At 37.3% G+C, this 138,745-nt stretch overlaps 17 protein-coding genes, 7 long non-coding RNA genes and 1 pseudogene across 33 annotated transcripts; 11 read left to right on the top strand and 14 right to left on the bottom strand.

Annotated features, from left to right (window-relative positions):
- Positions 1-1,659: 1,659 nt before the first annotated feature.
- LOC139188888 (uncharacterized) lies at positions 1,660-2,462 on the bottom strand. Its single transcript, XR_011572278.1, has 2 exons — positions 2,056-2,462; positions 1,660-1,901 (listed from the first exon to the last, which is right to left on the bottom strand). It is a non-coding gene; the product is annotated as an uncharacterized lncRNA (long non-coding RNA).
- A 1,248-nt stretch (positions 2,463-3,710) lies between these two features.
- On the top strand, positions 3,711-5,237 carry LOC114827735 (protein EXORDIUM-like 7). Its single transcript, XM_029110146.2, has one exon. It carries the CDS (start codon positions 3,863-3,865, stop codon positions 4,877-4,879), a length of 1,017 nt encoding a protein of 338 aa, XP_028965979.1. The 5' UTR covers positions 3,711-3,862; the 3' UTR covers positions 4,880-5,237.
- Positions 5,238-5,269: 32 nt separating this feature from the next.
- LOC103419779 (uncharacterized protein At4g19900-like) lies at positions 5,270-11,020 on the bottom strand. Its single transcript, XM_008357874.4, has 5 exons — positions 9,267-11,020; positions 9,030-9,179; positions 6,903-7,037; positions 6,172-6,366; positions 5,270-5,864 (listed from the first exon to the last, which is right to left on the bottom strand). The coding sequence occupies exons 1-5, from the start codon at positions 10,637-10,639 to the stop codon at positions 5,678-5,680; spliced, it is 2,040 nt and encodes a 679-aa protein (XP_008356096.2). The 5' UTR covers positions 10,640-11,020; the 3' UTR covers positions 5,270-5,677.
- Positions 11,021-12,129: 1,109 nt separating this feature from the next.
- On the bottom strand, positions 12,130-14,790 carry LOC139188853 (uncharacterized). Its single transcript, XR_011572213.1, has 5 exons — positions 14,574-14,790; positions 14,331-14,490; positions 14,157-14,225; positions 13,404-13,462; positions 12,130-12,418 (listed from the first exon to the last, which is right to left on the bottom strand). It is a non-coding gene; the product is annotated as an uncharacterized lncRNA (long non-coding RNA).
- A 3,848-nt stretch (positions 14,791-18,638) lies between these two features.
- On the bottom strand, positions 18,639-20,998 carry LOC139188852 (uncharacterized). The gene is made up of 5 exons (XR_011572212.1): positions 20,859-20,998; positions 20,616-20,775; positions 20,442-20,510; positions 19,690-19,748; positions 18,639-18,704 (listed from the first exon to the last, which is right to left on the bottom strand). It is a non-coding gene; the product is annotated as an uncharacterized lncRNA (long non-coding RNA).
- A 1,405-nt stretch (positions 20,999-22,403) lies between these two features.
- On the top strand, positions 22,404-22,982 carry LOC139188693 (uncharacterized). The gene is made up of 2 exons (XM_070806369.1): positions 22,404-22,676; positions 22,779-22,982. Exons 1-2 carry the CDS (start codon positions 22,404-22,406, stop codon positions 22,980-22,982), a joined length of 477 nt encoding a protein of 158 aa, XP_070662470.1.
- Positions 22,983-28,247: 5,265 nt separating this feature from the next.
- Positions 28,248-31,778, bottom strand: LOC114827734 (uncharacterized). Its single transcript, XR_003776957.2, has 7 exons — positions 30,520-31,778; positions 30,338-30,426; positions 29,225-29,396; positions 29,050-29,136; positions 28,742-28,795; positions 28,606-28,662; positions 28,248-28,526 (listed from the first exon to the last, which is right to left on the bottom strand). It is a non-coding gene; the product is annotated as an uncharacterized lncRNA (long non-coding RNA).
- A 4,972-nt stretch (positions 31,779-36,750) lies between these two features.
- On the top strand, positions 36,751-45,538 carry LOC114827730 (disease resistance protein RPV1). 2 transcript variants are annotated; one of them, XM_070806566.1, is made up of 11 exons: positions 36,754-36,939; positions 37,333-37,484; positions 38,644-38,716; positions 39,850-40,536; positions 40,623-41,733; positions 41,835-42,113; positions 42,245-42,905; positions 43,047-44,233; positions 44,330-44,419; positions 44,514-44,603; positions 44,698-45,538. In XM_070806566.1, the coding sequence occupies exons 4-11, from the start codon at positions 40,013-40,015 to the stop codon at positions 45,301-45,303; spliced, it is 4,548 nt and encodes a 1,515-aa protein (XP_070662667.1). In that variant the 5' UTR covers positions 36,754-36,939; positions 37,333-37,484; positions 38,644-38,716; positions 39,850-40,012; the 3' UTR covers positions 45,304-45,538. The 2 variants fall into 2 exon arrangements, with proteins under 2 accessions (XP_028965967.2, XP_070662667.1); XM_029110134.2 differs by lacking the exon at positions 44,514-44,603 and having other exon boundaries at positions 36,751-37,484.
- Positions 45,539-45,966: 428 nt separating this feature from the next.
- LOC114827733 (uncharacterized) lies at positions 45,967-48,186 on the bottom strand. Its single transcript, XR_003776950.2, has 4 exons — positions 48,021-48,186; positions 46,688-46,775; positions 46,443-46,577; positions 45,967-46,333 (listed from the first exon to the last, which is right to left on the bottom strand). It is a non-coding gene; the product is annotated as an uncharacterized lncRNA (long non-coding RNA).
- Positions 48,187-48,585: 399 nt separating this feature from the next.
- LOC139188774 (probable GPI-anchored adhesin-like protein PGA55) lies at positions 48,586-62,446 on the bottom strand. Its single transcript, XM_070806565.1, has 4 exons — positions 62,062-62,446; positions 61,839-61,955; positions 59,374-61,755; positions 48,586-50,528 (listed from the first exon to the last, which is right to left on the bottom strand). The coding sequence occupies exons 1-4, from the start codon at positions 62,392-62,394 to the stop codon at positions 50,514-50,516; spliced, it is 2,847 nt and encodes a 948-aa protein (XP_070662666.1). The 5' UTR covers positions 62,395-62,446; the 3' UTR covers positions 48,586-50,513.
- On the top strand, positions 62,425-64,515 carry LOC139188775 (uncharacterized). Its single transcript, XR_011572055.1, has 5 exons — positions 62,425-63,139; positions 63,212-63,312; positions 63,435-63,933; positions 64,041-64,114; positions 64,216-64,515. It is a non-coding gene; the product is annotated as an uncharacterized lncRNA (long non-coding RNA).
- A 47-nt stretch (positions 64,516-64,562) lies between these two features.
- Positions 64,563-68,392, bottom strand: LOC114827728 (proteasome subunit alpha type-5). Its single transcript, XM_029110129.2, has 10 exons — positions 68,268-68,392; positions 67,924-67,966; positions 67,703-67,784; positions 67,509-67,589; positions 66,895-67,008; positions 66,720-66,821; positions 65,558-65,616; positions 65,274-65,376; positions 64,986-65,051; positions 64,563-64,882 (listed from the first exon to the last, which is right to left on the bottom strand). The coding sequence occupies exons 2-10, from the start codon at positions 67,935-67,937 to the stop codon at positions 64,790-64,792; spliced, it is 714 nt and encodes a 237-aa protein (XP_028965962.2). The 5' UTR covers positions 67,938-67,966; positions 68,268-68,392; the 3' UTR covers positions 64,563-64,789.
- Positions 68,149-73,412, top strand: LOC114827729 (proteasome subunit alpha type-2-B). The gene is made up of 11 exons (XM_029110130.2): positions 68,149-68,692; positions 68,769-68,845; positions 69,180-69,244; positions 69,694-69,740; positions 70,458-70,533; positions 70,689-70,756; positions 71,388-71,457; positions 71,994-72,079; positions 72,219-72,281; positions 72,420-72,485; positions 73,050-73,412. The coding sequence occupies exons 1-11, from the start codon at positions 68,652-68,654 to the stop codon at positions 73,096-73,098; spliced, it is 708 nt and encodes a 235-aa protein (XP_028965963.1). The 5' UTR covers positions 68,149-68,651; the 3' UTR covers positions 73,099-73,412.
- A 296-nt stretch (positions 73,413-73,708) lies between these two features.
- LOC114827727 (pentatricopeptide repeat-containing protein At2g35130) lies at positions 73,709-77,152 on the top strand. 2 transcript variants are annotated; one of them, XM_029110126.2, is made up of 8 exons: positions 73,709-73,863; positions 74,266-74,450; positions 74,546-74,778; positions 75,125-75,374; positions 75,538-75,683; positions 75,850-76,055; positions 76,181-76,305; positions 76,517-77,152. In XM_029110126.2, coding segments are annotated over exons 1-8 (1,731 nt in total). In that variant the 5' UTR covers positions 73,709-73,861; the 3' UTR covers positions 77,101-77,152. The 2 variants fall into 2 exon arrangements, with proteins under 2 accessions (XP_028965959.1, XP_028965960.2); XM_029110127.2 differs by having other exon boundaries at positions 73,777-73,961.
- A 1,015-nt stretch (positions 77,153-78,167) lies between these two features.
- Positions 78,168-82,538, top strand: LOC114827726 (glycine cleavage system H protein 2, mitochondrial). Its single transcript, XM_029110125.2, has 3 exons — positions 78,168-80,395; positions 81,285-81,544; positions 82,111-82,538. The coding sequence occupies exons 1-3, from the start codon at positions 80,317-80,319 to the stop codon at positions 82,234-82,236; spliced, it is 465 nt and encodes a 154-aa protein (XP_028965958.1). The 5' UTR covers positions 78,168-80,316; the 3' UTR covers positions 82,237-82,538.
- A 1,662-nt stretch (positions 82,539-84,200) lies between these two features.
- On the bottom strand, positions 84,201-85,418 carry LOC114827460 (F-box protein At2g26160-like). The gene has a single exon (XM_029109280.2). The coding sequence runs from the start codon at positions 85,416-85,418 to the stop codon at positions 84,201-84,203; it is 1,218 nt and encodes a 405-aa protein (XP_028965113.1).
- Positions 85,419-86,377: 959 nt separating this feature from the next.
- LOC114827459 (uncharacterized) lies at positions 86,378-87,013 on the bottom strand. The gene has a single exon (XM_029109279.1). The coding sequence runs from the start codon at positions 87,011-87,013 to the stop codon at positions 86,378-86,380; it is 636 nt and encodes a 211-aa protein (XP_028965112.1).
- A 4,097-nt stretch (positions 87,014-91,110) lies between these two features.
- On the top strand, positions 91,111-102,328 carry LOC114827724 (protein NAP1-like). Of its 4 annotated transcripts, none has more exons than XM_070805780.1 (24): positions 91,111-91,307; positions 92,422-92,858; positions 92,959-93,033; positions 93,457-93,537; positions 94,216-94,296; positions 94,430-94,509; positions 95,050-95,134; positions 95,374-95,499; positions 95,645-95,752; positions 95,974-96,018; positions 96,099-96,241; positions 96,492-96,624; positions 96,771-96,881; positions 96,995-97,073; positions 97,237-97,430; positions 98,147-98,292; positions 98,824-98,905; positions 99,013-99,123; positions 99,398-99,523; positions 99,621-99,760; positions 99,868-99,964; positions 100,047-101,038; positions 101,292-101,504; positions 101,668-102,328. In XM_070805780.1, the coding sequence occupies exons 2-24, from the start codon at positions 92,445-92,447 to the stop codon at positions 102,149-102,151; spliced, it is 4,146 nt and encodes a 1,381-aa protein (XP_070661881.1). In that variant the 5' UTR covers positions 91,111-91,307; positions 92,422-92,444; the 3' UTR covers positions 102,152-102,328. The 4 variants fall into 4 exon arrangements, with proteins under 4 accessions (XP_070661881.1, XP_028965955.1, XP_028965954.1 ...); XM_029110122.2 differs by having other exon boundaries at positions 91,112-91,312; positions 94,206-94,296; XM_029110121.2 differs by having other exon boundaries at positions 91,116-91,312.
- A 725-nt stretch (positions 102,329-103,053) lies between these two features.
- Positions 103,054-106,142, bottom strand: LOC114827725 (probable arabinosyltransferase ARAD1). Its single transcript, XM_029110124.2, has 3 exons — positions 105,105-106,142; positions 104,486-104,851; positions 103,054-103,647 (listed from the first exon to the last, which is right to left on the bottom strand). The coding sequence occupies exons 1-3, from the start codon at positions 106,038-106,040 to the stop codon at positions 103,459-103,461; spliced, it is 1,491 nt and encodes a 496-aa protein (XP_028965957.1). The 5' UTR covers positions 106,041-106,142; the 3' UTR covers positions 103,054-103,458.
- Positions 106,143-109,733: 3,591 nt separating this feature from the next.
- LOC139188322 (uncharacterized) lies at positions 109,734-112,901 on the top strand. Of its 3 annotated transcripts, none has more exons than XR_011571692.1 (4): positions 109,734-110,383; positions 110,478-110,703; positions 110,799-111,604; positions 111,911-112,901. XR_011571692.1 is itself a non-coding variant. In XM_070805592.1 (4 exons), the coding sequence occupies exons 3-4, from the start codon at positions 111,457-111,459 to the stop codon at positions 112,445-112,447; spliced, it is 894 nt and encodes a 297-aa protein (XP_070661693.1). In that variant the 5' UTR covers positions 109,775-110,383; positions 110,478-110,703; positions 110,799-111,456; the 3' UTR covers positions 112,448-112,901. The 3 variants fall into 3 exon arrangements, 1 of the variants encoding a protein (XP_070661693.1); XR_011571691.1 differs by having other exon boundaries at positions 110,799-111,813; XM_070805592.1 differs by having other exon boundaries at positions 109,775-110,383; positions 110,799-111,813.
- Positions 112,902-114,042: 1,141 nt separating this feature from the next.
- On the bottom strand, positions 114,043-115,505 carry LOC114827723 (uncharacterized). Its single transcript, XM_029110120.2, has 2 exons — positions 115,350-115,505; positions 114,043-114,653 (listed from the first exon to the last, which is right to left on the bottom strand). The coding sequence occupies exons 1-2, from the start codon at positions 115,392-115,394 to the stop codon at positions 114,081-114,083; spliced, it is 618 nt and encodes a 205-aa protein (XP_028965953.1). The 5' UTR covers positions 115,395-115,505; the 3' UTR covers positions 114,043-114,080.
- Positions 115,506-119,171: 3,666 nt separating this feature from the next.
- Positions 119,172-122,264, bottom strand: LOC114827320 (MADS-box protein FBP24-like). Its single transcript, XM_029108967.2, has 7 exons — positions 121,999-122,264; positions 120,933-120,999; positions 120,659-120,823; positions 120,237-120,278; positions 120,101-120,142; positions 119,707-119,977; positions 119,172-119,513 (listed from the first exon to the last, which is right to left on the bottom strand). Exons 1-7 carry the CDS (start codon positions 122,184-122,186, stop codon positions 119,509-119,511), a joined length of 780 nt encoding a protein of 259 aa, XP_028964800.1. The 5' UTR covers positions 122,187-122,264; the 3' UTR covers positions 119,172-119,508.
- A 4,425-nt stretch (positions 122,265-126,689) lies between these two features.
- Positions 126,690-128,346, top strand: LOC139188939 (uncharacterized). The gene is made up of 2 exons (XR_011572365.1): positions 126,690-126,877; positions 127,821-128,346. It is a non-coding gene; the product is annotated as an uncharacterized lncRNA (long non-coding RNA).
- Positions 128,347-134,709: 6,363 nt separating this feature from the next.
- On the top strand, positions 134,710-137,038 carry LOC103446015 (uncharacterized). 3 transcript variants are annotated; one of them, XR_003776949.2, is made up of 3 exons: positions 134,725-135,913; positions 136,588-136,627; positions 136,729-136,824. XR_003776949.2 is itself a non-coding variant. In XM_008385076.3 (2 exons), the coding sequence occupies exon 1, from the start codon at positions 134,918-134,920 to the stop codon at positions 135,878-135,880; it is 963 nt and encodes a 320-aa protein (XP_008383298.1). In that variant the 5' UTR covers positions 134,710-134,917; the 3' UTR covers positions 135,881-135,913; positions 136,270-136,491. The 3 variants fall into 3 exon arrangements, 2 of the variants coding, with proteins under 2 accessions (XP_008383298.1, XP_008383297.1); XM_008385076.3 differs by lacking the exons at positions 136,588-136,627; positions 136,729-136,824 and adding an exon at positions 136,270-136,491 and having other exon boundaries at positions 134,710-135,913; XM_008385075.4 differs by having other exon boundaries at positions 136,588-137,038.
- Positions 137,039-137,874: 836 nt separating this feature from the next.
- LOC103446014 (peroxisomal 2,4-dienoyl-CoA reductase [(3E)-enoyl-CoA-producing]-like) overlaps positions 137,875-138,745 on the bottom strand; it is a 1,718-nt pseudogene continuing 847 nt past the window's right edge.

Below are 138,745 nucleotides of genomic sequence, written 5' to 3'. Positions count from 1 at the left end.
CTAACAAGGTTCCCTGTTTTCGAGGATCAGGTAGAACGCCTATCGTACGTAGTCTCTTACCCTTATTTTGCAAAAAAGGTTGTGAGGGTCAAGAGGGAACGCCTATCTTACCCTTACTTTGCAAAAAAACTATTTCCACAACTCGAACATGTGACATTTCAATCACAAAAGAGCAACCTGTCTATTGCGCCAAAGCTCGCCCTCCCATAAGTATACACCTAACTTTATTATTTAATTTGCATGTGAACTTCCAAATTTTTCAAGGTACAATGCAATTTTCATTAGCAATTATGAATCGTTTTTTAAGTAATTGTAATGACATATTAACTGAATCACATCATTAATTGGTAATGTGATAGGATTACTTACTTACAAGAAAATAAAGATCTTCCAAGATCCTTCTAACCACGATTTCTAGATATAGTGAAAAAGACAAAAGAACTAAGCATAATCCATTGTAATTATTCTCTTGGGGTGCACTTTATGATGCTGTCATGAACATATATAGCCTCAGATTGTAGTGCACTAGATTCTTATTTTTCTTCTGCTCCTCTTAATATAGTAAATAGGTTTTGATGTTTGTCTAGGAGTGCTTTTTATTAGAAGCACTTACTAGAGAAGCACAGTAAAAAAATTATTATCCAATTATTTTTATAATATACTTCTAAGGTCCGTGAAGACTGCTCCTATATGAGTCAATTCTGCTTACAAACATTTCTATTATAATTGCTTGCTTTCTATGAAAGTACACTGTAACATGTGATTATCACAAAAAGAGTCTTCAAGTTTTTTCTACCAGTTTTGTAAGAAGCTCGTTTACGTAAAAATTGTGGCAAGCGTTTTTAGTTATTTAAAAGCGGGTTTAGAACTTTAGGAAGTACTAGCAGTAGAGTGCGACTCTGAAGGGTAGCTGAAAAGCATCCGGGTATTTGACACTCAATTGGAAGGGAAGACCTTTATGATGATTAGGTGGCAGCAGGCCAGCAATTCTCATTTATAGTTCCCTTCTTTTAAGCTTTGCCTTTAAGAATCCAATCCATCCCTAATTTTAAGGGCTGATGAGAGTTGAAAATGTGCTATGCTCCCACCTATTGTCAATCTTTAGACTATGAAATACCATCGATTCAAGTTACCTATATATATTCACAAATCAACTCTTCAAACTCTATTTTACAATTAAAAACACTTAAAGTACTGGTTTGAAAAAAGAAAAACTTGAATTGCACCATTTATTATATGTTGATACGTTAAATTTTTTTATATGTAATTTAATTCTTGAAGTGTTTTTCGCTGCTATTAATTATTATTAGTGGTTTACACTAATTAACTTGTTGAGAGAGAGAACAAATTGGTCAGAAAATTTTATAAGAAAGCACTATTCCATGCATTTGATGTATTAACTAATGAAAAAAGAAGAAGAAGAACATAGATAGTCAATGATCATGAAAAGGAAAGGGGTGTAGTCGAAAAGGGAGAAAAGTATGGAAAGGCATCACATGCCTTGCTTTTTACCACACCCATCATTCATTTTCTAATACTTGGTTTTGACCCTCATCATCTTGCTTCTTCTTCTTTCATGTGACACCTTTATCCAAAACCCTAATCACAGTTTTTCTTTAATTGTCAATGGTAGAGAAACATTCATAAAAAGAAGTCAAATAGACGAATTATAACTCTTATAGCTCTAGAAAGGATCGGCATATAGAAAGAAAACGCCGCTTACACTAACAAAACATGAGTAATGGTTCTTTAGCAGCAAATACAAAATATTACATAAATGAAAAAACATGAAAGAGTTTCAACCTAAAAAGAAAATCCTCCACATAAGGCCAAACAATAGAGGTCAAAGGTGGCTAGTGGAGTAAACCAAGCCTACGTGAGAGATGACCCGCCGTAGCTGCCTGAAAACCAGAAACAGCCGACAACCCACACCGTCAATTCCGCTCCACAAAACAACAATTATTCCAAACCTTCAAAAACCCTAAATAATAAACGCAAACAAACAACATTAAAATAACCAAAATAAAACTGAAAAATTATCACCAATTAACCTACAAAGTCTTAGTTCCACACATCTTCAACTAAATGAGTGACGATTCGCTCTTGAGGTGGATAGCAGACACAACTGCTCGGTCGGACTTCTCAATCGAAAGTGGGCAAATTGACGGCAAAATAGAGTCTTGAGTGCTGGATCCGTATGCGTTAGGGATTTGAGGTTCATTTGGGGCTAATGGAAATTTGGAACACAATAGCAAGGAATAGAGAGAATTTGGAAGATAAACAAAAGAGAGGAAATTAAGTTCCCAAATTGAAATGTTGCTCAGGGCCACAACCACCGACAATCGGGGATTGAGGCGAACAACCATCTGAGAAGAGATGGGGTAATCACAGTTTGTCGATTGTTCCAACTTTTAATGAAAAAAAGTATATCACAATTCCATTGATGCAAAACCGTGTGGGACTCTTTTAAGGATAATTGGCAGTGCATAAAACTCTTGATTTTAAAGGTAAACATCAAAAACACTTAAAACTCCGCTTTGAACAAAGAAAAAAAATTATGTACTCTCAATTGCACTACCCGATCGCTATTGCACCACCCTATTGCTATTGCACCACAAGCTAGGGTTTTTTCATTTCTTTTCTTCTTTTCTTTCTGGAGTTTGACTCGTTCAGTGTTTCTCACTAAATATTATCAGTTGTCAGAGTAAATTGAACAAATTAAGTAGTCTTTCTAGTCATTGGAAGTTAATCAGGTTGCTGATTATCCAAATGATAAGTTAGTTTATGAGCAAGAACCATAACATGTGGCCACAACCGCAGAAGAATAAGTTTTGTATTAAAGAAAGTTGTGGAGTTTGACAACAACAGTAATCTAGTATCTCATAGTATCAAAGATTTTTAAACTTGAAAATTTGAAGAGAGGTGGCAAGACACAAGAAAAATCTAAGAGAGGAGATAGACTTTTCAGTGTGCTTGGACAAAGTTTCAGTAATAATCAATTGATTAGAAACTTGAAAATAAAAATTTCTGAATCAAGAAAGAATCACATATAAAAATTAGTGCCATAATTGTATTGGGGACAAACAAACAGTTTCTTCTATGATCCCAATCTTCTACCCCAAGTGTAGGCTAGAACAATTATATATAGATAAAGAGGTTGGTTAGCATAACACCTTTATTCTAATATGGGAATAAGAATATCATAGAGCTCATCCTTTATTTAATTAATTTAGTTCATGACAACTAATGATCATAGTAAAAAACACACAAAAGAACAAAATTACATAATACAAAACTCCTCATCTATAGTGTTATAATGATTGAGTGCAATAAATTGTGTTTATAATTTTTTCTGTTCAATTTAGGCCTTTAAATCATTACTATGAAATAACTGTCGATTATAATGAAAGTCGTGTACGTAGCTTTTTTCCATTCAAAAACTAGATCTTTAAATTTGTACAATAAAATAGAGTTTCGATGAGCATGTTTGCAATTTCTTTTTTCTTCTTATAATGATAGAAAAGTAAAGGGAAATAATTTTAACAATTCCTTTTTTCTTTGTACACATCCATGTTTACATGTCTCTTGATTCATTCTTTATTTCTTCGATCTAAATACCAGAAATAAATAAAAATGTATAAGAACCGAAAAAGGTTACCAAAACAAAAGAAATGCAAACAACATAGTTATCATTAAAAAGTAGACGAGGACTTGAAATTATGCAAAACATGCAAACAACTGCTCATCACCACAAGCAAAAATTATAATATAAGAATCTTCACCAACCCCATTATTTACATTCATTGGTTTCTCTCTCTATAAGAACCTCCCACTCCAAGTCTCTCACCACCCACCATTAAACATGCAAAATCTGCAACTTTGCAGTTTCTTCTTCTTCTTCTCTTCATTTTTTTTCTTTACAATTCTGGCTCAATATTCATGGAGCCAGAACACACAATTCAACCAAGCCAAAAACTATGAGGGTTCATCTGATCTGGTGGACCTTCAGTACCATATGGGTCCTGTCCTTGCTTCTCCCATCAACCTTTATGTTATATGGTATGGCCACTGGAACCCTACTCATCAATCCACCATTAGAGACTTCCTCTACTCTCTCTCCTCTCCTGCCCCTTACCCTTCTGTTGCTGATTGGTGGAGCACTGTGAGGCTCTACACTGATCAAACTGGCTCAAACATCACTAGAACCATTGCTCTCTCCGGAGAGTTTTACGATTCTTCATACTCCCATGGAAGCTCTCTCAGCCGCCTTTCGATGCAGTCCATCATAAAAAATGCTGTCACTTCACATCCAAGAGCCTTGCCTCTCAACCCGAGAAACGGCGTTTACTTAGTTCTGAGCTCATCTGATGTTAGGGTTCAAGACTTCTGCAGGGCGGTATGTGGTTTTCACTACTTCACATTTCCAACCCTAGTTGGTGTGACTGTGCCGTATGCATGGGTGGGTTATAGCGGGAGTCAGTGTCCGGGCGTATGCGCTTACCCTTTTGCCTGGCCTAAGGACTCAGGCCGGCCGCCACCAGGCACACCTGGAGGGAACACCATTATGCGCGCGCCCAACGGGGACGCGGGCACTGATGGGATGATAAGTGTGATAGCTCATGAGCTAGCGGAGGTCTCGAGCAACCCGCTTGTGAATGCGTGGTACGCAGGCGATGATCCAACTGCACCGACAGAAATTGCAGATTTGTGTCTGGGGGTTTATGGTAGTGGCGGGGGCGGAGGGTATGTTGGGGCGGTTTCAAAGGACAGATGGGGAAATGGGTTTAATGTAAATGGGGTGAAAGGAAGAAAGTTTTTGGTACAGTGGATTTGGAACCCTGTGAAAAGAAGATGCTTTGGTCCCAATGCTATGGACTAGGAGGAGGATGGAACTGTGGTTAACAGCTGCTTAATGCTTTTGTGCAAAAGTGCTTATGGATCTCTTTCTTGCTTTTGAGGTCAGAGGAGAGAGAGAGAGAGGGATGTAATTATGTAATCAAATGATTCAAAAGGGTGGAGGGCCCTATTGGTAAAGGGATTGGCGATTTAGGATGCTTGATTTGTTGGAAATTTTTACTTATTAGCGGTTGTCATGGAGACTGGACAAAAGCACTTTCATGCTTTGCTTGTTCTATTTATACGCTGCTTTTTTTGTAATGAATAATTGATGTAGAAGATGCAAGTAAAGGCACTATTTTGCAATTGTACCACCATATGAATAAATAATATTATGTACATTCTGGAGAGAGAAAGAGAGAGAGAGGGCATATATAACAAAGAATCAGACATCTTTCTATATTTCCATGTAAACTAGTAACAAATAGTTTCTTCACTACAGCTGAAACCTGAAACGTTGGCCGAACCAACGTAGAATTCAAAACCTTTCACCCGTGATACTCGGAAGAAGAATGGCACAGACTAGTGATTAAACAACAAGAGCCACCTCAGAAACTAGCTAGATCGAAAAAATAACTTCCAAATACAACAGAGCTTCTACCAGCATTTCACAAAGAAAAGAACTCCGTCTTTTCATGAGCATACAGAGAAGATACACGATCTTACAGCTACACGAACGGGCTTGCACTTATCTTTTAATTATTGACAGGAAGTGAAAACTTGATAAGCTTCAGTGTTATTGGCCCGTTCGGTACCAACCAACCAGAGGAATTATGTTAACTCACAACACATCAGTGCATCGGATACAAGGGTGGTCAATAAGTCTGGTAGCAAGGCTCTCTGGCTCTGGAATGAGAGCAGAGGTCAAGCTGTTCCAAAAATGGAATGTTAACGACTCATCTAGAATCTTTCTGAACAGGGCATCTTGTTGAGCCTTTTCAGTCTCTGTTGACGGTGCAGTGAAGTATCTGTTTCCACATCGAGTTAATTCATAAAGGAAGAAAGCTCATGGGAGAATAGTAAACCAAAAGTTAAAAACTGCTATACAAAAGCACAAGAGGTTCAAGAATATTTGAATAAATGCACCAGCATGCATCCAAATATAAAACACATAAGTGTAAGAAATCAGAAGATGGGGTTTTCTTCAATGCGGGATGAATGTTCCAGGACTGCTGCGGAAAATGAGTGGCGATCAAAGGTGACTTTTCACAGATTGATAGGCACTCACAGCCCACAACACTCCTCTCCATTGGAAAAGAATTCATATAAGATTACCTTGAGATATTCTGAGAAGCAATTGGAAAAAATATGAAAGAAGGCTGCACTTTCAGCTCCAGCTGTCTAACTGATTTATTACGACTACTCAAAAACCTTCGTGCAACTCTTGTCAAAAGATCAGCCCCATTCAATCTCAAACGAGTATCATCATATGTCATATAAAACTCTTTCAGGCACTCCATTATGAAGGGGCTGCATGGAAAAGTGAACCAAATATCAAAATCCAAAATTTTTATACAAATCAAATATACTAGTTTATAATTTTCCTCATCAGTGCCACTCAAATTTGTAATAGGACGTCTAATAAATGTAAAAGATCAATGCCACTAAATTTTCAAATATAACACAATTTCCTAATTTTCATGTGATTCTCCTGGACTCTCTTTGGCGTTTACCCAATAAAGGGTTTGCAATTCAAAACAATTTAAGACACATAAAACACGCAAACATATAGCCCAGTACACACACAAACAAACATAATTATTTTGAAGGGTTAAGGGTTTAGGGTTTAGTGTAATGTCAGGAAGAACCATTGAAAGCTCCTGTTTATGGTTTAGAACTCCAGTACTCTATGCAATGCACCCATATAAAAAGCACACTTAGATAAAAAGGAAAACAAATGTCGTTATTAACATTCAATGATAAATACAAGTCTGTTCTGATTCAAAATGATTTCAACAGAAATAGTACTTTGATTCCCACAATTAGAGATGAAGTCATGTTCATACCTCCTCCTATTAAATGCCATTACAGCACCATTCAAAGAACTTCCCGCAGGTTGATCCTCTTTACCAACAGAATTGTGAAGTGATGATAAAGGCTTCAGAACTATGATATCAGAATCAAGATATATTCCTCCGTATCTACAAATGCAAAGAAATGAAGTTAGGGAGATCTTTAAACTCAACAGAAAAATGTCATGTTTAATGCACCATTCTGTTTGCACATATAATCCAAAACGTAACACATAACCAGATCATATCAGACAGGATGATAATGGCCATGCTTAAGATTGGCATAAAGAATGAAAACTCTGAACCTAAAAAGTAATCACAAGCGTTAAGTTTTCCATGATATGCTCAGCAGGAAACTTAACTCTTCTTTAGTTGCATTGAGCTCATCTAGCAAACTTGCAGTCTCTTTAAAACTCAACTGCTCAAGCACATACTATGAAAACTCTGAGCTCATTTATTTGTTAAGAATTTTTTGCTGAAGTGAAAATGGAGCTCATTGATTTGTTAAAACTCACCACTAAAGCAACTACCATGAAAACTCTTGAGCTCATTTATTTGTTTAAGAATTTTTGCTGAAAGTGAAAATGGAGGAACGAAACTCAAAAACTTCAGGAAGAGGAACTACATTTTGCCTAAACAATACTTCATACTTCTCTACACGCCAGAAAAGGAAAAGAAATCATTTGATTTCCCTCTTTACAACAAAAACTTATAGCACACAGCTCTGTTACAACAAACAATTCAAAAAAAAAATTTGTATAGAGATGAAATTCAATTAGGAAAGATTAAGGTTTAAACTCCCTTCACAACATTAGCAACGACAAGGAGAACTAATAGACTAATAGTGCCCACTCAAGAATGCTTGAAAATTATTGCATGGTTGACTACAATTGTGCAGGTCCAGTTAATATGAGATGTCAAACTCCATACTAACTTGTAGCTATTCTGCTAAATTCATTGCCTAAGGTAGTAAGTAAAGAATCAACAACCTGTGGATAGTTACTACCATCTCACCCAAAGTTGCCAATGGCTGTAGTTTTCTTTTTAACCAAGTAACAGCCGGATAGTCTTCTTCTAAGCCGAAGTGACAGAATTTCTCTTTTTATTTTTTGATGAAATACCAAATTATATAAAATGGATATAAACAGAAACATAAAAGGCGAAAATTTCCATTCTGATATATCTATAATGTATGAAACGACCAACAACAACAAAGCCTATTCCCACTAAGTGGGGTCGGCATGTATGAAACGATCGATTTAAAATATTATGTTGAATCCTACTTCTACCCATTATCTCCTCCATAGATTGGCAAGTGGTAAATATGGCTTTTTAGCAAAAATGGTCCATGAGATTTGCATAACTCCTCATTTTGGTTCCTGAGATTTGAAATAGATAGAATTGGTCCCTGAGTTTGTCCACAATCAATCATTTTGGTCATTCTGTGAAATATCTCCATAAAATAAGAATGAAATGACAAAATACCCTCAATTTTGATCAAACTATTTTGGTCTATTGTTTATTAAATTGAGGTTAATTTTGTCATTTTGATCCTTATTTAACATAAGTTTTCACCCAAGGACCAAAATGATTCACGGTAGACAATCTCAGGGACCACTTCTATTGATTTCAAATCTCAAGGACCGGAGTGAGGAGTTATGCAAATCTCAGGGACCATTTTGGCTAAAAAGCCGGTTAAATATTAAAACTTTTAGGCTTTTAGCCCTTAGTTTAAGTTCCTGCTCTGAACTGGTGAAAGCTCCTAGCCAAAAGCTGAATGGGATTGTGCATTTAATTTCAACAAAAATAATGAATCCTAACGCAACTCTAACTCTTTAAAACTTTGTGTACCCTAATGACAAGAAAGACAAAAGTTAGGGCCATGGATTATGCCTACCCAAGCATATCAGATTGACGGTGTTGAATAGCTACGGTAAAACTTAAACTACCATTAAAGTAAATTGACAAGAACTTAGATTTCTCATGCATTTTCTTCACTCTTCAGCGGTACTCTTTTGTCCATCCAAATCAAAACGTTCACATTTGTCCCAACTGGATTTAAAATTAAAATAAAAATTGACTGACCCATAGAAGGACAGATCTGCAATTAAATAACCTTACTTGTAGAGAGCAGCAAGGCGGACGAGCTCACTGTAATGAGTAGCATAATACTTGGTCTTTCTCCACTCGGACCAGGCAGAAGCAAATATATGGGTCGGTGTATCCCTTAGTAATTCATCAAGATTTGGCATAGCAACAGCAACTTTGTAACTATGGAAAAAGAATTGCCTCAGTACAAAATGAAAATTAGAAAACCAACAAATAAATGTATCAAATAAGCAAAGTTTGAAAAAGTACCCGTCCTTCAAAAAGTTATTTTTAAAGAAATCAAGCTCAATTGTCTCAGACAACACCAAAACACAGGCATCTCGATGACGGGATAGTAAACTCTCAAGTCCCCGCTGCTGTCTTACAGTATACATCCAAGGGGGAGAATTCCACACCATAAAAACCCTCATCTCACATTTCCCCTTCCTGAAAAACACATCCACAAAATCAGAGAATGATAAAAGCGGGTCCAAACCGGGATAGTAACCCCATCTCTTGCCATCTGCATATATCACACCTGAAAACTCATCCTTAAAGCCACCCACTTGATCCGGATCCGACTCACTAATTTGTTCAACGGTGTTCCCAATCGCTTTATCACTCACATTACTCATGTAAGACAAATTCCTGTCGGTACTAGAATTACCACTTGAACCTGAATTCAAACCCTTACTCTCATTTTCAGCAACTTCTGTTCCTACACCTATTCCATTTCCCCTTCCATTCACAACACCATCTCCACCATCACTCTCCATTTTCCTACCCTCGCGGCCATTTTCCCGGAGCTTCACTTCTCGGGGCCTCCCCGAAACTCCCAGCGGCTTCTTCCCGAGAAACGGGACCTTCTTAAAGTGATTCAGCCACCATTTCTGCAGCACCTTATCACCCTTTGTCAACCCAGTAACCCCAACCGCATCAGGGTCCTGCAGCATTGGATTGTGCAACGGATTCAGCTTCTCCACATTGGACTTAAACATCCTATCCCTCCTCAGGAAATCGCCTTTCTTGTCAAACCACTCCCCCCACCCCTCCCTTAGCGGCGAAACCCTCTTCCCCACCTTCAGCAATAGCGCGTCCTCAATACCCGCCACCTCACTCATCCTCCGCCGCACCTCCATATCCACCGGCACATCGTCCGATCCGAACGCCACCTTGCTCTTATCCAATGCACCCAATCCCATGTTAAACCCATTGTAATCCTCCTCCCAATCCTCAATTTTACGCTTAATGAAACCCCTCCTGATAACCCCAGTCACGTGATCGAATACATAACCGGAAACCCTAGATTGCGAAATCTCCGATTGGGGGTCGTCCTCATCGTCCACTTCCTCGTCTTTGGGTGTCTCCTCTACGACGTCGTCGAGCTCGTCGATCTTGTCCTCGGTGGCGATGGAGCCGACGTCGTTGCCCTCATCGGAGACGAGGGGGTTGGTGAGAGAAACGTCGTCGTATTGGGAATCGGGGTTCTGGTGACGGTAGTGGAAGTGGTGAGATTGGGAGTGAGAAAGGCGAGTGTAGAGGAGAGAGACGGAGAGGAGGAGGAGGAGAGCGGAGATAACGGCGCAGATGTAAACGCCGTAACGCGGTCGGTGGGGCCGCCGGGATCGAATACTTCTCAGCATTTTGGGGCCGTTTGGAGTTAACGGAATCGGGTGTCATCGGAAGTGGGCAGTGAGACAAGAGAGAGATAGGTGAGTGTCTTCAGTGATACAGTCAAGGGGAATGTTAAAAAATCTGGAAAAGAATCCTCCGATTCTTTCCGAGTAGAGTTTTTGAAATTTAATCTAACGGCTCAAGTTATTATAGATTTTATTTATAATTGTTGAATTAAATTTTAAAAGCTCAGATTATGTACCTGGTGAACTTGGTGGAAATAATCGGAGAGGATGGGCCCGACCAAAATTCACGTAGGAATTTTTTTATAAACAATTCAGTTAAAGGAGAGATTTTGTATTTTGTTAAGAATACGACCCAGTACACTAAATTTAATAGACCATGTTTTCGACACACTAACCTAATTTGTGGCTCAATACCCTAAGTTTTTGTTTTTTATTAACAAGGTGAGGATATTTGAATACAAAACCAAATAAAGCAATATTAGAAGAAATTCAAACACATGACCTCCAAACAATAAAAGACCGGAACATAAGACCTTAGAAATGATAGTTGAACAAAAAACCTCAAAAAGATTACCTGAACACGAGACCTCATAAAGTAATACTAGCCTCTCCGCACGCACTCACGCGCATGGGAGAGACATTTTTACATCACGGGCGATACGCGCCCCAAAGATGTGTTTCTTTAGATAATTTTATATTTTTTAAGGTGATTATTTCATAAATTGTGCGTGTGCGCACATCATAACAATAGTATCTACATAGTTTTATTGACGCAATAGTATGTAGATGTAAATTAAAAAAAAGGTAGACGAAACATCATTGGCTGATATTGAAACCCTAACACGTAGCACCTCTAAAGATGTCTTACATTAGTTGTTTTCAATTTATTTAGTGAGGTAATTGGACAATTACAATGAAATTAAAACAACTAATGCAAGACGTTTTTAAGTGATGAAGGAAATAAAACGTAATTAAGTCGAGTGTAAAATATGTGATAAAAAAATAATAATAAATAATAAATAATAAAAAAAGTCCTTGCAAGCACATTCAAATAGGTTTGTAACAAATAAATGAAGAAATATAGCAAGGAACCAAATAATATTGTAAGAAAACAAAATAAACAATTAATCTACGACATTGAGTTTAAGAGTAAGAATTCACATATCATCTTTTCCTTCCAACACTACAAAATACAACTCGCTTTAATATATGTTATTAAAAATTGATAATGATGAATATGTAGGGTTTGTGCTTCATGGTATACAGGCCCTTTATGTAAATGATCCCTATTTTTTAAAATGAAGATTAGGTGTGAAGTCCACTCTACATCGAATTTTAACGATCCGAATTGTTTATTTTGTAAATCTCGATTCATAGATCATTCTTGCAAAAATTCAATTCAATTCGAAACCATTTGCCTATTTAATTATCAAGATCAAATTTTATTGTTTCTTGTAAATAAAGTATTCGTTTATTTTTTTAACCCAATTAGATGCCTTAAATACTTCTGATTTGGCTAATATTTTGCAAGGATGATCTATAAGGTACAACTTAAAAAATAGACGGTTATGATCGTTAAAGTTCGATGTGGTATTGACACACCCCGTCCCGAAGGAGGGCATGCTGGCCGTCACGTGAGAGTGACGTAACCATTTGCACAGCACGGAAGCTTTAAGATACAATTTATAAGTTGATACACCCGAAGGTGAGTCCTAATTTTGTCCAATCTGTCAGAACACCGTCGAATTCCTCGTAGTCACCACACCTTTGTGATTCCTGAACCTGGAGGGGCGCAAAACCAAAATTGAGTGGGTCAGTAAAACAATTCTTTTCAAATCCAATTTTTTCTCAAAGCATTGTAACCCCTCTCCGTAAAACCTGTATACTTTCCCAGAAATGTAAAATATAAATATACATATATATTCTCAAAACTTCAAGTCGTTAACTCAACATTTTCATAACAATTATGTCATGCCACATCATCTCAACATTTCTCATATTAATTATGCCATGCCACATCATCTCAACAGTAATAAGGTATGAATGCATCAACATAATCATATCAGGTGCAAGAAAGTAATCAACCGTAGGCCCTCTAATAGCCCTGTACGGTTGAACCTAGAGCTCAAAATCTATCACTCTCACTCTCTGCCAGAGTCACTCCGCGTGACCTGTACGGCCTTCTGCACATAAGTTACGCTCTAGTGCTTTTCATAATCATCTGTGCACATAATCTAAGGTCACCCACCAGTCGGAATCTCACTAACACTCTCGCGACTGGCCTGTCGTACCCACTCCGCGTGGACTGTACGACTAGCATCTACTTGGATCCAAGACGAGCGTGCGATGCGGTGAATACTATAAGCACTAAACTATGGTGCAGGATTTGAGCTCAATATACATCAACATCATCATAACAGAAATAAATACTCACATGTGCGTCCACCGCACCATTTCATACATATGCATCATAAATCAATTCTTACCTGTGCGTCCACCGCACCAATTCATACATATGCATCATAAATCAATTCTTACCTGTGCGTCCACCGCACCAATTCATACATATGCATCATATATTAATTCATGCATGGCATTTCAATTCACATTTCTATATACTTTTCATATCAATTCTATGCATGGTATTTCACTTCCCGTTTTTCCACATAACTCATATGCATTTCATTTTAAACATATTTTCATTTCAATTCAATTTCTGGGAAACGTCAAGTATATATATATACGGAAAACAAAACTGCCCATTCACCTGGAGTTCGTCCAACAACTCCCTAGCACCACACATCAAGGCGTCACGACGATCGCCGCCTAGAATAGTAATCAAATCCAACCTCAGAATTCATATCGATAGAATATATAACTTATATAAAATACGTCACTACGTAGTTCGATCCGAAAGATCTGCCACTCAGATTTTAAATCCATAACTTCCAGAGGTCCACAATATATCTCTAGGATAACCTCCTAAAATTTCATTACCATCCAACGGTCGGATCTCCGTAAATTTCCAAAACTAAGTGACGGTTAACATTTTATATTATGGACTTACAATTCCAATTCCGGAAGATCCGTAACTCGGATTCCCAATCCGTAAGTTCCAATAATCCTCAAATATTACGTATTACAACGTATCAAAGTTTGGTAACGATCCAACGGTCGGATCGTCAATTCACATTTTTACCTAAATGTGAAAACTATAAAACGTTATTCGAACACCTAACCAACAATCCTTAATAACTTTCTCATACGGTGCTCAATTTGGGTATATGAATATACCACGGTGATCTACTCGACGTCACGGACGTCGACATATTTTTAAAATAATTTTATTTTTATTTTTTTTACTGTAGCACCTTCTTCTTCCTTGGGTCGCCGGACTGGTTTTTCCGGCGGCCGTTTTCCGGGCAGTTTTTCAAATTGCCATAACTTTGTCATTTCTCAACGAAATCAAGTGATTCAAAAACGAGAGTTGTATCCCTTGAAGAGACAAAGAGAATGGTACCTTGCACAACACCTAGTTCGCCGTGGTTTGGCCGGAAACTGCCTCGAAAGCCTCGGAGGTCGCCGGAAACTGAGTATTTTTCAAATGAGTATAACTTCTTCAATACTCAACGAAATTGAGTGAAACAAAAAGGAAAGTTGTAGTACTTGACGAGACGAAGAGATTGATACCTACCTCGACTCCTAACTCGCCGGGGATTTGTCGGAAAAAGCCTCGAAAGCTCCGGCCAAACTTTGAACTTGTCGATCTCCGTGTTCTTACGTCCAAAAACTTCCAACGAAGCACTCCGAGCTTCCTTGGGACTTCCTAAAGCTCACTATGAGCTTGGTTTGGCCTAAAACACGACCAATTCAAAGCTCATGAACAGTACACATTCACGGCAACTTTAGAAACTAGGGTTTTCGAAGTGAAACTTACTTGAAATGGGTATCATCGTGATCGTATGGTCTTCAGGAGTACGATGGCACTCTTAAATCCGTCGTTGGTGGAAGTTTAGGGTGTTTTTGTGGTGGTCTTGGTGGTTGCCGTGTGTTCGAGAGGGTGGGAGAGAGAGAGATCTGAAATGGAAGAAGAAGAGAGAGAAGGAAAGGTTACGGGTTTTAGGGAGTGTTTTGAGGTATGAGGATCCCACCTTAACCCAAACACAACATTACAACCTAGTTTTAGTCCCTAACACAAATTAACCATAGTTCAGGAACTTTAAATAAAACAAATGTCATCTCTTTACACACCTTAATCTCGTTTAAGGTCATTTTTGAAATTTCACGTCCTCGGAATGAAAAATCCCGGGACGGGCTGTGACAATCTTCCCTCCTTATAGAATTTCGTCCCCGAAATTCCAGCAACCAACTAAATCAACCATACTCATACAATAGCCTCGGGTAAATCTCTCTCATCCGATTCTCTTTCTCCCACGTAATTTCTTCCACCGAATAATTTCTTCACAAAACTTTTACCACTTACCCTGTTTTAATTCTGAGGGCATCACAAGCTTGTAAGCAACTTCACCAACTTTTCGATAATCACTTAAGTCCGATTCACTTAGGATTTAACTTACCTTCTTTCTCTACCTTGGTTAATTCTTAAATTTCTTCGTCAAGCATTTAAGTTTCGAGTACGACCTTACCAAACAGGCCTAACTTGAAATTTAACAAGTATAACTTCTTCTCGATCTTCCATTCTTAATTTTTCTTCCGTTGGTTTTCAATTCACAAGATGATACTCTTGGCAAACGTGCCAGACATTAATCATACTGTAGTCTTCTCACCAAGTGCTTCAGCTACAACAATTCACGATCACCCTGATCGTACCATCATGTTCATTAAGTAATACAATTCACCTTTGTTGCCTCATATCAAAATCCTTCCGAATAAACAAATATTGGAGACTCTTTTGATTTGTAAAATCTTGCATTCTTTTCAACATATAATGTCTCCACAACTTCACAGCAAGGATGATAATCGTGACTTCCAAGTCACCAGTAGGGTAATTCATCTCATTAGGTTCCATTTGTCGTGAAACATATTCAATCACCCTAACATTTGCATCAATACATCTCCAAGAATATTTAATGTACCATCACCATAAACCAATAATTACCGCTATCTTCTGGGATTACTAAAATACGTGCATGAGTGAGGAAATACTCCAGTTGTTGAATCCTTTGCTCACAATTTCCTTCCCACTCATACATAACCTCCTTTCTCAACAGTCTTGTCAATGACAAAGCAATGACTAAAAATTCTTTCACAACCATCCAAAATAGCCTGATAAGTTAAGAATTTCCGAATCTCAATTATGGCTTGTGGTTGTTCCAATTTCTCAATTCTGCTGCCTTTTAAGAATTCATTTGAATACCTTAAGCAGATATAACCAATCTCAGAATGCCACCTGATTCATCTAACTTTCGCATTTGCTAAACTTAGCATACAATCGACATTCTTCCAATCTTTGTTCCACCGACTTAATACGTTTACATGCTCTGCTCTGGCTCATAATATGCCAGAATATCTTCAACGAAAATGATATCAATTATCAAAGCATTATTGGAATACTTCATCCATCAACTCATAAAACAGCATGAGTATCCATATAGCATCACCAAACTTCATAAAGACTATAACAAGTCCAGAAAACTATCTTATGATCAATGTCGCTCAAAATCTTCAATTGGTAATAACCAGACCTCAATCAATCTTTTGAAAATACACAAATACCTTTGAGCTGGTCAAACAAACATCAACGCACCATGGATAACGGTTCTCGATCGTTACCAATTCCATTGTCTATAATCAATGCACAATCTCTAAGTCCATTTTCTTTTTCACCAACAAACTGGGGCTCCTCAAAAGTGTTGTACTAGGTTGAATAAAACTTTTATCAACCAATTCTCTCAACTGAATTTCCAATTCCCTTAACTCATCCTGAACCAATCTCCAATATAAATTTATACCTGGTAACAAATCAATAATGAACCTCATATCTATGCCTGAAGACAATCCAGGTATACTTCAGGGAAGACATCAAGAAAAGTCTAACCCCTTTTTCATTTTTCACACTTCTCCGAGCAACATCCTTTAGTACCACATGAACTAAGTATTTTTTTTTTGGGCAGCCTTTCAAAACAATCTCTTTGCTTTCACAGCATAAATAACGGCCTGACTCAATCCACTTTGCATACTTACAAAAGAAATCCCTGGTCATCCAGATCGATGGAAAATACTGGTTTCCCGTAACATTCCGTCTTGTCACAATTATAACCAACCAATCTAATGGAACAAAATTAACTGATACAATATATATTCTATCATTATTAAGCATTCTAAATAAGTACAATACTAACATAAAATAATCTACCGGGTTGCTTGCTTAACGAATCCACGAATGAGTTATTAATATTACGGTCTGCAGCCCGCAATACTGATAAATCATCGTTGTCTCGATAAGTAGGCAACCACTCTCAAAGATATAACATTACTATTTTGTCACTCAATGCAAAATACATACACTCGTCTCAACTACATTTATTTACTACTCTCTAGGTAATAACATACATAATAAGAAATATATCAGCCGAAGTCAACTAGAATGACCAATACGGCTGATTCAACTCTTATCTCAATAATACGTCGGCCGGATCCACTCCACGTGGTCGGTACGGCCGAGCCTATAACTCACCAATTTCTCATGCGTCAGCCAGATCCACCTCTCGTGGCCTGTATGGCTGAACATATAACTCATCAAATCTCTCTGTACCCACGGTCAATCCGACCAAACTACTAAATCCATAAACCTGCTGAATCGATACTACGATGTCATAGAAAACTGTTGGGTACAACTGATTTTAGGGACGATTCACAATTCTGTGTCCCCTCTGTTCACATAAACACATTCATTAATTTCACACTTCCCAAAGTGTTAATTTTGTACCTGCTGCACAAGGTACATTTCCTGTACTCGAGACACCTTGTCTCAAAAATCTGGGATTACCAGTATATCCATCACTTCGCCTCTGACTAGTGGCGTTAAAACCTCAGCTGGAAGAATTAACTCTAGCTTCACTTCTTTCGAAGCTCTGAATCTTTCTATATCCTTGATATGACGAATCATTAACTTTATCGTCTTCTTTTGATTCCCATTCATTTCTTATTCTTCTTTATTCTCGTTGCTCATGTTCTCAGAGTCCTCAAGACTCAACAGCATCTCGTATATTCCTGGTAAGAAGTACAATGGATAGTGGTCACCCAAAATACCACTTCCCTTTTTGTCACCCAGCCTAAAACAACATAACACCTCCACCAAATTAACAACAATATCTGGATGGAACGAGGCAAGTCTGAAAACTTTCTATAATATCCCTCGATCATCACCTTCCTTGTCTCATATTTGTAAACTCTTGTTTACTACCATCGATAAATGCCGGGGGATAAACTTTTCCTTAAACAAGTCCTTAAATAATTCTCAATCAGCTGTTTCCTCCGGTGACAACAATTAACAATCCTGTTTCCACCAGGATACAAATTCATACCCAAAACCAGGTAGTCGTCTCGACCCCTTGTCAGAAGGAAATTTCCTTTAACTTGCATAATCTGAAACATCTTTTCCAAACGGTTAAACCGTCACTTCGTTCCCTCTGGTTCATTATTTCATAAGGTGATTCAAATTCGACTCATAATCCGTCTTAAAATGTCCCTTTTTATAATAGACTGAATCACCATAATAATAGTTTCCCCTAAACCGCTATATTAGGGAGACTAAATTCCTCTAACTAAGTGGCTTGCTACGAGGCGGTGTAGTTCTGACAGAATTCACTATAAACTTCTCAAGATGTCCAAGATTGCAACCATACTCTGATACCAACTGACACACCCCGTCCCGAAGGAGGGCATGCTGGCCGTCACGTGAGAGTGACGTAACCATTTGCACAGCACGGAAGCTTTAAGATACAATTTATAAGTTGATACACCCGAAGGTGAGTCCTAATTTTGTCCAATCTGTCAGAACACCGTCGAATTCCTCGTAGTCACCACACCTTTGTGATTCCTGAACCTGGAGGGGCGCAAAACCAAAATTGAGTGGGTCAGTAAAACAATTCTTTTCAAATCCAATTTTTTCTCAAAGCATTGTAACCCCTCTCCGTAAAACCTGTATACTTTCCCAGAAATGTAAAATATAAATATACATATATATTCTCAAAACTTCAAGTCGTTAACTCAACATTTTCATAACAATTATGTCATGCCACATCATCTCAACATTTCTCATATTAATTATGCCATGCCACATCATCTCAACAGTAATAAGGTATGAATGCATCAACATAATCATATCAGGTGCAAGAAAGTAATCAACCGTAGGCCCTCTAATAGCCCTGTACGGTTGAACCTAGAGCTCAAAATCTATCACTCTCACTCTCTGCCGGAGTCACTCCGCGTGACCTGTACGGCCTTCTGCACATAAGTTACGCTCTAGTGCTTTTCATAATCATCTGTGCACATAATCTAAGGTCACCCACCAGTCGGAATCTCACTAACACTCTCGCGACTGGCCTGTCGTACCCACTCCGCGTGGACTGTACGACTAGCATCTACTTGGATCCAAGACGAGCGTGCGATGCGGTGAATACTATAAGCACTAAACTATGGTGCAGGATTTGAGCTCAATATACATCAACATCATCATAACAGAAATAAATACTCACATGTGCGTCCACCGCACCATTTCATACATATGCATCATAAATCAATTCTTACCTGTGCGTCCACCGCACCAATTCATACATATGCATCATAAATCAATTCTTACCTGTGCGTCCACCGCACCAATTCATACATATGCATCATATATTAATTCATGCATGGCATTTCAATTCACATTTCTATATACTTTTCATATCAATTCTATGCATGGTATTTCACTTCCCGTTTTTCCACATAACTCATATGCATTTCATTTTAAACATATTTTCATTTCAATTCAATTTCTGGGAAACGTCAAGTATATATATATACGGAAAACAAAACTGCCCATTCACCTGGAGTTCGTCCAACAACTCCCTAGCACCACACATCAAGGCGTCACGACGATCGCCGCCTAGAATAGTAATCAAATCCAACCTCAGAATTCATATCGATAGAATATATAACTTATATAAAATACGTCACTACGTAGTTCGATCCGAAAGATCTGCCACTCAGATTTTAAATCCATAACTTCCAGAGGTCCACAATATATCTCTAGGATAACCTCCTAAAATTTCATTACCATCCAACGGTCGGATCTCCGTAAATTTCCAAAACTAAGTGACGGTTAACATTTTATATTATGGACTTACAATTCCAATTCCGGAAGATCCGTAACTCGGATTCCCAATCCGTAAGTTCCAATAATCCTCAAATATTACGTATTACAACGTATCAAAGTTTGGTAACGATCCAACGGTCGGATCGTCAATTCACATTTTTACCTAAATGTGAAAACTATAAAACGTTATTCGAACACCTAACCAACAATCCTTAATAACTTTCTCATACGGTGCTCAATTTGGGTATATGAATATACCACGGTGATCTACTCGACGTCACGGACGTCGACATATTTTTAAAATAATTTTATTTTTATTTTTTTACTGTAGCACCTTCTTCTTCCTTGGGTCGCCGGACTGGTTTTTCCGGCGGCCGTTTTCCGGGCAGTTTTTCAAATTGCCATAACTTTGTCATTTCTCAACGAAATCAAGTGATTCAAAAACGAGAGTTGTATCCCTTGAAGAGACAAAGAGAATGGTACCTTGCACAACACCTAGTTCGCCGTGGTTTGGCCGGAAACTGCCTCGAAAGCCTCGGAGGTCGCCGGAAACTGGGTATTTTTCAAATGAGTATAACTTCTTCAATACTCAACGAAATTGAGTGAAACAAAAAGGAAAGTTGTAGTACTTGACGAGACGAAGAGATTGATACCTACCTCGACTCCTAACTCGCCGGGGATTTGTCGGAAAAAGCCTCGAAAGCTCCGGCCAAACTTTGAACTTGTCGATCTCCGTGTTCTTACGTTCAAAAACTTCCAACGAAGCACTCCGAGCTTCCTTGGGACTTCCTAAAGCTCACTATGAGCTTGGTTTGGCCTAAAACACGACCAATTCAAAGCTCATGAACAGTACACATTCACGGCAACTTTAGAAACTAGGGTTTTCGAAGTGAAACTTACTTGAAATGGGTATCATCGTGATCGTATGGTCTTCAGGAGTACGATGGCACTCTTAAATCCGTCGTTGGTGGAAGTTTAGGGTGTTTTTGTGGTGGTCTTGGTGGTTGCCGTGTGTTCGAGAGGGTGGGAGAGAGAGAGATCTGAAATGGAAGAAGAAGAGAGAAAAGGAAAGGTTACGGGTTTTAGGGAGTGTTTTGAGGTATGAGGATCCCACCTTAACCCAAACACAACATTACAACCTAGTTTTAGTCCCTAACACAAATTAACCATAGTTCAGGAACTTTAAATAAAACAAATGTCATCTCTTTACACACCTTAATCTCGTTTAAGGTCATTTTTGAAATTTCACGTCCTCGGAATGAAAAATCCCGGGACGGGCTGTGACAGGTATGGACTCCACATCTAATCTCCATTTTTATAAAAAAAAAATGAGAATCTTGTTGTAAAAAGTGGGTATGTTTGCCCACATGTGTATATTATAAACTCACAAGCTAAATAGTAACTCTTTTGTAATTTTCCATTGAAGTGACTCTATAAATAGAGCACTTTGATTGTTCAAAGACAGAGAAGATCAAGAAGAGAAAAATGAAGAAATATAATACTCTTAGTATCCCTCATTTTCTAAGATCTGCAATATTTTTGTCAGTGTGATATTTTGCATCACTTCGTCCTCGCTCTTAGCAAAAGTTATTTCTCTACTTTTACCTATTTATAACACGTTATCAACACGAATCTCTATTAATTTCTCATTTCCCTTCATCGAAAAAAAAAATGTTTCCTCTAAGGTTTTTATTGTTCTTCTTCTTCCTCTGCCTCAATTGCTGAATATACCATCGCGAAGAACTGTTTGCACCATGTTTACTTCTAGTTCTCAACCTAGCAATTACTTATATCTTTGATTTCTTGTTTGGTGTAACTCTTGACTACTAACCCAGTGTTTATTTATGCAATCCAAGATGGTGCGGTATCATCGCCTATTTTGGATTGCAGATCTAATTTTACTACAAATTTTAAGTGGAGCGGTATAATCGCCCACCCTATCCTGCATATTTAAATTTACCTGCTATTTAATTTTATCACAATTTTAGGTGGTGTGGAATAATCACCCACTATGCTCTGCATATTTAAATTTTATCGCAATTTTAGGTGGTGCGGTATAATCGTCCACCCTGCTTTGCATATTTAAATTTTATAGCAATTTTAGGTGGTGCGGTATAATCGTCCATCCTGTTTTGGGTATTTAAATTTTATCGCAATTTTAGGTGGTGCGGTATAATCGTCCACCTTGCTCGATATATTTAAATTTTCCTGCTGTTTAAAGTGGTGCAGAATAATCGCCCATCCTATACTTGTTTCGATGAGAATGGTGCGGTACAATTGCCCTTCTCATTAATTATGTAAATATCGAGCCTGAAGTTTTGAGTACTTAACATTTTGACCTGAAGATCAAAAATTTGTAAGAATCAGAAGTTCTAACAATATATTCCTCCAGAACACATATTATTGCAAGTTCTTACACACCTCATTTTTCTTTTAGAAAAGAAAATGGCAAACTTGGCAAAGCTTGATTTCGCTGCCCTGGACATTACTGGAAAAAATTACCTTACCTCGGTACTGGATACCAAGATCCATCTGGAAGCAGCGAATCTTGGAGATACCATCAGGGAAGAGAGTAGGTCATCCTCTCAAGATTGGGCAAATGCCATGATTTTTATTCGTCGCCATCTTGATGAGGCACTAAAGAGCGAGTACTTAACGGTTGAAGATCCGTTAGCCATCTGGAAGGCCTTGAGAAACAGATACAATCAACTGACAACGGTGATTTTTCCAAGAGCTCGCTATGACTGGACTCACCTAAGGATCTAGGATTTCAAGTCAGTGGTTGAGTACAATTCGGCATTGTTCAGAATTACCTTTCAGATGAAGCTCTGTGGGGATACTATTACTGAGGAAATGTTATTGGAAAAGACTTTCAGCACATTTCGTGCCTCTAACATGCTCCTGCAACAACAGTATAGAGCGCGAGGCTTCACTGATTACAACCAGCTGATATATGTGATCCCGGTAGCTGAACAGAACAATGAGCTCCTGATGAAAAACCATAATTCCCGACCTGGTAGCTGAACAGAACAATGAGCTTCTGATGAAAAATCATAATTCCCGACCTACTGGATCAACACCGTTCCCATAAGTGAATGTTGCTTCCCTTGAAAGGAACATCATATCCTCCCGTGGCAATAATAACAAACAAAGATGTGGCCACAAGCGAGGCCGGTGGAACGGGAAAGGCAAAAACCATGGTGTCCAATTTCACAACCAAGTTCCAAGGCATAATCCAAGCCCGAGCTTTAAAAATGCAAATCGCTAGAAAGGAAAAACTCATATGAACACTCATAGAAATCCTGAATGAGTTTGCCATAGGTGTGGTGGCAACGAACATTGGGCGCGTACTTATCGCACCCCAAAGCATCTGGTGGAACTGTATCAAGCCTCATTCAAGGAGAAGGGTGTCGAGATCAATTTATTCGACCAGGCTCAACCAATGAAAACACCTGATCCAGTGACCAATTTATCAGGACAGTTAAACACAACCCACCTGGATGCTACAGACTTTATTAATGAAAGAGGGAATGAAGTTTATGGGTCCGATTGAATTATTTATGTTTAATGTACTCTTGTTATTTGTACTTGTTGTTTAATGCTCGCATTTTCAATTCAATAAAAGTAGTATTCCAGTATGAATAAACTGCTTTTTCTTTACTCAGAGAACATGGATAAAAATTATGGTTAGTCTCAAAATAAGAGCAATGACAGAGACTTTTGTCTTGCAGATAGCTCAACCACGCATTCAATACTTCGAGATCGAAAGTACTTCTCGAATTTGGTACTTGCAAAAGTAAAGGTAACAACAATATCAGGGTAATCAGATGTAATTGAAGGCTCAGGAAAAGCCCAAATTATGTTACCAAATGGAACAATATTATCCATAAAGAATGCATTATATGCTACTCGATCCATTTGAAATTTGTTGAGTTTTAAAGACATACATCTAAATGGATACCACATTGAAACAAAAAGTGTAAAAAATGTGGAATATTTATGCATTACCTCCAATGATACCCAAAAGCATATATTTGAGAAGTTGCATGGTTTATCGAGTGGAGTGTATTATACATACATAAAGACAGTTGAGGCATATACTGTCATGAATCAGAAGTTCATTGATTCAAAGGTTTACATGCTTTGGCATAACCGTCTAGGTCATCCAGGATCTACCATGATGCGTAGAATCATTACCAACTCTAATGGACATCCATTATTGAGCAGACACATTGATGTCTCAAATGATAACCCTTGCAAGGCTTGTTCCCAAGAGAAGTTGGTAATTATACCATCATAACTAAAGGTTGATGATGAATCCCCATCATTTTTTCAAAGAATTCAAGAGGATATTTGTGGACCTATTCAACCACCTTGTGGACCATTTCGATATTTTATAGTTTTGGTTTATGCATCTACCCAATGGTCACATGTTTGCCTATTGTCTACTCGAAATGTAGCTTTTGCGAGACTTCTTACTCAGATAATTAAATTGCGAGCATAGTTCCCAGATCATCTCATTAAGTCCATTCGACTTGATAACACTGGTGAATTTACGTCTCAAACCTTTGATGATTACTGCATGACACTGGGCATTGATGTTGAACATCATGTTCCTTATGTCCACACCCAAAAAGGTTTAGCAGAGGCATTTATCAAGCAACTTCAATTAATAGCTCGCACTCTGCTCATGAAAACGAAATTGCCAGTCTCTACGTGAGGACATGTCATCTTACATGCAACATCATTGGTTCGACTGAGACCCATAACCAACCACCAATACTCATCAATACAACTCGTGTTTGGACATCAGCCAAATATTTCACATTTACAAGTTTTTGGTTGTGCTATTTATATGCCTATTGCACCGCCTTAACGAACTAAAATGGGACCTCAGCGCAGACTGGGAATTTATGTGGGTTTTGATTCACCATCTATCATTAGATATTTGAAACCTTTGACTGGTGATATGTTTACAGCTCGTTTTGCTGATTGTCATTTTGATGAAACAGTTTTCCAGTTGTTAAGGGAAGAAAATACCGTTCCAGAAGAACGGCAAGAGCTAACATGGGTTGTTTCCACCTTATCTCATTTTGATCCACGAAGCAATCAATGTGAAAATGAAGTGAAAATGATCGTTCATCTTCAAGGTATTGCTAATCAAATACCAGATGCATTTAATGATGCTTCGAAAGTGACAAAGTCACATATACCAGCTGCAAACGCACTTGTAAGAATTAATGTCCCTGTTGGACAAAATAAAGTGGCAACGAATGATTCATCCAGTGCACGCCTAAAGCGTGGTAGACCCCCAGGTTCAAAATATTCAGCCCCTCGAAAGAGAAAGATAAGGGCACAGTTGAACCCAAATGATATCATTCAAGAAAAGAAATTGAATGATAAATCCACAATTCATGATTTTGTACTTCTAGAAAAAGAAAATATCCTTGATGAGACACATGTCCCTGAAGAGACAGAAGTACATGAAAGCAAAGAAATATCCATAAATTATGCATGTACTAATGAATTGTGGGATCGAAATGAAATAATCATCGACGACATGTTTGCATTTGCAATAACCACTGAAATTATATTAAGTGATGATATTAAACCCTGCTCTGTTGATGAATGCAGACAGAGACAAGATTGGCCTAAGTGGAAAGATGCAATCCATGCATAATTAAATTCCTTGGAAAGACGAAGTGTTTTTGGACCAGTAGTCCAAACCCCCTGGTGTGAACCCTGTAGGTTACAAATGGGTACTCACAAGGAAACACAACGAGAAAAATGAGATTGCAAGATATAAAGAACGACTCGTTGCACAAGGTTTTTCACAAAAATCTGGAATTAATTATGAAGAGACATACTCTCCTATAATGGATGCAATTACGTTCCGTTACTAATAAGTTTGGTGATTTCAGAAAAACTTGACATGCGCCTTATGGATGTCATCATCGCGTATCTATATGGAGAATTAAATACAGACATATATATGAAAGTCCCAGAAGGACTTAAGTTACCTAAAGCAACTAACAAACCACGAGATATGTTCTCAATCAAATTAAGGCGATCACTATATAGGCTAAAACAATCTGGGCGAATGTGGTATAATCGTCTCAGTAAGTATTTGATTAAAGAAGGATATGCCAACAATGTCATATGCCCTTGTGTGTTCATTAAGAAATCAAATATTGGATTTGCTATAGTGGCAGTATACGTCGATAATATGAACCTAGTTGGAACCTCTGAAGAGCTCAACAAAACTGCTGAATATCTGAAAAGCGAATTTGAAATGAAAGACCTTGGGAAAACAAAATATTGTCTCGGACTGCAGATCGAGCATTGTGTTAATGGAATTTTGGTCCATCAATCAGCTTACATTGAAAAAATATTGAAACGATTTGGCATGGATAAAACTTATCCACTTAGCAGCCCAATGGTAGTTCGTTCTTTGGACATTAAGAAAGATCCATTCCATCCAAAAGAAGATGTTGAACTGGTCCTTGGTCCAGAAGTACCATATTTAAGTGCAATAGGTGCTTTATTGTATTTAGCACAATGTACTAGATCAGTTATAACTTTTTCAGTTAACTTGTTAGCCAGGTATAGCTATGCTCCAACAATTCGTCATTGAAAGGAAGTCAAAGATGTTCTATAATACATTCGTGGGACAACATATATGGGTCTCTTCTACTCAGACAAGCCCATAAATGAACAGATCCTTGTTGGATACGCATATGCTGGTTTTTTCTCCGATCTGCATAAAGCCCGCTCACAAAATGGATATGTGTTCACTAATGGAGATACTGCAATTTCATGGCGATCAACGAAGCAAACGCTAGTTGCTACATCTTCCAATCACTCGGAAATAATTGCTTTACATGAAGCAAGTCGTGAATGTTCTTGGTTAAGATCAATGATTCATCACATCAGGAATTCATGTGGTCTACCTTCAAAGACAGACACTCCAACTGTCATCCATAAAGATAATGTAGCCTGTGTCGCCCAGATGAAGGAATGATTCATCAAGGGTGATAAGACTAAACACATATCTCCAAGATTTTTCAGTGCACATGAGCTTCATAAGGGTAAAGTTATTGAAGTCAGACAAATCCGTTCCAATGAAAATTTAGCAGACTTGTTCACCAAATCTCTACCAAAGTGCACATTTCAGAAGTTGGTGCAGGGAATCGGATTACGTCGGCTTACAAATTTGAAGAATGCGAAATCAGGGGGAGATACAATTCAGGGGGAGCATCCATGATACATGCATGTTGTACTATTTTTCCTTCGATTAGGATTTTTCCCATTGGGTTTTTCCTATCAAGGTTTTAACGAGACAACATAAGCATGCTCAACACCATCCGGGTAAAGTTGTACTCTTTTTCCTTCGCTATGGTTTTTTCCCACTGAGTTTTTCCAAGCAAGGTTTTAACGAGGCAATTGATACTAATATGTGAGCATCCAAGGGGGAGTGTTTTAAATAGTGGGTATGTTTGCCCACATGTGTATAGTATAAACTCACAAGCTAAATAGTAATCATTTTGTAATTTTCCATTGAAGTGGCTCTATAAATAGAGCACTTTGATTGTTCAAAGATAAAGAAGATCAAGAAGAGAAAAAGGAAGAAATATAATACTCTCAGTATCCTTCATTTTCTAAGATCTGCAATACTTTTGTCAGTGTGATATTTTGCACCACTTCGTCCTCGCTCTTAGCAAATGTTATTTCTCTACTTTTGCCTATTTATAACAAATCTTTTCCTTTAAAGACTTTCTCATAGTATAAAATACTATTTTTCTTGACAATATCTTACAATTCCCATTCCACCTACAAACTGATTTGTCACTTTTATGCCGACACAACATTAATCATAAAAAAACTAACGCACATAAGCATGTGCAGCCAACTAATCTTAATACTTGCCATGGTGTGTGTTTCACCTTTTTAATCGAATAACTACAAAGTTTGAGAGGATAATTGTGTATATTTTTTTTAATTTAATTACTTTTCAAAACAGTTTTCTGTTCAGTTATATTTTTTTACCAATTTGTCTTCATTTTTTATTTATTTTATAATTTACGTTTTAAATCTTAACTATTGCATTGACTTCCTCTAAAGTCTAAAGTTCAACACCAAGCAAATTTCTTGTTTCTGTTATTTTTTTTCTAACATTTAAAATAATCAATACTGAATTCTTCTCTAAGACCAAGCTAACTTCTTTGTTTCAATTTTTTTTCCTTCTTTTCAGTATTTCTTATCCATGGCATCCTGCATAAGCAATGCATCTCACAAACATGCAAGAAACCAAATAAAAAATGAAAAGGAAAAAAAACCTTACAAAGAGCGAATTTTTATAATACATCCATATCCATGAAACTAAAAAAAAAAAGACCTTACAATATGTTTCGAAAACACGTTTGTAGTTAGCAACATTAAAAATAAAATAAAACATTCATCTTGAGTAAAAGATGAACTATATCTACAAACTAAAGTTTTCTTGCAACATCAATGCCATGGTTGCCACCCATTTGTTTTCACTTGATGCTTCACATTTTCATTGTGCATCTACAAATAATATGAGAAAATTAGAAGTCTGACTATAAAAAAAAATTATTATAAGTAGTGAGTAGAATAACATAATTACCTTTATATTAGATAATTTGTCCATAGCAACACTTTTTCTCCAATTGCTTGAAGAAGACTGTAAAGTAAGTATTTGGTCAAGTTCGAGTTAGCAAATTGTGATCACATTTATGAAATAAGTAATTGTGATATTGTACCTTAATCCTATGCTTCAACTTTTTCAGTTTGAGAGAGGTATGATGCTTGTAGAACTGTTACAAAATTAAGTTTGATAAGGCTTATGTGATTGATTTCAAACTAATGCAATAGAATGTACTACATTCTTAACTATAAAAAAATATTATAGAAAAATTGTATGGTTACGATTAATCTTCTTCCTGCACCAACATAATTATCCAGATAGGATATTCATGTGTTTTGTATAATTATGAATAATTAATTGGCAAACATATTACGAAGAAAGAAATTTGTCAAAGATAGATAGGCATGGTAAGTAGGATTATACCTAATTTGTTGAACTTTTTTGTAGGTTCGTATGATGTGAGGAGTAGTTGCAGTTATCATTTCTGCTAAAGCATTTTTCATGCGCCACCTATATGAAAAGATATATATAAGGTTCAATGTTTCCTCCCAAAATTTCAATTTATAGAAAATTAAGAAGAAAGCTAAGGAATACATACTGCTCGTGCTTCTTCTTTTTAACCTCTTTGAGAATTAGTTTGCTGACATCAATAGTTTTCACCCCAACGGAGATGCCCCAACCAAGCGAAAAAATAGAAACACGTCTGCTAGGTGTCTCATCTTTATTAGGTGGTGCCATCTTCACTTTTTGTTGCATTTCTTGTGGAGTTTCTGTAAATAAACAAAATTAATAAATTTTTAACACAACCAAGAGAAACGTACAATGATTTTTAAACCTTCTTACAATGCATCACCATCGTCTCATACTTTGTTTGCATGGTGAAATGTAAAAACAAAAAGTAGCTAATAAACTTGTGAGAAAATGTTAAAGGCAAAGAGACAAAAGCAGATGTCATCTCATCTACTCAACAATTAAGCTTTTCTTACTGCTTGAGCTCAATGGAAATAGAAAGGATCCAATTATTCAAAGTCCAAATAACCTATTAACAAAAGGCACTTTAAAGCTTGTCTACCATACATGCAATAATAGAACAATGATATATCCCTTAACATATTCTGCGAGCAAGGAAGTAGAGTCCAAAATTTTATACATTTGGGTCACACATGAGTGTCATCAGAAAAAATGAGACATAAAGATGAATTGATGTCAGCTTACAACCAGAAAGACTCGGTATTTGATCAAACATATGAGCATTGAGATTTTAGATGATTAACGACAGTACCACACCCAAATATGGAGATGTAGAAACACCAAAATTCCATTCATTGTTAATGCAATACAAACAATATTGGTATAGTTTAAGTGTTTAAAACAACAAAAAGACATCCACTTTCAAAACTTTCTCAGTCATTAAATAGACAAAAACAATATAAACCGCTGCTAGACGCAAATTATTTGTAGAAATATAGACACAATGTAAATTAAATTAACTTCCTCCAACTACTCTGAAACCTCAAATGAAGGCACATTTCTCACTATGTGGGTGGGACCCAATAAATTCAAATAAAAGCTAAATTGAGAAGATTTTATCCTCATACGACCAAAACAATCAAATTTCTTTGCTACCCAATTTTCCCAACAACCAAACACTAATTAAAGAAAAATCCAAAAATTGCTCTTTAAAAAAGGAGAATAATAAAAAATAACTCACGTTTTTTTCCTTTTACTTTTGCTTCTCTTTTCATCACCGACCTCCTCCTCTACTTCTTCGTTTTCGAGTTTCCGTCTTGCTGTCTCATTCTACAAAACCCAAAATTAACTACAGTAAACACAAAACCCACCAAGAAAACACAGAAAATATGAGAGAGTATCACATAAAAAGAAAATGCTTACCAGATCATCCTTGAGTGAGTGAGTGTTCTGTCTCAGTGCAATCTTGAGAGAGCAAGAGTGATGGAAGCTACTAAGGACACAGAAGGAAAGATAGAAAAAAAAAACGGTGTGCAGATGATGGGACCAAATAAAAAAACTGAAATTGGAAAAAAGTGGGGAAACGCTCACCGAGTTTTGTACATTCTCACGTTTATTTTCCGGATTGCCGGCTTAAGATGAAGAAAATATATATATACGGAAAAGGCGCGGAGGAGGGGTCTCCATGATATATGTAAAAAAAAGATAAAAAAGCAAGAAAATTCGTTTAAGAATTCAACGAAATATGCAAAGTTCTCTGAAATAAGAATGTAAGAAGAAGACAAAAGGAACTCATAAAGTTATAAAATAAAGAAGAAGATATAGCACAGAGGAATTTAAATAAGTTCTAATAAACCAAATATTAGAACTTAAATGCAATCACTTAAAAATACAATTGTATTTTGCAATCCAGTAAATAAGAGTGCCTACAAATCATGACCTTCATCCTTTGCTTTGTTGGGATCCCCCAAGTTGAAAAGACCCATTGCACAATTACAATGCTCATCACAATTACAATTAGTTGTTTGACAGTACTAATTTGTTTTTCATATGGAAATATCTTTGACAATCACAATTACAATGCTCACCCAAAGCATCTTAAACAATACTATATAGCATCGTTTCAGCAATGGTGAATGTAGAAGAGACAAAATTAAAACCAATTGTAATCAAATCGAAACCCCAACTAAACACTCGGGGTATTCCAATGTCCTCTCCCAGCAAATGAATTAGAGATGGACCAAATTAGTGACATAAATTGATGAAAAATGGATGAAGAATAATTAAATTAAGGTTGAGAAACCCTAAAAGCATGCATTTTGTTGAATGAAAAGTTGAAATCGAAAGCTAAATAGTAAGGAAAGTTGGGGTTAGGGATTTGCAAAAAATGGAAAACTTAAATGAATATCGCGATCGGGAAGAGAGAGAGGAAGAGGAGCAATGGCCAAGAGACTGGGCTCCTGAAGGTGGGCGTCCGGGATCGAAGGTGTGAAGAAGGATGGGTTCCAAAACGCATCCCGGATTCTGGTTCAAAAAATTGGGTTTTTTTCGATTATTCATCTGTATATAGTGGTGGTATGTGGGTAGTAATTGTTGAACCTTCAACTGAACTCAAATCGTAGGAATCATTAAAATGCTCTCTAGTTTCGATCGTGGGAATCGTCAAACACGTTGGTTTGGGAAATTTGGAAAAATGATCAAATTTTGGTCCATAAATAGAATTTTAGCCAACTATTGTAATTTATCGTAATTCTAACCAAAACTTGATTTGAAAATACTTAAACATCCTTGATGTTGACAGAAAATTACCAACATAAAATTTCAACCCAATTTCTGCAAAACCCTTAAGAATTGGCATTCAGACTCAATTGAAACTCATTGTAATCATTCTCGAATCAAAATCAAAGCCGCAAGATTTCATATAATTTTTCGACAAATTTTCTTGGGAAACAAAGGATGAATGAATGAGAAAGAAAGAGTTCCAAAAACGCAGTGGTGCTGAGACGCGACCATGAATCTCAACGGGAGAAGAAGAAGAAGGTGAATATATGCCTCATCTTCTTCCACCTTACCATCCTTTTCTGTTCTTCGCTTTCAGTGTTTGCGATTAACTCCTATCTACCGCGACAAATTTGGAAATTGTGAATTCAGGGAAGCGTAGTGAAGAAGAAATGGCTTCAATGGCTGGCAATTGCAGACAAGGTTAAGAAATTGAATTTGAATTCTTTGATTCTCCAGACAATATAGTCAGGAATTACAATTTTCAGTTCTCCGTTTTGAGGAATGGTTGTGTTGAGAAATTAGGACTCAATCGGACAATGGAGGATTTGATATTGAGTTGGTCCAATTTGAAGGTTTTGGAGCATCAAAGCGTCACTGACCTTGATGATCGTTGGAAGATCTGACATTAAAAAGATAGCCATATGATCGTGGAATCAATTAGACGATTTTGATTTGATGCCGGTTGGGACGAAAGAAAAGAAGTTGCAGAAAATAGTTTTAGCAATTTTCAGTCAATAAGGGTGTTTAAGTATTTTTACGTCAAATTTTGGTTAAAATTATTAAATATTATAATTGTTGGCTAAAACTCTGTTAATGATTAAAAATTTGGCTACTTTTCCAAATTTTCCGTTTGTTTCAATCATGGGAAGTTGAAGAAGAACTGATAGCTGAACTGGCGACTGTTTATTCTTTTTCACTTTCCTCCCACGTTTCAAATTCTGTAGTTAATGTTTGTACCATTTTATCCCTCTTTTGGTATCAAATCCTTGATTTGTGCTATGTCATTAAGTAAGGGTATTTTTGACATTATCGAATGTTTCACTAAACTGGGGCTCTCCCTTTATATATATAGATATAGAAGATTATAGAGGAGGAATTCGAACATTCATGTACAGTGACGAAGCTACAGAGGAGCAAGGAGGGTCAGCCGTCTCTCCTCTCGCCGGAAATGAAGCCCATGAGCGAGTAGCCGTCCCTCTGGTTCGTCGAAAAATTTGCAGGTGATGGTTATGTTTTCTGCTGCTGCTGTGTGCGTTGGCTATTTTTTCTGAAAAGTTCAGGCCCAAAACGAAAGGAACTGAGCCTTGTTTGATTTAATGAAAAAAACTATATAATACAATATGGGGACCACCCCATTAACCCCAACGTCGTATTTTTAATGAAAAAAAAACTATATAATACAATATGGGGAGCACTTGGCCCCATTAATCCTTCATTCTCCCAGTCCCAAATTCCCAATCCCCTCACCCAAATCAGTTATTCTGCCCAGATTACCCCCTTCCTTTCCAGCCTTCAAGCCAAGCCTTGGCCAGAGGCTTCCAGTTCCAATTCAAGTCAACAGCTTCTACTTCAAAGCCGGATTTTAAAGCCAATTTTTAAGTTAAATTTCTAGTTTTTTTATTTAAATTCCTAATTGATACTTTAATATGAAATTGTGTTTAATTGATACAGAATTATAACTTATGGTATTGATCATTTATTATTGATATGAATTATATGATTATTGATGAATGAAATGGTTTATTATTGATGAATTGAATTAATGATTATTGAATAGTTTATATGATATTAAATAATTTATGTGATTATTGATATTGATTAATTAAATTGTTAGTTTAATTAATTACTAGCATTTGCCTACACACTTTGTGTGTATGAACAGATTTTTTTTAGAAAATGAGGAGAGAGAGAGAGAGATAGAGAGAGAACGTGGGGAAGTGGGAGATTTTTTTTTAATTTTAAATATTAGAGATATTTTAACATCACATGTAAGTGAGATTTCAATAAAAAATAGTAAAATTTAGACATGTGAAATTACATTATTGCCCATCATTTTTTTTGTGATAGAAGAATAAGTTGTCTTTTCATCATCTTTTGGTTGACAAAGAGGATTTTATTAATTTATAGAGTTATTAGTCATATAGAAGACTGTACTATAAAATTAAGAGTCTAAGAATTTTTTCCATTATACAGCTACATAATAGAACAAAACTATAAGAAACATTGTTATGAATATTTTAAAACATCACTGCGTAGTAAAATCGAAATCTATTGTTGAATGATATCTTGGTTTTTTACATTGAAAGAGATGCTTTTTCTTTTATTAATAATGAACCTATTATGCCACATTTTTATAACTTGAAACCTCACCTGTAGAATTGTAACAATATTTCTTTGTATTGATACATTATAAACAACGATATTGTCTAACATGTAAAAGGATTTGGTTGTCCATGTTTTTTTTTATTAACGCTTTTAAATTCACTCCTCTCCTCATTTATTCATTTATTCTTGATTTCGCCACTGGTGGGTGACGTAATTATTTTCATTTTGAAAAATGGGAAAGCTGGGAAGTTGCAGAGAAGTCACAACCAATAACTTAAGTGAGCAATGAAAAAGTGAAGAAAGATAACACTTACCAACTGGGAAGCTTCCTGGAAATTTCTCACAGTGATCAGTCTTCCACTTTTCTTTGTAGAAAACCGTTCTCTTCACTTTGTAACGCGTATTGGAAATCAGAGTCAGTCTTCCACTTTTTTTTTGTGGAAAATACTTGTTCTTTCACTTTAAAAGTCCATATGTTAAAGTGTTTCTTTCAGCTTTTCCTCTTGAACAAGTATTGGAAAGTGGACAGCTCTTGCATGGGGATTTCATTGTTGCTTCTTTAAGGAAGATTTAACTTTGTGGCGTGACAACACGTAATAAGTTGATTACATCGTTATTTTGACATTCTTGTTTCATGTAATTCATTCTTTCTTTCCCACATATAACTTTTTCTGTTGAGAGTTTAATTTGTGTGATTGTGTTGGATATAAATGTTGGCTAATGGCGCTGCTTGCTAGGTCCTTCCAACTTATCTTTGGCTCGATATTGGATGCCAATGTTTAATTGATGATGTTCTCACTTAATTAGTATTTGTTCTTCCGTTTAATCGAATTTTATCTTCATACTTATGTGATGAAACATTCAAATCAGTCAAATGAAACCAAAATGAGCAGTTTTGTGCAGTAAACTTGTCGTTTAATTTGATTAAATGGTTTAGCTTATTCTTCTAGTAGTAAGTGGTGTTTGAAAGCATAAAATGCGAAACTAATAAATTAATTCTGAAAATTTGGACAAAACAAACAATTCAAAGTGACACACAAATTTATATTGATTAGGCAAAAACTCACATCTTTTGCGAAAACAGAAAGGAAAGTTTATTAATAACCAATGGAGATCACAAATAGAGTTTTAACTTTGAAAACCCAAATCCTATTACACCCAATAGTTCTCATTGAAACAAAGAATTAAATAAAGAAGATGAAAACACATAATTTCATCTCTCCCAAAAACAAAAAAAATGTAGCACCAATATCTTGAACGTGTAATTTGCCCAAAACCTTTCTTTTTCTCTTTTGCTAATGGGAACCAAAAGAAAGGCATCCAATGCCTTATAATGCGCTCATGTTATAAATAGGTTAAAGTAAGAGTTGTAATTTTTGCTAAAGATAAAAGTCTAACAGGTGCAATGTATCACACAAAATATCTCTACTAATTAATAAAACACTCATTGTCAACTAAAATTCTATGAAATTACTAGTTTAACCCTTTAATTAAAACGGAACATGAATAAGAAATATGGGACAGAAATGAAATTTCACACAACTAAATTTTGTTGTTTTTTAATCCTAACATATGTCTAATTAAAAAAAAAAAGAAAAAAAAAAGCTTCCTACTCCCACATTCTCTGTCACTCTCTTCCTCACTCTCCTTCTATTTCAAAAAAAAAAAAAAAAAAAAATTTCTCACACATTTTGTGTGTGCCCATATGCTAGTATAGATAAAGAGAGGAGGGGAATAGCAACATTATTGTTTTTACTCTTTTGGATCTTGTGTGTTTTGATCATATATTGATGCTCTTTATATAAAGTCTTCCACATGCATAATTCTACAAAGCAATTTAAGGTATGTTGAAAAATCATGTTATACGAGTTGAAAATCATGTCATCGAACAACAATAAATTTGACGACACCATCATTTTAGTTATCCTTGTTTTTTTCTCTTTTTACTAAAATATAGGAAGTTTTAACGAAAAGCCTGTGGTACTGTTCACTTTAACGAAAAATCATATTTTTACACTAAAAAGTTAATCATGATACTATTCACTTTATCCTTTAGTTTGTCCTTATCTTTAAAACTGAACGTTTTTAAACTCTTTTCGTTAATTTTCCTTAAAATTATATAGGCATTCAAACTCACAACTTTTACAACAGCGTTTTTTTTTTTTTTTTAATTGCCTCTCTCTGTTTTTTAGGAACCGAAAGGCAAGGGTTGCCTCTCTTTTTCTCTTTGGTGATGGGAAGTTTGAACCAAAAGAAAAAGCGTCCAATGCGTTATAATATTGGCTGCTTGCTGCCTTTAACATAGTCATTACGTGGCGTTCACATGGGGCTATTCAAACAGCCAATCAATTAGCTTTGTCAAAGTAAACGGTCCAATCGGAATGAGCCACTAAATCCAACAGTAAACATTAGTCAGGGCCGATCAATTGTTTGAAATTTTAACGGAGGGTATGAGATATTCGATATTTCGCACATTCACCATGGATCATCCTAAAATTTTAGTACTTTTACTCCTATTTAGATAAGTGATCCTACTAACTTTTCTTCGTCAAAGAAATAACCGTGTGATCCCCACCACCTTCACTACCAGTATCATTACACAGCTGTCCATTTCCCTCCCACTTATTTCCCACCCTACCTCTCTGAATTTCCTACATTCCTACAACCTCGTTGCGAGAATTGTCAGTGTGATTTATTTCCTTCTTGTCTTGCCATTTGTCACTTCTCTTTACTTGTGTAAGTTTGTGTTGATCCTGTATTTTGTTTAGTAATTCTCTAAGTCCTTAGTCTCTTTTGCTTAATTTACATTTTCAATTACCAAAATAAGATTTAAAGTTTTTATTTTCTTTTCTCCGCTCATTTTTGTTTACTCGGTCGTAGATTATTGTTTTTTGTTTGTATAGCTCATTTTTCAGTAATTGAATATGATTTAACGGCTTAAACTGAGTTATCGAAGATTGTAAAATCAAATCAAATTGTCAAATATGTGTTTGTACTAAATATCTGATTGTATAGTTACGAATAAAAATTGCATCTTGTAATTACCATAAAAGGATTTGAGGTTTCAATTTTTATTTTTTTAAATTTTAAAACATTACCCTAATCTAAAGCTGGTCATCGTTGCAAAAGGAAGGAGGTTCAATTTGCTTCCAGAACGAATCTCACGAGTTCCCTCTTAGAACCACGAAACATCCTCATCCGTTCGACAGCATCTCCCCATCCAGGCTCCTCCCTCCTTCCTCCTCCTCCGTTGGACAACATCTCCTCCGCTCCATCTCTGGGTATTTTTTTCATCTCTATTTTTCCTCTTATCTCTAAGAAACTACTAACGAGAACGTCCTCTCACTGAAAAACCGCGAATCTGGCAGAAAATCTTAGAGCATGTTTGGTATCCTATTTGAAATTTTTTATAATTTCTCAAAACATTTTTTAAGAATTTTTCTTGAAAACAATTTTCTTTAAGAATAAAAAACTTTTGGTATGCGATTTAAAATTTTTAAATCTTACAACTTAAACTAGACAAAAAGATCCATAAAAAAGGGTCGAGAGAGAAAGATGAGAGATAAGGAAAGAAAGTAAGAGATGATTGGAGGAAAGAAAAAGAAGTGAGAAGATCGGAGGAGATAGAGAGGAAGAGGAGTGAGAGAAAGAACCGAGAGAATGAAGAGAGCGGATTGGAGAGAGACGAAAAAAAGTGAAAAAAACAAAAAGAAGGGGGAGAGAGAAAGAAGAAAAGAGAGATAGATTTGGAGCGAGAGGGGAGGAGGGAGAGAAAAGAAAGGAGTGTGTTTAAGTTTAAAAACTCTAAAAACTCATTTTTTGTGTTTTTAGATAATAGACTATATTTTTTAGTTAGTCTTGAGTTCAGTTTTTGAAAATAGTCATACCAAACAAGTTTTTAAGGCCTAAAAATTGAAAATTATTTTTGAGTTTAAAAAGTTGGATTCAAGTAGAGTACCAAACATGCTCTTATCTTTGGGTACTCTTTCCAGATTTATAATTTTGGCTTTTTATTTTTCTAATTTTTTAGGATTTTCCACTATCAGCCTTTTTTCTCTCCTAATCTTAGAAAAAAAAATAGTCAAAAAATTCAAGAAATATAATCAAGAAGGAAACATAGTCAAGAAATTCAAGAAATTAAGAAAAAGTCGGATGGGTATGTGTGTGTATTGTATATTGTTTTCATAATGATTTGTGTTAAACTAATCAAATGGTTGTTGGATTTTGATTTCACGAGAATGCTTTGAAACATTTTCTTGTGGGACTTGATGATTTCATTCCACGTGATGTGTACACTGACTCTTAACTGCTTTGATTTTGAACATCCTATTGTGTCACTCAGTGGCATGGATTTGTGACAAATTTATGTAAACTTTGGTGATTGTATGCACATGTTTTTTCCCTTATATAAGTGCCCTTGTGGTGATATTTTGAATGCAGGGAAAGTCGAGATGACAATTGTTATTTAGAGCAAGTGGACATGATCTTCGGGTAAAAAGAAAAGCTTGCCCAGGTACTTCAACTTTCCATTCTAATAACTGGCATTTGATTTTTTTAAATGTTTTACGCATAGAGAGAGATGAATTATGTACTATGAGTATCAGATTTCGTTCCCTAGACTTTGGTTGTTTGGGGTTATGATTGGTTTAAGTTTGAATGGTTTAAATTGTAGGATTGTTTTGTTGATGAATTTCGATTGTGTTTTCAGTTATATAGTACTAATACACTAAATGTATAAGGAATGATCAGTTACAAATGAAACGACTTTTTATTCCCAATTGCTTTCTTTATCATTTTTCCTTGATGGGTTATCTATTCCTGGCTTTTGAGCTGTTTTTGGGCTATGGGTGCTTTGTATTTCTGTGCTTCAAGGCATAAAAATTTCTGAAATGCAGGAAAAAGGAAACAAAATACTTTTAGCTCAATGGGTTCTATGTGTTCTTCCGTCCTCTTCGTTGGGGTTCAAATTGCCTCATCAGTGCTGCCAATTGTGGCTATTTAAAGGATAGTCATTTACAGATAATGGGTTGCTTGAACATTTTTCTTTACTCAATGTTTAATATAGCTACTTAATTATGTGACTCGTATAATATATCATTTTATCAGACTCACTATGCAGACAATTTATTAATCGAAATAGCGATGCCATAAATTTAGACACACAAAACTAACACACTTATTGACAAACTCTAAGATACATATTAGTCCAATATGCAATTGTAAAGCTCACATCTATTAATATGTCATCAAATATCTTGATATTGTGTGTCTAAATAGTTTTATTGAAAAAGAATCTTGACGTTATTTGAACTGCCCATTGTTATTAAAAGACTTGTATACATAAGTTTATAATTATCAAAAGATTGGCACTGTTCAACTGCTCATTGTTCAAAAGATGGAGGTTCTATGAAAGCTGGATTTATATACATACATCCATAGTTATCACAAAGAAAGCGTGTATGCCTGATTTGTAATTAACTAAGTTTTCTAATCTTTGGGGTTTAACTAATTAAATTGCCATGCATGTAGGTGGACATATATAACTAATTAAACTCTGTTTGTTAATAATTTTACTCAGTTAATTAGCTGAGAATTGGTTTACATTTGGATAATATATATGAATTTGAATTTGTGTTGGTATAGCAGGGGACCTTTATATCTGCAAATGGGTGTTGGGTTGGACAGTCTGCTCTCAAAGAAGAACAAATCAAGAATAGAGTGAAATGTGCTTCTCGTTGATCTTCTATCGTTTTACTTGTTCATTCAGTTACTGTTTGCAGTGCCCGATTTACAGCAACTGTTTGTTCTGATGGCATTGACTTTGAGCACCCAAAGAGCCTCCACATCTTTTCTTTCGAATGAATCAGCTCCTCGATGGAGGTATGATGTGTTTTTGAGTTTCCGGGGTGTAGACACCCGTGAGGGTTTTGTATCCCATTTATACCATGAATTGTGCAATTGCCAAGGAATTACGACTTTCTTTGACGATCAAGAGCTTGAAAGAGGCACAAGTATTCCTCCAGAGCTCCTAAGTGCAATCAAAGCATCGCACACAGCAATCGTTGTTCTCTCTCCAAACTATGCTTCTTCCAAATGGTGCTTGGACGAACTCAGAAACATTGTTGAATGCATGGAAGCGAGGAAATCAATTCTGCCGGTCTTTTATGAGACAAATCCATCTGACATAGGAAATCAGAGGGCGTCTTTTGCCAAAGCCTTGGCTGAGCATGAAGAAAAGTTCAGTAGTACCGAAGACAAAAAGAAGGTGACCCAGTGGAGAGCAGATTTGAAAAAAGTATCCAAAATTTCTGGGTGGCATTCGAAGAATTTTAAGTAAGCATGCATATTTGAATGTTTCGTTCTTGTTCTTGCTTCGGTGCCCCTGTTTGGTTAACTTATTATACTTTTCTTCCTTCCAGGTCTGAAGGACAGCTAATTGATGACATCGTCAAATGTGTGCGGCGGAAAGTGCAAGCTACATGGACGCTATTAGATTCCTCGCAGAAGTTAGTCGGAACTGATTCTGCACTCGAGCAACTAAGTTTGCTGTTAGCTCATGATGCAAATGATGTTCGATTTATTGGGATAACTGGGATGGGTGGCGTAGGCAAGACTACTCTTGCTAAGCTAGTTTATGATAAAATCTTCCATCATTTTGAAGTTCACTGCTTTCTTGAAAACGTTAGAGAGGTTTCTGTAAGAAAGCGTACTCTAGTTCGTCTTCAAAAACAACTTCTTTCCCCAATCTTGAAAGAAAATATTGAAAACGTTAGTGACCAACAATGGGGAATCATTTACACTAAGAAATGCTTATGCAACAAAAAGGTTCTTCTTGTACTTGATGATGTGGATCAAATAAACCAGCTACAAGCACTAGCTGGAAAGGAAGATTGGTTTGGCATGGGAAGTAGAATTATCGTTACAACTAGAAATGAACGTCTGCTGGTCGAGCATGACATAACATTATGTCATAATGTCAAGGTGTTAAAGGATGCCGAAGCACTAAAGCTCTTTAGCCTGCATGCCTTCAGAAAAGACCAACCTGAGAAAGATTTTTTGGAACTGTCCAAATATTTCATTAATCATGCTGGAGGCCTTCCATTAGCTCTTCAAATTTTGGGGTCGGCTTTGTTTAAGAGAGGGCTAGATGCTTGGCGTAGCGAGCGGCATAATTTGTCAAAAATTCCAAAGCCAGAAATTTTTGATCAACTTAAAATAAGTTATGATGGACTAGAAGAGATGCAAAAGAGCATTTTTCTCGATGTTGCATGTTTCCACAAAGGGAAGTACACAGAGCAAGTAATTGAAATACTAGATAATTCTAATTCTTTTGGAATTTCTAGCCGTATTGTGATAGATGTTCTAATTGAGAAGTCTCTCCTCTGTCAAGATCACAACAATGGCATATGGATGCATGATTTGATACAAGAAATGGCATGGAAAATTGTTGGTGATGAGTCTAAAGAGCCTGGTCTACATAGTAGGTTGTGGCTTTACGAGGACATTATACGTGTATTCATGACCAATACGGTAAGAAGTTAAATACCAAGTTGAAAGAAGATATGATTTCTTTTGACACTATAGTAGACTTGAATGTGAAATTAATTTGTCCCTCTTTTCTTAATTGTTAGGGTACGGGAGCAATTGAAGCAATATCCTTATGCTTGCCCAAAGTAGAGGAGGTACGCCAATGGAATTGGCAAGCCTTCTCTAAGCTCCATGGACTGAGGATTTTGGAATTCGATAATTTGATTTTTTCTTCATGCCCCGAATTTCTTCCATGTTCCTTGAGAACTATAAATTGGAGATTCTATCCATCCGAGTTTCTTCCAACCAACTTTCAACTGCGTTTTCTTACTCAACTCAAGATGTATGGGAGCAAACTTGTTCGGCTATGGGAGGGAAAAATGGTAAGAAGTAGTATTGGATAAATGCTATTTAACTTACAAAATTATCATATATTTATTTATTTATTGTTTTGAATAAACATTAAGGTTGTAGAAGCTAAATATATGATCTAAACCTTATTGGTGTTGTACAGGACTTGCCCAACTTGAAATATATCGATCTTTGCAACTCCAATAAATTGATGAGTACTCCAGATTTCAGCAGTCTTCCAAATCTTGAGACGTTGAAACTTTCGTATTGTAAGAATTTAGTTGAGATCCACCCGTCTATTGCAGTCCTCAAAAGACTTAAATCTTTGTGTCTTGACTGCCACAGTATTAAGAGCCTCCCAAGTGAGTTTGAAATGGATTCCCTTGAGGTTCTCTCTCTTGATGACTGCTACAATCTGAAAAAGATTCCAGAATTTGGGGAGCATATGAAGAATTTGAAGTCAATTAGCTTCAGTGGTAGTGCGATCGAGGAAATACCTTCATCAATTGGACATCTGGTTGGCCTCAAGGTGTTGCATCTTCGTTATTGCAAAAATCTGAAAAAGATTCCAGAATTTGGGGAGCAGATGAAGAATTTGGAGTCGATTGACTTACGTAGTAGTGCGATCGAGGAAATACCTTCATCAATTGGACATCTGGTTGGCCTTCAGAAGTTTTATCTAGATAATTGCAAAAATCTGAAAAAGATTCCAGAATTTGGGGAGCAGATGAAGAATTTGGAGTCGATTAGCTTCAGTGGTAGTGCGATCGAGGAAATACCTTCATCAATTGGACATCTGGTTGGCCTTAAGGTGTTGCATCTACGTAATTGCAAAAATCTGAAAAAGATTCCAAAATTTGGGGAGCAGATGAAGAATTTGGAGTCGATTAGCTTCAATGGTAGTGCGATCGAGGAAATACCTTAATCAATTGGACATCTGGTTGGCCTTAAGGTGTTGCATCTAGATAACTGCAAAAATCTGAAAAAGATTCCAGAATTTGGGGAGCAGATGAAGAATTTGGAGTTGATTGTCTTAAGTGGTAGTGCGATCGAGGAAATACCTTCATCAATTGGACATCTGGTTGGCCTTAAGGTGTTGCATCTAGATAATTGCAAAAATCTGAAAAAGATTCCAGAATTTGGGGAGCAGATGAAGAATTTGGAGTTGATTGCCTTAAGTGGTAGTGCGATTGAGGAAATACCTTCATCAATTGGACATCTGGTTAGCCTTTATGAGTTGCATCTAGATAATTGCAAAAATCTGGAAAAGATTCCAGAATTTGGGGAGCAGATGAAGAATTTGGAGTCGATTGTCTTAAGTGGTAGTGCGATCGAGGAAATACCTTCATCAATTGGACATCTGGTTGGCCTTAAGGAGTTGTATCTAAATAATTGCAAAAATCTGAAAAAGATTCCAGAATTTGGGGAGCAGATGAAGAATTTGGCGTTCATTGACTTAATTGGTAGTGCGATCGAGGAAGTACCTTTATCCTTTGGACATCTGGTTGGCCTTCAGAAGTTGCATCTAGATAATTGCAAAAATCTGAAAAAGATTCTAGAATTTGGGGAGCAGAAGAAGAATTTGGAGTCGATTGCCTTAAGTGGTAGTGCGATCGAGGAAATACCTTCATCAATTGGACATCTGGTTGGCCTTAAATATTTGCGTCTATCGAATAGCAAAAATCTCTTCTCTAATCCTCCTCATTGGGGTTTGGTGTTCTCTTCTCTAACTCGTTTATGCTCTTTGATAGAGTTATCTCTAAGAGATTGTGAACTCTATGAAGGGGATATCCCCGATGATATTGGCTGCTTGTCCTTTCTGGAAGAATTGGAACTTAGTGGAAATAATTTCGTCAGTCTACCTGAAAGCATTAGATGCCTTTCTAAGCTTCGGCGTCTTGATCTCGATAGGTGCAAAAGCCTTCAAGAATTGCCCCCTCTTCCATCAGAGCGTTATTTGTGGGTGAATGTACACAATTGTACTTCCTTAAAAAGGTTGTTAGATCCATCCAAGATGATGAGAAGATACACCTGTGCTAATGGTAAGAAGTCATTTTGTTATGATTTCATTTGCCTGAATAACATTGCATTGGCTCAAGATGAAGGCTGGATTAATACGATACTCTCAACGATTCTAAAATCTGCAATTGAGGTACTCTATCTCTCTCTCTCTCTCTCTCTCTCTCAATAGTTGATTTTAGATTCTATAATTTACTGCAAAAATGAACTTTGTTGTTTTTTTCCGCAGTTCGATTTACTTCGCTCCGAAATTGTAATCCCTGGAAGTGAAATTCGAGGGTGGTTCAGTAATCAAAGTGTGGGAAGTTCAGGAAGCGTGGTACTCTCTCTCTCTCTCTCTCTCTCTCTCTCAATAGTTGATTTTAGATTCTATAATTTACTGCAAAAATGAACTTTGTTGTTTTTTTCCGCAGTTCGATTTACTTCGCTCCGAAATTGTAATCCCTGGAAGTAAAATTCGAGGGTGGTTCAGTAATCAAAGTGTGGGAAGTTCAGGAAGCGTGGTACTCTCTCTCTCTCTCTCTCTCTCTCTCTCAATAGTTGATTTTAGATTCTATAATTTACTGCAAAAATGAACTTTGTTGTTTTTTTCCGCAGTTCAATTTACTTCGCTCTGAAATTGTAATCCCTGGAAGTGAAATTCCAGGGTGGTTCAGTAATCAAAGTGTGGGACATTCAGTAAACGTGGATCTTCCTCCGCCATCATGTACCGACTGGCTGGGGATTGCCTTTTGTGTTGTTTTTCAAGAACCTAAGCAAAACTTGGTCAATCCACCTGCCCCTCCTGATTGTGATGTGTTCAATATAGTTTTAGATTTTTACGGTTTCAAAGTGACCTACACAATAGGGTCTCTTATGTCAGAACACCTTTGGGTATTTTATTTGGATCGTTCTAGATGTCTTCATCAGGAACAGTTTTTGTTCGAAACTTACTTTGGTCCTTATAGATGGAGAATAGTAAAAGCAGAATTGAATGCAGTGAAGAAGTGTGGGGCTCGTTTGCTATACAAACAAGATTTAGAAGAACTCATCCAAACACTAAAAATCTTGAAATGTACACATGAATATCGTGATGAGGCAGCTCCAATTGGACCTGGAAGTCCTAGTTTCAACGATACAAAACAAATCTGCACAAGGCATTCTTACCAGTCACCATCGATTTATCCCATCAGCTTCATTGTCTCTATTGCTTCACCATCTTAATCAATGTGAGTTCTCATGAGCTATATTAAGATGACTATGTTTATTGAAAGGCGAAGGGATACGAATGTTGACGTATGAACACTTTTGCAAATTACTTGTACTTTCAGTTTTATAGTTGTCTTATTTGGATGTGTTATAGCTCATATTTGGATGGTTAAGATTATATCTTGCTAACCGGTCTCAGACCAACCATCATTGTGTGAAAGAAGATATATCATTTCATTTTCATCCGAAATTCGTTGCTCTTCCCAGAAAATCCAAAAGCCAAAGTTTCAATTCCAATTCTTCTTCCTTACAAAATCTAAAATATTATGCATAAATCTAACACTAACAAAGAAAAATCTGCTTATTTCTCACTGCAATAGTTTTTCATTTCAGTGCTTGAAACGATGTAATTTCTTTCTTGGCCTCATAATCTGCCATGTACTGTACAACAGCCTGGTGATGAACTATCAAATTTATCTTCTAGTAATTTTGTTTGGACTGTGGATCTAACTTTTTAGGTTATAGATTATGTGGTAATCTTCAAATATGACTTATCGGCCATACATGGTGATATACTATTTGAGATTCAAGGATTATCAGCCTTAAGTAAGGGTTATGGAACTTTATTGAATTAGTGCGGCAACTTATTTGTGGACTTAGGCCGCTATGCATCTCAAATTTCATAACTCTTCAGTTTTAATTTAATCTGCTAACTGAGTTTATGCATTGCACACACAACATAACGAAACCATGTGGGTGTGTCTAAACCATACAAATACCATCAACCTTCATGCATATGCCAATATCTTGCTGTGCAACAAATTAACAAGACAATTTTCATTCCCCACTGCAACTGTACGGACACAAAGATCACTACTTTAACCAAGTCAAAAACCCAGAAACTCTGAACTATATCCAAATCGAACAATTGGGTAAATTTAACATCACATTGTATGTACCTTCGCAGCAGTGGGTGTAAAATCCTTTGCTTTTCCTTTGAAATCTGCTTTTTCTTGTCCTGGAATTCAAACCGAATAGATGGAAGCTACCAACCCAGCAAACTCCATAAATTAATAAAATGGGTATCTAATTTCGCTTAATAAAAAAAAGCCTAATAAAATATTTTCATAAAAGTTAATAACTCCAGAATTTACTTTCCAAGAGATGGGGTTGGTAGCTTCCATCTATTCGATTTGAAGTGGGCCTGCGAAAAGAAAGTCCTTTGATGACCAAAGAGGAAGACGGAGAAAAACTCATCTCTCAAAAACCCTTTCAGCCAAGCGGTTTTGCTGCGAAAATTACAAAATCACACACAATTTCAGCATAAACCTTGAAACTAAGGAAACGACTTAACACTATAACAATTCGAAAGCATTGAAATTTGAATCACAATTATTACAATTTCAGCTAGATTGTGACTATAATTTGTCAGTAGCTCGATCGCCTCTTGCTCTTACATGAGTGTCGTCTTTCAGAGGACATGGTGGCTGCAACAAATTAACAGGACAACTTTCATTTCCCACTACCTTAACTAATGCTCCATTGAACAGTAAAAAAACCCAAAAATTCTGAACTAAATCCAAATCGAAAAATTAGGTAAATTTAACATCATGATGTACCGTTACAGCATTGGGTCTATTGCAAAGAAAGTATTAAAAGAACATGAGGGCTACTCTAGTGGACTTTCATTTAATCAAACCCAGCAGAATACTTATATTCCTACGAACTAATTGTATGGATAAAAAATCCAATTGAGATTCAAGTATTCAAAGCAAATCCAAAGAAGAAGCCAAAAAGAAACCTATCATTCCAGAAGCCAGCAACCCTAGGAACTTTGTGATGGGGAAAAGATGTGTGACACTTGTCTGATCCAGGATCCTCTCCTGAGCAGATGGAGAGGATCCTCCTTACCAGGGCCTATCAGACCGTTCATTTTTTATCCAACGGTTATAAAAAGAAAGCCTATCTAAAAATTATAATAATTATAACCGTTGAATAAAAAATGAACTGCCCGATAAGCCTAGTCAGAGAATCCTCTTCATCTGCTCAGAAGAGGATCCTGATCCTAATATCACGACGTTTACAACCCGCACTAAGTCACAGGATAGCATTATAGTAAAGACTCAGTTATATCACCAACAATACTCACCGGGACTTTCTTCTGAGTCCAAAAGCTTGTCTGATCCAAAAGCTGTTAAAGCAGCTTTAACAGCCTTAAAAGAATACTCTATCCAATCATAATAAAAAAAAAAAACAAACTCAGAACACAATATCCCTTGTATGCTATTCAACACTGACATAAGCATCTTATTGTTACACCCATACAAATTTAAGTTGGTAATTTCTGCCATTTTCCTCAGATTTCTCAGCGTCCAATAAAGGGATCCAGTTCAACAATCGGAATAAGTTGACTATCTGTTTGCGGCCGCCAAGAAACCGAAAACCCATACAAATTTAGCTACTTAATTTGACTGATGTACAATTGAGCTAGCAAATTTACACACCAACCAGAACCCAGCACAAACAAATTAAACATCCGCTTCTATAATTTTGAATTTCTCCCTAGATTTCAGCGTTAAAACAAAATAATGAGAAAATAATTAAATGGGTTTTGATCTATGTGACCCATAAAACCCTAAAAAACCAAAAACCCACAAATCTGCCATCTCTAAGGGACCATCCGAGATTCAAATCGAAGAATCGCCCATAAGGTATTGGAGATTATCACATACCGACTTGTAAAAGACGACATTCCAAGACTCATGATCTGAAATCTTCGATTTCTGAGCTTCTCCTTCTCTGGTTTTCGGAGAACCAAGAATTTCAATCTTTTAACGGTGAACAACAGAAAAAGTGATGGAGGAAAATGGGAGTCTCACGTGTCACAAAATTCATCTCCATTTGACAGCAAGACAAACGGCCAAAATTGGAATAACATAAATTAAACAGGGGCAAATCGATTGTACGCTGTTCAATGAACAGTGTTTTAGTTCATTCTCCCTTTTAGAATATACTAGCCTTTCTGTTAAAAAAACCTTGCACGAAAGACCTTTTTTACATCACAGCATGCTATATGTGACATACAAAGTTTTTATCCCAAGAGCTATTTGTAACAAAAGAACTATTTTAGATAGCCGCTTGTGGGTATGAAAAATCTTAAACCTTCCAAGGGCTATTAGTAATCACTTAATAAAAGATGACCTTAATTATTTGGGTCTACGTCATTGCAAAAATCTCTTGAACCTTCCAAATCATGTACAAAAATAAACGCTTTTACTCAATTGTGCCACGAGCCTGTACAAATGAAATATGGGGATTGAGCAAATGGTCAATTACATCATAAATTAAACCAGAATTTGATCATTGATTTAGATGTCATCACCTTTTCACATTTTCAACTTGCAATGTAAAGGCATCACCCTCACAAACAACTGTAGTACAAAAAGCAAGATTATAATTTCATTCTTCCTGATTCAAAAGATTCACAAATCCTGGGAACATATTTAAAAAAAAAAAACAATCTTTAACCAAAATCAGAGCTTAACCTAAAAAATGGTCATCACTCCGCATGCATAAACGTTGCATTCTTCCACTCCACTCCATGCAACTCGAAAACAGCTACCGAAAGAAGTTCAAGAACGCGGCAGCTTTCATGCGTGTATTTCCAGCACTTCGGTCAGCAACACCACGACAAGCTGAAAAGCCGTAGTACTTGGCTTTTACAGGAATGCGGGTTGATCCTTAACTTCAACTAAACGAAAACTTGAAAAGCTATCTGTCAACTGCAATGACTCTCCTTCCTAGAGTAGATGCTGAGGAGCTTGAGCATCGACCGAAAGCTAGAACCTTGTCACTGTTGTTTGTTGAGCCGCCTTCAACTGCTTCAACTTGGCCGTTAGAATACTCCACAGAATCTTGTTTTCTCTTTTAGTATCATCAGTTTCACCATCATCGCCAAACTCAAAATCATGAGCTAAACTATCTTTGTTGCAGGCTTTCTTGAGTTCACCTTTTCTGATTTCAACGTTGCTTTTAAGAACATCCTTCTTTTCTTCCACACTCTAAGAGGTCGCACTGTCTGAGCTTTTGCAAGAATTACTGCCGCTGATTGGGAGAAAATCCTGTGCATTGTCCACATGCTTAGAAGTATCAATTTTAGAGCCGCTGTCGGCTATCTTGAGTCCACGTTTTCTAATTATAACCCTGCTTGGAAAAGCAACCTTCCTCTCTTCCACATTCTCAGAAGTACCAAAGCTTTTGTCAACATTACTGTCGCTGATTAGATGAACATCCTTCACATCTTCCACATGCTTAGAAGTATCAAATTTAGAGCGGTTGATTGCTCTCTTGAGGACACGTTTTCTAATTCCACCGCTGCTTGCAAGAACATCCTTTCTCTCTTCCACATTGCCAGAGGTGCCAATGCTTTTGCAAACCTTACTACCGCTGATTGGAAAAGAATCCTGAGCATCGCCCACATGCTTAGAACTATTAATATCAGAGTGGTTGTTGGCTGCCTTGAGCTCACATTTTCTGCTTGGAACAAGATCCTTGCTAATTGTATCTTCCACATTCTCAGAAGTACGAATGTCAGAACTGTTGAAAACACTACTACCGCTGATTTGAAGAGCATCTATCCTTTCACCCACATGCTTGGAAGCATTAACATCAGAGCTTTTGAAACTATTACAAAGTATAAAAAGTCGCTCTCCAAATCCCAAATTCAGGTCCCGAAATTCTAGAGAAGATTCTGGCTTTGTGAAGCAACCAACAGTGCCAAAAGATGCCTCAGACAATTTCCTGGATCTGTGCTCTTGAGATGGTTCTTGCTTGTCCAAGCAATCCATGGTGTCAAGAGATACCTCGGACTGTTTATTACTGGATTCATGGTGGTTATCACCAACACCAGCATCTACACAAATAGCAACTTCTTTGGCTCCACTTTGCAACTCAGAGTTTAGATTCCTTGAGCTGCCTATTACATTACTGATGCTAAGATTACCACTTTCCGCACAAAGTTCAACTATTGGAAGCAAATCCAATTCATTGCCTTTTGCACATTCAATTGCACAAAATGCATTTTCTGTTCCAGAATTTGGTTCAGCTAATCGCAGGGCTGACTTCTGAACAGTGATGTGACTGTTATCATTACAATCTTGAGACGATTTGTTCACAATAGGAACCTTATAATCTGAGTCTTTTTGAACATTTGATTTTTTGTCTCCTTATGGGATTGCAAGGCTAACTCCGCCTGTGTAAGTTTATCTTACATTGCCGGTCCCAAGCCCGGATAAAGGAGGAGGGGGAGGGCGTCAGGTAGTCGACAGCTGACACTCCACAGTTACGTCGAATCCTTATGACAATGAATCCAGAACGAAATCGCACTAAAGCTAGGACGTCACCCGTAAGTGGCGCGCTGTGTGGCCCGAGCACAGTGATAAGTGAGCAAGGGTCGCTGTATCTCCATCGGCACCCGGATGCAGTGTTAAATGAGCAAGGGGACCATAGAAACTTCTTTTCGAACGACTCCACTCAAAGTTGTTTGGGAGCATATGCTCCTATCAACTTTACACAGGACACACAAAAGAAGTACTTTGATCCTATTAGACGGTGGATGGTGAAGAAGTTAGGACAGAAGGGTAGAGTTCAAGAGAGTAGAATGCGTTTAGGAACGTGGAATATAGGAACCTTAACGGGAAAATCTATGGAAATAGTGGAAGTTATGGTGAGGAGAAGGATAAATATTATGTGCCTACAAGAAACTAAGTGGGTTGGTCTTAAGGCAAAGGATCTAGAAAACTCAGGGTTTAAGCTTTGGTATTCGGGCACAAATAGAACGAGAAACGGTGTTGGCATCATTGTGGACAAGACCTTGACACAAGATGTTGTAGATGTCAAGAGGGTAGGAGATAGAATCATGGCAATCAAGATTGTAATAGGATAAGAACTCATCAATGTGATTAGTGCGTACGCACCTCAAGTAGGGTTGGATACGAGTTTGAAGGAGAAATTTTGGGAAGACCTGGGAGACTTGGTGCAAGGAATTGCTCAGACGGAGAAGTTATTTATAGGAGGAGATTTAAATGGACACGTGGGCAGAGAGACAGGCAACTATGGAGGTTTTCATGGTGGCCATGGTTTTGGGGAGAGAAATGAGGATGGGGAAGCTATCTTGGATTTTGCAATGGCATATGATCTCTTCTTAGCCAACACCTTCTTTAAGAAGAGAGAAGAACATGTGATCACCTACAAGAGTGGGTCGTAAAAAACACAAATAGATTTTCTTCTAATGAGGAAAGGGGATCGTATAACTTGTAAGGATTGCAAAGTTATACCGGGGGAGAGCTTGGCTAATCAACATCGCTTGTTGGTGATGGATGTACATATCAAAAGAGTGAGAAAAAAAGAACAAGACTTGGAAGTGCCCAATGACTAGATGGTGGAATCTAAAAGGAGAAAAACAAGTCATTTTCAAAGAGCAAGTAATCACCCAGTGTGTGTGGGATAGAGAGGGGGAAGCTAGCCAAAGGTGGGATTCCATGGCTAGCTGTATCCGAAAAGTAGCAAAAGAGGTATTAGGAGAGTCCAAGGAAGAAAATATCGGTAATATCGGAAATATCGGTAGTCCGAAAACACGGAAATATCGATGGAAATATCGGGATAATATCGATATCGATAAAAATTACATGGAAACCACGGAAATTGTAAGAAAAACTTGGAAATTTTTATTGAAACTTTGCAGGATGTTTATTTAGTCAATTATCTATTAGTTTATCACAAAAAATTGGAAGGAAATGCATTGCATGATGGATTTAACATTATCAAGTTGATTATATAGCGAGCTGACAAACATTGTGAGTGTAGAAAATATGTAGAAATTAATGAAAGAAGTCTAAACACACCATAATCATTTATATATAATGAATTAGTACAATATTTTACACTTTATACATTGTATGGTAAGATACATGAGTGACTTAGTACCACATAGAGTTTCTATGAGGTTCAAAATTTTCACTATCTTCATCATCTCTATGTGTAGAGTGAGTGTATTTTGAAGAGTAGTTAGCAACCATGACAATGGTTTTCAAGAACCAAAACCCAAAAGTCAATAGGAAACCGAATACTTCGGTATTTTTCGGGATTGCCAAACAAATGGGATTTGGAAACCAATCCCATATCGAAAATTTCGGTATTTTTCGAGATGGGATTCCCGAACTTCATGATGGTTTTGGTTTGGGATTTTTCGGTTTGGGTTTGAGACTTTTTCGGTTTGGTTTGGGATTTTCCGGAATTTTTTCCAGCCCTACCATGTAAGTGACCAAATAAAAAATAGAAAAATTAAAAACCACATGCCATTGACTAAGTAATTAATTGACACAATTTAAAATATAATACCACAAAAAATTTGGAAAATGTGCAAATTTGTTTCTTGTAAAAAGAATTCAAAACAAAAGAATATATATAAATATTGTAGCATATTATCACAACAACATAAGTGGTATAGTGGTTAAGGTGTTAAGGAGTTAAGTGGGAGGGGTTCGAACCCCTCTGTGCTCAAAATTGTGACTTTTCAAAATTTTCAGGAATTTTTGGCCTAATATCGTGATATTATAGATAATATCGCGATATTATACGATATTATAGATAATATCGCGATATTTTGACGAAAACTCATTGGATACTCATTAAAATATCGGTAACTCAAAAAAACGAAAATATCGCCGATATATCGACGATATTTTGGATATTTTCTTCCATGGGAGAGTCCAAGGGCTTTGCTCCACACCAAAAAGAATCTTGGTGGTGGAATGATGAGGTACAAACAAAGGTGAAGGCTAAGAAGGAATGTTGTAAAGCCTTATACAAGGATAGGACCGATGAAAATGGTGAAAGGTATAGAAGAGCGAAGCAAGAGGCGAAGAAAGCTGTGAGAGAATCTAAGTTAGCGGCTTATGACAATATGTATAAGCGACTAGATACCAAAGAAGGAGAGTTGGATATCTATAAACTAGCTAGAGCAAGGGCAAAGAAGACAAGGGACCTAAACCAAGTGAGGTGCATCAAGGATGAGGATGGAAAGGTTCTTGCTATAGAGAACGCGGTCAAAGACAGATGGAGAGGTTATTTTCATAATCTTTTCAATGAAGGACATGAAAGGAGTACTCCTTTAGGAGAGTTGAGTAACTCAGAAGAGTGTAGAAACTACTCCTTTTATCGTCGAATCAGGAAGGAAGAAGTGGTTGTAGCTTTGAAGAAGATGAAGCATAGAAAAGCAGTGGGCCCAGACAATATACCGATTGAAGTGTGGAAAGCCTTGGGAGAGACAGGTATAGCATGGCTCACTGACCTTTTCAATAGGATTTTGAAAACGAAGAAGATGCCAAACGAGTGGCGAAAGAGCACCTTGGTGCCTATTTACAAGAATAAGGGCGACGTACAAAATTGCATGAACTATAGGGGTATTAAGCTAATGAGTCATACAATGAAGCTCTGGGAGAGAGTCATTGAGCATAGATTGAGGCAAGAGACACGGGTTTCGGACAACCAATTCGGGTTCATGCCAGGGCGCTCAACCATGGAGGCAATCTATCTCTTACGAAGATTGATGGAAAGATATAGAGATGGGAAAAAGGATTTACACATGGTCTTTATAGATTTGGAAAAAGCGTATGATCGGGTCCTAAGAGACATTCTTTAGAGGATTTTAGAGAAGAAAGGAGTACGAATAGCATATATCCAAGCTATAAAGGATATGTATGAAGGAGCAAAGACTGTCGTAAGAACTCATGAAGGACAAACCGAAAGCTTCCCCATAACTGTAGGATTACATCAAGGCTCATCCTTAAGTCCTTACCTTTTTGCGTTGGTAATGGATGAGTTAACATGACATATTCAAGATGATATTCCTTGGTGTATGCTTTTCGCAGACGATATAGTGTTGATAGATGAAACTCAGGAATGGGTAAATGCGAAGCTTAACCTTTGGAGAGAAGTGTTGGAAGCTAAAGGTCTTCGCCTAAGCCGATCAAAGACAGAATATATGGAGTGCAAGTTCAGTGCAAATGGAGGCCAAAATGAGTTAGGGGTGAGGATCGGAGATCAGGAAATACCAAAGAGCCACCGTTTTCGCTACCTAGGATCTATCTTGCAAAAGAACGGAGAATTAGATGGAGATCTCAACCATAGAATACAAGCTGGATGGATGAAGTGGAAGAGTGCATCCGGCGTCTTGTGTGATCGTCGTATGTCACTGAAGCTTAAGGGAAAATTTTATAGGACGGCAATAAGGCCGGCGATGCTGTATGGCACAGAATGTTGGGCGGTGAAGCATCAACACGTACACAAAATGGGTGTAGCGGAGATGAGGATGCTTTGTTGGATGTGTGGGCACACGAGAAATGATAAGATTAGGAATGAGGATATCCGAGGTAAAGTAGGAGTAGCCGAAATTGAAGGAAAACTGAGAGAAAATCGATTACGGTGGTTTGGACATGTGCAAAGAAGGTCTACTGACGCTCCGGTTAGAAGATGCGACTACGGGACAGAGGTTCAGGGCCGAAGGGGTAGAGGAAGACCTAAGAAAACTTTGGAAGAGACTCTAAGAAAAGACTTAGAGTACTTGGATCTAACGGAGGACATGACACATGATCGAGCACAATGGCGTTCTAAGATTCATATAGCCGACCCGACTCAGTGACTTGAATTTTTCAAGTCTTCAATCGAGAAGTTTTCCCCACTCGGGAAATTAAGGGAACACTACCTCAACCTACATGCTCCACTCACAAAGCTTCAACATACAAGCTTCAACAAAAGAAAAATTCAAAGAACTTAGTGAAGAAGGCTTTAGTGTATTTAACACAATACGTTGAAATGAAACAAAGCTTATTTATTGATATCTCTAAGAAGTTACAAATATGTACATATACACGAGTCAAAATAAACAAACAAGAGGGAGCCTTCACAAAGGTTGCTTAGGAGAAGTCTCAGCAGTCGGCAGAGCCCTAGAAAGAGAAGGCACCGGAGGGGGATCATTCGGAGCCTCAGTATTGGACAACATCCTAGAAGGAGGAGGCATCGGAGGTTGATCATTTGGAGCTTCATTACGCGGTACAGCCCCAGAAGACGAAGGCAATAAATGCCTTTGGAACAAACCCACAAACCTCTGATGATCATGTAAAATCTGACCATCAGATTCCTTCATCTGGTCAAGCTTCCTCTTCATGTTTGTAGCATAGTCATGTGCGAGCCGGTGCAACTGTTTATTCTCATGCTTGAGCCCTCTAATCTCCTGTTTGAGACTCATCACTTAAGCCGCCAATGATTCAACTTGGCGGGTTCGAGCAAATAGGCGTTGGGCCATATTAGACACAGAACCTGCACACTGAACACTGAGAGCCAGAGAATCCTTAACAGCCAACTCATCAGACCGTTTGGAAAGTAGTCTGTTATCTTTGGGAGTGAGAAGGTTCCTGGCCACCACCGCAGCGGTCATATCATTTTTCATCACGGAATCCCCAACGGTAAGAGGACCCAGTAGGGGATAAGAAGGATGAGCGCCATATGTTGTCTGGAGAAGGCGTGGCTGCCTCTTCAACAAGGTTCAAGTCAAAACGACGGTCGGAGGGGCCAGACATTTTCAAAGGTGTTGAAGAGAAAAGAGGTCAGACAAATCAAGATCTTAGAAATGCAAGAAGGGAGCTTCTACTGGTGGAGATTCAAGTGTGCTTTGGAACTTAATACCAGCCTCTATAAAAATCTGCACTCGATAGAGCTTCAGAAATCGAAGAGGCGCCTACTAAGAAATCGAAAAGGCGTTTGCTTTCTCAAAAGTTGGGATGCTCAGAGACCACAAAGGCCGATCTCAGGAATCGAAGAGGCGTTTTCTTTCTCAAAAGCTGGACTGCTCAAAGACCACGAAGGTTGATCGCAGAAATCGAAGAGACGCTTGCTTTCTCAAAAGTTGGGTTGCTCAGAGACCACGAGGGTCGATCTCAGAAATCGAAGAAGCACCTGCTTTTTCAGCCTTGTCAGCACCTGTCACATGCACACTCAACTTTGCGGAAATTACGGGCATTCTGTCGAAGATTTCTGGTGAAGTAGAAAGCACGTGAATGTTACTGTTCAATCATCCACTTTCCACACGCAACATCAGCTCACGGGTACCACAGATAACTTTGCCAAAAATCTCTGACAAAGTTTAGACACATGAAGCTTGCAGCTCCCATTACATCGCTATGACCAAGAAGGGTAAAAGAATAGCAAAGAAACAGCACTAACAAAGTTTAGACACATAAGTTTTGAAGGTCTAGCTACCATATTATTACCCACAAGGGTAAAGGAACAGGACCACTGCTGGATAATTGGAAAGTCCCTGTGTGTCAACCTCTGTGCTCCGTGGCAAGGTAGACTAGCAAACAGGCCTAACCTTTACTCACATTCGAGAAAACACTCCCAACAAGATTGCTTGCTTCAAGATCGAAGAGGCACCGTCCTCCGAATCTCGAGAGCTAGACTCCCAACATGATTACTTTCTCAAAAAATGACGAGACATCGTTCTCCGAATCTCGAGAGCCAGACTCCTAGCAGGATTACTTTCTCAAAAATCGAAGAGGCATCGTTCTTTGAATCTCGAGAGACAGATCCCCGACAGGATTGCTTGTTCAAAAACCGAAGAGGCACCGCTTTCTCAACTTCGAGAGCCCCTTAGATAAAGCTTGTCTGTAATTCTCACACCGCTTTCTCAACTTCGAGAGCCAGATCTCCTTGGATAAAGCTTGTCTGTAATCTTCACACGTAACATCAGCTTTCCAGATACCACAGACCACTTTTTCAAAGTGCTCAGACAGAGTTAAAACACGTGAAGCTGACAGCTCCCACTACCGTGCTATGACCAAGCAGGGTAAAAGAATAGTATTACTCCTTCTTGTTAGGGAGACTTCTATATATGTCGACCTTCATCCTCAACGGACAGGCAGACCTGCAAAAATGCTCAACCCTTCCTCATATCTGAGAGGGCACTCCCAACGAAGCCTCTCGAAATACTCAGCTTTCTTTCCCTCCGAGAATACCTCTGCAAACAAGCTACACTAGAGCAAGAATATCTCATATCATCAGGGTTAAAAGCAAGAATATCCCATATCATGCTTTTTCCCTGTCTTTTCCTTTGGCCTTGTTCTTACCTGCAAGACAAGGAGAAAGAGAGCAATCAGTCAGCACTTGGAATCAAGCTTCCAGTCCGGAACTGACTGCTTGGAACCCCATTGCTCTCGAGTACTCATCTTCAACATCTTATGCTTCCCGAGAAGATACCACATCTGCCTGATGAACAAATAGGGCAAGCGAGAAGGATACAAGGAAGCATGTGGAGACAAGCGCAACAGAACACGTGCCAATACATCCACTACTTTGTCAACAGCAAAAGTATCCCATATCAGCAGGGTCGAACGTACTTTAGATTTGATGAACTTGTTTTGACCCTCAAATTCTTCAGTCGGCCTTATACTCTGGCGGAAACAAGAAAACCCTCCAGCCCAGTTCAAGAATAAGCCTGTGGAAAGTTACTTCTTCAAAAGCAAAAGTATCTCATATCACCTTTTCTCATTTTCTTCTCTTTATCCTTCATGCTACCTGCAAGATAAGGAGAAGGATAACAATCAGCCGGAACTCGAAATCAAACTTCTGATCTGGGACTGATTGCTTGGAGCTCTGATTGCTTACCTTGTCTGTCACCTCTTTCAGCAGATCCCCTAGCTCGGCGACTTGGGGGACTCCTACTACATGGTTTGTATCGCGCTTGACCAAGCCTGAAACTACAAGTAAGCGTCAAGTGAAATTGATACATTACCTTGTGCATCTCCACCAGTTAAAGATACCACCCCTGGAGGGAGGAAGAGTACTTCCAAAGAAGATGCCACATCTACCTATGAGACAGATAAGGCAAGTGAAGAAGATACCACACTTCGGTACTTAAAAGTTTCGTGATTACGAGATCATTCTTCCACAATATTTCCTAATGTCATTTGTACTAAATCATTCACTTGTACTCACTAAAGGAGAGCTTGAACCTATATACTGTGTAAACCATTCACAATTAATGGGAACTCCTTTACTCCGTGGACGTAGTCAATCTGGGTGAACCACGTACATCTTGTGTTTGCTTCCTGTCTCTATCCATTTACATACCTATCCACACTAATGACCGGAGCAATCTAGCGAAGATCACAAACTTAATATTTAAGATGATATTCTTTGGTGTATGCTTTTCGCAAACGATTTAGTGTTGATAGATGAAACGCAGGAAGGGGTAAACGCGAAGCTTAACCTTTGGAGAGAAGTGTTGGAATCTAAAGGTCTTCGCCTAAGCCGATCACAGACAGAATATATGGAAGGCAAGTTCAGTGCAAACGAAGGCCAAAATGAGTTAGGGGTGAGGATCGGAGATCAGGAAATACCAAAGAGCGACCGTTTTTCGCTACCTAGGATCTATCTTGCAAAAGAACGAAAAATCTGATGGAGATCTCACCCATAGAATACAAGCTGGATGGATGAAGTGGAAGAGTGCATCCGGCGTGTTGTGTGACCGTCGTAAGCCACTGAAGCTCAAGGGAAAATTTTATAGGACGGCAATAAGGCCGGCAATGCTGTATGGCATAGAATGTTGGGCGGTGAAGCATCAACACGTAGGTGTAGTGGAGATGAGGATGCTTCGTTGGATGTGTGGGCACACGAGAAAGGATAAAATTAGGAATGAGGATATCTGAGGTAAAGTAGGAGTAGCCGAAATTGAAGGAAAGAGGAGAGAAAATCGGTTACGGTGGTTTGGACATGTGCAAAGAAGGCCTACTGACGCTCCGGTTCGAAGATGTGACCACAGGACAGAGGTTCAGGGCCGAAGGGGTAGAGGAAGACCTAGGAAAACTTTGGAAGAGACCCTAAGAAAAGACTTAGAGTACTTGGATCTAACGGAGGACATGACACAAAACCGAGCGCAATGGCGTTCTAGGATTCATATAGCCGACCCCACTTGGTGGGAAAAGGCTTTGTTGTTGTTGTTGTTGTTGTTGTTGTTGATGGGATTGCAAGGCTGCCAAGATCATGAAGAGGCTCCATTCCACCTTCATCTCCAACTTTGAGAGATGGCCCGGAAATTTCAGTTTTAATTTCCTGCTCATATTCTGGAAATCTTTCCATTTCAATATTCTCATTGTCACGACTGGTTTGATGAACCACTTGAGGTGATTCTTTACATTGTGGTAACAATTTAGGAATTGCAAGGTTAGCAATTTGGCTACCAACGTCAAGAAGAAGCTCTTTTAGGCCTTCATGAACCACTTGAGATGATTCTGTACATTGCACTAACAACTTAGGGATTGCAGGGTCAGCAATTTGGCTGCCAACATCACAAAGAGGCTCTTTTCGACCTTCATCTCCAAAGTTGACTGATGCTGCAGAGCTTTCAACTTCAATTTCTCTTTCATATTTTGAAGATCTTTCAGTTTGATTATTCTCATTCTCATGACTGCTCTGACACACCACAAGCGACAAATCTGTACCTTGCGGTAACAACTTGCCTTGGCTTCCAATAGAAGCCTCGCAACTTCCACTTTCTTCACTAGTAGAACATTTTTGGGATGACACTTGTAAAATCTTAGACGTGTTTCCATTCATGCTTTTGTCATCACATGGCTCATTCACCCTGAACTTTGGTCTAACCAGCTTCCTTCTCTTTCCATTAACATCTTCACTAACAGAAGATTCTTGTGATGATGCTTGTAAATTCAGACATATGTTTCCATTTATGCTTTTTTCATTGCGTGGCTCATTGTCATTGAACTTCGGCCTGATCAACTTCCTTCTCTTGCATTGCCCACCCAACAGTCTATCTTTTCTTACAATTTCATCCCTCGCTCTAGCTTTGGTATCACCATTACGTTTCCGCAGTTCAGTCCGCCTCTTGAAATCCACAAAGGGTATCTCTTCACGCCTTTGATCAACTTTATCTTCAACGCATGTAGCAGAAGCCATGTTTGACTTCTTTGGAATCAACTCCAAGTCATTACTACCCAACTCAGAGTCCACTTTGGTCTTTTTATTACTCATAAACTTCTCGTCACCATGCCGTCTAGTAGGTCGTTTAGATTTTTTTGACTTCACCCAGCTGTAGTTACTCGCACTCAACATTGCCATGACTTCATCCACTGATGCATCATTATCAGTTTCCTCGTAGTCAGCATGCGTACTATTCTCTTTTCCAGGCGTATCTGAAGTCAAGCGAGAAAATACACTTCTTTGATTCTTCAGATCAGAACACATTCCTTCAGAACATGCATAAGACTTGAGATCATGATCAAAAGATTTCTGATGACGGTGGTCCACACTGCTATGATCATCAGGATGAACACTACATTGCAACTGCCACTGAAGCTCATCTGATGAAGTTACATAAGCAATACATGGTTCATCATTCAATTTCTGTGCCATTTCTTGCTCAAGTTTTTCTTGTAATGCTATATGATGAGCACGATCAATCACAAAGGACAGACAGTTGCTAGGACTGAGAGAATAAGATGAAGGGCTCTTGGTTTCCCTCCCACTACTTCCAATTTGTGATAAACTTTCAGATGATAAAGAATTCTTCAAAACTGGCTCCCGGGAACACTGTTTTCCAGAAGAATCTATAGCCATTTCTTCAGAATATGCCACCTCTGGAAAATGCACGATGTTCCCCTGACATGAGTGCTCGTAATGGTCAGGGGATGCAATTGGAACATGAACATCAAACTTTGAAGTGGATTCTAGGCTTTGATTGATTCCTTTTGACTCTGTATATGATTGATTTGTAATGGAAGGAATGCCATGTTGTTTATAACAATCTTGAACGGAATTTGAACTCTGATTGACCCCAATTGATGGTGAGAGTGGATTGTTCAAACTAAAAGCATCAGGATCATAGGGAAGAGTGGCGGGGACAATTGCATCTCTATAAGATGGAGATGCTGAACAAGAATGGCCAGTGATTTGCAGGCCAACAGTTGAGGTTGATTTAGTTTGATCTTGAATCAAAGAACCTGTTTCTTCAACAGGCATGCCAGGACAGACAGGTCTATCAAGACTAGACTGAAGGAAAGCAGGGTTCTCAGTTGGTCCAGCTGGCCCAAAAACATTACCTTCACTATTGTCTACTTTATGAAGATCACCCACTTTATGACTTGCCAACATGCCACCATCTTCTTTTCCATTATTCTCATAGACATTCCCCGGTGACTGAGTCATTGCTGGCCCATTATGATTGTCAGCATCAAGCTCGTTGTTTGCGTTATCACTCAATACAGACCTGCCATCATCGACTTCCTTGACTCTACCAGCAGTGTCTACTGATATTGGTTCTCTTTTACTGGATAATTCTCTCTGCCGCGGCTGATATTTTAACTTTCGTGAACTGAACAACATTAAAAGCCTTCGGACCTACACATATACATGAAACAATACCGTTAAAGAAGGCAATTATAAATCCCATCAAGGTCTGAGTTAATAGGAAAGGAGAAAACCTGAGCTTTGGAGAGACCGAAATGGAACTTCCAATTTGAAAAGTAGTTATCTTCGATCGCGCCACTGAATTCAGGTTCTGACAGCGGATGGCAATGCCAAATTGGCTTGACTTTTACCTGCATAAAGAATATAACAAGAATAGATCCCATTGGAAATTTGAAATAAATCAAGGCATAAACGAAAATAATGGATTGTTGAACTGAAACTAGACATTATTCATACCTGAGCAGGAAACTGCTTTCCTGATGAATTGTATGCAGAAGGCAAAATATTCATTTCACCATCAGAGCATGCTTGACAAACACCATGAAGTTCTCTCCTCTCGTATTCAAACAGAAATAGAATCATTCCAGTTTTAACCTGCTTTAAAAATTGGCCTTGTGAAGATGGAAGGCCGAACAGTCCCTGTTTAAAACATTCATCTTTCATTGCACTGCTCGACATGAAAATTGCACCGTATTCAGGATATACTCCACGAAAAGAATCCTGCCCCTCGTCTGACTCCATTGTTGTTGTTGGCAAAAGGCTGCCAAATTCACTATTCATAGCAACCATAACTATCCCTTTCTCAGGTAATCATAGCAACTGGTGGCAGGGACCGAAGTTGCAGTTGCTCCAAAAAGACTCAAGACTGTCAACCCACATGGTGATCCTTCCATGCTCTCTTCTAAAGGAAAAAAATCATATTTCAAAGGCACTACAGCGCGTTCAAGATCCAGACAGGAGACTAGTTCACAAAAGTTATGTCAAAGGCATTGAGATTGGAGTTGTTCTCACTTCTGTTGCCATGATTCACCCTGAAACAGCAAAAATGTTCTCATTATAATCTCTTCAGTTCGTAGCTGTTGTGCCAAGGTTATCACCAAAAGAGAGCATGAAAATTCTGGAAATGCTGGGTTGAAAACAAGAAGCAGTTCAACTCCAAGGGAATCTAACAGTGGAAATGACAGAAAGGAGAATTGTGAAGCAATTGTAAGGAACAATCGTGAAGCAATTGTAAAGGACAATCGTGAAGCAATTGTTTGGCTGTTGATTTCTGATTTCGATTTCATTGTCTCTCCTTCAACGAAGGAAAGCTCCGGAATTTGATCAGTGTGGTTGAGTGTTTGATTGCTTTGCAGGTTGCTCAGCAATTTGGGGACTGCATTTCGTTACCAGATAGCTCCAGGGTTCAAGTTCGAGCTCTTTTGAATGTGCCGTAGGCTACTCTGGTCACAATTGAATTGAGCCTTATACTGAGGATGATTGGGAAGTTTTGGAGCTTAATGCTGAGCTTGCAGAGGCTGCAATTTTGAATCAGGTACTTTTCGGTTGCTTGTAAGCAATACATTTGTGTGTTTACATCAGTTTGTTGAATCTTTGGTAAATGCAGGTGAGGATTCTCCATGAAGAAATGAGGTTTCCTTTTGTGGTTGAACGGCCGCACTACCATTACATTCCAAGTTGCTTCAACCTTCCCGAAGAAAGCCGTGGGTAAGATGTTGTATGCTTTGTTGTAATTCAACCATTCAATGAATTCTGAGCATTTGAAATCGATGAGGTGCAACTCAACGCTTGTATTCTGATATCTTGGTCTACTTGTGGGATATTACCAGTGCAACTGGTGGGAGGGACTGAAGTTGCAGTTGCTCCAAAAAGACGCAAGACTGTCAACCCGCATGGTGATCCTTCCATGCTCTCTTCTAATGGAAAGAATCATATTTCAAAGGCACGACTGCGCGTTCAAGATTCAGACAGGAGACTAGTTCACAAAACTTATGTCAAAGGCATTGAGCTTGCAGTTGTTCTGACTTCTGTTGCTATGATTCACCCTGAAACAGAAACAAAATGTTCTCTTTACAATCTCTTCAGTTCGTCGTTGTTGTGCCAAGGTTATCACCAAAAGAGAGCATGAAAAATTCTGCAAATGATGGGTTGCAAACAAGAAGCAGGTCAACTCCAAAGGAATCTAACGGTGGAAGTGACAGAAAGGACAACCGTGAAGCAATTGTTGGGCTGTTGATTTCCGATTCAGTTGTTAAAGGGCATGTAATGATTCAGTTGTATGGCATATACAGCCAGTTCTTGGATTCAAAGAGATCCGTTGCTACACAGGTCTTTCTCCCCATCTCTCTCTAAGCTCCTTTTATTGTTGCAATGCTCATGCTTCTGTTATTTAAAGAAAGAATTTGCTGTACGAGTAACAACTAATGGTTTTGCAGTCGAGAGATGCAAAAGGCAAGAGGGCAACCCTGGCCTGAGTTACGACTCAACTTAATGACCTAATGTTCTTCAGGTAAAGCAAGATGTGACTTTCTGTACTTAGGGCTTTGTTGGGATACAGCCGACTCCACTTAGCAGGATAAGGCTTTGTTATTGTTGTTGTTGATCGTGCAGGAGATCAAAATTAAGAAAGGTTGGTCCACTTCGGCAATGCTTCAGATGATGTAGCTTTCACATTTATGTCGCGAGGCTGACGCTGCTTCAGATGATTTTTACCAAAGAGATCTATGTTTGTGACATGCACCATGGAATATCCGAGTATGTATATAGCCGCGTTATGAACTAATTGGCTGGTTTCAATAATATCGTATGTCAATATGTAAGATAAAATGTACTATTGCTAGCATGCAGTAGAAACATGAACAGCAACGGATGTCAATATGTAAGATCGAAGGCATCAAATTTGCAGTGCTACCAAGTGTCCACCACAAACTTGAGCACAAAACAAAATGACAGCAGAATTTTCTCGAGTTCACATGAAATCTTTCATTAGAGGCGCACAGGATGGCATCTGCTCATCGAAGTTTGATGATAATATCCTTGGAAAATGTTTAGCATTGTACTGCACTGCCGCATGATTTCACTGGTTAGGAACACCAAACCAGAAACAAATCCGAAAATCCTTTTCTGTAAACTTAACACATACAGCAGTGACAGGAAACAGATTTAATCAGAGAAACACGAGAACTTATAGGCGAGCAATGACGGCCTCCACCTCAGCTGGGGTATACAGATGATATGTTGGAGAAACCTTTGCGATATCGACATTGTTGGGTGTCACCTGAAAACAGTACCACAGGTCAACCAGTGTAAATCCTATGCAAATTTGAACACCGCTCAAGAATAGTATGCATACAAAATCTATATCAATTATAAAGCTTCACCTTTTCTTCCATAACTTGCTTAAGGATGGACAGAGCAATTGTCTCGGCTTCTTGAAGAGTAAGGTCCTGCAAACCATCGATAAGTGAATAAATGAATAAGGAATTTCCTCCATATCTTGTTTCCACCATAAAATAGTCGAAAAAACAAAATGGCTTCGCCCTAGATGGTCAATCATGTGTGGAAGAATTTCATGCTCCTTATTTGGAAGGTTGACAACTCTGATGACCCGGTAAGATATGTTTATAGAAATAAGAATACATAGTTAAACTTGAAACAAGCAAAGATACCTTGTTGTATTGCTCTTGAAGAGAGCTGTCTGCACCTTCTGAACCTGAACCAATAGCTTTTGCATTGCATTGCCAAAATGTGCCAGACGGATCAGTGTAGTACCTGCAGTACAGGAGACAGATTAAATTCAGAGAAACATGAGTATGTAAACGAGAAGACGACAAACGAAACAGAAGCAACGATTTGGGAGTTTCAGTTTTCAGTTTTTATAAAGCATCTTATAACCTATCAATGTTTATACATGTCGAAAACTGCAAGACAAAGTAGACAAAGTATCACTTACAAGCTGGGCCCGTGCTCATCATGACCAGCAATTAGGAGAGATACCCCAAATGGTCGAGACTGCGAAAAGGAGTATAAAGAGCCAAGCATATAGCAATGGTGTATTACTTATCAGTAAGAATACAGGAACAATACAAACAGGATGTTATATAGATGCCAAAAGATACTTCACCAGTATAAAAAATAAAGCCAAGTATATCATGGTTCATCTCTTTCTCAAAGATAAACAGGTATCCTAAAAAACTCTGGAATATCATCCTAAAATGCTTGATCATAAGTTGCTCAAGAATTTCAATGAATTAGATTCACAAGAGCCATTAACTGGCTTTTTCAATACAAAGTGAAGCATTTAGGTTTCTGATTTTTATCCCATTCTATTTTGGTAGTTTGACCGTGGAATTTCTTTGTTTCTGTATTTCAGGAATATGAGTGTGTGACTTGGTATAAATGATCCTAAGGATAGTACAGAGAATGGGTCTGTCATCTTGATAGAGATGGTTTTACTTCGTCGAATATTCATTCTAGTATCTGGAGCACAAAATATATGAAATAGATTACTATTAGAACTATGATTCATACTTAATAGTCAGACCTCGTGTCCGGACTTCAAAATTTTATTTTCAAAGAGTTAGAAATTATAAATAGAAATATTTTTATTCTTTCAAACTTTCGTTTATGATTATTTTGATCAAAGGAACAAAACAAAGGTTTCTTTGGTTTGGATTTTTAGTCATTATATCTATTCATTGAATAAGTGATGATCCAATGGTTCTTACTCAGGGAATGTTGGGACTTAGACTTAGTTTGAAAGTGTTTTATTGAATCATCGTGTTTTTAGTATGAATCTGAGGTTTTAATCAATTCATAGGGTCTTAACAAGAGAATTCCTATCAATAATAAAGAAAACAGCAGTAAAGCTGCATTATACATAACTAACACCAAAGAAAATGGTAAATAGAAGATTCAAGAGGCCTATAACGATCAATATATAGACGAATGAGCCGACTTGAGTATTATATTATATTAGCATTTCCCAAAATTACGCTAATCTTAATAAAAACTCACATTAAAAAAATTCCTACCAAAAGTAAGCAAATTTAATCATTTAACTAAAGATTAAAAACAAGAATTTTCATAGAACTAACAAAAGAAATGGTTATTACCATGGACTCTTCATCACCTTCACCAAATCTTAGGGCAAGATCACAGAGAGCTTGTGTTGTAGACTCCACAGTCATTGGCTCACCGTAGGAGAACCTATGATTCTGCAAAAACTGGAAGTTAGAAAACAAGTAAAAAGGTTAGAAGTTCAAAGGGAAAAACCACCAAGAAACTTACTTGAGTTTCAACTCGTGCATGTTCAACAAGTGTACGGGCATCAGCAATCAGTCCACTCATGGCACATCCTATATGGTCATCAATTTCCATAATTTTCTCAACACTGCTGGGTTCCTGAAAGCAAAAAGTATAGAATAGCATTCATCAATGAAACTGCAAATCTCTAGATATGGAAAATGAACAACTATATCCATGAAAAACGATGAGGAGGAGGGGGGAGAGAGAGAGAGGAAAAAAGAAACATTTTGGAAGACAAAAGTTGATCCACCCAATACAATTTTAAGATGAGATATTAATATAAACCTTTCAGAGGCTTTATTGCCCCTAATATAAGCATACTTCTTAAACAACATAATACTGACAGTTTGCAAACGCCGGACATAAAAAGTACCAAGTGTTGAAGGACAAAGGGTCTCTAACAATTCGACTTCCAAAAAGTAAGAGATGCTATTATATACATTTGAAACAACCTCATAGGAATGTAATTTTCCTTGAGAAGAGAGGTGATCTAGCAGCTTTGGTTTGAACTTTAAACTTATAGCCATAAAAACTTTTAATAATAAAAAGGTAATGGGTAAGTACAACAAAGTCATATAAAGAGATAGTTTGCAGACCAGCAAAGGCGAAGTGATACGCTTCTCCACAGCAAGCACAACACCTTCTTTCGTCTTCAAGCCAATTGCAGTCGAACCCAGCTGTAATACATCAAAACCAACTACTCAAAATCCTACATTTCATTCAAAATACAGCCAAAAATCATTAAGATTTTTGAATTTGAGTGAAAGCGAGGATTAATAAGGTTAAGTACCTTGATGGCCTCAATGGCATACTCAACCTGAAACAACCTGCCTTCGGGGGAGAAAGTGTTTACTCCTCTGTCATACTCAGTCCTTCACAACACCCACAATCCCCACAATCAAATCAACAAGAAAGTAAGTATAAATAAATAAATAAATAAATAAATAAATATATGTATATATTTGAGACGATTAATTCACTTCAAAAAATCCTCAAAAAAATGCAATTCACCTTGTGAGAAACATTTTGCTCGGATTGGAACTTTGAGAATGATCTGAATCAGCAACAATAAAAAAACGAAATTTCTATCAGAGAATACAGACAGATCGATCTCTAGCTCGTAAACCAGCAATAGGGGTTTTACCCAACTACATTCTATACTAAATATGATCGGGAGAAATTAAATACAATGGTAAAGAATTGAAATTTTCTCGGAACCCAAACACAAAACAGTGAGAAATCGTGATAAAAGAGCTCAGTTCTGTATCGACTCTTACTCATGGTTCAGTAGAGTCACAGAGACCCACACCAGCATAAGTGCGTGTAGAGAGAGAGAGAGAGAGAGAGAGAGTTACCGAATTAGTACGCGATTTGCTTCAATGCGATGAGTGCTGCTTCTGCAGAGCGAGGGAGAGAGAGATGGTGTGATTTATGATGTGCTTTCGTGTTGTTGAAGAAGGGTTTTTCCTCTTTCTTCGTCATCTTAAAAAAAAATTTGAAAAAAAAATGTAAACAGGCTCGGGTCGGGTTATATTGTTTGGTCCAACCCGTACGGAATCGATGAAAAGCCCACTCAAAACCTTCTTCTCCAACAAGTAAAGCTCCAGTCTATAGGCTCCCTTTCTGTTCTTTCTGCCAAAACCACCCTCATCTCTCTCTCTCTCTCTCTCTCTCTCTCTCTCTCTCTTCGATTCTCAGAAGAAAATAAAAAGCTTCAGTCTTTCTCTCTCTAGAAAACAATGGGAGACAGCCAGTACTCGTTTTCTCTCACCACTTTCAGGTAACCCTCTCTCTCTCTCTAGAAATTTAGTTGGGTTTTTGTGTTTTCTGATTTGTTTGCTGTGTATGGTGAGCAGTCCTTCAGGGAAGCTAGTGCAGATCGAGCATGCTTTGACGGCAGTCGGGTCTGGCCAAACCTCTCTGGGGATCAAAGGTAACAATGCACTCAGTGTTTAGTCTGCACCCTTTGAAAGATTAGTCCTTTTACTCTTCTTTGTGATGTGGGATCCTTACTATCGAATCGATTTGCTGAATCAGTGATTAGATTATTGAAATATTAGTAGAATCTGGATGAAAAGTTCGATTTTTTTATTTCACCTCCGAACTGAATTGAGCTGAAAATTTTAAGAGAAAATAATTTGGGTACAATTTTTTTGATGGCTCAAATGTATCATCTGATATTTAGATGCGAATGGAAAATTTGGTAATGATATGAAAGGCACATTTAAAAGTTTGGTTGTTTAATTGTGTTTATCTGGTTACTGCAGCTGCTAATGGGGTTGTTATTGCGACCGAGAAGAAGCTACCTTCAATCTTGGTTGATGAAGCATCCGTAAGTCACTCATGGTCTCTCTGGATGTTTTCTATTATAAGTTTCAATTTTATGAAACCATCTTATATTAATATTTGTTTATGTTAAATCGAGTGCTAGTGATATAGCTTAGGGTTTGTGATGAGTCATATGATGATTACAAGTTTGTATCACTTTTAGCATTGCCAACTTAAGGACCCCCAAAGCGTGCTTCATATAATATAGATGTGCCTGAACAACATTTTTGTTTTCATAGGGTTGTTTCTCTTGTTTATGGTGTGATCTGCATAGTTAATTTTCCCCTTTCCTGTTCTAACAGTGTCCTTTTTGTTTTCTCTAGAGCTTCGTTTTACAATAAACTATGATTACTGTGATGAATTATAAATTGTTCCACTTTCTTGGTTTCAGAGTCACCCAGGTTTTCTCTCCTAAGATGTTCATTTCTGATGATATTTACTTTCTTTGGCCAGGTTCAAAAAATACAGAGTTTGACGCCAAATATTGGACTTGTTTACAGGTTTGCTTTCTGGCCAATTCCTGTAATGAGACCAGTTTTTTACCGAGTTTCATAAAGACGATGTTGCATCTAGTAGCTAGTAGTTAGTGTAAGGATGATTAAATGATGCTTCGTTTTGTGGACTTTCTAGTCATTAGTCCTTACTCTTCTTGTAAAGTTCTTTAACCTTTGACCCTGTAACATGGTTTACAAGGTCATGTGTATTAGAGACTTGGGTATAATACCATAAAGCTAGCATTAGAAAGCTCAACCTAGAGGACTGGTATATCGAGTTACCTACAATTTCAAGAGAAACACTAGTTTTCTTTTCTTAGTGTTACTTGTGAGGAATTGTCCCCCCTATTTAGCTTAAGTATTTACTCTACTGATGAATTCAGACATTGAATTTAGAGAAACTTGATCAGCTTTCTACTGTGATATATAGACTCTAAAGGATCATATTATCGATGTGAGTATGGGACTTGTGTTGGATATGCAATACTGTGTGATAAGTATGATTCTAAATGAAGAAAAATAGAGAACATTGCATGCATGAACTTGCATTTGGAATTTTGGAGACTACAATTCTGGCTCCTGAATGATCACGTTTGGATTGACATGAGGCCTGACTATTGTATTTTGACAGCAGTTTCAGCGTCCTAATATTTTGTGGCTTTGTTGAATCTTTTATTTGTTGTCATTCAGTATGTAGTTATTCTTACCCTTACTCTCCTGCAGTGGCATGGGTCCTGATTTTCGAGTCTTGGTTCGAAAAAGCAGGAAACAGGCAGAACAGTATCACAGATTATATAAGGTACTGATTTTTTCTTCTCTTCTATTTGATCCTTTTTTTTAAGGTGATGTGACAAATGTTCATCATTCCCTTATCATGTTCTTCCGAACTATAAGAATAAGATGTTCTTGTCTATTGAGAAGGTTATAACTTGTGTAAAGCAATCATGTTTCTAGGAACCTATCCCTGTTACTCAACTTGTGAGGGAAACTGCAGCTGTTATGCAGGAGTTCACTCAATCTGGGTAATTAACACACTTTCTGTATCTATATAAACTGTGGTTCATTATACACAAGGCCTATGCCCATTTTCTCACTTTGAGAAATTTTTTGCCCATATCTGAAACCAATTGTCTCTAGATGATGTTAGCTTTTTAATGATTGTTGCATACATGGTAAACACTTTGTATTCAAGTTTTACAGGTGTAAGGTGCTCTTTGCATGGGTGGCTGTTTCTCAAACATTTGGACCCACAATAATTTTATGGTTGCTCAAATAAGTTTTTTAAGCATTGAGTACCAAGTACCTTAGTGAATATTTCTTGTATGAAGATATTTATTATTGGATCCTTTTCCAAAATCTTTAGCTTTTGGACTTGTAAACTAAAACACTTCACTACAATATTGCAATTCTTGGGCAGCAGAACAAGATATAGCTCATGTGTGTGATTGAGTGAGATGAGAGAATATAAAAGGTGATAAATTATGAGAATTGAGAAGTATAACTTATGAAAATTCATAGTAAAGGTTTCTGATTGTGATATTTATTATTTTAAGGTAATTGCAGCTGAGTTTGGGTAGTTGAACTTGAAGATGAGTAACTGAAGGATATTCATGTTAAAATTTACTGAAATAGTTTTCTTTCCTTTGTTGGTAGTGGTGTAAGGCCATTCGGAGTATCTCTTCTGGTTGCTGGGTTTGATGACAGTGGTCCCCAACTATACCAGGTATTTTCAGTTTCCAATGTGTTATTTTCTTGTAAATTTTTTCCCTATTTGTTGTTTCTGGTTGCAAATTATGATGCCATCTAAGGAAAGAACATTTCAATTTAAATTTAACAGAGTTTGGAAGAAATTCTTGTAGCATATTTAGTTGGGTCGCTGCTCAATATTTAGTTTTGTTTCGTTAAACAATTGTTTTTTTCCGTTGTAGAAATATCTAATATGTGGAATATGTTACTTTCAAAAAAAATTGGGTTGTTAAGTTGACTATTAGTAATCTTGCTTGAGCTGAATTAATCATTTCAACCTCTTCATGCAATGGGTTGTGTTAAGAAACTGCTGTTTGCTTTTAGTTTTCTTGGATCATAATTCTATTTTGGATGGTCGGAGAGGAGAAACTGCTGTCAGGAATAGTAGTGTTAAGAAAATTATATTTTGTCCTATGTTGACAGTAATATGATATCTAATTCTGCAACCATTGTTATTTCTAATTTATATTAATTCTGCAACTATTGTTATTTCTAATTTATATTTCCCTGTAGGTTGATCCTTCCGGTTCATATTTCTCATGGAAAGCGTCTGCAATGGGGAAGAATGTCTCAAATGCAAAAACTTTTCTTGAGAAGAGGTACTCAGACATGTATTTTTGTTTTCGGTCGAACACTTGGACATGGTTTATGCTGGATACTTTTAACCTAAAATTTCAGTCTCAATTTTTTTTAGTCCTCAAAGGTGAAGTGTGTCTCATTATTATTCTTTTGTAATAGGTATACTGAAGATATGGAGCTTGATGATGCTGTGCACACGGCTATTTTGACTTTGAAGGAGGGGTATATATACATAACTGTTAACTTCCGGAACTTATTTATTTATTCTTTTATGAATACGTAATGCTTAGGAGCCACAGAAAGAGGAAGAAACTTTGTTATCTGTTAGCGGTATAAGTAGTTGCTTTATATTTGATGCAGATTTGAAGGACAAATCTCAGGAAAAAACATTGAGATTGGGATAATTGGCACAGACAAAAAGTTCAGGTGAGCTCCATCGTTTCTTCCTGCTAAGGCATCTTTTCTCTTAATTCCTTTCACTGAAAGATATTTTTCATTGCATAAAGTACTTTATCAAGATATAGGGTGCATGTAAACATGCATGTGACATTCAAAATCCGATGAAAAAAATATAGTTTTATGCCAACGTGTTAGGAAAGAGAATCCTTCACCCCCTACTCTTATTTAGGTCCAAGGAGCCAACTTACTCAACTCTTAGCTAAAGTGCTAAAGGATTAGCTTTGATTTCTCAAAATTGAAAGTATTTTCCGCCTCTTTAAAGAAGGCGTAACTACATCTGGACTGTTTTTGGACCCCAAACCTTTGTTTTTAGTGTACTTGGTATAGACACCGGAGAGATGAACCGATAGGTGTGCGCCAAACCTGTGACACCGCGCCAGAGTCCTTGAGCCATACAGGATGGCAGCAAATTCGTTTTCATTATAGCTAATTTGAGTTGCTACTGCCCTTCAAAACATTGTTTTTACTTCTAAATGATTGCTCATTGCTCATTGTGTGTATCTCTAACTAGTTGTGCTCACCTTGTTGCAGAGTGCTAACCCCAGCAGAGATTGAAGATTATTTGGCTGAGGTGGAGTAGTGTGTGCCTGTTACTGCAGAAACTTCAAAAACATTACTTTTAAAAATTTCCCAATTTATGTTGCAAGATAGTTACATATTTTGGCAAAAATGATTTGGTACACGATTTCATGCGGGCGGGTGAATCTTCATGAACCGAACCACAAACTTATCGAGCTCAAGCAGGCATTACATTGCCACCATTTTAGCCTTAAGCCTTACAAATCCTTGACTCGTTGCGAACAGCTTTGAACTTATTGGCCCCAAAATTTGTACTCTTTTTTATGAACTCTGCATGTATGAATTGAATATGGAACTTCCATCTGTTCGTTGCCAGTCCCAGTATCTGACAGTTGAGAATGAATTACTTCACGCCCGCATGCTTTCCCGAATACTCAACACAACATCGTCATTCTTTGATATTCGAACTTGACATCTCTTTCACATGGAGAGAAGTACTGCTAGACTAAGAATTAGTTGGTCACCGTCATTAAATCCCAAAACGACCGACCTTTTTAACAAAAAGGCATGTCATAAAATGAATCAATAGATGGTTGTATTTATATTTTAGCAAGAGAGTAAAATTTGGAGTGAAGCTAAGGTGGGTACATAAGAACAAGAGAATGAGAAAATAAAGATAAGAGATATACTCTCCTTTATATATCTAAGGTGTGAGATTTTTTGAAATTTATACGTTTTGTCCTCACCTACCTGCATGCCATCAAACACTATCTTCTTCTCACAAACTGGAAAGCTCCTCCTTCTTCTCCAATTTCCAAACATTCATGTGAGCTCCTTCTTCCTTCACCCACTCTCTGTCTGTCTGCATACAGGATTTTCTCCGGTGTCCCGGAGTACAAAAATCAAAGATCTAACGGTTAAAATGTCCGGAGCACCATAAATTTTTTTGTCTGCATACATTACTGTTCTACCATTTCTTGTTACTGGTTTTTGAGTCTGTTAAACTTCTCTCATTCCGGATTGTTGGTTTCTATGGGATTTAACGGATTCTTCGAATCGGGTGTGCATGAAAATTGTGTTAAATTTCATGGAAATTTAATTTAATTTAATTTAAGAGCTACTTAGTTTGTGTTGATCACTTGTATGCACTATACTTTCTGAGGTATGTAAGTTGATTCGAATGAGCATTCCGATGGTTGATAGAAATTTCATTTGATGGCATGCATAGGTTGATCGCTGAACGCGCCATTAGTTATATTTTTGTGGCGCCAAGAAGCTGCAAGAGTGATGCAAGATGGAAAGCCAAGAGTTCCAGTAGTAGAGCTGTTGAGAAGAGCAAGGGCGACGGACTTTACATTGACAAACGCGGAAAATTCAGAAGCTTCAATAACAAGAAACTGTCTAGGAAACGATGTAATCACAACATTGTACTCATTTTGTTGTCTTAGCAATAGATGTTATCTCGCATACGTACATCTTCAACAATGCATACCATCTTCTTTGTCTAGGTGGTTCTCTAAGGGGCCGAGGATGGAAATATGGATCGGGGTTTGTGGACGGAGTTTTCCCTGTGATGAGCCCCACTGGTCAGCAGATTCTGGACTTTGTGCAGAAGGAAGTCGATCGAAACAGTATTTGGGAAATTCTTGACACTCTTCCAGCCTCTCATACCATATGGGACGATATCATTAACGTAGCTGTTCAGCTTCGTCTCAACAAACAGTGGGGTTCCATAATCTTGGTGAGAAACTAGCATCCCTTCGTATTGATATCATTGCTCCCTTCCTAAAATTCCTTTGGAGGCTTTTTGTTTGTTAACTCCGTCTGTGTAAGTTTATCTTACATTGCCGGTCCCAAGCCCGGGTAAAGGAGGAGGGGGAGGGCGTCAGGTAGTCGACAGCCGGCACTCCTCAATTACGTCGAATCCTTATGAAAATGAATCCATAATGAAATCGCACAATGGCGTTCTAAGATTCATATAGCCAACCCCCAGGCTTTTTGTTTGTTGCTATTCTTATTCTTGCACTCCGTGACGCTCGACTTTCAACTTGATATTTTTGAGTGTAATGTTGTGATCATCTGTCCAGATATGTGAGTGGATATTGTACAAGAGCTCCTTCAAGCCAGATGTCATCTGCTACAATTTGCTTATCGACGCTTATGGGCAGAAGTCGCAACATAAAGATGCAGAATCGACATATTTGGAACTTCTTGAAGCTCGATGCATACCTACTGAAGACACCTATGCCCTTCTTTTAAAGGCCTACTGCAAGTCTGGGTTGTTCGATAAGGCTGAAGCCATATTTGGCGAAATGCGGAAGTATGGTCTTCCACCAAGTACGCTTCCGCTCCAATTTGTAGCCGTTTATATATATAAATGTTTGATTCTCAAAAATCAAAAGCTTGTCCCAGCTTGTTAGTTTATCAGATGTGACCGATTGCATTTCCTTCATACCAAGTACAATGTGAAGTCATGCAAAAAAATCCTAATTTTACTCAGGTGCAATTGTGTTCGATGCTTACATCAACGGGTTACTAAAAGGCGGAGACCCTCAAAAAGCAGTAGAGATCTTTCAGAGGATGAAGAGAGATCAATGCCAGCCATCTACTGAGACGTATACGATGCTAATCAATTTATACGGAAAGGTGAGCCTTGCTGCATTTTCTCCTAGTCTCTGTGAGCTTCAAGTCCTATGCTTTTCTATGACCTTATGCTGGTTAAGTTCCACAGCGTCAGATAACTAACAAGAAAATGTCGTTTACTTGTTAAACAATACGATAGAAATCTCCTCAAGATTTATGGTTTGTGCAGGAAAGGAAATCTTTTATGGCTCTAAAGATGTTTCGAGAAATGAAAAGCCAGAAATGTAGACCCAACATATGCACGTATACAGCTTTGGTAAATGCATTTGCGAGGGACGGACTTTGTGAGAAAGCGGAAGAAATTTTTGAGCAGATGCAAGGAGCAGGGTATGAGCCTGATGTGTATGCGTACAATGCCCTTATGGAAGCTTACAGGTTAGTATCTGATGAATTCTGTAGTTTAATTTGAGCAGTTTGATCAAGTACAACTGTACAAAACTTCCATTGTATGATAAGCAGCACTATAAACCCGAACTTCTATAAGAATTCGCTACCTACAGTCGTGCAGGGTTTCCTTACGGAGCTGCAGAAATTTTCTCTCTAATGCAGCACATGGGATGTGAACCCGATAGAGCTTCGTATAATATCATGGTAGATGCATATGGGAGAGCTGGTCTTCATGAAGGTAAACATTAACCATTAGACCTCATACTTTTCACTCATTTCCCTTGAAATAATTTGATTTTTACTCATTTCACTTGAAGATGAGATGAAATTGTTTCGAGGCACCATTGTGATTGCGATTGAAACTAATATGACAGAGTCTGTTTTCGTTCGCTACATTCTAAATCCTATTGTCTTCACCATGTTATCTTTTTTCTCTGTATGCATATCAGATGCACAAGCTGCGTTTGAAGAGATGAAGCGGTTAGGAATAACCCCGACAGTGAAATCCCATATGCTACTTTTATCCGCCTACACCAAAGCTGGCAACGTATCAAAATGCGAGGACATTGTGAACCAGATGCAAGAGTCCGGGGTGGAGCTAGACACTTTCGTCATTAACAGCATGTTAAATCTGTATGGCCGGTTAGGCCAGTTAGAGAAGATGGAGGAAGTTTTGACAGCAATGGAAACAGGACCCTACGCAGCTGATATCAGTACATACAACATCTTGATTAACATATATGGACGGGCAGGATTTTTCGACAAGATGGAAGAGCTCTTTCAGTCGCTTCCACTCAAAAACTTGAAACCGGATGTTGTGACATGGACTTCGCGTCTTGGAGCATACTCGAGAAAGAAACTATACACGAGATGCTTGGAAATTTTCGAAGAAATGATTGATGCCGGTTGCAATCCAGATGCCGGAACTGCCAGGGTACTCCTTGGAGCGTGTTCAAGCGACGATCAAACCGAGCAGGTTAGTACTGTTATTAGAAGCATGCACAAGGAGGTCAGGACTGTTTTACCTATCTGATGGATGGATTTTGTAAATACTGATCATGAAGTAATACATCTTCTCATCCTAACCGTCCATCTCTTCATCAAAATCATCGCAAAGGATTAGACATTAAGAGCATTACCAAAGAAGATGTCAAAATGTCCACATAAGCTATAACGGTAAAAAAAAAAAAACCACACTAATGTTTTCCAACCTAAATGTCAAATCCTATGTGGTGATGACATGGATTGACAACAACTTCAAAATTAATTATGAAAGCTTTTTATTAATTTTTTTATTGGTTTAATCATCATTGCAATTAATGTTGTTGTTGACCCGTTTCTCTTTTGTTCAATCGAGGTAAATGAACGGTCACCTCTTATTAAAAAGAAAAGGTGAACGGTCTAAATTTCATAATTATTAAATGCCTTTTATTAAGTTTTTATTAATTTAATCATTTATTTTATAATATAATAAAATAATAATTTAATTTGACATATCGGGTGGACAATAAAACTTTAAAAGATGTCAAAATGCCACATAGGCTATTAAATTTAAATTTTATGTTCAAAATTTGACATCTTCGTTGGAGATGCTCTAAGGTGTGCTCATGGCTAAATTGCTCAAGCTCCATATCTTCTCTATGTGACTGAGGGTAACTGCAAGAGGGAAGTTAGCATGCACGAATAACTGTTACGTTGTTAGATTGTCAATTCGACCACTCCACCAACTTGGATGTCTATTACTCTGTTTTCCACCTGTGTTTTGAGTATCACTCGAGAGTATGACAAACATTTCATGTGTACGAGTAATGAAATTTCCAATCTCACAACACAAAACATGTTCAACAGAAAAATTATGGCCCATATCGACCATAAAAAGAAACGGAAGCGATTTTCGCAGTCTATCCATTTTAAGTCATAAGCAAGGGAAAAACAAAAATGTCACAAGTGACCATACTTTCAATAAAATGATAATACAATAATTTCCACTAGTGTTAAAAATACCATGGTTTTACAGAATTTCCAGGCAACCATTGATATCCAATATAAAAATTAATTAATAATAATCCGACACGATCACTCTGCCACAGTGACACACACCAACTTCGACCTATTAGGTGTTTTGATGAATTGACACACCATCTCCATTTATTTTAGAGAACTGTTAAACCCACCCCGTTGTCTTATTTCACCACCCACGTTATATTTACACCCACTATAAAAAGTTAAAAAATTAAAATGTTATTTTCCCACCCACTATTATTCCTAAAATAGCCCTATATATAATTAGAGATAAATTTCTTTAAAAAAAAAAAGAAAATAAACAAACCTTCTAAAAATAGGAAAAAAAAAAGAAAAAAAAACCATGTTTCCTTTCCAAATTCCAATTTGAGTGTCCTTTTCGAGATGCATACCAATTTGAGTGTCCCTTCCAAATTTTCCCTAACCTAATTAAAACAATTCCAACGAATTCTAGGAATTCTCATAGGAAAACATGAAACAAATTGTATCCTAACCTAATGCAAATTCAAATAAAAAGTCACAAAGCTATGCTTCAATTATTCATGTCGACAAATCAAGATGGTCCACATAAAATTATCTTTTACATGTTCGACGGAAACATAGTCATCTACTTGTTCCATAGAAATGTCATCTTCTAAATTCATTCTTTTTGCTTTCTCTGAATGATTTTGCTTTCTCTGAATGAAAGGGGATGAAAAGGATGAGTTAGGGTTTATAGGAGACAAATTTTCTAAACTTTTCTTTTCTTTTCTTTTTTTATAAAAAAAAATTAATGCAAAAAGGAGTAAGTAAGGTCCCTATTAGTCATTTTACAAATGGATAAATTTGTAATTAAAAAATTCATAAAAAGGTGGGTGGGGAAATAAGACACTGGGGTGGGAATATCACCACTCTTATTTTAATATTTTTTCCCGAAATGTATTCTCAAATATTCGCTTCTATATATTTTAATTTAGTGAGATTTTAGATGTGATTTTTAGTTATGAATATTCTTTGATTGAAATCTTGTTGGTTTTCAATTTTTTATCGGAGTCCCTGAAATTAATATCATCATTTATTTCTATGTATGACTATATTTTTTAAATTAAAATTTGAAATTTATACTTGTTTATATTAATGAAATTTTAAATAAAAAAACATAATTTGTGGAAAAAAATAATAAAATATAAATTATACTATTGTGTGTCTGTATATATACATACTAGCACATGGGCACACACAAAGTATGTGAGAAATTTTTTTTTTTTTTGAAATAGAAGGAGAGAGAAAGAGAGTGATAGAGAATGTGGAAGTGGGATGTTTTTTTAATTTTTTTAATTTTTTAATTTTTTTTAATTAGAGATATGTTATGATTACATGTAGGTAAGGCTTTGAAAAAAAAAAGTAAAATTTGATTGTGTGAAATTACATTTCTGCCCTATATTTCTTAATCATGTTTTAATTAGAGGGTTAAACTAGTAATTTGATAGGATTTTGGTTGACAATGAGTGTTTTATTAATTAGTAGAGATAAACATGGGTACATTCTTCAAAATCACAAAAAATTATTGTATCAAAATATGGGTACATTCTTCAAAATCACAAAAAAATAAAAGATATTAGGCTTAATAACATTAGTAAATTTCTTTGATTAAACTTAACATAAATACATTCTCAAATCAAACAAAAAAGAATGTACCATATAAGTTTAAAAATGGATTACAAAAAAAAAATGAATAGATTTTATATAAAAAACTGTTACATCTTACATATAACAAATTGATATAAGATTACATTTTAAGATTAAAAATTTGAAAAAATTACATGAATGGGTACATATAAGATTAAAAATTTGAATTAAAAAACAAAGCTAATGGGTACAAACTTATTCTAATTTATTTATTTATTTTGGAAGTGTTTTGAATTGAAAATTAGTTAGGAGTTTAATAAAGGCTTAAGTATTAAAATTCTAAATCAATTATTAATTTTTATTTTAAAAAATTATGTAAATTCATTATTACATTAATACTAGAGACTTGAATCAAAATCTGAAATCAATGAACATTATTAACTAGAAATCAGAAACTAATTTTTCCTTTAATTTATTTCCAAACGTATCATAATTCAACAAAAAAAAAATTAGAGAAAGTGGAAAGAAATTCAAAAGCACATCCACCACCCCCGCTATATAAAAAAGGAGTGAAGGTTTTATAATAAAAGAGAAAGAGTTTTTCTGTTGGATTTCACAAATGGCTTCAAGGTTGCTGTGGGCATCAAGGGCTGCTTCCTACCTCAGAATCCAAACCGGCCACAGAGGGTTTGCTTCTGGTAAGCTAACAAAAACCCCACAAACTTCCCACTTTCCTTGGATCATCTTTTCATTTTTTTCCGATTTGCTTTATTGTTTATGCAATGATCTTTGAGAAAGATGAATGCTTTTGAACATGGGTTACTTGTATTTTCTTGATTAATGCTGGGATTATTGAGAATTTGGTATTTTGTAACATGGGTTTTGGTGTTGGTGATGATGTGGATCTCTGTTTGTTGAAATGCCTGATCTATGACTGTTGCAGCAAAAGATTTGATTTTTCCAGATGGGTTGCGTGGGCTTTTGTCAAATGGTTTGATTTGATGTCGGTTGTGGATTTAATCTTCAAGAGGTTGATGGGTTTGTGCGTCTTTTGCATCTTTTGATGTTAGTGAGGTATAATATCTGTGCATTGCGATTCAACAGTTTTGATTGATTAGAATTGGATTCAGCTGTGAAATGCTGTGAAATTGTGAATGGTGTTTGACAGGTACGTATTAGGGAATTTCATTTTGTTCGTTTGAATTACAAGTTCGTGTGTAGATAAATATATCGTTTGTGTATTACTTTGAATGAGCAAAAATTTACGTAGGAAGTAAAGGATCTCTCTTTCTGCCTCTTGTTGCAACTTTGCTTGTAAAAAGCAATTAAAACACTCTCGGAGTGGGTTTTCATGACCAATAAAGCAGTATTTTTGTTCTGTTTTTGCAATGATATTATCTGATGAGGTATGGTGTTCATTTGGGCATAACGCTAATTCTACATTGTTCTATTCAAAGCTCAGAAAGAAGTGTTATTAATGTGTTGATAGATGGAATTATGTAATTAGATTCAGGTTTGGATTTGCAACGGGTAAAATTTCTGTAGCTTTGTGGTGGTTTCAGCTTTTATTTTTCTGTTTACTTGCAGTTGTGAAGGATCTCAAGTATGCCGATTCTCATGAGTGGGTTAAGGTTGATGGAAACTCTGCAACTGTTGGAATAACCGATCATGCTCAAGATCATTTAGGTGATGTTGTGTATGTTGAGTTGCCAGAAGTGGGGGCTTCTGTGAAGCAGGGCGAAGGCTTTGGAGCAGTCGAAAGTGTCAAAGCAACTAGTGATGTTTACTCTCCTGTGTCAGGGAAAGTGGTTGAAGTCAATGAAGAGCTTAGCAACTCACCTGGTTTGGTAGGTACCCTTATCCTATATTAGTTCTATAGGCGGTATGGTGATGCCCAGGTTGCATTTGTGTGCAATTTTTACTACTTTTGTTGTCATTATTAGTATTTTGCTACGTTGTAATTTGGGTAAGTTCTTATATTAAGAATTAACATTTTGAATATTATTGATGCCCCATATTTAGATGAGAAGTCATGAAAGGACTTCTTTGTAATCTCTTGAAAGGTTAAAGTAAACAAAGTCAGTTCTAAATGACTATTTCGGTTTTAAGCTCATCCACTTTCCACTGTTGGACACAAACACAATCAACGCTTGGATAAACATTAGAAGACACTTGCAACTAATAGGTTTATTGGTGTTAGTTTAAAGTTACTGGCCATTTGAGAAATTTTTAATTATCTCTTCAAGTTTTATCCCCAACCATTAAAAGTCTTTGTCTTTGAAAGTGATGCTTTTGTTAAACTATGTATGCGCTACGAACATCACTTCATTATAGACACATCAGAAAAGATTCCTCACCAGTCACCCCCTTGTGTCTTTATGTGTTAACGTTTGATTCAATTTTTGTGAACTAGATCAACGCAAGCCCATATGAGGAAGGATGGATAATGAAAGTTGAGATCAGCGATAGTGGTGAACTGAATAAGTTGTTGGACTCAGAAAAGTACACCAAGTTTTGTGAAGAAGAAGATGCACACTGATTGATCCTGGCCAATGGCAGCAGGCGGTTCTCACGGATGGGTTGCTTCTGCACAGAATGTAACAGTGGTAGTCAAAACTGCAAATTCACCTTTCTACTTTTATGCTATGTTTTTCCTCCGCTTTTCTTCCGCATGAGTAATCAATTTTAATCGGATTTTTGTTTCGATCTGGATAATGAATTGTAAGTTCTGTCGTTCTCCTATTCGGTCTGTCCATTGATGTTGTAGCAGATCTGGAATTTTGTGAAATGTTCATTATTGAGAATGAAGTGCAACAAATTGAAGAGGAATAATTTCAAACATGTTTTTGGAAGTCAATTGCGATGTGAATACTTTTTTCGGGGTTAAGCTACAAATGAGATAGATTCAGTAAACAGCAACGAATTGCTTTATGAGTTTGAGTCGCATCTTTTCTTACAGTGGTGGGCAAAATCCAGATTGATGGTGGAATGTTCGCCTTTGGACGATCGATGCAGTACTGGTATGTTTCCGTTCTTCTGTTTTCCAAGTTGAAGACACCCCTGTGAAGGGGCCCTTGAGGTTCTCCATTAAGAGGACTTCCCAGTCATCAGCGACGAAGTATATGCATTTCGGCTGACACCCAGGGAAATCTAAAGCGGACATGGATGCACGGTAATCGGAAAACAAAGCATCATTTCCAACCGTCGTCCCCCGACTTAAAATGAGCTACATTGCGTCTAGCATGATCAAAGACTACCAGAACTTCATAATCATTTGGAAACAAACAACGGTCAGCAGACAATAAAACTCTGGTAATGTAGTGTTCACATTCAAAAGTTTCCGCCAGTGGTGGGACTTCCGTGACTGGTGGAAGGCGAATGGTGCGTCCGGTGAAAGGGTTTAAGAGCGTTATTGCCAAACTGTCATCCGCAAAAGCCAGCCAACCGTGGGAAGAACCGCAACACCACTTCTTGTAAGGCACATAGAACTCAAAGTTGCAAGGCTTACCTTGCGCGACGCTGTACAAGCCACGCCTTTCGTGGCTGTTGTGTTTGGTAGGAATCATGAGCATAGGAAGCTGGTTGTGGCGTGATTTGACACGCTGCTATTGCGATGCAAAGTTACTGATTCCCAATGCTTGCAGACCGCGCTAAACCGGATATGGTCAGAGATTGGTATCAAATTTTCTAGGATCGAATCCAGAACATGGCTCTTGAGCCGTGCCCTGCCTAAAGTCGAGGGCCTCGATGCGTCTTCCAGTGGTAGACATGACCTTTTTAGGCATGGATTTCGATCATTGACTACCTATGAGGGATGAGGGGAGGAGGCTATTCTTCGTAGCCTATGGATTCCTTAGGCATGATCGACATTGTTGAATTGTAGCTCTCGTTGGTTACAAAGTGGAAAACTCTCTCAGTTCAGCAAAACCAATGAAAGGTTATGACTCTTTTTCCTTGTATGGTTCAATATGGGCAAAGTACTAATGAAAAGGACAGTGAAATCCCACCCATATGCTACTTTTATCCGTTGAAAATAAATCCCAAATTGATGGGATGAGTAACTTTTATGGGCTTATAAATAAGTTGGGCTGCTCTTCATGAGGGTATTGCCTTAAACCTCAAGACTTTCGCCTAGGCAGGGCTATCTATGAAACGCCTTGGCTTCTCCTTCGCCTTTTAAAACATTGCTCCGGACACATGGGAATGCTCGTTATGTTTGATATCGGTTAAGGTTTTCCCCTTAAACTTGCTATTGTGCATTCTCCTACTTTTCTCTGCAGTACTGTGTTTTAATTACCACATACTTTTTTGTCATCAAATTTTTCTGTAGTTTAAGTGTTCATACTTCATATTATTATTACTATCTTCAAAGGTATGCACATTGGAAGCTCGACGTCCTTATTCCGACATTTGAGGCTTACATTTACGATTGCAAACAAATGAAAGCTTCAAATTATTACATCAAATGGAAGAGGCAATAAAGAACAAAATGGAACTGTATTTTCACACCATGGTGGGCAAAATCCAAATTGCTGGCGGCATGTGCTTCTGTGAACGATCCAAGCAGTAATGCCTTCCCATGCTTTTGTTTTCTATGTCGAAGACACCCATGTCATGAGGCCCTTTAGGTTTATGACAAGCAACATCAACACAATCATCGGTGAAGTATATGGAATTTGGCCGACACCCTTGAAAGTCCGAGGCAGAGACACACATCGATTGATTTGTACCCAAAAACAAAGCATCGTTTCCGATACTCTCAACCTCAACCCATTGGGGTCTATCCTCATAAGAAGAGAACAGCTTAAAAACCTTGAAGCTCAGAGTCTCCGTAAAACGATCATAACCATTTACTTGTTCAAACTCCAGCTTTTCAAACTTGAAAAACTTGAAGCTCAAAGACTTCATAAAGCGCTTACAATAATTCAATCTTCGGAACTTCCTAATCAGCAATAGATCTCCCCGGGACGATTCGGCTAGGCATGTTTTGTTATCAGTACCAGGAGACATCGGTACAACAACGCTTACATGGGGTTTAGCAGTTTGGTCACTACTAACATTAATCGAAAAAACACTGCCATCCAAACTAACAGCAAGAAACTGACCCTTGTAATAAATCACATCATCGAATCCGATCACTTGATCTATGCAAGTCCAAGCTTCATCCCCTGACTTAATATGTGCTATTCGTTTTCCGTAACCATCATAGATGACCACAGCTTCATAATCATTTGGAAACAATGAAGGGTTAGCAGATAATACAACCTTGTTAATGTAGTAATCACATCTAAAAGCAGCCCTTGCTCTAGACGCGGATACGGGGACGGGAGGAAGGCTAATGGTACGCCCGGTAAAAGGGTTTAAGAGGGTTACTACCAAATTGTCATCGACACAGGCCAACCAACCGTGGGAAGAACCGCAGCACCTCTTACTATAGGGCACATGCAACTCAAAGCCGTAAGTCTTACCTCGTGTGACGCTATACAGGGAACGCCTTTTGTTGCTGCTGTCCTTAGTCGGAACCATCAGCATTGGAAGCTGGTTGTGACGTGATTTGACGAGGCGATGCTGCTTGTGATGTAACGCAACTGATTTCCAATGCTTGCAAACTGCACTAAACCGGATATAGTCAGAGATGGGTATCAACTTTTCTAGTATCAAACCCAGAATGTCGTCCGGAAGCCATGCCCAGCCTGCGACTGAGGTCGACGCTTCTTCCATGGTGCTGCATTATTTAAGCCTGGATTGGAACTCCATCTCATTGATAAGGTACCATCTAGGAATCAAAGGAGGCTTGCCATTGGTGAGTTGTCCTCCTCTCCGTTACGGCAAAACCGATGAAAAAATATGATTCATTTTCCTTGTATATCTGTTCAGTGCGGCCATGTTTAATTTAAAATCTTTTTCCTTGAATATATTATATGGTTCAAGATGGACATAATTTAATTTATTATTTAATAAGGTTCCAAAAACATAATTTAATTTATAATTTAAGAAGGTTCCAAAAGTAACAAGCTAGCTGGCCTGTATAACATAATAAACATCACTAATTACCTATCTCAATAATTGAGGTATAGAAGATTTGATTGTAATGGATAAACTACTATTTTGAGATATTTTGAAGAAACAAGTGAAAAAAAATAAATGCGGCAACTTGAGGTAGGATAATCCTCCCTAAAATGGTAGGATTAGAAGCGAGAAGTTTCTTTCATGTCTATCCGTTCCTAATCTCCTCAAAATGAAAAATCCTCCTCCTCTATATCTTCAGTATACCTTGAACTTAGAGGGCTATCAATTCCAATCAATTCTAGACACCAAATGACGCCAATGCTCTCTTCCGGCCTCCTTGGCTAAAATTTTAGAAAGCTCGAAAAGTAACAAACCTTACTTATAACATCATAAATTGTTTATATACAATGCAGAGAATTAGAAAATAGCATCATAAAACTGATCCTGTCTTAAGTTTTTAGCTAAAATCTATCTCTAGTCTTGACCAATGGGGTAGCAGCAGGCACTTATCACGAATGGGTAGTCAATTTCTTTTGTACACAAGGGAGAATTATGTAACATGGGAAAAGAAGTCAACGAGTGCAAAATTTCCCTTTCTACTTTTATTCGATTTTTCAACATGTGAGGTTTTACATAGATTCACAAATGAATTCAACAAAATAGAGCTTTTATTAGAAGATATGAGGATTCAAATGTCCAGGGATGGAGTTGTTGCTTTGCTCAGCCTGCTTTAGATGCATTGTCAAGGCATAGTTGTTCACTTCTAGTGTTCTACACTGCTCCTGATACTGCGACACAAGCTGCTTCACATGCTGGAGTTCCCGGTTCCTCTCTGCATATTCTTTCAAACGTTCGTGCTGGATAGCCACAGCCCGTTTCAGGATAGTATTCTCCCACACCTGTCCTTCAATATGTTGTTTCATCATCATATTTTCCTTTTCGAAACTTTTAGCTACCTCAGCACCAGCGCGTGCACTGATTGATTTTTCTAAATCCTGTAGAAATTTAGCAGCACGAGACCTAGCATCATCCACACTAAAGGCACTCATCATTTCCCTTATAAAAAATTCAACCCATTCCGCACCATCTGCAGGCAAGTTGCTTGCAACTGATGGATTATCCATAGTGGCTGCATCTTCATCATTAGCCAATACACCGTTAGCTATAGTATCAGCTGGTTGTTCAAGATCAACAGATGCGGAAGTCTCCTCCCCGGATCCTAGGCAAAGCTCATGCAGCCTCTTGATGGCCGCATCAATATCGTCACCACATTCTTCCAATGCTCTCTCAAGAACGTGAGGGTCCATGTGAGAGAAAAGAGTGCGAAGCTGATGAGAATATATGGATCAAAGAAGCGACTGGGCGTAGTAGTAGAAGACGAACAGCGAAGCCTCTTTGTAAGGGCTGGCGACGGAGGATGCCTCTCTGTGGGGTGGCTATTGATCTTCGAAGAAGGACCTCTTTCTTCCACACACCGCCGCAGACATATATCCTTCAGTCTACCTCTTAATTGCAAACGAATCAACCAGACCACCGGTTTTGAATCCGATGATTTTACAGATAAACTAGGGTTAGGGGTTTTACGGATTAAGAGAGGGGGGGGGGGGGGTTGGTGCAAAGTAAAGGGTTTTTGTCTTTGGGGTTAGGGTTTCGCGTTTGGTGCTTTATTATTTGGTTTGGCCTGTGATTGTTGTTCTTTGTTGATCCTGAGTAGGAAGTATTTATATGGATCAATTGAAATCCTTGTAAGGCCAGAAGATTGTAACCTTTTCATGTTTGAATTATTATAGTCTTTCCTTGCAGGAAACGGATAGAGGTCTGAAACCCTAGATCAAGAACGGGTATACGCAACTTCTAAGGGCAATTGGGGTATTCCCTTTTATGATGACAACCAAAAGAAAAAACAAAAAAAAACAAAAGCTCTTTTCCCGTAGATTAACACGCAAACAGTAAATTTAATTTACTGCAGGTAGTGCCTTTCAAACAAAAAAATAAATAAATAAATAAATTTACTGCAGGTAGTGTGGTTAAAACTTGATCACGGGCACACGGCTGGGTTGAATGACCTTATAAGCATCCAACCTCACAAATTTGCCTTCATCTTTCATAGCCCTAAATCTCTCCATAAGAAGTAAGAATTCATGACCTTTTCCTTGTGTCGCAAGTCAAACACAAGCCCAAAATATTGCTTTTTCGATCTGGAACATTATAATTTGAAGAAGAAGTTGAATTGTACTTGAAATTCTTGGAATTCAGCCGGATCCCTTCGGACATGTCATCGAACTCTTGGTTGTTCAAATACTGGATGATGATGTTGGAGTTTTTGAGCTCCTTTGGTCCCACATCGGGGAACTCAAGGGAACTTGAGGTCCTTATATTAAGTTAATCACCTTCATTAGTCTTTCCAGAGAGTAAACACACAAAGCAAATTCGCTAGAATTCTATAATCCAGTGCGGGTTGTAGAATTAGGTAGTTGTATTCTGGTCGAGCAGACGTTGTAGAACCACAAGCACAATAGTGAGACGAAAATACTGTTCGAATGACATAGCTTTTGCGCTAGCCTCAACCTGTAGTTAATCAAGTTAGTACTATTTTAATTCCTGTATTTATTTATGTATTTCATTATGTATAGCAAGTATTTGTGATTAATAAAATATTAGAATTTCAAGTTCTGTTATTTCTGTTATTTTTATTTATTTCTGAATTGTTCTCTAACAGGTGATATTAGTCTTTTTCCGAGCTTGCGCAATTTTTGAAAAGCCGAGCTGAAGGGCTGATCTTGTCTTTCAAGTACAGATCTAACGCAGTGTAGACTTTGTTACATCCAGTGATAAGCAAAGTTTGAAGAATCCGTCAAGGACCGAAACGAGAATTCGTATCATGGGCAGTAAGAAGTACTCCATGGCGTAGGACCAAACAAGTTTCAGATGAGCAACCATATTGGAAGGACAAGCTGGAGTTACCTTTCTCATAGAATCCATATTCACAAAATCTGCAAACTTATGGAAACTAATCCCATAAATAAACCTGAATTATTATCAATTAAACCTTCTGAAGAACATAAAAGGAAAATTATGATTTAGGAAACCTAATTTAGAAATTATCATAAAATAAAGAGATACCTGAGTGATTAGGTGTAACTTCGGTTTTTTAGTTTCATAAATTATCACAACGAATCGTTGAGATTTCTTTAAAAATAAAAATAAAATAATTTATTATAATGAAAGATTTTCATTTTTGTTAAGCAAAAATTGACAGGTAGTCTATAATGTCTTGTTAAAACCACTTGAATGATTCAAAATCGACTAGTGCCCATTTAGAATTATTTTAAGGAGAGCCAAAATCACACTTGACGGAAATGTGCTTCTCTATAAATCACTTGAAAATCAATTGATGCAATTTTATGAATGCATTGTCAAAATTGGTCCAAGGTTCATATAATGGGCCCAACCCGACCCATATTATCATGCCAATAAGTCGATTTAGAACCATTCCTGTAAGCATTGCACAAGCCTATGGTTAGCTTACCTGCGAACTAATCATAATTAGGCAACTTAATTATCATCAGAATACTGACGGCCATAAAGATATCATCCTTATTGGAAAAAAAAAAAAATTCTTTGTATTATTATAGTCGAATTTTTGCAGTTTTGAATCCTACAATGATCTCTCACAAATCCCACTCTTTTGAAAAAAATGATAATTATAATATAATGATGGTTGCTTAATGTCCAAACCAAGTATGTCTTCCACCTCATAAAACAAGGAGTGCAGACTTCAAATATACGCACACGACATAGCAACACAGCTTGAAAGATGAACAAGTACACTATGGCCTTCCACACTAGATTGGAAAAAGTGAGTGTGATGTCGATATATTGAGGTCATATAGAAATCACACTTTAAGTCGGAAAATTTGAGTGGGGCCATCTTACTTTGCTCCATAACTATTGCAACACTCTCCTCGCAGTCTCAGCATACAGGTTCAACTTGTGGAGAATGTTGAGATTCTTCAGCAGTTCTTCTTCATTGGAGCCCTCTTGATCCTTCTTGGAAGTAGAGTTTTCCAATCGGCTCAACGACAAATTAAACCTCATCAAAGTTGATGATCTTGGTCAAAGCAGTCTTGTAGTATCCCTAGGAATGAACTCATGAGTGTGATATCAACATCTTAAACTCACACTAGTGTAGTAGAATTGTTACGTGTATAAAACTTAAGTCGCTTGATTCGTATATATAGGTATCACGCTCACTCAAACTATTGTGGAAGACCTAACGAATATCTTGTAAGTCAAACTGTTCATATAAATATTGTAACAAATTTAATATGTGGGAATATCATGCTTGCCACTGATTAAGATGTTTAGATATAATAATATATATGGTCTTAGGTTCAATCATGTGTTCATGCTATCTACTCAAACTCAAGTGATTGCTACTAAAATGTACTTCAAAGCAAAATGATTTTAATATCTATTATCTTACCAAAGGGTATAAATTCATTTATTTTCTATTTTTTTTATATTGAGGCATTTTTCACATGTTGTCATATTCTTACCTATGATGTAATAATTTTAAAGAAGTTATTTTATTTTTGTAACAAGTTATTTAACCAAAATTTAATCAAAATCAAGCTATATTTAACCAAAACTTAATCCAAATACAAATTTGACACAAAATTTTCATTTAAAAGCCACATTGGAAAATTGAGAATTTGCCAAAGTAATGCAAGCAAGAAATACTTTTAACTACTTGAACTGCAAATCTCGTACAAAAATGTCACGATTTTAACATGACGTCATTGCCACCCTCACGTTGAGAAACAGTAAATTGGGATGTTATTGCCAAGAACAAAGTAGAAAACAAAATGTAAAAAAGAAGTTAAAAACAGTAAATTCCTAATTTTTTTTCCACCCTACTTTTTGAGGGAGGATCCTCCAATTGAATCCGTTCATTATACATTGTGCGGTCAGTTTTTATCAGGTATTGTTTATATTCAATTTTAAATAAAAAAATTTATAATAATTTATGACCTCACAATGTACGATTTGTAATTGGAGGAATAAAAGAAATCGACCACCTGTTCCCCCGCCTATCTTAAATGGACAAGGATTGTCTGCCCTCCTTGTTCCCGTGCCCTCATGTTTTGTGTGGTCACGGTTAAGTCACGTCAACATTTTATATTATTTTTTTTATAGAGATAATAAGACAAAAATGAATAGTAATATAAAATATTGGCGTGACTTAACCGTGACCACACAAACAGAAGAGCATGGGAGGGCACGGAAAAAATGAGGGCAGACAATCCTTGTCCGTCTTAAATTACTACTAATTAATTAAAAAATAATTTACCATTTTTTTGAATTTTTTTTAATATATATTTATTAAACCAAATTCCCAACTCTCCCACTAAACCAACCACTCTTCTCTCTCTCTCTCTCTCGAGAATGCATTCATTCTTCTCGTAGTGGAGGAGAGCTTCTCAAATCGAAATTCACAGCAGAGAGAGAGAGAGAGAGAAAGAGAGAGGATCAGATCTGAGCTCCATGATCTTCACCTGCCTCTGCCTGCTCTGCCCTTCAAGTTCGCAGCTTTGACTTGTACGGTACTACTCTCTCTCTCTCTCTCTCTCTCTCTCTCCCTGTATTTGGTCTGTTTGGCTGCCGAGAAAATGCGGGGAGGAAAAGAGGGAAACACAGTCTGAGAAATTACAATTGTAGTGACAATACTTGTAATTTTCGGTTTCAGTTTGCAATCTCCTTGTTCATTTTCTGAGCAGCCAAATGGGATTTTTATTTTCATTACTTGATGTAGTGTCTGTTTGGTTAGGAAGGCTAAATGTTGTTGCTTTTTGTTCAAATGTTACTAATTCGGTTCAGTTCCAAACTGAAATGCTCTATATTCCGGAAATTGTTCTTGTTTTACTAATTTGCTTGTTTGAACTCAGTAATTGGAGGGTTTCCCTGCTGGTGTATCGAAAAGGAAATAGTCTAGTACTAGTGATGTTGTCTTATTTTGTTGAAGTCTGTTAATCCGTCAAATCGGCTTTTATTCGTTGCAAAATGAAAGAGTGGAACCATTGTGCAATAACAAACAGTAAACCTTTGTGGTGAACAAAAACTTAATTCTTGAGTACCAAGGAGCTGGAAAGCTGTATTGTTTGAAAATAAAGCAAGATTCTGCCCCTCATTTGGTTGCTCAGAAAGGACGAGAAAATGAATGCTAAGTTTCTTTTTCAAATTTTGTTACTTTCTTTGACATTTGTTTGTTTATTTTTGTCAACTGCACGAAATCAACGTAGAACAGGAGAACTTCTAAGAAACAGATATGTAGGAGTTTCGGGGTTCATTTGGAAGGAGTAATTCCAAATCTAAGGATTTAGTTAACATTGTCTAGTTAAATTATTTGGTTAGCTTATTTCTAGCCCTATAGATTTCAATTTAGAAGAAAGAGAAGAAAAAAAAAACGAACTTGAAATGATTTCTAGCCTCATAGATTTCAATTTAGAAGAAAAAGAAGAAAAGAAATGGACTTTAAATGATTTCTAGCATATACTAATTTCAAATTTATATTAAACAAATGAATCAGTTATCTTAAATGTGTTCTATGACTAGTGCTTTGTAGTTTTTTCTTACTAATTTAACCTTGTTATCAAATTTGAATCCTTTCTTACTCTGTAATATTTTTTACTTCAAACCAAAACTTGAAATGCAGTTTTGTCTTGATTACTCTTACCAATGGCAAAATCGAGACAACATTTCTCTAGCCAAGATTCATCACTGTCACCAACTTCTGTGCGATCACGAGAATGGGAGGGTCCATCAAGATGGACTGAGTACTTGGGTCCAGAGACAACTTCTCCAATGAATTTGAGGAGCTCCAGGAATTCTGGTCCTGATGGACAGGTCCATAGTTCAGGCGGCTCCCACAAAGGCTTGAACATGCAGTGGGTAGTTCAACTAACTGAAGTGGCAGAAGGCCTTATGGCTAAAATGTATAGGCTGAACCAAATTTTGGATTACCCGGATCCAGTTGGCCATGTATTTTCAGAGGCATTTTGGAAAGCTGGTGTGTTCCCCAACCATCCAAGAACTTGCTTGTTAGTCTCAAAGAAGTTCCCTGAACATTATAGCAAGTTACAGCTCGAACGTGTAAGAATGGATTGGTTTTCATTTAAATGTTAGGTATTCCTTTGTTAGTCAGCGTTACTGAGCTAGCCAGTATTGCTAACATGGAAAAGTATTGATGCAGATTGATAAGGTTTCTTGGGATGCCTTGCAAGATAATGCAGAACTTCATTTACAAAGCTTAGAGCCATGGATCCAGGTATGAAGTTAGTATATTTACTTCTATTATTCCATTATCTGCATATTCTATAAAACGCTTTTGCAGAACTATTAGTTTCCTTTTCAGTTCTTATGTTATTGGTGATAGATGGTAGTTATCATCTGTGTCTAATTGTGCTTGTTTCATCTATCTTTTTATAGAGGAGTTAGGTATCAACTATTACTGAAACCTAAAAGGCTAAAACCTAATTCTTAATTTGTGGCGAGTTTATCAACAACAATTTCATGAATGATTTGTCCAGGAGCTTTTGCACCAATGGTTACAATTAATTATTTTTGTTGGGTGGTGGTGGTTTTCATTTGAGAGATGGTCTGCAAATCGCGAGCTCACTTCCTATTATAGACTTATGATGACCATATGTTAGATGCAGTCAAATAATAGCTTTTCTTTTGCATGCATCAGCTGCTTTTTGATTTGATGGCCTTCCGAGAACAAGCTCTACGACTTATATTGGATCTGAGCAGTACAGTTATTACCTTGTTGGTGAGTCTCTTTATCACTTATTTTACCTCTGAATTATAGATTGTGGGTGGAACAATGATATTGACACTGTTTTGTCTTTCAACTCTATACACCGTGCCAAACAAATTGATATCTAGAAGGATAGGATTGATGTGAAATAGTTAAATTTTTCTGATATCTCCGTCTCATACCCTCACTGATTCATGTTGAAAGTGTAGATTGAATAAGTTGAACAAATCTTGAAACTGGTTATGTAAACAAGTGAACTGTTCACAACAGGGTTCTCTAATTAGTAAGTGTAACAATTCTAGTAGAAACAGATGTATAGTGCTTGTTCAAACTAGCCATATGTGAATATAGATTTATAGTCAGAAATTTTTATTTCTGCTTTTCAGACAGAAGAAGAACCTCAATGTCTATCTTACACCTTTTTGGCTAACAAACGCAATGTTTCCATGTAACTAATTTGATGACATGCAGCCAGATGAATTGATAAAGTGCTTCCCACTATATGCATTTGAGTTTATTAAGAAGTGAACAAGTAAATTAAGGTCACATCTCACATTTTACAAGGGAGTTTGAGAAAATAAAAATAATGCTTGCATTATTTCCTTGGAGTTCAAGTTTGTATATGATATTGTTGATTAAACGTAAAGGTTTTACATGGCATCTCTAATAACTTCGTGCAGTACTTTGCAGCCCCATCAGAACTCACTTATACTACATGCATTTATGGATCTCTTTTGTTCCTTTGTACGCGTTAACCTTTTCTCGGAGAAGGTAAGTTAATTACCATTCTTCTTCCTCTCTTTTTTCAATATGTTTCTTGTCACTGTCCATTTTTTGAGTCTTACTTGCTTTGTCTTAATACATACATGTACTGATTGTTCTGCTAACACTATGCTTATAACAGATACCAAGGAAAATGATGCTACAAATGTATAACCTTTTGCATTCCATGTCAAGAGACCGAGATTGTGATTTTTATCATCGGTAGGAACTAAGTGACTTGTTTTTGCTGCATATCATTGTCATTCAAATTATTTTATGATTATTCTACTTACTATGTTCTTCTATTAGAGGATCAGAAAATGTTTAAAAGGAATTCTAGAAATGACTCCATAAAGCACATGGGTAGTGGTTATAGGCTTCTGCATAACTGAGTATATGGAACTTAAGAGTATGACCTTGTTATATTCATGCATGAATATCTATAGGTAGATCTGGTGTACCATGTATCATTGCATAACCAGTGAACAAAAGTCCCCACCTCCCCCCACAAAAAAATAAAAAAAAATAAAAAAATTAGGCTTGCAAACGAACTTAGTGACTTGCCACCCAGTCATCAGTCAGTTGATCTGAGGCTCAACAAGAAGGCTCGTGGCAAGCTTGGACTCTACTGAGAGCTCATTGTTGGCTCAGCTTGAGTGCAGCCCTGCCCCCAATATGATATTTATCTTAATGGGAAATCTCAATTCTAATTGTTCATGCTTAAAACTTCTGGTCTTATGTTTTTCTTTCTGTTGATAATAGGTTGGTTCAGTTTATAGACAGTTATGATCCACCGTTGAAAGGATTAAAAGAAGACCTAAATTTTGTGAGCCCACGTATTGGAGAGGTTAGTTTGTGTTTAATTTATCACTGTGGTTTTGATAATTATTATTTTGTGGCCATGGAATAAGGAGGCGTACCCGAGTTCAAATCCCCACTCCCCAAATGTCGTAATTGATAACAAATGTCTATAGTTACAGTGTGTTTGGTTAGTGTAACTGTACATGTTTTTATAGAAGATGATGTTGATAATAAGTCAAGCACAAACAATTATATTGCCATTGAGTTTCATTTTTCTTTTGCCAGGTGCTAGAGGCTGTGGGACCTATTATTTTTTTGTCAACAGATACAAGAAAGCTCAGAAATGAAGGTTTTTTAAGTCCATATCATCCTCGATATCCAGACATACTTACAAATTCTGCTCATCCAATGGTAAGACATTTTAACTTTATAATTTTAATATTACCAAAAATCTCCTAAACTGTTTCTTCTTTTTTATATTGACAATCTGAATGTTTTGCTAGAGTAGTGGTATTGCAAACTGCATTATATGTTTAATGTTATTTTCCATTTGCAGAGAGCTCAGGATCTAGCAAATGTCACCTCTTATCGTGAATGGGTATTATTTGGGTATCTTGTTTGTCCTGATGAGCTTCTTCGCGTCACTAGCATTGATATTGCTTTGGTAAACCTTACACTGTGTTTGATTTCAAATTCTCTTGCCAATTTTATATTCGATAAATTGAGCGTATCTTAAGGGAATCTTAAGGGAAGAGAAGATATGCATGTTTTGGCATTTGTTTTAGGAATTTTCTTTAGACGTGTAGGTGCTTTTTGTTATATTACCATGCATAATGTGTTTGGCTTTTTTTTCCCTTATTTTTGTTACACTTTTGTGGCTTTCAGGTCGTATTGAAAGAAAATCTGGTTCTTACATTGTTCAGGGATGAGGTGATTTTTGCTGTCAGTTTTCTGTCACTGAAATACTGTCATCGTTTTCAGTAGTTAATTGTTGTAATGTAAACATGCAGTATATACTTTTGCATGAGGATTATCAGCTATATGTCCTGCCACGAATTTTAGAATCAAAGAAGATGGCAAAGTCTGGTCGTACGAAGCAAAAAGAAGCAGATCTGGAGTATAGTGTAGCAAAGCAAGTCGAGAAAATGATAAGGTACGTACATAACACGAAGTCTAAATATGAAAACCAAGTTGAGAAATGATAAGGTTCGTACCTTATCATTTTCTCAACTTGGAACTTGGAACTATACAATTCTCATTTGCACGGATCCCATGTTGGGACATCCGTATTCATGTTTCAAATATGCATCAGTACCCTTAGTTCCCATCAAATGAACTTTCTTTATGATTGGCAATGTTTGTGTTAGTGCATTGAACACATTAAAAATGGTTTCTTCATGCAGTGAAGTGCATGAGCAAGCATTACTCTCATGTGATGCCATTCATCGTGAGAGGAGAATCTTGCTAAAGCAAGAGATTGGAAGAATGGCACTTTTCTTCACTGATCAGCCTAGTTTGTTGGCTCCAAACATACAGGTACGTTTTCATTGCAGGCTTCTATTAATGTGCTTTTGGAAACGGTATGCTCAACTGCATTTTTTTAAATTTAAGCTGAAAATTTTGCACAATGATACACTCTAGAACTTATTGATAATATTATGATGATTTGATGTATTCTACAGATGGTATTCTCTGCCTTGGCTTTTGCTCAATGTGAGGTCATCTGGTATTTCCAACATGTTGGGATTGCATCATCAAAATCTAAAACCACTCGCATGGTACCTGTTGACATTGTAAGCTTTATATTTTCCCATATCTATTGAGATCCATCATGATCAATCTTTTATCCTAGTATTTAACCTGATAATGAAGTGCTTGATTTTAACTATTACGATTTCATTTGCAGGACCCAAGTGATCCAACTATCGGGTTCTTATTAGATGGAATGGACCATCTGTGCTGTTTAGTACGCAAGTACATTGCAGGTTAGTTTGAACTTAATGTCTGCCATGCCATTTTTCTGAACAGAGGAAATATAATAATTTCTATATTAAGAAATCTTCATGTGTATATTTTTCTCAATGGAGGAAATATGATAAATTCTATATAAACTTATATTACCGCATTAAGATATTTCTTCTTGTGCAGCGATTCGAGGTTATGCATTATCATACCTTTCTTCTTGTGCTGTTAGAATCCGGTCTTTGTTGAATACCCCTGGGATGGTGGCTCTTGACTTAGATTCAAGCTTGAAAGGTCTTTTTCAGCAGATTGTTCAGCACCTTGAAAACATACCAAAACCGCAGGGTGAAAATGTATCTGCCATTACATGTGATCTAACTGTAAGAAATCTGCAGACTATGCTCAGTTTTCTTTAGAATAAATCTTCCCACGTTTTCGGATGCCGAATTGATATTTCTTGTAGATTCTGAGATATCACTTGCTTGTGTTTATTTGGCACCTCTGTTGGATATAAAGTTTCCCATTTGCTATTTCATCACTTTAATTTATATCAAAGTGCTGAAATAGGTGTAGACTACTTGTTTGGTATAAATTATAAGGACTATAAATTGTGATTAATGGGAAAAATTTGAGAGATAGTGTCATGGATATATTCAAGTATGTTAATTAGTCAGAAGTGCCAATCCCGCATGCCCAACAATTTACCACAAAGGGTTATCAGAGTTTTAAGGTGGATCAAATTTTCTTTTAATTAATCAGAATTTCTTTTTGGGAGCAGCCTCTCCATAAATGGGGGTAAGGCTAGCCGACATTCACCTCTCCCAGACCCTGCGTAAAGCGGGAGCCTTGTGCACTGGGTACGACCTTTTATGACCTTTTTAATCAGAATTTCTTTTAATTAATTAGTTTATGCAATCAGGTCTATTCAGTTTGAGTTGTTTTTACTTATTTTTGTTAGCATAGTTCCTAATGGTATTGCTCTATATGAATAACTGTTCTCAGTATTGTACTCTTCACTCTAGTATATTAGTTCTCAAATTATTTAGGTTTTCTTTTTATACATTTCTTAAGCATTAATTTTGTGATTACTAAACAGGAATTTCGAAGGGATTGGTTATCAATATTGATGATAGTCACATCTTCCCGGTCATCTATAAACATACGACATTTGGAGAAAGCTACAGTTTCTACTGGGAAAGAAGGCTTATTATCGGAAGGAAATGCTGCATACAATTGGTCCAGGTGCTCCTTCTGACTTTGTTTTACTCGTTGTGATGATTTTGTAGTCCATTGCAATTAGTCAATTACATTGATGCAGATAAATATTGTTACCAGTTAACAAAAATGCATGGAACAGTTGGAGAAAATGGTAATTAAAATCTTATTGGTGATTCCTAGAAGCTATTCTAACTAGTTTCATTTTATTCTCGAGTGCTGTTAATCTTGGGACGCATGAGTCATCTTGGATTTTTAAAGGGAAAAAAAAAAGGAAGAAAATAATTTGAACATTTTTTATGTTACCTATAGGAGCTAGGATAGCACAATGTTTTGCCTGAAAAGTGAATAACATTTAAAGGATCCCCTTCAATATTGTTGACCATAGCATGATCAAAATAGTTTCACAGCTGATATTGGAACATCTATTTAGCAGTTCCTGAAGTAAATAAAATGCTTTCAACTTCAACATATCATGATTAGATTAACACAAGGCTGCACATGACATTTGATGGTGTCAAATTGACAATGATAACACATGTATATGTTTCAATTTAGATGTGTTGACGAACTGGAAACTCAATTATCAGAGCATGCGAGTCTTAAGAAACTGTATTTCTACCATCAGCACCTCACAGCAGTAAGCTCTTTCTCTCTTTAGCTGTAATTGGTTTGATAAGTTCCCATTTAGTGTAACAATAACTTGAACAAATTAAAATTGTTTTTGTATTCTTTCTCTTGAAAAAGGTCTTCAGGAATACTATGTTTGGCCCAGAAGGTCGCCCACAGCATTGCTGTGCATGGCTTGGCGTTGCAAGTAGTTTTCCAGAATGTGCTTCCCCAATTGTTCCAGAAGAGGTGATCCATAAATTCAATTTCCTCCACGCCTCCTTAAAACTTTCCATACATATCTACAGTCCCAACATGCAAATTGCATTCATTGTTTTAACTAATTTAAAACACAAAAAATTCTTTTAACATGCTCGCCAAAAATTCATTACTAAGTCCTGCATTGAGACAAAATCAAGCATGTTCTGATGTTCGGATGGTATAGCTTAACTTGCTTCAGCATGCACATGGATGCATGAGACCAGAAATGAAATGACCGTGCTTAACTCCTTACTGCAAGCAGGTAACTAAAATTGGCAGGGATGCAGTCCTTTATGTTGAATCTCTGATCGAATCAATAATGGGAGGACTCGAGGGATTAATCAACATACTTGATTCCGAAGGAGGATTCGGTGCCCTTGAGAACCAGGTAACCACTTTTATCTGATCTAATTTTGAAATACTAGGAAATAAGAAACATTTTATTCAATTAGGTTTTACAGAACTAATTTAGAGAAAATTTTCAGCTTCTCCCGGAGCAAGCAGCGTATTATATGAATTATGCTTCCAGAGTATCAAATCTTTCAGCTAAATCTCCAAAGGGCCCATCTGGTTTCCCTTTTCCTGGTCAGGAGAGTCATCCCGAAAATAATACTTCTATCAAAATGTAAGTTGTTAATCATCATAGTTTCATGCATATTGTGTGCTCTCTATTTTGAAGTCCAATATTTTGACACAGCTAACAGTGCCTTTGCTTTTTCTTGGTAATGGCAGGTTAGAAGCTGCAGTGCAGAGACTGACCAATTTATGCTCAGTTTTGAATGATATGGAGCCTATATGTGTACTAAACCATGTTTTTGTGTTAAGGGAGGTAATATACTCTTTTTTCTTCAACCATAAGATTACGTGATTCTTGCATTCCACTGAAGTGTACCAATTATTATATTTCACAGTACATGAGAGAATGCATCCTTGGGAACCTTAGGAGGAGATTGCTTTCAGCACTGAAAACTGATAATGATCTCCAACGGCCTTCTGTTCTGGAGTCACTTATTCGCAGACACATAAGCATCATCCATCTGGCAGAGCAGCATATTAGCATGGACCTAACTCAGGGTATTCGAGAAGTTCTGCTCTCAGAGGCCTTCTCAGGACCAGTTTCTTCTTTGCATTTGTTTGAGAAGCCAGCAGAGCAACACACAGGATCAGCCACTGAGGCTGTTTGTAACTGGTACATTGAAAATATAATCAAGGATATATCTGGAGCTGGAATCCTTTTTGCTCCAATTCACAAATGTTTCAAGAGCACAAGGCCTGTTGGTGGATATTTTGCTGATTCAGTCACCGATCTTAAAGAATTGAAGGCCTTTGTTCGGATTTTTGGTGGCTATGGAGTTGACAGGTTAGACAGAATGCTGAAAGAACACACTGCTGCACTTTTAAATTGTATTGACACATCATTGAGATCGAATCGTGACTTGCTAGAGGCAGTTGCTGGAAGCCTGCATTCTGGTGACCGAATAGAAAGAGATGCATCAATAAAGCAGATACTCGATATAGACACTGTGATTGGGTTTTGCGTCCAAGCTGGGCTGGCCTTGGCTTTTGACAGACTTCTAGCTGAAGCTTCTGGAGCTGTGCTCTTAGAAGGTGCACCCTTGATACATTCGTTGTTGACCGGGATAGCTAAGCATATACCTGAAGAAATACCTGAAAGGATAGAAATCAGGAGATTGAGAGGGGTGGCAAACAATTTTGGTGTAGTCTACGATCATGATTCTCAGTGGGTGAGATTTATCTTAGAAGAGGTTGGAGGTGCAAACGATGGTTCATGGAGCTTCTTGCCTTATTTATTTGCCACTTTCATGATGTCAAATATTTGGAATACAACTGCCTTCAACGTGGACACAGGGGGATTCAACAACAATATCCACTGCTTGGCAAGGTGCACTTGCATTTACTTTCACCATTAAGTAGAATTATATTTTACGCTAGATATTTCTGAATACAAGATGGGATTCGTGATTACTTAAAGTTCGTCAAGCCAAATTATCCAAACCCTTACCTATTCACTAGTGCTTAGTCCAACAGGAAATTTTTTGTTTATGTAGTTTCTTGATTCCTCCGTGATCACTAAAAATTAATGGGTCTTTTTGCCAAATGCATTAATGCCTATCATGGACAAATTTTGTTGGCAGGTGCATTAGTGCTGTAATTGCGGGAAGTGAGTTTGTTAGACTGGAGTGTGAGCATCAACAAAGACAGTCTCTCTCAAATGGACATGCTGCTGATAATGGGGACACTGAAATGCAAAGCCGTTCGTCAGCTGAAGCAAGCATAAAATCCACAATGCAGCTCTTCGTCAAATTCTCCGCAGGCATTATACTGGATTCATGGAATGAAACTAACCGGTAAGTTCATTCATCCCTTCTCACTTGGTCGGGGACATGTAATTCATTTGATTGTACGTAAAACCAAGGCAAGATTTCGCTTGCTTGCATGCTCATGTACATTATCTACGATTCTCCTACTTAACCCGTGCAAGCTGCTAATAATTTCAACTGTTCTTCACAGATCTCATCTCGTAGCACAGCTAATTTTCCTAGACCAACTTTGTGAGATCTCGCCTTATCTTCCACGAAGCTCTCTGGAGCCCCATGTTCCATACGCCATTCTTCGTTCGATCTACAGCCAGTATTACGAAAACTCTCCTTCGACGCCACTTGCATTACTAAGTGGTTCACCCCGCCATTCACCTGCTGCATCACTCTCACATTCATCTCCTGGAGTACGACATCCTCGCGGCGACTCCACTCCTCAGTATGATTCAAGTTATTTCAAAGGATCATCATCCCATAGCCAGGAGCATGAAACTGACAGCGGAAGCTTACGGAGCACAGAAAGCAGGCTAAGGAATGTTCGTCGTTCCGGGCCTTTAGATTACAGCTCAAGCCGTAGTAAAGTTAAGTTTGTGGAAGGCTCAACTTCGGGGAGTACCGGCCCCAGTCCGCTACCGAGGTTCGCTGTCTCAAGATCCGGTCCAATATCCTACAAGTAAAAAACGAAGCGAAACCGAGTTAAAGGGTAAAAGGGGTGGTAATTTATCTTACTCTGTAATTCTGTCAATGCCTCAGTTATTAGAGATAGATGGGCTAGTTCATACGAATTTTGACAAATTGTATATCTAGAGTGTTGCTGAAATATTAAGACAGAAATAAAATTTAATCCTATGTGAGTCGAGACTCGGCGCTGGGTGCTTCTTTATTCAAGGGAAATGATTTTCGCACAAATAAACAAGAATGTGAGGCGAGAAAAACCTAAAGTATTCGAAACATCTCTCTTTCAACTCTGTGGAACTGAACTCTCCTCCAAAACCCTACACACTACACTCTGTAACAAAGAGGAGCGGCGACGTGAGAATGACAATGAGTTTACATCCAAAAGTCCGGGCGGCCTTCATTACAAGATAGACAGTAAATGATGAAGTTGGAACTTCATCAGCTTGAAATGGCCGCCCGGTTGAGGATCTGAAGCTGATGGCACACCACAAATTTTAATCTTAATACCATATGAGAAATGTGGCATGCTGAGTTTCTTAACCTGGATGTTAGAACACTTCGACGGAATCACCAGAAGAGATCTGTGTATTGTTTGTCTTGATTTGTGACTGAATTGGTAACATGGTTCTCTATTGCGTTCGAGACGATTTAAGGTGTGTTTGAAAATGCTTTTAAAATGACTCCAAGCACTTTTAGAGAATATGTTTGTAGGTTCCAACTTCCAAAAGCAAGGTGTTTTTTCACGATTCACTTAAATCTTGCATTTCAACTAAAGACTGGTTTCAAAAACATTTTCACACAAAGCGCTTTCAACCGTCTTAAAAGTAGTTCCAAACGAGCCCTTAGTGACAAAAATGGCTGAGATCGCAACATGTTTACGGATACAGGGCAAGACAATAGATGAAACAAATATGATTTTTATTATCTACTAATGTACAAATGAATTACAAGTTACATGTAATTTAATTTTAATTTTCCAGCTGCTGATTCATGACCAAGTAAAACAACAGTATCTACAACTACAGCAAATTGTATAAGGCCCTGTATCGAAAACCCCAATCTGTGAAAGAACGAACTGCGTGTCATTCAGCTTCGTTATAACCAGCATAAAAGCAGCAGCTTACGCCGAAACACCGACCGCTCATCACTCTTCCAAAGATGCATAAGCGAATCCCTCATGGCTAATTGTCGATCCAAGGCTTTCCGATCAAAACATGAAGCTCCAAATGACTTACAGAGGTGGAGCGGCCTCCTTTGAAGTAGAGAGTGTTACCTGATTAACAGTCTCTCATTGATGAGAGTGGTATCATAGGCTAGTTATAATCCCGGTCTGGTTTGAGCAGAGACAAGAGCAGTCTCGCACATTCGAATCCCTCTTGACAAGTCGCCTGTTGCGGTTGATTGTCAATTTGATAAAAGGGAGCTTCTGTGCGATCTGGCGCCAGATTTCATTTACTGTTCCATTTGGTTCTCCATATTGAAAATAATGCTTCACCTAAATCACGCAATTTAGATTAGTAAGGAATAGCAATTTCCACTGTCATTAACTGTGCACTGGAATTACTTAGTAGATGACTCTAAGTTTGTACCATTTTCATACACCAAATTGCAGTCACATATACGATGCACAAAAAACTTGTGGAACTCTTATGCATCACATCAACACAACTTTGCCACAAAGTCCACCATTATACTAATCTATCTAGACACTTGTCAAATATCATCCCACAGTTCTACGGAGACGCATATCAGTTTTGTGTTCAACCTTGCTCTTATACCCACATCTGTCCAGTGTCAAAGATGAACAAAATATAAAAAGAAAAGACCTTGCTGAATGCACAACTAACAGAGAATGTCAGAGTGTGGCCAGTGAGACAGAGATATAAGATGTCATGATTTTACCCTGTAGGAGACCTTCCTAGCCGTGAAAACTCTATTATTTTTTGCCCCTTCTGCTTTCCCATGTGATTCAAGGAAAGAGAAATCGGTGCAACTATCCCAGTTCAGAAACTGAGGACCTAATTACAGGGTTTACATCTCAGACACTCATATGATACAAGTCCTGTATCAGTTTGCATTAGTTTCCTTAGGCATGTTCATGGTTTATATATGTTTTCCATTTCTTAATCTTCATTTCGCCATTACCCTTTTCCCCATGCTTGGTCTCCAACCAAATCAAATGTAAAACCTTCCAAACTGAAAATGAGTAAAAGAAGCCAGCAAGAACTGAAGCAGAAGAAAATTCGAAAACAATAGCACGAGCAGAATGAAACTCGAAAAACATCAGAAAGAAAAGGCAACTGAAATCCCAAAATACAAAGATTTGGACTAACCTCATTCAGCTCTGTCTGGTATTCCAGAATTCTCTCAGTGGGGATTCCTCTCAGCATTGAGACTAAGAATCCTGGCTTTAAAGCTGCATTGGATTCTACAAATATTGCTATCCTTCTGTAGTCTATCACATCTTCGAAGGGCAGCTCAATGCTATCGCTGACTATCACAGGCACGCACATGCTAACTATAGAATCAAAAAGTCGGCAGGCTGATGGAGTATCACCAGCAGGATTCAAACAGAACTTCGACATATGCATCCCCTGTGTAGCAGCCCGTCGACTCACTCTGGATTGTGTTCCATGCTTTACTATAACATCCTCTTCATTTTCAAGTAATTGGAAAAGTAAATCACGTATCTTTCCGCCCTATACAAACACGAAAAAAGCCCCAAAAGTCTCATTAGCTCAGGCGGACAGATAACTGATCCTAATATCAAACATTTGCCCCATAAAGTTTCTTGATTCATATTCAAATCCATAATTCATAGACTTAGATGAGAAGCAATCACACAATGCTTAATAAAAATGCAGCATTTCAAACAAACCCACAAGATAATTCATCAGAATAATCAACAACAACGATCAAGATATGCAATTTAGTAAGCAACTGAAGATGTACCTCTTTTCGGAAGCGGTTGCCCATGAAGAACAACAAGGTGTTGCGATTTTCGACGCTGATATCCCCGGTGTAAGTGTTGATGCGGTGAGAGTAAGGCACGATCACGTCCTTCACAAGCGATCCTTGGTCCTCCTTCAACCGCCCGAAATCGCAAACAAGCAACACACAGTTTTTCACTCTGTCAATCACTTTGTACAGAGCATTGGGGTCCGAAGCCATGATCACATGGTCTCGGCCATTGTTCCTCTTCCAGTACTCCTGCGCCTCCAGCCACTCAATCAACGCCACCTGATTCTCCTCGTCGCTGTACAACGGCTTCTCCGACCCGGAGGCCGGTCGGGCCTGGTTAACAATCAGGCTCAATGACGAGAAGAACGGCACGTAGAACAAGTCTGCTTCTTCCGGATCCAATATATTCTCGACTGGAGACCCGACCCGTTCCGAATCGGGTTTGAGCAGGTCCTGGAACAGGTACCACTCGCCCATGTGCTGGTGACCGGGGTACTTGAGCTTCAAAACGTCGTCGTCAGGCCGGCCGCCGCGGGCCAACGAGTGATGCTTGATGACTCCGTAAGTGAACCGCTTCGGGAGATCGTAGAGATACACTTTGACGGGCTTTCCGGGAAAATTAAGCTGATTTTCCCGGGACACAAACTCGTTGGAGATCGAATTGGAAGCGGCGGAGGAGAAGGAGGGGAAGGCGTTCTCGAGCTTGGAAGTGGCGGCGGGAGTGAGGAAGGTGCTGAGGAAGGCGTAGAGGACGAGGACGCCGACGATGGTGGCGAGGGATTGCTTGAGGAGCGAGGATTTTCGCGCCATTGAGAGGAATTGGGTTAGGATTTGGCGGCGGCGGCGGGCATGGGGGGAGTTGGTGGAAGAAGGAGAGGAGGGTTTGGCAGTCCTCTTGGCTTTGCTGGATCGGAGCTCACTATTCATAATACCCGTCGGTGCACATGCTAACGTGCGCCAAGTGCTTACAGGGAGGCAGGTACGTTTTCTCTTTAAGTAGCCTTTGAGAATTGAGAATGTATGTGTCCACTTAATACTGAGAATTGAGAATGTACGTTGATTTAGTATTACCGTTTGGTACTATTTTTTTTTTGTTTGTAAGTGAGGGTTTTTAAGTTTTATGGTAAATAATATGGTTTGTTGAAAAGTTTCGTAATAATAATGGAAATTTTTAGACTTGCATTTAAAATATTGGGAGAATTTATGAATTTTTGCATTGCAATGATGTAACAATTAAATTAGAGTGCTACTAGACCCACCCCAATGTCATATTTTCCCATCCACATGATAATCTCACCCACCATAAAAAATTAAAAAAGTAAAATGTTATTTCCCCACCCACCATTATTCCCAAAATAACCATAATATTTTTTTTAAATAACTCTAATATATCTTTAAATAATATTATAATTAAATAAATAAAAATAGAAAAAATGAAAGAAAATGCAAGACCTAAGACCTAGACATTTATCATATCATTCACACCTATCGCCACCCTACAGAGACCCCGAACCCCCAAACCACTCTTCTTCCTCATTTTTTGTCAAAACCGCAGATCTCACACTCAATTCTCTTTTTTCTCCATTGAAGTTTATCGCCTTTGTCCAGTACACGCTCATTCCTTCCACCAACCTTTCCGTCGATTCTAACCCTTTCCAAACCTCTTTCCCCCAAAGATATCACACCCCACCCACCATTATTTATTTATTATTTTAAATTATTTTTTGTCTTTTCAAAGTTTTAGTATTGAATGAAATAAGGGCGTGTTTGTTTGACCTTCTTAGGGGGGACTGGACTAGACTACACTAATTGGTATTGTAGTCTGATGTTTGGTAGGGGCAAGGATTACGTTTAATGGGATTAGATCCGACTCGCACGGATTAAACCCTTCGCTAGCAGTTCTTAGCGAACCACCCCAAAAACGTCCGGATTCGTAAGACCTCCTCCCTCACGTCGTCCTCCTCATCCTCATCTCTGCGTCCTGCTCGCCGTCAGCTGCATCCTGGTCGCCCTCATCTGCATCCTGCTCCTCATCTGTTCCTCTCGTCGTCCGCTCCCTCGTCTTCACGTAACAGATCTGCTCCGAGAGTTCTCCAAGGACAGCATTCGCCTCGTCAAGCGCTGCCACAAGCCCGATCGCAAAGGTAATTCAGCATTCGGGTCGGATCTGTGTTTTCTCACAAGTTATATTCTTTGATATGCATGTGTAATTGATGAGATTTGATGGTTGATTGTCGTGTAGAATTCTCCAAGGTCGCGCTCCGGACAGCGATCGGGTTCGTCGTGATGGGTTTCGTCGGGTTCTTCGTCAAGCTGATCTTCATCCCCATCAACAATATCATCGTTGGATCTGTTTAGGTATTTATTGGATCTAGTCAAATCCATTGATTGAAAATTATTGATGGAAATTGTGGAGATTTGATTGGTTTGCTTGATCGATGTATGATTTGATTAGGTTGTTTATTAGTTGGAATTCGGATTAATTTGATTTTGGTAATTGTTGTTTGTTTAATTTTATAAACGAATCAAAAGTTTTGATGAGGAATGTAGTGGTTGAGTTGCATATGTATACACACACACAGACGTTTGGTTTTTCTTCTATGCCAATATAGTTGAAATGGTTCTTTAATGTTGAGATTTTTATCAACTTTATGTTTAGATGTGTGCATCGCTCTTGGTTTTGAGTGTTTCATTCGGATTACGTTAATGGTTTGGAACGGATAGTCTGCATCGTGATATTTGGTAGAAATGGATGTGGTGAATCTGGTGATATGATCTAAATAGGGAGATCTTCTTGAGGCACGATTGATTAGTTTGAGTTCTGGTTTTACTCTGTTGCTCTATTATTCTGCTTTATGTGTCTTAGGAAATTGATACCGAATCAAGGACGTTTAACAGAATATTGATTCATAAAATTGGTCCAAAGATCTTGTATCTTGAATTTATTCGATTCGTATGTAATAATATAAGATTACGGTGTCATTTGTGTACTGTGTGTGCAAGGTGTATACAGTGTGTGTTTGTGTACTGTGTATGCAGTGTGTATGTATGCAGGGTGTATGCAGTGTGTGTATGTATGTATGCACTGTGTGTGTATTGCAGGGTGTGTGTGTAGTGTATGCAGTGTGTGTGTGTAGTGTATGTAGTGTGTGTGTGTGTGTGTGTGTGTGTAGTGTATGTAGTGTGTGTATGTATGTACTGTGTTTGCAGTGTGTATGTATGCAGTGTGTGTGTGTAGTGTATGTAGTGTGTGTGTAGTGTATGCAGTGTATGTAGTGTGTGTATGTATGTACTGTGTTTGCAGTGTGTATGTATGCAGGGTGTATGCAGTGTGTGTGTACTTACAGGGTGTGTGTGTAGTGTATGCAGTGTGTGTGTGTAGTGTATGTAGTGTGTGTGTGTAGTGTACTGTGTTTGCAGTGTGTATGTATGCAGTGTGTGTGTAGTGTATGTATGCAGGGTGTAGTGTATGTAGTGTGTGTAGTGTACTGTGTTTGCAGTGTGTATGTATGCAGTGTGTGTGTGTAGTGTATGTAGTGAGTGTGAGTGAGTGTGAGTGTGAGTGTGTGTGCAGTGTGTAAGCAGTGTGTGTGCAGTGTGTGTGTGAATAAGTGTGTATGTGTGTAGTGTATGCAGTGTATGTAGTGTGTGTAGTGTACTGTGTTTGCAGTGTGTATGTATGCAGTGTGTGTGTAGTGTATGTAGTGAGTGTGAGTGAGTGTGAGTGTGAGTGTGAGTGTGTGTGCAGTGTGTAAGCAGTGTGTGTGTGTGCAGTGTGTGTGTGTGCAGTGTGTGTGTGAATGAGTGTGTATGCAGTGTGTGTGTGCAGTGTGTGTGTACTGTGTGTGCAAGGTGTATGCAGTGTGTGTGTTTGTGTACTGTGTATGCAGTGTGTATGTATGCAGGGTGTATGCAGGGTGTGTATGTATGTATGCACTGTGTGTGTACTTGCAGGGTGTGTGTGTAGTGTATGCAGTGTGTGTGTGTAGTGTATGTAGTGTGTGTGTTTGTGTACTGTGTGTGCAAGGTGTATACAGTGTGTGTGTTTGTGTACTGTGTATGCAGTGTGTATGTATGCAGGGTGTATGCAGGGTGTATGCAGTGTGTGTATGTATGTATGCATTGTGTGTGTACTTGCAGGGTGTGTGTGTAGTGTATGCAGTGTGTGTGTGTAGTGTATGTAGTGTGTGTGTAGTGTATGCAGTGTATGTAGTGTGTGTATGTATGTACTGTGTTTGCAGTGTGTATGTATGCAGTGTGTATACAATGTGAATGTTTTGTATTGTGTGGGGTTGATGCTGAATTGCAATTTGTTGTGGTTGTTGGTTGCAGAGAAGAGGAGCATAAACGGAAGGCTAAGGCTAAGGCTACTGCATTACATGTGTCCTTTAATTTCCCTTTTCACATGCAATGCCTAGCAATGATAGCAATCCTCATACTAGTGTTCTTAGACACATGTTTATAGATGTATAAGAGTAGAACATTTTGAATATGATGCCTCGGGTTAATGAAAACTTTTTTTTTTCAACGCCACCTGTATATTTGTTGCCTCGGGTTAATGAAAAGTTTTTTTTTTTCAACGCCACCTGTATATTTGTTGCCTCGGGTTAATGAAAACTTTTTTTTTTTCAACGCCACCTGTATATTTGTTGCCTCGGGTTAATGAAAACTTTTTTTTTTCAACGCCACCTGTATATTTGTTGCCTCGGGTTAATGATTTAGTTAATTTGTTTATTGTTTTTTTTTTTGTTTGGATAGATATGGATCGAAGGAAGCTTTTATTGATCTTATTGTTAGAGATGTCTTATTTGGAGACAATTTGTATTTGTACGATTCTTGTGGTGATGATGCTACGTGGCAAACAGAGACATGTTGAACGACCCACATTGACTAACCGTTCACTTATTAGACGAGAGATTAGTTTGTGTTATCTGAATGGTATAATAGGGAATACTGATACTGAATGTGTTAACGAATTGAGAATGGATAGAAGGACTTTTGGCATATTATGCGACTTACTTCGTCAAGATGGGAGGGTAAAAACTGATGGTTTGGTGTCTGTAGAGGAACAGGTGTGTATGACTTTACAAATATTAGCACATCATACTAAGAATCGTAGTGTTGGCGGTAGATTTTATAGGTCGGGAGAGACTATAAGTAGGTATTTCAATAGCGTATTGCAAGGAATTTTGCGATTACAAGGTACCCTACTAAAAGTCCCCCAGCCTGTGCCTATTGATTCTACAGATGCTAGGTGGCGATGTTTTAAGGTATGATGAGAATTTTTTTTCATTTTCCCTAAGCTTTAACTCTTCATTCCCTTTGTATAAATTAACAAAAAGTTTATTATTTTTGGTTTTTAAGAATTGCTTGGGAGCATTGGATGGAACACACATTGATGTGCATGTACCTGAAATTGACAAACCAAGATACCGAACAAGAAAGGGTCGAGTCGCAACTAATGTGTTAGGTGTGTGTTCAGGAGATATGCAGTTCATATATGTGTTTCCGGGGTGGGAGGGTTCCGCATCAGACTCTAGAGTGCTACATGATGCGATTAGTAGGCCTAATGGTTTTAAGGTACCAGCGGGTAAGACTATTACTTAGTCTCAACTTTGTAAGTTAGGTTTAGTTCTGTTTGTCAACTACAAAACACTAATAAGGTCTGTTTTTTTTTTTCATTAGGTTGTTATTACCTTGTAGATGGTGGTTATACAAATGGTGAAGGATTCCTTGCACCCTATAGAGGAATACCTTATCATTTATCTGAATGGGAGGGACGAACACCTTCTAATAAGGAAGAATATTTTAACATGAAGCATTCTAAGGCAAGGAATGTAATTGAACGCTGTTTTGGCTTGCTAAAAGGAAGGTGGTCGATACTAAGGAGTCCATCTTTCTATCCGATAAGGACACAAGGTCGAATAATTACCGCTTGTTGCCTACTACACAATCTTATTAGGCAAGAGATGTCAGTAGATCCAATGGAGAATTTGCCAATAATAGAAGATGGACAAAATACAGAAGAAGGTGAATATGTTGGTAGTGTTCAAACATCGGACCAGTGGACTGCAATGAGGAATGATATGGCTCAGGAAATGTATAATGAGTGGAGAGCAATTAGGAACCAGCAACCGAACTAGCTATATGTTTTAATGATAACATTTTATTTTAGTATTCCTTTTTATCATGCATTTGTTAGATATTAGCACAATGATTGGATGGTATGCAAATTAATTGGATATTATGCAAGTTGATTGGATATTATGCAAGTTGATTGGATATTATGCAAATTGATTATTTGTATGGTATTTTCCTTCATTAAAATATTTTTTGTTTAGGTATGGATAACGATAATATTTTGAATGCTACTCAAGAGCCAAAAGGAAGAAGGCGTAAATGGGAAGCATTTGAGGAAGAAGTATTACTAGGAGTTCTTGAGGATTTTGTTGCTCGGAAGCAACGGTGTGACACCGGTGCTTTCAAACAAGGTACTTTGGTTGAAATAGCAAAAGCTGTCAATGTTTTATGTCCTCATTCAAATATAAAGGCAAATCCACATATTGAGTCCAAGTTGAAGAAATGGAAAAAAACATATAGTATGGTCGTTGACATGATAAACACAAGTGGATTTGCATGGAATGATGTCAAAAAGTGCGTTGAAGTTGACAGTGATGACGCATGGCAAACTTATGTGCAGGTTCATATCCTATTTTATTTATGCATTAGTTATATTCTTGCTCCTATATTTGTTACGCATGCTAAATTTTAGTTTTGCTATGTTGATATAATCTTAGAGAAATAAAGAAGCCGATGGATGGAGAAGCAAACCTTTTCCACTGTTTGATAGATTTGCATATATATTTGGAAAAGATCGGGCTACGGGTAATGTAGCCGAAACCCCTGCTCAAATGGTGGAGGAACAAAGTCATGATCATGTTGGTGAAAGTGATATTGGAGGTGAAAATTTTGTTTCTTCAATGAACCAACAAAGCCAACAAAGCACCCCATCTGAAAATAGCCAAAGAAAGAGGAAAAAAGCTGTGGGAAGTTCAAGTGATGGAACCGAGGCAATTATCAGTGGACTGAAAGATTTTTATGTTGAAAGTGGGAAGAGGATGCAAATGGTAACTGAAGCTTTAGTTCAAGGTACTGCAGATCATACTGACATAGCTAATGAACTTGAAGCAATGGGTCTCTCTCTTATGGATCAAATTGATGCATTGTCTCTTATTTTGGATAAACCAAAAAATGTGGGAGTGTTCAGGGCAATCAAACCGGAACTCAAGAAAGTGTTCGTCCAAAGGCTTTTAAGCGACAACGCAAGCGGATGAGGATTTTGGCTAATGTTAACATGGATGTATTTTATTAACGTTAACATGGATGTATTTTATTAATCATACAATCTTATGTTATGACTTATAACTTAGCTTTGCACTAGTATTTTGGCTTATGTTAACTAGCCATTTTGTAAATTATAGAGATCTATTTTGGCTAATGTTAACTAATGTTAACTAGGATTTTCTAAATTATGGAGATCTTATGTACTTGTATTTGTTGAAGTTGCATGTATTGGCCACTATTATGGCGCGTTTACTAATCCGTAATCAAATTGAGAGGAATCGGATTGAGGAGGAATTTGATTGAGGAGGAATTGAAATGAGGTGGAATCAGAATCAGATTCTTGTTGAAATTGTTTACTAAAACTGTCTGGAATCGGAATACAATTCCATAAAGCTGTTTACTAATTCAGCAGAATCGGAATATAAACCAGTATGATTACTAAAATGCCCTTGTCCCAAATCAAATATTTTATATACTTTTTTTTAATATTTTTTGATATAGTATATAATAGTAACAAACTGATTTTGCATTGAGTAACAAACTGATTCTGCATGAAGTAACAAATTGATTCTGCATTGAGTAACAAACTGATTCTGCATGAAGTAACAAACTGATTATGCATTGAGTAACAAACTGATTCTGCATGTATTTAGGAGTTACTTTAGATCGATTGAATTTACTCTAGGTCGACTGATAAATAAAATGGGTCGACTGATAAATAGAATGGGTCGATAAATAGAATGGGTCGACTGATAAATAGAATGGGTCGACTGATAAAGGCAACAGTCAACCCTTTTACACAGAATTAGTTCAATACATAAGCCGACTGAAGTAATTGGGTCGACTGATAAATAGAATGGGTCGACTGATAAATAGAATGGGTCGACTGATAAATAGAATGGGTCGACTAATAAAGGCAACAGTCAGCCATTTTACACATAATCAGTTTAAGTAAAGCATTAACTTTAACATTTCCATCCTAAATTTTTTTTCTGGACTTTTACACTACGACCCCTTGTGGTAAGATTCCTGGCTCCGCCACTGGTTGTGCATAATGTGAATGAGCATAGAATTATGCTTAATGAGCAAGAAGGACATAGAAAGAAATTGTTAGGAGCATTTTCAGTCTTAACTCTTCAAGAATATATTTTGCTACATAATGTCAAGGAGTAGAAGAAATTTTGTTTTACCATTTCAAATCAAAAAACTTGATTCCCCTTGAACTAAAGTGATCTTCAAGAGGTGGATTTTGTATAATAGTAAATAAATGAAGAAAAAAATATTAGTAACAAACAAAGAGTAGGAAATAACTTCATTAAAGTTAATATTTTACATTAAAGTACATCTATCTAACCACCATAACCAACCTAAGCAAACTTGTCATACCCTGCGTATGCATCATATTATCAAATATTCATAACCTGCCTACACATCAGATTGTCAACAAAATATTCTTAACCTGCCTAAACATCATAATACCAACAAAAAGTAGTTCTTCACCATTATGGTGTCATCTAATAAGTCATTAGATTTACAAAACATTCACAATTTTCCCTGATATGTCATTATGGCAGTAAGCACGTCATAGCAAAAAACTAGCATTCACATTATTTGGACCATCACTTAGATGTCGTTATGCATCCAAGTCTGCAACAAAGTAGTCACATATGCACTCTTCCTTTCATCAGACATGTTGAAAAACACCCTCAAAAGGTCATGTTCTTTGGCCAAGAAGTTAGTGACTTTAAATAAATCCATGGGAGACAAAAACTCCATTTTGGTCAACTCACTGTCAAGTTTTTGTTGCATTTCGGTCAGATTTATATCGGTTGACAGTGCATGAACTAGACCATCAATCTTAGGTCCCACATCGGCTATAGCTTTAGCCATAATAGAGAATTGCTTGGCCATTTCATCCGCTACTCTTGTCCTTTTGCGACTAATGTTTGATGTGTTACTTTCTGCATTCCTTTGTTGTTGGGTATTTGGTACTGAGAAAGAAGTATCAAAGTCATTTCCACTTTCATCCTCACCTTCATGTTGATTGACATTGGCATCTTCAAGTCTAACTTCTTCTTCATCGTCATCAGCGTTACCAGCATTTGCACCCATAGCACGATCTTTTGCATAAATCTCTCCCAAACTGTGGTAGTGCGGAAAAGGCTTATCGTACAATCCACTTGCATCCTTTTTACCCTACAAAAAAAAACACAAAACACAAGACGTGTAATACAATATATTAATTCTTGGTCTATTACAGGATGAAGAGGGCAGCGTAAAGAGGAAGAAGTGAAAAATCGATCTTTGAAGAAAGGACAAGAGGCAGAACAATTAATAATGGACAGGGCAGGATGTTTTGACGTGTGCTAGCTATGGAAAACAAAAAAACAATGTTAAGTTTTTCCTTTTTTCAGAGGGATGATGGGTGAACCTTTCCGAAAAGATATACATATATATATATATATATATATATATATATATATATATATATATACTCTTTTATGTTGCCACACAAGCTGGCAGATCAACAGATCATCTATAAGTTTGTCATAACTCTTTTTTCTTTACAGTATGAAAGAGCTGGTATTTAAAAAGCTATGTCTTTCATACAAGTCTCAGTTTTTGTTTATGTGCACTGTAATCCTTCTAATATCTAGCTTCAAGTGGTTTCTGAGTGTATGGTGATGGTGTCAGTAAAGAACTTGGAATTACCTCCCATGGAGGTTTTTCTTTTTCTATGTATGTTGTTAGTGCATTATCCTGATTCGTAATTAAGAAGATGATGATATTAACTCTGAGATTTTGAACTCAGTGTAATTAATCAAGGAACTGAGATTCTAAAAACAAAACACAATCAGATAAAACAAAAAATACAATCAGATATACGCAAACCTTCGTAGCCTCGTCATACGCACTTTTCTCACAAGCCAACATCATTTTCTCTTCATTCCACTCAAACCCACTGAGAGCTAGCAATTCAGTTAAGGCAAAATATTTCTTCGGTTGGGTGATAGAGTTTAAATCAAGCTACATTTGCAAATTAAACCCAATTCTATTAGCAGGTAATAGAAACAAAACAATTGTCAATTTTTTTTAAGATTCATAATATACATGGCAAAAATATGCTCCAATTAACCCATATCATGAGATTTGTAGCATTACTCTATTACACAATGGCAAAAATTTGTAGTCCTAGTCTAAGCAAACACAAATCTGGTGAACAGTACTGTTTTTCTTATCCTGCTTCTTAGTCCGAGACTGCACCAAACGCTTCACTAAGTTAGTCCAGCTTAGTCCAGTCTAAGCCAGTCCAGCTTAGTCCCGGCAGCTAGTCCAGTCCAAGACAGTCCGGCGCAACAAACGCACCCTAGGGTTTAAGAGTCTTCTTTTAAAAGGATAAATATGTTATTAACATTTTCATTAAATGGTGGGTGGGGAAATAAGACACCGGGGTGGAAATATCACTACTCTTAAATTATGGGGTAAAATGTCGATTTACCCCCCTAAACTTTCACTTAACTTTTAATTTCCTCCCTGAACCTTTCTATTGGAAAATTAAGGACTCAAACTAATTTTTTTAGCCGATTTGCCCCCCACCGTTAGTTTTTCATATATTTCATTCATATTTTTGTTAAGTGAGACCATGTGTATAATATGTGAGGGTAGTTAAGTTATTTCACTCTTAAAAATGATTAAAAAACTGAAGAAAAAAAACTTTCCTTCTATTTTCCCCGCTAATTCCTATCCCCAATTTTATTTTTTCCCTCTCATTCCTATGCATGAGAAATGACATATGATGCTATTGTCTTCATAAGTAGCTAAGTTAGTCTTTTTCTTGAAGCATGTACTACCATTTTTATTTTCTCTAACAAATTAATAATTTGACAAATGCTCATGGTGTTATTGTCTTCAAAGCAGTGCATTAATATAAGAAACATGTTCATAATACTCATAAAAAAATGCTCAAGATAATTACCTACTTTTCATAATGTCATAAAAATCCCAATACAATTCCACAAAATGATCCTTAAGAAGTTGGAAAGCATAACACCCTTAACTTTACTCAGCCATTAGAAATGAAAATAGGTTTAGGTATGTTTGTACCGTACTTGACCAATCCCGAAACTACTGAGTACCGGTCAACGTTATACTGTCAAGGACCTATAAGAGTTTCCCTCCAACCAGAAGGCCAATCACAACACGACACGTGTCAATGTCAGAATGAAACTAGAAACTCTCTTCTATAAATAGAGATCATTCTCTCACAATATTTCCTAATGTCATTTGTACTAAATCATTCACTAGTACTCACTAAAGGAGAGCTTGAACCTATGTACTTGTGTAAACTCTTCACAATTAATGAGAACTCCTCTACTCCGTGGACGTAGCCAATCTGGATGAACTACGTACATCTTGTGTTTGCTTCCATGTCCCTATCCATTTACATACTTATCCACACTAGTAACCGGAGCAATCTAGCGAAGGTCACAAACTTAACACTTTCTGTTGTACCAAAGTCCTCACTGATTTTGTGCATCAACAAGGTATAAGATTCCAACCAAACGAGGAAGGCCATAGAAAGTGTAGTTGATCTCCATGTGTCGTGTGTTTCGAGCAGAATGTTTGTGCTCTTGTTTTGATAACTAAAACCTTATTTTGCTTGTGTTTGGTTAAGTGGAATGGCCATATTTTGTAATCGAGATTCAATGGGATATATACCTTATGGATGGTAAAATCTCTTATGTCTTCCAACTTCTTAAGGATCGTTTTGTGGAATTGTATTGGGATTATTATGACATTATGAAAAGTATGTAATTATCTTGAACATTTTTTATGTATTATGAACATGTTTCTTATATTAATGCACTGCTTTGGAGACAATAAAGCATTTGTCAAATTATTAATTTGTTAGAGAAAATAAAAATGGTAGTACATGCTTCAAAACAAAGACTAACTTAGCTACTTATGAAGACAATAACACCATAAGTCATTTCTCATGCATAGGAAATGAGAGGGAAAAATAAAATTGAGGATAGGAATTAGCGGGAAAAAATAAAGGGAAAATTTTGTTTTTTTATTTATTTCCAGTTTTTTAATCATTTTTAAGAGTGAAATGACTTAACTACCCTCACATGTTGTGCACATGATCTCACTTAATAGAAATATGGATGGACTATATGAAAAACTAACGGTAGGGGGCAAATCAGCTAAAAAAATTAGTTTGAATCCTTAATTTTCCAATAGAAAAGTTCAGGGGGAAATCGAAAGCTAAGTGAAAGTTCAGGGGGTAAATCGACAGTTTACTCTTAAATTATGTTCAATCATATAGTGACATAATTAAAAATGTGAGATATATTTCTTTTATCATTGAATTATTGATGCATGTGTTCTACACGGCACGATTTATAGTGAATCACACAATGGTGGTTAGGAGAGACTAAAATACCTATGTGAGTTTCTCAGTTCTCGAAAGAGTGGACTACCTTGACAAAGCCATCACTTGATCTCATTTAAAAAAAGAGTTATTGATGCATGCTTTTTTTTCTTTTGAGGAAAATTATTGATGTGTGTTGTTAGGAGAAAATAGAGTATTTATACAAACACATGAATATTCAATTCTCATTGTCACGTTGCAATATTTTAATTATTTCCCCCTCGGGATGAAAAAAATATGCAATTTGTCCCTTTCATTTAGGTATGTGTATGCAAAACTAAAAAGAAAAAACATTTTTTTCTATGTTGTGTGTTGATTATTCTTTTTTGTTTTCCTTAAAAAAATTAGTCTGTGGTTTCGATATGGCAGTTCATCTATCTGGAGATTGGAGAAACTCATAGAGGTATTTTAGGGACCCTCAGGCTTTAAAATGAAGGGTGATAGTTAAATAAATGGTAACGTTTGTCTTGTAATCAAAGGTTCAATGGAGGATCTTGATTAATGGTGACTGTTAGCTAAAACGTCTTTGATACATTTGAATCAGTTTGTGTAAATAAGTAAAGTTTTAGTACCATAATTAGTAAGGGTGCTTCTTAACTAAACAAAAAAAATATCATTAAATATGATTCTCTTGTTTATAATGTGTGTGGAAATAAATTAGTAGCATTGGGTGGTGATGTTGCAGTCACATTGAAGAGTTTGTCTTAAACGAAAGCTTGTGATCCAAGATTGAAGCAAAGAGAAATACAAGCAGGAGTCGCACTACGAATACCAGTCTCGCAATGGGAAGGAAAAATGTTGGCTAATCACACAAGCAGCATCAACGAACCTAGAAACAAGAGACAAACACTACCAACAGACTTTCTCTCATCAATCCATTGGTTTTATGTCCCTCACATCGATCTGAAATAGGAAACAAAGAAGAAATGCCATATACAAAAACATTTTGGAGAATAGTCAATTTTAATTTTTAACTACCTACTTCTACTTACAAACTGATAAACATGCATAAAAATTGCATCTTGTTAATTTGGTCTTGATTTGTCTACAACAGCTCTACTTCTATATATTTCTAATACATTTTTACTAACTTCAATAATTTCTAAAGCATTAACTTATAGCAAGTAGCTTGTAGCTCAGTTGGCTAAGAGCATTTGTCTTTGCACTCGAGGTCCTTGTTCGAATTCCCCTCCCGTAGATTTATGTAAATTATTCGGTCAATTGTTCAAAAAAAAAAAAAAAAGTTTAAAAATTTTAAAGAAGAAAAAATGTACATAATGTCGGTAATTAATTGTAAACTATAAGTGATCACTGAAAGCGAGTCTATTGTAAAATATAAGTGATTACGCACAGACACTCATCATCAATATTCATGATATAAACATATCTTAACAAAAACCACATCATCTTTTGCTAGAAAAGCCTGAAAACTACATCATCTTTTGCTAGAAAACCACATCATATAATATTCTTAATAAGTCATATTTATAAATAAGTCCAAAAACCCTGAAAAAGTAGTTCAGATATTTGTAATATTCCAGCACGAAGAGGATTCAGACACCCCTTTTAACCTTGATGCATGCATGCCAGAAGCTAGCTATCCCTTCTCATAAATTGTCACTCTGCAGAACAACAAAACTAATAAGGTTCAGACAAAATTATATTAGTGTTGTAAGCTGTGGTACGAATATGTAACTGGAAAAAAAAAAAGAATAAAAAATTAGGCTGTATATATCACCAGTGTAATTAATTAAACACTTTGTGTGATCATGATCAACTATATAATATGTATAACTGCTGTATATATACGTATACCGTATATAGAGGGGCCGCTGAGGTTGAAATCGAGAAGGCCGGGATGATGATGAGCAGGCTGGTGAGGGTAAAGGTTGAACTGAGGCTGAGGCTGCAAAGTAGCTAGCTGAAGTACACTGCTTGGTTGTTCTTCACCTGTAAATGGGAATTGATCGAGCACGTGTCGGTGCTCCTCAGATTTCCGTATCATCTCCAGATTCTCCAACTGCTCGTGAGCCTCATTATGCGCCTGCAGATCATGACCAAATGCTGCTGCCTGATGCGCCTTAATCTAAATTTCCATATACACATTTAAATTAATCAAACTTTTGTAAGCAACACTTTGTCATGCATGTTAATTTGTAAGCAACATTTCAGAAATTTCAAAATTAGATATAACCCTGCAGATACTCACCAGATGGAATAGTTTCTCATTTTCTTCCTCCCGTCTTTTGGTCTAAGTTTCATGATAATGCAACCCATCAGTACTTTAGATCATATTAACCAAAAAAGTGAATATATTGCTAGAAATCATGGGTTTAAAAACCTACCGTCGCAAGAAGATTGGCTATCTGCTGTTGCAAGACCTCAAACTGTAAGGCAATTTCCAATTAGTCATTGGAAAAGAAAAACAAGAAATTCATGAACAAAAAAGGTTAGCTAGGTAATTAAAACACGTGATTTTTTAGTATGTTCCAGAGTATCATATACACTGAGATTTCAACCATTAGATCATTGGTAAAAAATTCACTAATCAATATCTAACAGTTAAAAGTCTTGGTTTATTGAATATACTAGAGCATAGTAGAATTTTCATGAATGGCCATCGATCAGGGACCTTCTAATGTGACCTTGTTACAAATCATACAGTGCCAAATTTAAACCTGTAACACTAGTGAAATATAGTTAATGCAAATATACAACATCAACTAAAAGATGTAATAATTAGGAGACAATTGAAGATTAATAATACCTTCCTAGCTCGAACCTTGTTAACAGACGCCTCCAGTTGGTGTTCAAGCTCCACCAGATCTTCAAATCGAATGCAACTTAGATCCTCGCCCGTGTAGCGTTGCAAACTTAATTCCAGATGGTGAGTTTCTCTCCTCATTTTTCCCAACTCAGCATTCATATATTCCTATAACAAATAGAAGGTGTGTCACAAATAATTCTTATAACATAAGCACTTAGAACAATCATATTGGTTTTGAGTTGAAATTCAGTACATAATCACCGGGTGCATATACCGTGTCATTGTGTTGCGGTATTCGAATCCCTTTAGCAACCTGGTACCTTTGAATAAGCTCATCCACGCTATAAGACATACAAACAAAACCATGAAGATGATGATATTAATTAAAATGAATTTTGATTCTAAAGTTGGATCGCATATAACTTAATTAGACATGTAACATTATAACTGACAGGCATATGTATGTCATATAATTAATTTACATTTTACTCAGTAAAAATGTGGAAAAATAATTCACCAAAACGTTTCGTGCAACAATATTGGCTATGAGTGCCATAACGAAAAAAAAATCTGAAAAGCGATTTACCCAAAATTCAAAAGGGAAAATGATCAAGTGAAAATAAAGAGTAAGATACGGTAGAGATTGAAGTAGGTAGACATCAACATTCAACTGAGAGTCCGTGGCAGAAATATTTGTTGACCGTGAATTATCAATTATTTGTTTTCTTACTCTTTGTTTTTGCTGACATAGGACAGCATGAGTGCCACAGTCAGAAATTAATAGGGTTTCGAAAACCCTAGGTATGCAGATCTGAGCAAATAGCAAGTAGATGAACTCAATTGGTCAAATCATTTAAATTTGATGAGGCTATTGAGCCAAAACTGAAAACCAAACCATAGCACTGTGTAAAAATCAACCTGCGGTGCTGAGAAAAAATAAATTAAAGGAAAAATAAATAAGTTACAGATTGGGAGAGAGATACTAAGATCAGATCATGCCCAAGAACAGTGTAGAAAAAACGAAAACCCCAAATGGCAACAACAACGGTAAAACACATAGATCGGTGAAAAGAAAAAAGAAAGGAGAGAGAAGTTGTGATTTGAAACAAAGCAAACCCTGAAACCAAAATATGATCTTCTGTGTGAAAAGAAAAGAGAAAAACTTCTGTAACCATTAATTTGCAAACTGAACAAATATACACAAATTATGCAACCAGATCAGTAAATAAAACCCATCTAAGAAACACGTCGAATAAAGAAAAAATAAAACAAACCCATAAAAAGTCCCCAAGAAAGCAAGAAAATAAAACATAGAAAAAGTGGGAGGACTAGTTCATTACCTTGATGCCTCACTGCAGTACTGAAACATCTTGCCAGTGCTTGAGAAAATGAAAAGGCCAATCTGGGCATCACATAGCACAGAAAGCTCATGAGTCTTCTTGATCAGTCCTGCCCGCCGTTTCGCAAAAGTCACTTGCCTTGTGGTTTTGTTTTCTATCCTCGAAATTGTTATCTTGCCCCTTCCCATATTTACGTAATTTTTCTTCTTTAATTTGTAGGAAAAGCTAGAAGAAATTTATGGAACTCTGACTCTACCAGTGCTCAAATTCCTGATTTAGATCAAGACCCAAAAACCCAACAATTAGATAGTTTAAAAATACATATTTGAGCATAAAAAAGCATGTATATGTGGATTATATATGGAAAAAAAATTGTTTAATTATTAGTATGCTATAAGTACTAAAGGGTTCTTGTTTTTGTTGGATGAAAATAAATGATGAGAGAGTTGTACCCAATAAAAATCTTAAATGAAAGAGTGCTACAATAAACAAAAGAACTGTGATCAGAAGTAAGAACCTAGTTTTCTAAAAACCCTAATGATGACATATGTAGAAGAGAGAGAGAGAGAGAGAGAGAGAGAGAGAGAGAGAGAGATAGAGGTAGAAGGAGGACTTTGGAAGCCAAAGACTTAGAGGGATTGCTGCTTTACCTCTGCTTTCTCTCTTTGCCTTGTTGGGTTTCAAGTTTGGCAAGATGAACTTATACAGAGACTCTACATTTAGATAACTTAGCTTGTCAATTGGCCCATCTTTCCAAACTATATTACCAAAATGCCTCCTTAGCATATGTAAATTCAAATCAATATGTCCAAAATGCCTCCTTAATTAGCATGGTAACATTTCAACCACACCAAACATTAATCACAACCTTTGTTGATTTATTTACAATGGTATATTTAACCATGATTAGTGAACTCATCGTTTCAAGCATTTCCATTTATGTATATACATCTTTGTTTCATGGACGAAGCCAATGAAGGCTCAATAGGAGCAGATGCCCCCACTCAAGTAATTAGTTTGTTTAGTTGCAGACCATAATTATATAATATACACGAGTTATCTTTGAAGAAAATATATGTATCTAATATCCAACATACATTCATTCTACTTATACTCCATATCAAATATTATATGAGCAATAATGCTCTTGTTCTGTCATTCAAACTGATAAAACCATCTCCCGCCTATAATGTACTTATATTTTTCTCATCACTTTGCCACTTTCCACTACCATATTGAAATTTTTGTAACATTGGAATTGTGATACATCATCATTTGAAACTATCTTTAATATCATATTGCGTATAACCATAATATAATAAGGTTTTCTTAGTTGTTTTCGATTACCCCCACTAGAAGAAATTTCTGGCTCCGTCCCTGCTTTGTTTCCGAGTTAATTCTGCACTAATTATATATAATTGTTCATCTTTATATACATTGTTGATTGCCTGTTAAATTTTTTTTTTCTTAAAGATTAACAATTAATGACAATTGATATTCATAAATATTCATATCATTTGCACTGGTCAATTTTAATACAGATCACAGGGCGTAGAGAAGTACCCGATTGCACCTAGTTGTGTATACTGGTAAATTTTAACGCTTGCTTATTAAAATTGTAGGTTTGGGAGCACATGGAATTGCAGATGAGCAAAGTGGTCCATGGTCTGTAATCTCAATGCCTAATTAGAACGAAGAAGATCTCGCAATACTCAAGCATGCTGTACAGATGTAAGCTTTGAATTATGGGGGTATATACGTAATTTCGCGAGAAAACCTACAAAGTGTTGATTTCTTATTGCATGCAGCGACTGTTAACCACCCTGCCCTTTTGTCTGCAAACCCAGCTTTCTGGATTTTGCTAAATCTGGAAAGCTTTTTAATGTTGTGTGAGCAAACCAAGCTTCCTCGAAAATGAAATGAAAATCAAATACTTTGGACCGATGGCTCACAACAGTTCGACACATATTGATGTCTTTCGATGGATCACAGATTAGTGTTAATAATGTTCTTGGCTTAGTCATTAAGCATGATATGAAATTTCTGCCACTTAGTACTACGGTTTAGTGGTATTCCTCTTCACTTATGAGTGAGAGATCTTAGATTTGATTCTCATCAAAAGTGAGTTTGTATCACATTATTGCTAACACATTGTAAGACTAAGCCCACCCCTCCTTCTAATTAGTGTAGATAATATAGTTTTTTTTTAAATGAAATTTCTGCTTATTAAGCAAATGTATCATTAATCTGCAATTGACTCTTTGAAGCATCAGTCACCTTTGTTTTGGCACACGTACAAGTGAGTCACAACTTTAATGAACTATATGAAGTTTATACTAATTGTTTTGTTTCGTACACCTATATGTCTATTATGTATATGTGAAACTGAGATAGATTAGTTGGTTAATTAGGGCAATGTTTCACTTTCTTTGCACTTGAATTTGATTTTTTTTTCTCTGTAAGTTAGAGTAATTTAAAATATTGCATTCTAATATGAACGACCAACTTTTGATAAGAAAAGAAAATAAACAATAAAGAATATACGTACACGAAAGGAAAAACAAATGACTACATGCATTATGGTTGGTGATATTATATATAAAGTTGTGTTAGGACAAAAAATTGCACACTGTGATGTGATGTTATGAATCTACTTGTATTACACGTATTTTATTTATTAATACTATATCATAGGTTCATTAAGTATCACTATTTTTCGTCCACTTATTACAAATAAATTAGTAATGGCACATTTGTGAGACTGTCACACTCAAACTATATTTAAAGTTGCTAGCTTAAACGGTTCAAATCCTATATTGAGGATGTAAAATAGAGACCACGAACTTCGTACTAGATAAAATGCTCCATTGATTATATGTCACCCTAGCTACGGTCGGCCTGTATATCAAAGTTGCTAGATTAAATTGTTCAAAATCCTATATTGAGGAGGGCAAATAAAGACGTCGAACTTCGAATTCGTACTAGATAAAATGCTACATTGATTATATGTCACTCTAGCTACAGCCTTTGTTATAACATAAAATAAAAAAAGTGAGACTCCAAATCAACAAAGCTCACCCCACTTTGTGAGGGTCGGAGGATGAACGTTTATTGTACGCATTTGCACGACTCGAACTCGTGATTTTTTTACCACAAAAGATCACCATTTCTGTCAAATAACCCGAGTTATTATTTACCCCAAGTCGTAAACTACCTATTTACGATTCTAGGAAGAAAAGTAAGTGTCAATAAAACGCTGTTGATTGGTCCCCCACTCCCCACCCTACTCCCCCGAAATTTTTTCTACTCTGCAATGAGAATATAATCATTGTTCTTCTGTATATTGATGTGCAGGGAGGTCAGTTTTATGGGGTCCAACTTCATTGCTCAAAATGTGACCGTCGGATGAGAGCCACACACGGAAAGAAGAATCAAGAATGTCGTTTGCCTAAAATGGAACTGAGTTTTACGTCCCCTTCATCATTGATATTTTTCTCAGTCTTCACAGAATCACATGGACTTCCGCAGACTCAAATATTAAACAAATTGATGTTAATTATTTGTCATCTACGCGCATGCATGCATGTGAAATTTTGACTGGAATTGTTTTCACATCTACATTTCGTCGTTCATTTTTAGCTTAGTTTCTTATGTTTTCGGTGGTCAATTATATGGCTCAAAACTAAATGTGAGCACGTACACTTTAATCTTCACTTTTTGTTTCTCCAGATGATGAGCAGTATTATACTAAATTTGGCTTAGCAAACAGATACAATGTGTGTTTAAAATCGATTTATTAATTGGTGACCAATACATAGGCATCGGTTTTTATCTGTTACCCATTTCAGATAAAATGTTCAAAGTACTACATAACACACTAAAAAAATGAGTAATCCCTATCCCCCAAACCTACTTTCAAATTGTTCCAAAAAAAATCCATCACAAAACACAAGGTGCTTTTGTTTTTGCCTTTAGACCACAACCACAAGACCATTCTCCTTTTGCTACAAATTATACTCCCAAACTCACTTTGATGTCTGTTTAATCCCACAAGGCCAACAACAACACATCCTTAAAAAGCATGTGAACACATGTAATAGGTGTCAACAAACATTACTAAAGTTGTAATTAAGCTAGGTTTTCCATAAAATTACAACTAAACATCCTAGAAAACTAAATGAAGTCAAAAAGCAACTGCAAACCGAGCGGGTAACAAAGAATATATCAAGGGGGTTTGAATAAAAATATGAAGAGATGAGAGACGTAGAGACGTCACTTCGGGGTTCTTGATTAGGGTTTTCGATCTTGCGGTCTTTAGGATTTGAACCATTTATGTGTAGGCGTTTTGGGCCTTGACCTGCTCTTAGGTTAAAAGAAATGCATGTTTAATCTTCCAAATTGATAGTTTGTCTCCAAAGTTGTTCTAATTGATATTGTGTCCATAACAAAGTATGTGCTGGAAAACTATTTTGATTCGAAAAAATGAAAGATTCTTCTTCTTATGTATAAATCAAAATATCTCATTAATTAGACATTAGTCATTGCATGCATCCATCGCATGGATTCCCGTTTTCTCCTATTGCATGTATACATGTATACTTACAAAATAAATTTTGGTTGATATTTTTCTCGTCATCCCAACCTAAGAAATAATAATGATAAAATAATGAAGAAAACCAGTAGCCCCAGTAGCCCACGGTAACATTAAGATACGTTACGTACATTGCCTTGAATTATACACATCAGAGCATACGATTAGGTGCATTGACTACCAGCACTCTTATAATTGTATATATATACAAAGTTACAAACTACAACAAAACCTAGCTTACTTCTCTGATATTTTGCTTTTTCAGCCTTCAGGAGCAGCCATCTGCAGGTATCATCTCCTCTTCTTCTTCTTTTTTGTAAAATTTAGATTCATGTCTTTAGATAAGTTGAAGTTTAGATCAAAACATGATGTAAGACTGAAAATGGATTTTAGTCCTTTGATTGCCTCTCCATGTTAGCATCTCTGTTCCAACTCAATAATTTCGTCACGAGGCCATTTATCAGATTAATTGTCAATAAAATTAATCCGCCATTCATCTTTCTCTATCTAGCTCTTCAGAACAGCTCAACCAATCCAGAACGTGATAGAAAGGTCGATATATATATATATATATAAGATAAATATAGTAAACTGCAGTAGCCTCCAAATATTAGCATAGGTGCTTTGACCCTGTGATATGTTAAAGGTCATCAACTTTTTGAAAAAAAAAAAAGGAAAAAAGAAAAAGGGTCATCAACTGTTCAGAAACTTTCCCTATACTGAGAATCTCAACACTGGCTTGTTCAGAAGTGACATAGAGCAAGACAACTTTATGTTCTGATGGGGTAAGGTTGCTGTAGGATACCCTATGGCTGTAGGATACCCTATGGCTGTGTACAAGTGGTACAATTGTGATTGGTAAGCAAACTTATTATGTATCTATGGAAATTTTTTGCAGTAGTATACAAGTAATACGTCTACATTTTAGTATATCATTCAATTAGCACATCCAATTGTTAATTATTCCAAAATTTCTCTCAAAAACATCGTCTCTAACTCAAATGTAATCAACAAATTATTATTCTTCTTTGGGTATTGTGTGCAATAATGTAGCATGAGCATTACCGTGTTCGAACTTGGGTTCTATTTCGATAGGCTGCCAAGCGCAAATATCTTCTCTCCAAATATTTTGATAAGTGAATTTTATATTATATATTTAACCCTATTCTTGGTATATTTTGGTTAATATTTTGGAAGAATTTTGATACTTTGAATTGTATTTTCAATATAGGACTTTCGACTTCCTCTGGAGCAAAACATGGACAAATGGACGAATTTTGGAGTAATTCCAGTTGGACGACGTTCGTGAGTCACTTAGCTTGGTCGTATCAAAATTTGGGATTTTTCCATCAAGCGGTTATTTGCTGGCGATAAAATAAAGGAGCGATGCGCGGTGCTGGAAAATGACGTTTCTGGGCTTAAAGTGCGTTTTTGGAGCCCAAGATGACCTCGGATGGTTTCGTGACCTTCTGGAGATGTGTTCGGAACGCCCTTATCTTTAAAACAACCTATCTTGGGCCGGATTTGGAGGAGATCTGAGGCTAAAACGTGGCTGGACAAGTAATTGGCAGATTCTCCTAGTTTAATTAGGGTTTTATTTTCTAAGATGTTTTATTATTTTTCTTAGTTTCCTAGTTGGAATAAAAAACCTATGTCTTAGGGTTTGTGGGGGCGGAGCAAATATATTGCTTGGGCCGTCTACAGTTTGAGGTGACGCTTATTATTATTCAACTTCAGAGACAAAGAACTTGGCTAGGGTTCTTGGAGATTTTCTACTTCAAGGTGCTTTCATTCCTTTTATTTGTAATAATATTTTCTATGATTTCAATTATGAATATGCATAACTAATTCTTTTTGCTAGGGCGAAACCTTGAGCCTTAGCATGAATATGTAATTTTTATTTAAATTGCTTACGATTGATTGCATGCGCACTTTGAATTATTGATCACTGTTTTAAACTATCTAATTATCTTGATGATTGGCCACCATTAGGATGTTTAGACAAGTAATTGGATGCAATTCGGTCGGAATATCACCGGAGGATTGAGTATTGCTTCTTGTGATTAATAATTGTAATTCCACCTAAAGCGAATATCACGTTCTTAGGGGTTGCATGGTTCTTAAAAAGGTTTTCATAAAATTTCATGAGTCTTGCATGTTCATATTCGATCTGAATATCACAGACGGATTGCATGTTAGATATATGTTCTTGCTTGAATATCACGAGGAGAACATATATTAGGAAAACCTAACCTTCGAAGTAGCATGTGTAAATCGTAAGTAATTGGTAGAAATTCATAGGATTGCTAGGTGATGGTGGAACCCTAGTGCCTTTATAACTTGGTATTTAAAAATCTTTTCTTTGATTATATTAGTTTTTAATTAAAATTCGTTTTTTTTATTTACCCAATCTCAAACTCTATTTTCTCAAGTTTTCATTCTAAGTATTTTGATTAGGAGTTGTTTCTACATAATTATCCAAATAGTCCTTGAGGAAAACGACCTTGCATGAGCATCTATACTACAATATCCTTGTATTCTTGCAAGTATTTCATGTGATTTTGACCCTATTTGCATAGACGTTAAAAATCCTATCAGATACCCTATGGCTGTGTACAAGTGGTACAATTGTGATTGGTAAGCAAACTTATTATGTATCTATGGAAATTTTTTGCAGTAGTATACAAGTAATACGTCTACATTTTAGTATATCATTCAATTAGCACATCCAATTGTTAATTATTCCAAAATTTCTCTCAAAAACATCGTCTCTAACTCAAATGTAATCAACAAATTATTATTCTTCTTTGGGTATTGTGTGCAATAATGTAGCATGAGCATTACCGTGTTCGAACTTGGGTTCTATTTCGATAGGCTGCCAAGCGCAAATATCTTCTCTCCAACAATCAATATATATATATATATATATATATATATATATATATATATATATATAGATGGCTGCCATAAGTACTGGAATTCGAAAACTTAACGGTAAGGGATGAACATAAACCAGTTAAGGAAACTAGTGGGAGAAGTAAAGAAACGGTCAATATATGTTAATTAGACGAGCATGCAAAAGATAGAACATGCAAGAAAGAAGAAAATCTTGAATATGTTTGTTTCTCTTATCGCACACAAACGGGCATGTAAGAATGAAAACCGTTATTATGTGTTCGATTTTATTTTATGTGGATATTTCAATGTATTGGTGATGCTTGCTATAATGACCGTTTAAGAAATTTACTTGGTGTTTGTGTAAGAGTTAATTTTATTTTTTTTGGCAAAAAAAATAAACTTTTACTTTTTTGACAAAAAAAAAAAAAGAAAAAACACTTGGTTTATAGAAATTGGAGAGAAATGACAAAATGAAATTGCACAGCGGGAACCTACGCAAAATATTTGGGCCTAGTAACTATAGGCTTTGTTGTTTAAAGATCCAAAGGCCCAATAACTTTTTCCTCCCCGGAGATAGCCCCCAAATACTTGATAATTTTATGTTGGCTTTTAGCCAAAATAGTTCCTAAGATTTGCATAATACATCACTTTGGTTCTTGAGATTGAAAATACATACACATGGTCCCTGAGATTGTCCACCATCCATTATTTTGATCATTCTGTTAAAAACTCCGTTAAGTGTCCTATAGCTCTTAGCCAGAAATTTGGGCAATTTTCAAAGTTTCGTAACTCAATCGTTTCTTAACCAAATTCGACCCATAATATATCAAAATGAAGATAGGAAAATGTAGAACAAGATTATAAGCCCAAAAATTGCCGGATATGGCCTAAAAGGTGGACTGGTCCGCGGAAAAACTGGAAAATTCGTCGGAAACTGAGTAAACTTTAAACGTTTGTAACTTCTTCAATACTCGATCAAATCGAGTGATTCAAAAACAAAAATCATACATCTCAACGAGACAAAGAGAATGGTACCTTTTGTGATGGCTAAATCGCAGTAGTTTGGCCAAAAAACTGCTCGAAAGTGGCCGTCTTGGTCTCGAGTAGCCACTTTCGAGCCGTTTTTTCAGCCAAACCATGGCGAATTAGCCATCAAGAAAGGTACCATTCTCTTTTTCTCGTTGAAAAGTATGATTTTTTTAATCACTCAATTTCGTTGAGTATTGAAGAAGTTATGAACGTTTAAAGTTTACCCAGTTTCCGGTAAGTTTACCCAATTTTCCCTTTCACCTAATATCTAACAATTTAAACCACTATTATCATTTGTCAAAAAAAAAAAAAAAAAAAAAAACTTGATAGTTGATATAAGTGGCATAAATTGACTTGAAATTCTAGATTCTCACAAAGATTCAATAATTTTATTAACGCTAAAAAATTAACACATTTGTTGTTCTAAAGAGGTGTGCCGTGTCATTTTGGATCCACATATACTAGAATGTTTGTAAACGGTAATACTACTCTAAACTAAACTAAAAGAACATGGAAATAGAGTTAAAAGAAGAATGTCCTATCCATTAGGTCAATCCCGACTTACAAATTAGATCCAAATTGAAACTACAAGATATTGAGATAAACGAAAAGTAACTACATTGATTAGGTTCGAATCTAATATGGTAACTGCATCTGCATTGATCCGACTTGCAAATTGGAACTGAATTGAAACCGCAAGATAGTTGGGTCATAGCAGCATCGATTGAGTTTGATATAACATGGTAGCTACAATGATTGGGCTCGATTCTAATATTTTCTGTTTTACAGAATGCTCATAACTTGAGCGAAACACACAACATTAATCAATTTGCCTAATGCAAATACATGCATTGTTTTAAATATTAGCGCTTAGGGCTAGGCTCTGGTCACCTCACTGATTAATGTCTAGATATTTGTAAATCATGAAATGACGTCTAAATCTGCTTAAGCGCCTAACCTGCTAGGCGCCTAACCCATCTAGGCACCTACTTAAGCTGCGACTCTTATTTAAACATAAAATAGATAACTTTCAGTTCATTTTTATTTTTTTAATACATTGTAAGAGACTTATTGAACACTCATTATATTCTGATTCCCATGTTTTCAATATGTTCTAATACTTTCTAATCTATATGCCATTTTATTTTATTATTTTATATATCTCAAAATAATAAAATAGATAACTTTCAGTTCATTTTTATTTTTTTAATACATTGTAAGAGACTTATTGAACACTCATTATATTCTGATTCCCATGTTTTCAATATGTTCTAATACTTTCTAATCTATATGCCATTTTATTTTATTATTTTATATATCTCAAAATAATAATAATTATTTTTAAATATAAATAGACACTTATTTATACAATATATAATAAATTTACATAAATTCGTTTAATTCGCCTAAGCCGCAATCCAGCACCTCTGGTGCCTAGCGCTTTCAAAACCTTGAGGGTGCGTTTGTTGCGCCGGACTGTCTCGGACTGGACTAGTTGCCGGGACTAAGCTGGACTGGCTTAGACTGGACTAAGCTGGACTAATTTAGTGAAGCGTTTGGTGTAATGTCGGACTAAGAAGCAGGATAAGAAAAACAGTACTGTTCACCAGATTTGTGTTTGCTTAGACTAGGACTACAAATTTTTGCCATTGTGTAATAAAGTAATGCTACAAATCTCATGATATGGGTTAATTGGAGCATATTTTTGCCATGTATATTATGAATCTTAAAAAAAATTGACAATTGTTTTGTTTCTATTACCTGCTAATAGAATTGGGTTTAATTTGCAAATGTAGCTTGGTTTAAACTCTATCACCCAACAGAAGAAAAATAATAGTGCCCAATACATGCAACTTCAACAAATACAAGTACATAAGAAGATCTCCATAATTTAGAAAATCTTAGTTAACATTAGTTAACATTAGCCAAAATAGATCTCCATAATTTACAAAATGGCTAGTTAACATAAGCCAAAATACTAGTGCAAAGCTAAGTTATAAGCCATAACATAAGATTGTATGATTAATAAAATACATCCATGTTAACATTAGTAAAATACATCCATGTTAACATTAGCCAAAATCCTCATCCGCTTGCGTTGTCGCTTAAAAGGCTTTGGACGAACACTTTCTTGAGTTCCGGTTTGATTGCCCTGCACACACACACACACTGCATACATACACACACACACACGGCATACAGACATACATACACACACACACACATTGCATACATACACACACACACGGCATACATACATACACACACACACACACTGCATACACACACACACACACTGCATACACACTCACACACATACTCACACGGACATACACACTCTCACACACGGACATACACTCACACACACACTGCATACATACATACATACACACACACACACTGCATACATACACACACACACACACACACACACACACGGCATACATACACACACACACACACTGGTCAGATGCACACACTGCACTCACACGGACATACACACTCTCACACACTGACATACACTCACACACACCCTGCATACATACATACACTGCATACATAATCAAATTGTACAACTTAAGTTGGTTCAAACTTACACACAATACACACACACACACACACACACACACACACACACACACACACACACACACACAATACACACACACACTACACAAACACACACACACACACAATACACACACACACTACACAAACACACACACACACACAATACACACACACACACACACACACACACACACACACACACACACACACACACACACACACACACACACACACACACACACACACACACACACACACACACACACACGAACACAATACACAAACACACACACCCACACACACAATACACACACACACACTACACAAACACACACACACACATATTACACTTACACACACACACACACATATTACACTTACACACACAAAGATTACACACACAGAGAGAGAGAGAGATTACATACATACACACACACACACACACACAAAGATTACACACACACACACAGATTACACAGAGAGAGAGAGATTACATACACACAGATTACACACACACACACACAGAGTGTACACACACATATTACACTTACACACACACAGATTACACACACACACACACAGATGCACACACACAGATTACACACCCAAATTTTTACTTGGATGCTCTACCAGGCCAAATCAGTCTTTCAATCTCAGCCGTTTAAGAAAATGCATTGGTTCCCAGATTGGACCACATCATCTACCAATCTTCTTCCCCACAAAAACAAAAATAACTCAAATAAAGAAAAAAACCCATTTAACAGAAAACCAGCGGCGGCGCCTAGGGTGCTTACGACGGCCGCCAGCAAAGTAGTGAATGTTGCAGCAAATTAAAGAAAAAAAAACATTTTACCAAAAACCAGTGCAATCGGCTACCATGCATGCCTCTTCGAGTCCAAAACATTCAACAATCAGCTTAATTGACTTCATAAACTATCAAAAAATTCGAATTGACCCATAAAAAAATTCCAAAAATAAAAAATCCCCAAAATAGACGAGGATCACAGCCCAAAAACCCGAATTTCTCAAAAACCCAGAAACAAAAAAGCTGGAAGAAGGCGGCATTACCTCAACTTGGGCACCAACGAGAAGCTTTCGTCGATGAGGGTGAGGAGGACGACGACGAGGAAGCAGGGCAAGATCGACGACGAGCGACGAGCAGGACGAGGGACGTTGGGGATCCTCGCAGAGATGAGGACGAGCAGGACGTTGGAGATCCTCGCGGTTTTCTCTCCGTGCTTACGAGTCCGCCCAAAATTGGGGTTCTTCGTTAAGAACTCGTAAGGAGGCGTGTAATCCGAGCGAGTCCCACCTAAGCCCATTAAAGCCAATCCGGTTGCACACCAAACACAGGACTATAGTCTAGTCCAGTCCAAGCCTTGCTAATCCTGTCAAACAAACGTGCCCTGAATATATATGTATACTGAAATTAGGACTAGAGATTAGTTATCTTGGTTCTTGTTTCTATATCAATATTTCACAATTCACAACAAACGTTTAAAACTTTAAATTCCTCCTTTTACAAACAAAACAATAAAATAAAGATAATGTCCCCAAATATTACGCACGTGTCACAACCACATTACATCTACATCAAAAATTAAATAAATAAAATAATTACCGCTCTTCTGCCACCATCTTCTTCAGTCCTTCCTTCTTCCTTCCTTTCTTCCCCAATCTCTCATCATCCTCTCTCTCTCTCTCTCTCTCTCTCTCTCTCTCTCTCTCATCTCCTAAAAATAAGATCTTGGGCTCACCATCTCTCTCTCTCTCTCTCTCTCTAAAACTCAAACACCCAATCAATCAAAAGTTTTCTTTTTCCTGCAATCAATGGATCTGGCGCCGGAGGAGCTCCAATTTCTGACCATCCCAGACATCTTCAGAGAATCCACCTCCATCCCCAAACAGTCCCCCAAAACCTTCTACCTCATAACCCTAACCCTAATTTTCCCTCTCTCCTTCGCCATCCTCGCCCATTCCCTCTTCACCCACCCCCTCCTCAACCAGCTCCAAGCCTCCTCCACCGACCCCGCCCAGCTCCACCACAAATGGTCCCTCCTCCTCCTCTTCCAATTCTGCTACCTCATCTTCCTCTTCGCCTTCTCCCTCCTCTCCACCGCCGCCGTCGTCTTCACCGCCGCCTCCCTCTACACCTCCAAACCCGTCTCCTTCTCCAACACCCTCTCCGCCATCCCCAAAGTCTTCAAGCGCCTCTTCATCACTTTCCTCTGGGTCTCCCTCCTCATGGTCTGCTACAATTTCGTCTTCGTCGGCTTCCTCATCCTCCTCATCCTCGCCATCGATACCCATAACCCCTTTCTCCTCCTCTTCTCCGCCATTGTCATCTTCCTCCTCTTCCTCGTCGTCCATGTCTACATCACCGCCCTCTGGCACTTGGCCAGCGTCGTCTCCGTCCTCGAGCCCGTCTACGGGTTCGCCGCCATGAAGAAGAGCTATGAGCTCCTTAAAGGGAAGGTTGGGATGGCCTTCGTCCTCGTTTTCGGCTACTTGACCCTCTGCGCGGTCATCGGTGCCGTTTTCGGGTCGGTGGTGGTTCACGGCGGGGAGGATTATGGGGTTTTTGTAAGGATTGTGGTTGGTGGGTTTTTGGTGGGTGTGCTGGTGATTGTGAATTTGGTTGGATTGCTATTGCAGAGTGTGTTTTACTATGTCTGCAAGAGTTATCATCACCAGGAGATTGACAAGAGCGCCTTGCACGATCATCTCGGCGGCTATCTTGGAGAGTATGTGCCTCTCAAGAGCAGCATTCAGATGGAAAACTTGGATGTCTGATGCTAAAGGAACAACATTGCTTAAATTGAATGTGTAAGTTTCTGTGTACTAAATGCCTGAAAGGAAAAAAAAAAAACAACTTTGATGGAATTGAGTTTAGTTTCTCTGTGGATACATATACATGTTTATTTCTTAATTCTTTTTTTGCTTAATAAACATTTGAGCTAGTTGAATTGCATTAATTGTTCGGGATTATAGTTTTCGTGCTGTGATGAATGTCGGAAAACTTTTCTTATGTAATTGCACACTGTTAAATGTCAACAGATTAATTCTAAACTTCGACATCCAAAGTCTGAGTGTCGAGATTCATTAATAAAATTAGTTGTTACAGCTTCCTTAATCTTGTGATGCTATCTTGTATTTTGTCCTAACCATATTCTATGGGTCAGGTTGTTTAGAAAATATAAACGTGAACCCGAAGCTAAAGACGTTAATATCATCTTAACAGAAGGAGCCAGTTCTCTTAGTAGTTTGCATTCCTGTTTGGATTGTATGCCTGGTAGCACTGTTTATTAGTGTAAGTTTAGTCCAATATTCAGAAGTTCTGTATCTCTTCGTTTATTGTATGGACATAGACAGCTAAAACTAATTCTACATCGATTGCCACTTGACTATACAGTAGCATTGTTGGTTTGGATGGACCGCTAATAATTGAGTAGAACACATTGGCCAAGTACCACTCTTACGGATATTTGATTGTCTTACAGGGTCTCTAGCGTTAGCGGTTTTGATCTTGATGATCAACAAGTAAGCCTACAGACCTTCCAATTTTTTTGTATATTACGGGTAGGTTTATTGCCTTAATCTAATCTTATAGATGGTTGCGTATTTTCTGTTTGTGAAACTAGTGTTCCTCCAAAAGTCCATGGTGGAGTATTCTTTAGGTAAAGCATGTCTCCTGGGGATCTTGATTCCATTTGAATCTTTTCAAATAGTTTTCATAATTCGAGATCTCTACCGTTTGGTTGGTTTTGCTTTATGATGAAGCCTTAGAGGTTAGCTATAATGGGTTAGGATTAGGATAGGTTTAGGTTCGATTCCCTCAAATGTAAACAAAAAACAGTTACCGACAGATCGAGGGTGTGTACAAGATCATTTATATGTCGAAATCCTTGGGGATGCATGCCATATAATGTTCGTAACTTAATGCTTATTTCATTGTTGCGGTTGTTCTGGACGGATGAGAATTATATGGGCTTTTTAGCCAAAATGGTTCATGAGATTTGCATAACATATCATTTTAGTCCCTGAGATTGTCCATCATTTATTATTTTGGTCAATCCTTTAAAAACTCCTTTAGGTGGTCCTGGAGTTCATACCGGAAACTGAGATTTTTGACCGGAAGTTTGGGTAATTTTCAAAACTTTGTAACTCAATCGTTTCTTAATCAAATTCAATCCATAATATATCAAAATGAAGATAGGAAAGTCACCTTTCAGACTATTTTCAAAATGCGGACCAGTCACCTTTCAAGTTATTTTTTGGCCATCTCCAGCAACCATTAGACTTTCAAATAGGTATAATCTTGTTCAACACTTTCCTATCTTCATTTTGATATATTATGGGTCGAATTCAGTTAAGAAGCAATTGAGTTACGAAACTTTGAAAATTGCCTAAACTTCCGGCCAAAAATCTCAGTTTCCAGTATGAGCCCTGGGACCACTTAACGGAGTTTTTAACGGAATGACAAAAATAATGGATGGTAGACAATCTCAATGACCATTTCTATTGATTTTCAATCTTAGGGACCAAAGTGACGTTATGCAAATCTCATGGATTATTTTGGCTAAAAAGCCGAATTATATGCAGCCATTAAGAAAATCAGCATCAATTCGTATAAGAATGGAGGGAATGTGGAACTTTTTAATCGTTGGTATTGCGAAATTGTGCTTAAGTTCTCTTAACCCAACGAATATTACACGATCGAGTTTGTTCTTCTCTTGGATCTCTCCTGTTTGACTGGCACCTGCTATAACTACTGTTACATTTATAAGTTGTGTCCATGAATCTTTCCAAGTTCTCCACAGGGAATTCACTTTGGCAATGAATTTACTTTGATGTCGAGCGAAAACGTAGCGCTCGAAATGGAATTATTTAGAGCTTGCTCTTAGCAATACCAACTGGTTTGTCTCTAGACCTTCGCTCCACAGCTCGGGAAGCTTGCTTCACTGCCAATTTTCGGACTATGCGGGTTTGGTCAGCCACTCTCCCCCGTCTACAACCAATGTTGTTCCGTTGATGTATTTTCCTTCCAGCACCAAACAAATGAATAAGATCGTGTCTCCACGCGAGAAATCCGAAAGAACCATAGCATCGATCGATTGTTTTTGGAAAAGATAATTTAACGACGAAGATCAATTCGAACCTGCATCGGATGAAGGATACAGAGCAGCCATAGCAATATCCCATTTCTGCCCTACTTTAGACACAAGAATCTGCTCTTTGGGTTTGCTCAGCATCTCCTGAGGTAAAAGTTTACTGAAGACAGCAGTGTCACCAATAGGTCCTGGTGCAATACCGTTCACTATAACGCCAAGCTTCTCGTAATGCTATCGACGGCTGCCTGGCAACATTAGAGGAATCCGATTCAATCAGGACGGTCACAGACAGATGAAATGTACACGCGTGAGCGAAGACATACCAAAGGTTTCGATGACTTAACAAACCTTTGCTGCAGACACATGAATCTGATACCAAGTAGCTGTATTGTGCAACGTCGCGCTTTGTGTTTATTACTGATCCACCAGCAGACGAGTTCTTCTTCCCCGATGCCCCTTTCTTAAGATACTTGAGCGCTTCGTGACACACTCTGAAAGTGTCAACGGCGTCTATGTCTATATCTGCAGGAACCAATTTACGGAACAA

The sequence above is a fragment of the Malus domestica genome, chromosome 10 (assembly GCF_042453785.1).
Source record: "Malus domestica chromosome 10, GDT2T_hap1".
Taxonomy (NCBI): domain Eukaryota; kingdom Viridiplantae; phylum Streptophyta; class Magnoliopsida; order Rosales; family Rosaceae; genus Malus; species Malus domestica.
Note: the sequence above shows the minus strand (reverse complement) of the source record. Positions and strands in the feature narration are given on the sequence as shown.

Bases quoted from the DNA above. Each gene is read 5' to 3' on its own strand.
- LOC114827725 (XM_029110124.2), bottom strand. From the start codon at position 106,040: ATGAATAGTGAGCTCCGATCCAGCAAAGCCAAGAGGACTGCCAAACCC. The intron at 104,852-105,104 runs GTACATCTTCAG...GTGTTTGTATAG, and splicing joins GCAACCGCTTCCGAAAAGAG to GGCGGAAAGATACGTGATTT. The intron at 103,648-104,485 runs GTTAGTCCAAAT...TGCGTGATTTAG, and splicing joins ACCAGACAGAGCTGAATGAG to GTGAAGCATTATTTTCAATA.
- LOC114827728 (XM_029110129.2), bottom strand. The intron at 67,009-67,508 runs GTCTGCAAACTA...TTTTGCTTTCAG, and splicing joins GTATCACTTCGCCTTTGCTG to GAACCCAGCAGTGTTGAGAA. The intron at 65,377-65,557 runs GTAAGTGATACT...CCTGTACTGCAG, and splicing joins GATGAGCACGGGCCCAGCTT to GTACTACACTGATCCGTCTG.
- LOC114827727 (XM_029110127.2), top strand. From the start codon at position 73,792: ATGCCATCAAACACTATCTTCTTCTCACAAACTGGAAAGCTCCTCCTT. The intron at 74,451-74,545 runs GTAATCACAACA...TTCTTTGTCTAG, and splicing joins GAAACTGTCTAGGAAACGAT to GTGGTTCTCTAAGGGGCCGA. The intron at 74,779-75,124 runs GTGAGAAACTAG...TCATCTGTCCAG, and splicing joins AGTGGGGTTCCATAATCTTG to ATATGTGAGTGGATATTGTA.
- LOC114827459 (XM_029109279.1), bottom strand. From the start codon at position 87,013: ATGGACCCTCACGTTCTTGAGAGAGCATTGGAAGAATGTGGTGACGAT.
- LOC114827724 (XM_070805780.1), top strand. From the start codon at position 92,445: ATGGCAAAATCGAGACAACATTTCTCTAGCCAAGATTCATCACTGTCA. The intron at 95,500-95,644 runs GTAAGACATTTT...TTCCATTTGCAG, and splicing joins CAAATTCTGCTCATCCAATG to AGAGCTCAGGATCTAGCAAA. The intron at 95,753-95,973 runs GTAAACCTTACA...TGTGGCTTTCAG, and splicing joins CTAGCATTGATATTGCTTTG to GTCGTATTGAAAGAAAATCT.
- LOC114827729 (XM_029110130.2), top strand. From the start codon at position 68,652: ATGGGAGACAGCCAGTACTCGTTTTCTCTCACCACTTTCAG. The intron at 69,245-69,693 runs GTAAGTCACTCA...TTCTTTGGCCAG, and splicing joins TCTTGGTTGATGAAGCATCC to GTTCAAAAAATACAGAGTTT. The intron at 70,534-70,688 runs GTACTGATTTTT...TCATGTTTCTAG, and splicing joins AGTATCACAGATTATATAAG to GAACCTATCCCTGTTACTCA.
- LOC139188693 (XM_070806369.1), top strand. From the start codon at position 22,404: ATGGCAAACTTGGCAAAGCTTGATTTCGCTGCCCTGGACATTACTGGA. The intron at 22,677-22,778 runs GTGATTTTTCCA...ATTACCTTTCAG, and splicing joins GATACAATCAACTGACAACG to ATGAAGCTCTGTGGGGATAC.
- LOC114827726 (XM_029110125.2), top strand. From the start codon at position 80,317: ATGGCTTCAAGGTTGCTGTGGGCATCAAGGGCTGCTTCCTACCTCAGA. The intron at 80,396-81,284 runs GTAAGCTAACAA...GTTTACTTGCAG, and splicing joins CCACAGAGGGTTTGCTTCTG to TTGTGAAGGATCTCAAGTAT. The intron at 81,545-82,110 runs GTAGGTACCCTT...TTTGTGAACTAG, and splicing joins TTAGCAACTCACCTGGTTTG to ATCAACGCAAGCCCATATGA.
- LOC103446015 (XM_008385075.4), top strand. From the start codon at position 134,918: ATGGATCTGGCGCCGGAGGAGCTCCAATTTCTGACCATCCCAGACATC.
- LOC114827723 (XM_029110120.2), bottom strand. From the start codon at position 115,394: ATGATGTTGGCTTGTGAGAAAAGTGCGTATGACGAGGCTACGAAG. The intron at 114,654-115,349 runs GTTTGCGTATAT...TTTTTTTTGTAG, and splicing joins CGTATGACGAGGCTACGAAG to GGTAAAAAGGATGCAAGTGG.
- LOC139188774 (XM_070806565.1), bottom strand. From the start codon at position 62,394: ATGGTTGCTATGAATAGTGAATTTGGCAGCCTTTTGCCAACAACAACA. The intron at 61,956-62,061 runs GTATGAATAATG...TTCTTTATGCAG, and splicing joins GAAAGCAGTTTCCTGCTCAG to GTAAAAGTCAAGCCAATTTG. The intron at 61,756-61,838 runs GTTTTCTCCTTT...GTATATGTGTAG, and splicing joins TCGGTCTCTCCAAAGCTCAG to GTCCGAAGGCTTTTAATGTT.
- LOC114827735 (XM_029110146.2), top strand. From the start codon at position 3,863: ATGCAAAATCTGCAACTTTGCAGTTTCTTCTTCTTCTTCTCTTCATTT.
- LOC139188322 (XM_070805592.1), top strand. From the start codon at position 111,457: ATGGATAACGATAATATTTTGAATGCTACTCAAGAGCCAAAAGGAAGA. The intron at 111,814-111,910 runs GTTCATATCCTA...ATATAATCTTAG, and splicing joins CATGGCAAACTTATGTGCAG to AGAAATAAAGAAGCCGATGG.
- LOC114827730 (XM_070806566.1), top strand. From the start codon at position 40,013: ATGGCATTGACTTTGAGCACCCAAAGAGCCTCCACATCTTTTCTTTCG. The intron at 41,734-41,834 runs GTAAGAAGTTAA...CTTAATTGTTAG, and splicing joins GTGTATTCATGACCAATACG to GGTACGGGAGCAATTGAAGC. The intron at 44,234-44,329 runs GTACTCTATCTC...TTTTTTCCGCAG, and splicing joins TTCTAAAATCTGCAATTGAG to TTCGATTTACTTCGCTCCGA.
- LOC103419779 (XM_008357874.4), bottom strand. From the start codon at position 10,639: ATGCTGAGAAGTATTCGATCCCGGCGGCCCCACCGACCGCGTTACGGC. The intron at 6,367-6,902 runs GTATGAACATGA...TTTTCCATGCAG, and splicing joins ATGGCATTTAATAGGAGGAG to CCCCTTCATAATGGAGTGCC. The intron at 5,865-6,171 runs GTAATCTTATAT...ATGTGGAAACAG, and splicing joins GCTTCTCAGAATATCTCAAG to ATACTTCACTGCACCGTCAA.
- LOC114827460 (XM_029109280.2), bottom strand. From the start codon at position 85,418: ATGGAAGAAGCGTCGACCTCAGTCGCAGGCTGGGCATGGCTTCCGGAC.
- LOC114827320 (XM_029108967.2), bottom strand. From the start codon at position 122,186: ATGGGAAGGGGCAAGATAACAATTTCGAGGATAGAAAACAAAACCACA. The intron at 120,824-120,932 runs GTATATGCACCC...TATTTGTTATAG, and splicing joins TACCGCAACACAATGACACG to GAATATATGAATGCTGAGTT. The intron at 119,978-120,100 runs GTGAGTATCTGC...ATGGAAATTTAG, and splicing joins ATGAGAAACTATTCCATCTG to ATTAAGGCGCATCAGGCAGC.